At 40.0% G+C, this 126,668-nt stretch overlaps 6 protein-coding genes across 10 annotated transcripts in view; 3 read left to right on the top strand and 3 right to left on the bottom strand.

The window, feature by feature from the left end:
* The window catches only part of stag1a (STAG1 cohesin complex component a), a 39,156-nt gene extending 20,770 nt beyond the window's left edge, over positions 1-18,386 (top strand). Inside the window, exons 2-32 of one of the 2 annotated variants that reach the window (XM_079262432.1) lie at positions 5,880-6,078; positions 6,190-6,310; positions 6,499-6,654; positions 6,848-6,944; positions 7,035-7,111; positions 7,637-7,841; positions 8,126-8,277; positions 8,775-8,848; positions 8,963-9,086; positions 9,251-9,349; positions 9,487-9,566; positions 9,908-10,015; positions 10,140-10,254; positions 11,226-11,343; positions 11,501-11,604; positions 11,840-11,932; positions 12,270-12,563; positions 12,706-12,776; positions 12,943-13,111; positions 13,730-13,822; positions 13,957-14,131; positions 14,542-14,681; positions 14,912-15,013; positions 15,098-15,246; positions 15,436-15,564; positions 15,667-15,896; positions 16,004-16,172; positions 16,329-16,445; positions 16,527-16,641; positions 16,731-16,811; positions 16,973-18,386. In XM_079262432.1, coding sequence (XP_079118558.1) covers positions 6,050-6,078; positions 6,190-6,310; positions 6,499-6,654; positions 6,848-6,944; positions 7,035-7,111; positions 7,637-7,841; positions 8,126-8,277; positions 8,775-8,848; positions 8,963-9,086; positions 9,251-9,349; positions 9,487-9,566; positions 9,908-10,015; positions 10,140-10,254; positions 11,226-11,343; positions 11,501-11,604; positions 11,840-11,932; positions 12,270-12,563; positions 12,706-12,776; positions 12,943-13,111; positions 13,730-13,822; positions 13,957-14,131; positions 14,542-14,681; positions 14,912-15,013; positions 15,098-15,246; positions 15,436-15,564; positions 15,667-15,896; positions 16,004-16,172; positions 16,329-16,445; positions 16,527-16,641; positions 16,731-16,811; positions 16,973-16,996 — 3,810 coding nt within the window. In that variant the 5' untranslated portion in view covers positions 5,880-6,049 and the 3' untranslated portion in view covers positions 16,997-18,386. The remainder of the gene's footprint in view (positions 1-5,879; positions 6,079-6,189; positions 6,311-6,498; positions 6,655-6,847; positions 6,945-7,034; positions 7,112-7,636; positions 7,842-8,125; positions 8,278-8,774; positions 8,849-8,962; positions 9,087-9,250; positions 9,350-9,486; positions 9,567-9,907; positions 10,016-10,139; positions 10,255-11,225; positions 11,344-11,500; positions 11,605-11,839; positions 11,933-12,269; positions 12,564-12,705; positions 12,777-12,942; positions 13,112-13,729; positions 13,823-13,956; positions 14,132-14,541; positions 14,682-14,911; positions 15,014-15,097; positions 15,247-15,435; positions 15,565-15,666; positions 15,897-16,003; positions 16,173-16,328; positions 16,446-16,526; positions 16,642-16,730; positions 16,812-16,972) is intronic. The other variant, XM_079262433.1, reaches the window with a different exon arrangement.
* Positions 18,387-18,661: 275 nt separating this feature from the next.
* Positions 18,662-24,763, bottom strand: pccb (propionyl-CoA carboxylase subunit beta). The gene is made up of 15 exons (XM_079262544.1): positions 24,515-24,763; positions 24,126-24,245; positions 23,968-24,036; positions 23,816-23,872; positions 23,562-23,675; positions 23,339-23,449; positions 23,108-23,216; positions 22,793-22,913; positions 20,966-21,047; positions 20,751-20,874; positions 20,568-20,675; positions 20,318-20,418; positions 19,930-20,028; positions 19,733-19,832; positions 18,662-19,643 (listed from the first exon to the last, which is right to left on the bottom strand). The coding sequence occupies exons 1-15, from the start codon at positions 24,755-24,757 to the stop codon at positions 19,522-19,524; spliced, it is 1,680 nt and encodes a 559-aa protein (XP_079118670.1). The 5' UTR covers positions 24,758-24,763; the 3' UTR covers positions 18,662-19,521.
* A 1,841-nt stretch (positions 24,764-26,604) lies between these two features.
* On the top strand, positions 26,605-30,337 carry msl2a (MSL complex subunit 2a). Its single transcript, XM_079261782.1, has 3 exons — positions 26,605-26,790; positions 27,698-29,106; positions 29,412-30,337. Exons 1-3 carry the CDS (start codon positions 26,649-26,651, stop codon positions 29,712-29,714), a joined length of 1,854 nt encoding a protein of 617 aa, XP_079117908.1. The 5' UTR covers positions 26,605-26,648; the 3' UTR covers positions 29,715-30,337.
* Positions 30,338-31,279: 942 nt separating this feature from the next.
* On the bottom strand, positions 31,280-37,301 carry LOC306772118 (tumor necrosis factor ligand superfamily member 10-like; the record flags this gene model as incomplete). The annotated part of the gene is made up of 6 exons (XM_079261531.1): positions 31,280-32,208; positions 32,617-32,849; positions 34,046-34,162; positions 34,264-34,309; positions 34,789-34,932; positions 37,188-37,301. 6 exons carry the CDS (start codon positions 37,299-37,301, stop codon positions 31,999-32,001), a joined length of 864 nt encoding a protein of 287 aa, XP_079117657.1. The 3' UTR covers positions 31,280-31,998.
* A 4,238-nt stretch (positions 37,302-41,539) lies between these two features.
* nceh1a (neutral cholesterol ester hydrolase 1a) lies at positions 41,540-45,002 on the bottom strand (the record flags this gene model as incomplete). Its single annotated transcript, XM_079262184.1, has 5 exons — positions 41,540-42,160; positions 42,260-42,431; positions 42,599-42,668; positions 42,959-43,214; positions 44,862-45,002. The coding sequence occupies 5 exons, from the start codon at positions 45,000-45,002 to the stop codon at positions 41,540-41,542; spliced, it is 1,260 nt and encodes a 419-aa protein (XP_079118310.1).
* Positions 45,003-55,003: 10,001 nt separating this feature from the next.
* On the top strand, positions 55,004-120,074 carry ppp2r3a (protein phosphatase 2, regulatory subunit B'', alpha). 4 transcript variants are annotated; one of them, XM_079261917.1, is made up of 13 exons: positions 55,004-55,217; positions 89,829-93,271; positions 109,085-109,363; positions 109,578-109,681; positions 109,790-109,892; positions 110,020-110,094; positions 115,500-115,743; positions 115,998-116,046; positions 116,141-116,230; positions 116,388-116,563; positions 116,656-116,774; positions 117,076-117,182; positions 117,280-120,074. In XM_079261917.1, the coding sequence occupies exons 2-13, from the start codon at positions 90,578-90,580 to the stop codon at positions 117,374-117,376; spliced, it is 4,137 nt and encodes a 1,378-aa protein (XP_079118043.1). In that variant the 5' UTR covers positions 55,004-55,217; positions 89,829-90,577; the 3' UTR covers positions 117,377-120,074. The 4 variants fall into 4 exon arrangements, with proteins under 4 accessions (XP_079118043.1, XP_079118044.1, XP_079118045.1 ...); XM_079261918.1 differs by lacking the exon at positions 55,004-55,217 and adding an exon at positions 55,558-55,653; XM_079261919.1 differs by lacking the exons at positions 55,004-55,217; positions 89,829-93,271 and adding an exon at positions 106,639-107,820.
* The last annotated feature ends 6,594 nt before the right edge of the window (positions 120,075-126,668 follow it).

The following is a 126,668-nucleotide window of genomic DNA, read 5'->3' on the forward strand; positions in this document are numbered from 1 at the left end:
AAAACTTTGAGTTCTGATTCATTTGATCCTGTTGAATAAGTGCAAAGTATAAAATGCAGACATTTCTAAAATTTTGTGTTATAGTTCTGTTGTTGTTGTTGTTTTTTTTTTTTTAAAAAATAACTATTGTTATTGTCATGACATCATGGCTCCAGTAGCTACTTTAGTTACTTAAGCTACTTTGCTGATGCAGTCTAGAAAGTTGCGCTTAGCTTGGGTTTTTATTTTATTGGTTCAGTCTGTGACATGCAACCACCATTTTTGCATTTTGTTAAATTACATTTGTTAGCATGAACCCATACTTTGGAGATTTTGGCCAGGTTTGACCTCAAATATTCTACAAATGATTATTAGATACCACCAATTGTTGCAGGTAAAATATAAAATATACAAATTACAAACTGGACCGTTCATCTTTGAGTTTATTGGTGCTATTGAAATACCCTGCTAAGCATTAGGTTAGCCCTGGTTTTTGATACCAATCCCTAATCAATGCTGATTTCTCAAAAGCTTATTTGAAAACAACTTTAACCAGTGCAGATTTCACGTTCTATTGACTCAATCTGTAACTTGGTCCCTTGCTGTTTTTGCTCTCCCCCCCTCACTGTGGTCCCTCCTGTCTCCACTCAGCCAATCAAATGTGCCATCACTGCTGGGCTTATGACCCACACTAGTTGCTATAGCAACGAAGGCCTGCCTCCCAGAGAACATGTCATGCATGTTAAGTGGCTCTCAGATGCTCACTCGTTGTCTCTGCCTTGTGCTCACTCTTAAGTAGACACACCAGTACACACACAATTGCGTACACACACAGAGGATAAAGTGACTCTGCAGATTATAAGTTAACATTTGGCTCTTCTCTGAAGCAGCAGTCATAACTCCTGTCAAACATGTTTCTGTTTTAGCATGAGTGGCCACAGATGTTAAATTTCTCATGTGCACTTGTGTGAAGAAGACTGCACAAAGATCCACTTGCCTTTGACTATCTGATGTGAGGCTTGTACTAAATCTATTATCACAGTCAAATGTTTTTGAGATTTCAGTTTTTGACGACTTCTGTATGGCACGTTTTCATCTGAACACATTTCAGTCAAGGTCAAATCTTAAACTCTAAAATAATTTTTAAATATGGCTTATTGTCATGCAGTAATCTTAATTTCTGTACTGGCAAATATGTTTTTCCAAAACTTTTGTGATTTATGGTCACTAGTAACACTAATTATATTTCTTAATTGTTCAGTGTTAGATTTCAAGGCATCCTTTTAATATAATCCCAAAAAATTCCTGTAATTTTAATTTTTTATTTTTTTTTTTTTATTTCTTTTGACTTGGTGGTTAAACTGAATGTTCCCATGATATTTTTAGAGATTTACATATAGTGCAAGAAATGTTTGATCAATTGTTGTTTTTTACAATTTATATTTTGCCTTGTGGTTTCTGTCTCACCTGCATGACTACACATTAGTTTACAGTGGTGACATTGCACTTTTTGGAGAATCCTAGACTGAGATTTTTTTCCATCAGTTTTGAATAATCTTGTTTGTCCAAACTTATCTGGAAATCCAACTGTTATAAAACCAGACAGGGATTTGGATGATTATGATTCATCAAAGTACAAAACATACCATGGCTGTGATTATTTGTGATAGTACAACATACTAAAGCATGGGTTTTGGAATATGAATAAAAAATCTTGTATTTATCCATAATGATATGCAGTTCCACTGACTTTTTGTCAGCATGGTTGTTTTTTTTGTTTGCTCTTTTTGACAAACATGAAAACAGAAGTATAGTGCGCTAACGTTGCTGTAACTACTGATAAACTACAGTGTGTAAGCTAGTTGGGCTATGATATGTTTTTGATCCCTATTTGATTCAGATTTTTTGGGTGCCAATTTGATTTAAATTGCAATTCTTGCTATTTTTCAATATTGCTGATTTTTGTTAAATGTGCAAAACATTTTTTGCTCGTTTTTCTTGATTTCAATTAGGAAAAAACACAGTAGCCATACCACCATTCTGCTGCAAAGAAGACTAATCAAAAGATCAATAAAAACAAGAAAAATTACAAAAAAATTTTAAGTTTTTTTTTTAAAACTATAAAATTGATTTTTTTTATTTTTTTTAATTATTCTAAAATCAATAAGCAAAGAATCCAGATATTTGATTTTTCAATTCGATTTCCCATCCCTATAATCTCATTTTTGCCAAAATACATATATCTTGCAAAATTATTGGCATTTTTAATGTTATAATCAACTTGTATTAATGTTATAAAACAAACAAAAAAAAAAACGTAATAGTCCGTTACTTGCATTGGAGTTCTTTGCATGGTTTAAAATCATTACTAGTATTTACAGTTGAAATATTACCATCATACTAGTTAAATTTAACTATTATAAATAATCTTGACTCTGAATTGGAAAGTAGAACATTTTTTTATTAAAGCATGCTAATCCTCTTCATTCTTTTTAATACTTCCATACCGATTACTTAACCACAATCTTTAAACTGTTATGGTCCAAAATAAGTTTGTAACTGAATTTCATTTTCGCCAGAGTAACTGTTTTGTCATTAAATAAAGTTGCTTTTTTCTCCTGATCCCACATTTGGTTGGACATTTCTTTGATGTTTCACTTTGTAACCATATTGGCTACTTTTTTGCCATCCGTTTAGTTCTGTTATGGTTAATTGACTATTTTCTCCAAGTAACTTGGCTGAACTTGCATAGTTGGAAGAACATCTCGATCCAAATCCAACTGATGGCTTTTTATTCAACTTAAAGATTGAAAAAACTGGCGGTAAGGTGGGAAGACTTTGGGCAACAGCTGATGAACACAGCATGCGATTGGAAGACAGACTTGATGCCAAAGCCGAATGACATTTTTCAGTATAGAAAAGTAACACAACTTGTCAATACTTCCCATTTACCTTAACACAGTTTATTTGCCCAAGGCAAATATTCCTGTTGGCCCCAGTTAGGGCTGTTTACCTTTTTTTGCCCTGTTGCTCAGAAATAGACATCACGCAATACTGTTCTAACAATTTTAATCACATTCATTGTTTTTTCTTGTTTGATTTCTTTTAAATATTGAGATTAAATTGATACTGAGCTTGTGTTCATATGTATCAACAGTACAAGGGAAATTACACTGAGAGAAGCAGAGTTGTGCAAAGTGAAAGCAGTTGGCAGCCTCTATCATGCCCTCCAAAAAACTGTATAGCAGTTCTGGAGACTCGCTACAAATTATTCATAGCCTCCTGTTGAAGCTGCTACAGTCTTATGTGTGTGTTTGTCCGGGTGTGAGAAAGCCAAGAGGGAGAGTGCTAAAGTCAAGAAAATAAGGAAAGCTTGTGTGCATTAAGGATTATTTAGTTGTTGGTTGATGAAAGGTCAGGCAGAGTCTCAGCTTATGCACACACTACAGCAACATATTAACACACACACATATATTTGTTTCCTGTTTATTCTTGTTTGGCTTGTCGTTTGAGAATAAAAATAACATTCGAATTTTTCAAATGCTATTAGGTTTTGTCTCTTGTAAGAAATATAATCTGATAATAAAAAGAAAAAAGCATGTTAGGGTAAGAAAACCCAGGTTTGGCCGCTGAAGTCTGTCAAGTGCGGGGGGGCGGCTTGTGGATGGTACTGTGATGATGTTATACAATAAATCCCGCTTCCTCTTTTTATATTCTCTTTATCATCAGAAGCTTCATGGATGTGGATGAATAAGACTTGTGATCACTTATTCATCTCTCAAATTAACATTTTGTTTTCAGCTCCAGCTGTCATTGTGCATTTTTTGAAGTGGGTTTCATCTGCAAATTGAAATCACTCACGATGATTAGAATACATTATATGACAGTTCACCATTACTATCGTCTTTGTTGAGTGCCCAGTCCGCAACAGATTTACTTCAATCATCTTCCCAGATCACAGATCATTTAGAGCTCAACATATACTTCCTCACACCTTTCTTTTCTAGAACACTAAACTGGAGAGAGCCAGTGAGGTGAGGGTGGCAGGGTGACACTAGTGTTATGTTTCCACCATTTAAGTATTGACCTTTTCCTAAATGTGTGCCAGAGTGTTAATTTCATAAGTTTCTTACATTTAAGCTGTTTGTTTATTAAGATTTAGTATCCCTGCATCCAGCTTTCTGTGTTGACATTAAACTGAGAAAAGTATGAGAAAAAGGGTTAATTTGGCTTTTAAGATGTCATAAGATTTCTGTCTTGTCCATAAAAGTACTAAAGTGCTGTAATAAGAACTCTTGGGATTTCTTCCTTCACTGTTTTCTGTATACAAGCGGCAGTGTCAGCAAAACCAGCGTCTGTTTGCTGGTTTCTGATAATGTTGCAGGGGTGTTCAAATCCATCAGAAGCTTGCGTACATGTGAGCGAGTCACTTTAAATCTCTTCTTTTAAGGTTAATCCTGAAAGTTTGAATATGGTTGTTTTCGATCTCATATCAAAACTAAGTAAACATTAAACAGGACTTCACACTTTTATTAATCTGACATACTTTTCAGCTAAAGCACAGCCAGTGTGTCTACTGTGTAAGTGTGTGTGTAGTTGAGCATGATGAAATGGGGGCCTCTTATGCACATGTTATTCCACACTACAAACACCGTTTGGAAGACAGTATTTAAATACACACTCTCTTAGCCTGCCCCCTACTGTTGCCCAGACCAACTTTCAAACACACATGCATGCACTTTCACACACACTGTGGGAAATTGGCCCCTAAAATCCTTTGTAGGTGAACAAAATGAAAAGGAAACTAAGATGGGCCTTAAATGAGCCAAAGCTGATTTTTGCCAGCCCTGTTTTCTTTCATTAAAACCCAATTAAGCAGTTTGGAGATGGGCTGAAGGCGAAGGACTTTGTGGAGCATACTGCCATCTTTGGCTTACTTTGGTACTACTTGACTTCTTCCTTGACTCATTAGCTTGTAATGAGGGGTAACAAATAAGATTATGATTAACACAGCTGCAAGTTTTGTGAATGAGAATATTTGGATTGTTAGATATAACTGCAAAAAAAGTTTTTTGGGGTTTTTTTTGGGTTGTAACTATCTGCGATTTAATGACAAGTGTTTCCTTTATTGCTCTTGTTTCCACAAAGCCAAGATGTATAGGCAGTGTTATGCAAGTTTTACTCAACATTTAGTATAGGAAGCATAAATAACTATCATGGAATGTAGTTTTTCTTTCTTTTTTTTCTTCAAAGAATTCCTCATGGTTTGTTTGACTTGTCCAGTTGTGTACAAACCCCCCCACCTGACTCACAATATGTGGCTATTGTAGTTCTCAAATGGGCCAGTTGGTGTCCTCCTTGCACCGTTTTCGCCTCTGCAGACTATTTTACCAAAATGAAAGATTGAATTGTCTATGTCTGCATCCAGTGACATTTACAATAGTGACACTCTGGATGCTGAGCCTTCAATTGTAATTCCAGCTTCCATGTGTATATGAAAGCTTGAATTAAGCAAAAAAGTAGTTTGCTGCAGATTTATTTCTAAATCAGTTTTAATCATGAACCGTGTCATTTCCCTTCAGGGTTCTATTCTATTCTATTCTATTCTATTCTACAGTCATTTAGCAGATGCTTTTATCCAAAGCGACATACACACTCATATCCCAATAGACACATCTGGGGGCACCTTGGGGTTTTAGTGTCTTGTCCAAGAACACTTTGGCACATAGTCGGGGGAAGCCTGGAATCGATCTCCCAACTTTCCAGTTGGAAGAAGACGACTCTTCCTGCTGAGAAACAGCTGTCTTTTCTGTACTTGGCATAATACTACATGACTCTGTGTGTTAACTGGTTAAAGGTTACAAAATGTCATTTTTCTTCCTTCCTTCTTATTTTACCAGGAGCTGAAGAGAGTTAAGTCCTGGCAAGTTGACTAAAGTCCATCCCGGGGCCTGTCGTCCCTGCCCTACCAGACCTTCATCCTGTACCCGCATCATCTCACCTAAATCAGACTCGCTTCTGAAAACATAACATAGAGTTGCACAGGTCAACAACTCCCCTGCTGACCAAGATGATCACCTCTGAGCTTCCTGTTCTACAGTAAGTGACATGCACAAGATGCTCAATGTTTTTTTAAAGAGGTTTTGTTCATTTAGTTGAACTTTGATAAAAGCCTTTAATATTGATGAATTGTGTGTTTTACTCTTTCAGGGACTCCTCCAATGAGTCTGGGGCAACAGATGCAGTTGGCTTAAGTATGAACATGACTGAAATGGATGATCCAGAAATGAAAGGGAAAAAAAAGAGAGGGAGGCCTGGAAAACAACCAGTGGTATGAGTCTTTTTGATTGTCATGAGACATTGTTGAGAAAAAGCAGCTTAACAACAACACTTTGTTCTTGTATATTTTTCAATTAAGATATTTTTTTTTTATAATCCCCTTCTGTATGTCTGCTTTTGTTAATCAGTGTGTATGTATTTTGTTTTTTGCTTAATGATTAATGTTTTGTCCTGCTACAGACATCCAATAAGAAGCCACGGAAGTCTCCAATAGACAAGACAATGGGCATGAGCCGAGGGCGAGGGAAAGCAAACGGTGTGGCGCAACATAATGGAGATGGGGGAGACCCCGTCACTCTGTTTGAAGTGGTCAAACTGGGCAAGAGTGCTATGCAGGTCAGATATTTTCATCAATGAGTTTAGTTAAAAGAAAAATGTTGCTTTCACATTTAACCATATTTTAAATGGTTGTAGATGATGAATTCCAACTTTTCTAAGCTTCTTTGCTTGTGTGAGGATACAGCCAATATTGAAAATAAAGGAATGAGATGAGAACAGTTTTTACTGTTGTGATAATGTGTGTTAACAGTCGGTGGTGGACGATTGGATCGAGTCGTACAAACAAGACAGAGACTTGGCACTGCTGGACCTCATCAACTTTTTTATTCAATGCTCAGGTTGCAAAGGTGAGACAATACAGCCTCTTCTTTTTATTCTCGTTGTTCAGTGCATGTCTTAACTAACTAAAACTGCAAATCTGAATGTTCTGTAACCAGGCACTGTGAGGATTGAGATGTTCAGGAACATGCAGAATGCAGAGATCATCCGTAAGATGACAGAGGAGTTTGATGAGGTAAATGTGTCTGAAAACAGACATCCTTCACACAGGCACAGTGTTTTCTGTTGTAGAGCTCTGATTATAGCAAGAATAATCTTGTAACATCTCACCATTTTGAACTAAATTTATGTTAGAATATGTAATATGCGGTACAGAGAATGACAAACAGAAGTGGCCGAATAGATAAAAGGAGTTTTGATTTCCTTCATTTGTTACAAATGAGCTCTTAACCCAAAAACGAAGTTTAATTATGGTTGCTCACAATCCCTCTAAGCCTTTACACACATCTGCAACACAGATTTAAATTTCAGTCTGAGTAAATCTAAAATAATGAGATCTAAAAGCATGAATCTGACATGATTTATTTCAAGTTGCAGCGTTAATCTTTCTCACACTCTGCCTGCTGTTTGAAAAGAAAGTAGAGAAAACAATTTCTCTAGCTATACTTCCAAAATGCTTTTATTAATGTTCAGGTCTATAAAAGCCTGTCCACACAAGCTAAAATGCAGATCATGTCAATCGCTCTGCTTTCTTCAACAGGACAGTGGGGATTATCCTCTGACTATGCCAGGCCCAATGTGGAAAAAGTTCCGCTACAACTTCTGCGAGTTCATTAGTGTTTTGATCCGCCAGTGTCAGTACAGCATCATCTATGACGAGTACATGATGGACACCGTGATCTCCCTCCTCACTGGACTGTCCGACTCTCAAGTGCGAGCTTTCAGACATACCTCCACATTAGCAGGTACTCCTGAAAGCAACAGACAACAGAAACTCTGGCATGTTCATGATCAAAAGAAGCTTTGTGTGTAAACCCAGTAAAACTATTTAAGGGTTTGTTTGTTTAACACACCTGATTGTACCTTATTATGAAACATAGAGTTTATTCTGATTTTCTGTCTCCTGCAGTTGCACAATGTTTTCTAAACTTGCAAACAGATTTTTCTTTAAGGAGATAGAAGTTTACCACAATCTTTCAGGTGTGTATTTATGACTGAGTTTTGCGTGTACACTTTTGTCTCTGCATAGCGATGAAGCTGATGACGGCGTTGGTAAATGTTGCACTGAACCTCAGCATACACCAGGACAACACACAAAGACAGTATGAGGCTGAAAGGAACAAAATCGCTGGAAAACGTGCCAACGAGAAGCTGGAACTGCTGCTACAGAAGAGGAAAGAGGTTGGGCAGCGTTTTCATAGTGTGTTTGATGTGATGTGTGAATGATTTGTCAGCTGATGTTCATCCTATGAGACGGTGTCTCCAAATCCTGATCAGAGAAGTCAATAAGATGGACGTTTTCTTGTTTGTCTTTTTTCCATGAAAGAGCAGGGTGTTCTGTTTGATCTCTTTTCTCTAAACAACAAGCTTTGCACTTATCTGATGATGTCAGCTTAACAATTGTAAAAAGCACCAAGTAAATGTTAATAAAAAGACAAACGCCGTCTTGTGTCAGTTTCATGGCGTCTGATTTGAGCAGACAGGAGACTAAAAAATGAAGTTTATGACCATTTAAGTACATTTAAAGCTGATTATTTCATTTGTAGAGGTCTTTAAGTTGCCATAGGATACTGATTTGAACACATTTAAATAAAAATTTCAAAGCATTTATGTTCCTTTTGTTACGTGAAATTTGTCAGATTTGATTATTTGCTTCAACTTTGTGCTTTTCTTAACAGCTTCAAGAGAACCAAGATGAAATAGAAAATATGATGAACTCCATTTTTAAGGGCATCTTTGTGCATCGCTACAGGTACAGGTCTTCATCTATATTTTATAGTTTCCAAAAATGATTAATCATATTGATAATTGTGAAGAATCCTAGAAAGAACATGCTCCTAATGATATTTTTCTTTTCACTTACAAGGGATGCTATCGCTGAGATCAGAGCCATCTGCATTGAGGAAATCGGTGTGTGGATGAAGATGTACAGCGATGCATTTCTTAACGACAGTTATCTAAAATATGTTGGTTGGACACTACATGATAGGGTAAGCACACAGTCACACAACTCTTTATTGTGGTGGGAGAGTTTTAGCTGTAAGACTTTGTTGATAGTTTGGTGCAACACAGACCTAGATTAGTAGATCTTAAGCCCATTAATACCAGCTTTCCTGTTATGTTCACTCACCTTTGACCGCCTGTGAATTTTCAGCAAGGGGAAGTGCGTCTGAAATGCCTGAAGGCTCTGCAGAACCTCTACACAAACCGAGAGCTTTTCCCCAAACTAGAGCTTTTCACTAACCGCTTCAAGGTAAATTGCAAGCAATTTGAATAAATCCTGTTTTTGCTGCACTAAACAACAAAACTATGTCTTCTTTTTGTTTTGTTTTCTGATTTCTTTTGTGTTTATTTATTCCAGCTGCTCTTCAATTCTGTCTGTTTTTGCAGGACCGGATAGTATCAATGACACTGGATAAGGAGTATGACGTGGCCGTAGAGGCGATCCGGCTGGTTACACTTATCCTGCAGTGAGTTGCGTTGGTGCTTCTCTGCATGCCTACGTTGGATAATTGTATGTGTTTTAACAGCATTTTCTGTTGCACCCATAATCACATAGATATCACATTATTGCAACCCACTTTTCAGTTTCTTATCAATAACTGTTGTGAGTGTACCAACATGACATCAAGCAACATTTAGTTTATCATGTCAACCAGAGCTTAAGTATATTCTGCAGAGATTATCAGGTATATCCACATCTTGGTTTTAAAGTTGATCCCATCACAAAGCAATGCGTTTACAAAGTCAGATGCACTGTTGTTGACTTTGACATGACTGCATATGAGTGAAGCCAGCTATGCCAATGCAGGGGCAGTGAAGACGCCTTGTCCAATGAAGACTGTGAGAATGTGTACCACCTGGTTTACTCTGCTCACCGGCCTGTTGCTGTTGCCGCTGGAGAGTTTCTTCACAGGAAGTGAGTCCAGCTGACATCTTCTCAATTTAGTGATATGAGTGCCATAAAACTCAGTTTTCATTCCCTTGTCAGTGTTTCTACCTCACCTGTCTGACTTCCATATGTTTCCCATCTCCTCTGTCAGATTGTTCAGTCGCCATGATCCACGGGCCGAAGAAGCGCTGGCTAAGCGAAGAGGGAGGAGCAGTCCCAACGGGAATCTCATCCGCATGCTGGTGCTCTTCTTTCTGGAGAGTGAGGTAACGCTTAAAATCAACCATGTACTTGCATCAGAATACAGTACTCATGATGGATTGATTTGTCATGTTTATGTCCCTTTGCTGTGAGCTTGGTATTGTAAATCTATAAACACGGCACATTCGCACACTAAATGCTAATGTTGTCAAAATATTGTTGAGAGAGAAAATGGGAGACATAATCTACCAGTATGGGGCAGATCGCTTTGGACTACAGCAGGGAAAATGTGTTAAAAGGCCTTCTACTCCACCAGTGTCCAGAAGGCAACAAGAAGGATCCTTGCTGAGCCCGTGAATAGAAAGTCAAGAAGTGTGCCTTTTTACCACTAACTATAATTGGGCATGGGACGAAGGCTCTGGTTTGATCACCCTGCAGCCAGCCGCCTCTGGTGAAGGTGTATAGTGTGAAAGACCGAAACACTCTAAGACCCAGAGGAACACTACTGATGATGCGTCCTAAATTCAACAAGTCCCAGACCCACTCCCTTTCCCTTCCCAATCTTCTTACTTGGGTCTATCAATCACCAATAAACCTTATATGTGCTTGTAGAGGAATAATTACATCCATCCTGAGTTTTTGGAATTTTTGACCGCACCAGTAAATGACATAATTGATTTTCAGTGGCCACACTGTCAAGACTGCAGGGCTATGAAATGTCACTATTTATGGTATTTTTGTCTCCGATTTCTTCTTGTGATCATTTTTAGGCCCATGTTGAAACATTTTACTCAAAAAATGACCAAACATGCCCCGTTTTCTTTATTTTTTATTTTTAAATCATTATTTGCTGTGTTTCCGCTCTGATTCTTAGAAAATGCTCAGTACTGGTTCAAGTGCTGCTATATGATCAAGTTAACTTCAGCATTTTAACTTTTAATCATGAAAAAACTCATTTATTTTAGCTTAAAGTTCTGCTTAACAGCTGTAAAACCTGCCTGCATCATGTCTCTCTCAATGTGTTTTGTTTGCGTAGCTTCATGAGCATGCAGCTTACCTGGTTGACTCGCTGTGGGAAAGTTCTCAGGAGCTGCTGAAAGACTGGGAGTGCATGACTGAACTCCTGCTGGAAGAGCCGGTGCAGGGAGAAGAGAGTAAGACTCACTCTCACATTCACTTCTTGTTTTATGTGGAAGCCTGTAAAAGGCCTTCAGGCTGCTTCAGGAAGACCATTCAGATCTCTTTTAATCTCTCTCTTCACATTTGTTTCCCTCTCTGCTTTGCTCCGACTCTGTCCATCTGTTTCTTCAGTGTTGTCAGACAAGCAAGAAAGTGCGCTGATCGAGCTGACAGTGTGTACAATCCGGCAGGCGGCAGAGGCGCACCCACCTGTTGGAAGAGGCACAGGCAAACGAGTAGGTCACTCCATACACTGTTAATGGGTTCTTTTAGCATTTTATTGCATTAAATAAGGCGTGTGGTAAGCTGACGTGTCTAGTTGTCTGGGTTTTATATATTTGTTTCTCTATTGTATTGTATTTGTGTTATCTCAGAGTTGCTTAGTTTCTGTTTTATTTGTTTGTTTCTGTGTATTGTGTATACATCTGTTTTTAGCATAAAGATCTGTAATTTTTCTTTTTGCTTGTGCAGGTGCTGACAGCGAAGGAGAGGAAGACCCAGATAGATGATAAGAACAAACTGACAGAGCACTTCATCATGGCTCTGCCGATGTTATTGTCCAAGGTGAGGTTTTTATTAGTCTGCACAGGCTCAGCTAGGAGGTGAGCTAGTGACTAATGACTTGCCTGGAAGAGTGGTCTGTTTGCGGAAAGACTTGATTGTGGGCTTGTTTATGCCGTCTTGAGGGGGTGCACTTAAATACTTACTGCTTCGGTCAAGTGTGCTGGCTAAATACGTAAATTTAAACTGACCAGTTTTTTTTTTCCTACTGAGAAACTGAAACAAAGCAGAGCCTGGAGATTGATTGCTTTCCCCTTTTAAAAAAAAAAAAAAAAAAAAAAAAAAAAATTTCTTCTGTGCCTTAAATCGTTTTCTTTTTCTCAACTCCTTGTCGTCTTAGTATCAAGCGGACTCGGAGAAAGTAGCCAATCTGCTGCAGATCCCGCAGTACTTTGACCTGGACGTGTACAGCGCAGGCCGCATGGAGAAGCACTTGGACGCCTTACTGAAGCAGATCCGGCTGGTGGTGGAGAAGCACATCGAGACAGACGTGCTGGAGGCCTGCAGTAAGACCTACAGCATCCTCTGTTCGGAAGAGTACACGATCATGAACCGCGTGGATATTGCCCGATCCCAGCTCATTGATGAGATGACCGACCGATTTGCACACTCGGTTGAAGAGTTGTTACAAGAGGTATGAAGAACCAAGAGACAAGTAAGGTTTGGGGGGAATTAGTAGCGAAAAGTTTTTGTTTTTCTTTTTTCTTTTATCTGTGTTGGTTTAACAGGCAAAAATAATAAGTCATTTGCACTAATATCTATTTGTCGTATTTCAGGCCGAGGAGGCAGATGATGATGATATCTACAATGTATTGTCAACACTTAAGAGACTCACAGCTTTCCATAAGTAAGTGTTGCGCCATAGTTTATGAATAAGTATTCTAAATAGGACCAACTTAAAATGAAATACTAAGTGACAATAAAATGATTATTTGTATTTTTTCAAAAAAGGAAACAGTTTTCACTAGTTAGATATGAAATCTAATGTATTTTTGTCCTGTTTTCCCTTTCAGTGCCCATGACTTGACACGGTGGGATTTGTTTGGGAACTGCTACCGGCTGCTAAAGGCGGGCATCGAGCAGGGCTCCATGCCAGAGCAGATCGCCGTCCAGGCCTTGCAGTGCTCCCACTACTCTATCCTCTGGCAGTTGGTCAAGATCACAGAAGGCGTTCCCAGCAAGGTGCTTGAATCACTTCACACTAAATGCTTTAGTATGTATGGATGTCAGGTTTGTGCTTGGTCTGAGCATCAGTGGTGCAGAGGGACAGGAGCTTATCTGCATTTCGGTAGGAACAGGCTAGCTTAGGCGTAAAAATCTAAAGTCAGGGGTTTATTTCCCATTGGTCTTACTAGACACTCAACACCACATGAAGGCTGAAGATCCTGATGTTTATTTAGTTGTAGAACAGACATTAACACCTCATTCACTTGTTCCTCTCTGACAAAGCAGCATTTTAAGCAAAGGATCTTCTGAACTCAACTTGAAAAATTATGGAGAGATGCAACATTTGCTGGCGTTGTCGCAGAATCACACAATAAGAATGTTTGGGTTATCATATCAGTCCGGACTCTTCAATTAATGCAAGTAAAAAAATGCAATTAAAAAAAGACGTTAAATGTGTTTTCCGAGCTCTATGACAGATCATATTTATTGTTCTGCTTGTAGTTAACATTTCATCAGTCGTGCTTAGAAAGAGGATATCCACAAGGACTTATCGGTGTATCGATTTATGTCAAAAGTGCTTGTTATTTTGGACACATCAAAATGACATGTTTTTGGTGTGTTTTTGGTGTGCAGGATGACCTGGTGGCTCTCAGGAGGGTTGTCAAGTCTTTTCTGGCTGTGTGCCAGCAGTGTCTGTCCAACGTCAACACACCAGTGAAAGAACAGGTAAAGGAGGAAGAGCTCAACAGTCTTTGATATACGATACGAGTTTGATTGATGATGGAAGGCTTTGTTCTTTTATCACCGTAATCTCCCTCCACTTTTGTTTTCATCAAAGTGTATCTGTGCCTCTCGCCCAGGCTTTCATGCTTCTCTGCGACCTGCTGATGATCTTCAGTCACCAGCTGATCTCTGGAGGGAGGGAGGGCCTCCAGCCCCTGGTGTTCAACCCAGATGGTACTCTGCAAAACGAGCTGCTAAACTTTGTCCTGGACCATGTCTTCATCGACCAGGATGATGAGAGCCAGAGCATGGGTAAGAAGATTTATGTATGTTTTTTTGTTTTGTTTTATTTGTTGCAAGAGCTACAGGAGGCTGAAAGGATAAGTAGAAATCACACAGAAAGTTGGAAATCTAGTCATATTTTTAGCACATCAAGTATAAATGACATAAGTTTGAACATTTCATACTTTCTCTGCCATTTCACTCCCATTTCTGCCTGTTTTCTTCCTGTTAAAGGGGAGTTTTTTCCTTCCCACTGTCGCCATGTGCATGCTCAGGATGGGGGATTGGATCGAAGTCATGACTCGATGCAATCAGTTGGCTTCTGTTATAGGATATGTATGAATTGGCTTGAAATGATGTGAATGTAAAGTGCCCTGTGACAACATTGTTGTGAAGTGGCACTGTACAAAGAAAGTTAAATTGAATTGAATTGTGTGCAGAGGGAGACGAAGAAGACGAGGCCAACAAGATTGAGGCTCTGCACAAGAGGAGAAACCTGCTCGCAGCTTTCTGTAAACTCATCATCTACGACATTGTAGACATGCCTGCTGCTGCTGACATCTTCAAACACTACATGAAGGTGTGTTCGTCTGCACTCTGCACCGACCAATACAACTTGACATTACTGGAATACAAGTTTAACAACTATGCAACAGTTTCAGTAGCAGCAATGACTGAATATGACATTGGGAAATGGTGACTTATGAAATAAGGAAAAAACTGCTTCTCTTTGTAATATAGATTTATCAAAGTGGTAATTTTTATTACTGTCATGCACAGCATTTTAACTGCTTCATCTCTCTTCCTCAGTACTACAATGATTATGGCGACATCATCAAGGAAACTCTCAGTAAAACCAGACAGACGGACAAGATTCTGTGTGCGAAGACGCTCATCCTCAGTCTGCAGCAGGTGAGACTGACAGCAGTCTTTCCTGTCTTGTACAGTGCACACAGCGAACACTTACATGCTGTTGCGTGTGTGTTTGTGTTTCAGCTGTTCAACGAGCTGCTGCAGGATCAGGGTCCCAACCTGGATCGAACATCGTCTCACGTGAGCGGCATCAAGGAGCTGGCCCGCCGCTTTGCCCTCACCTTCGGCCTGGATCAGATCAAGACCAGGGAGGCTGTTGCAACGCTGCACAAGTGAGAAGAACGATTGTAAAATACTTTGTTGGATCCTGAGTGATGTGTTCTGTTTTTAAACTGGAAACACTGCTGCTGTCAGTGTTTCCCATGATGCATACTTTTACTGTACCTGCTAGATTTGTTATTTTACACATTTTTGTCTCTTTTTTTTTTTTTTTTCTTTCTCTCTCTCTTCTGTCGTGTCAGGGATGGGATCGAGTTTGCATTTAAATACCAGAATCCTCGAGGATCAGAGTTTCCTCCCATTAACCTGGCTTTCCTGGAGGTCCTGAGTGAATTCTCCTCTAAATTAATCCGTCAAGACAAAAAGACTGTGTAAGCCTCCTTCATTGTATCTTTATTCTGACAAAACTAAAATTCCTTGTTTTTTGTAAGTTCAGCCTGATTAAATTGTTCTATGTTTGCATTTTTCTTCAGCCATTCCTACCTGGAGAAATTCATGTCAGAGTCTATGTCGGAGCGTCGGGAGGACGTATGGCTGCCATTGATCTCCTACAGAAACAGTCTGCTGACAGGAGGAGACGAGGACCACATGTCCGTCACGTCAGGCTCCAGCAGCAAAACCGGCTCGGTCCGCAGCAAGAAAGGGCGACCGCCGCTGCACAAGAAACGCATCGAGGGGGAGCCAGCAGCACAGAGTTTGTCAGGTCTGGCTTTCCTCTATTGTTTTTATTATCAGAACACATGTTAATAATTACATACCGTTTGGTTTGCTGAAATTTAAAACTCTGTCTGCGCCTGTGTTTAATTTCAGAAGAGAGTAGTGTGGAAAGCTCGTGGATGATGCGAAATGACACCTTACAGACACCAGGAGCACTCCAGACTCCACAGCTCACCTCAACAGTCCTCCGAGAGAACAGACCAGCAGAACACATGCCGGACCCGGACTCAGAACCGGGGTCAGAGAACGACTTTGTGCACAAGTATGTTCATGTCCTTATTATCTATAATTTATACTGATGCAAAATGTTTTAAAATGATGTTGGAGTACAATAGGACAAAGCATCTTTTGTTGTTTTCACACTGATTTGTTTACATCTCTGTGTTACTTTGATCATGTTGAATCGGTTTGTCTCCAGTCCTCAGATGCAGATGTCGTGGCTCGGCCAGCAGAAGATGGAGGAAGTGAACAGAAAGGACCGAACAAGCATGAACTACATCAAGTCACGCAGCAATCAGGGCGTCCGGCAGACTGTGTAAGCTTCTAAACATTACATCTTAAAGTAAAAACCAATTTCCTTTAAACCAGTTTTAACTTAACCAACATTTGCCTTCAGGCGCGGGCTCATGGAGGATGATGCAGAGCCCATCTTTGAGGATGTGATGATGTCATCGCGAGGCCAGCTAGAGGACATGAATGAGGAGTTTGAAGATACCATGGTGATCGACTTGGTCAGTATACTGCTTGATGTATGAACTGCTGTTAGACCACTTTTTGATTTGTTCAAATCCAACATACCTTTTTTTTCCCCTATTCCCAGCCACCATCAAGGAACAGACGTGAAAGAGCAGAATTAAGACCGGACTTCTTCGACTCAGCAGCAATGATTGAAGATGAGTCGGTAAGTCTCATCCTACTTTTTGTATCCATAAGTTAATACTTTTAATTTAATGAATATTATAATCATCCTTTATGGTCATGGTGAAAGACTAAAAGGAGTTCTAGATAACTTTTATTGATTCATAAATTTGATGACTTTCTCCTCTTTCTCTGTTCTACCAGGGTTTCAGTATGCCCATGTTCTGATCTGGATATGGGCTTTTAGGATGTCTAGCCCGGATCACCTGCCAATCAAACTCTTAAGAAGAATAAACAATGTTCAAGTACGTCTCTCTTACTCGAAGACATGTTGGAAGGATGCTTGTCCGGCGGATCCACTGATGGATCCCACATCAGCTGGATCTCAGCTGGAAGCTAAGGATCTGCTCTGTTCTTTTCCCCCAACCTGGAGGTTCCACAATCTACTCTGAATTATTCAAGAGCTTCACGTCGCTCCTGTTCTTCCTCTTTCTCTTCAGCCTGTCGGTTTAGCTCTTGTTAAGTGGTGGCAGCCGACTCGTGAGCACTTGCAGTTTTTACAGTTTTCTGCTACACAGATGTACAGTTGTCTGACTCTGCTCGTGGTAAGCATCGCTGGGCAGCGTGACGCTCTGTACAGTCCCTTCCCTTTTCTTTTGGTGTTGCACTTCAAACCTCCTGGTTAAATCCAGCATAGAGAGGACGTCAGTACTACATGTTTTATCTGTTTGCTCCTATTAGCACCCACTGACCTCTCTTCTCTCTGTTCGCCATCTCCTGTATGTGGTGTACGATGTGTCAAGTGTTGGTGATGATGATGGTTAAGTCGAGGCCCATACACGTAGATGTCAACAGCTGTTTGCCAACCTGGAGGAAATGACCTAACTGTCTTGTGTGTGCTGTCAAAGCAAAGAAAGCATTATTTGACTGTGAAGATGCATCTTCAACCATTCTTTGACAGAAAACTTCCCCTGCACACACTCACACACTCTCCAAATAACGGCTTTTTGAAGTAAAAGTTTTAAAAAAAAAGACAAACATATTTTCAATCCTGTAGCTTTAGTACTAAAGTTTTAAATCAAGTGTGTTTTTGTTTGTCTGATGTTTGTACAGTTTTTTTTCTTGAATATGTATCTTGTTTGTTGCCAAATCGTGGCCTACATACTTAAAAGTATATTCCATCCCCTTCCTTTCACCTGTAAATCATATCAAGACGGTTACCAAGGACACCAGCTTTTTAGGTGCTGTATCGTTCGATTGTAACCATTTAACACTTAAGTATTGAAGCAGAATATCAGAAGCTTTTTTTCCCCCTTCATTTAACAAGTTCAAACAAGTCACTTATATTTTTTGCACCTGGCAACAGTGTTCATGGATCCAAGAGGTTAATGATTTGGTGTTGTCATTGTTCATATCCAGTGCAGTGATGGATCTTTGTGTCTGGCAGATGTGTTTGAATGTGTTTAGGTTTTCAGCCATACCTTTATTCACCCTCTTGTTGGGGTAATCAATCATTGATAACCTTTACTCATTGGCTGGATGGCAGTTCTGTAAATATCAGAGACAATTGGATCTTTTCTGCAGTGCATTTGACATCAGTTGCCCTAAAATACTCTTAAAAGCCTCCCCCCCCCCCCCCCTTTTTTTTTCTCTCTTTTGTGAACTTGAACTCAAATTCTTTTTAATAAAATCTGTAATCAATATATAAACCAGCAAATGTCTTCTTTAAAAAAAAAAAACAAACCCTGTGTTGTAAACAGGTAATGGTTAGTTTGGACAGATGTATAAAACCAACCTAGCTGGCAAGCTTTGTCATTATCATACAAACCCAAAATCTCTACAGATCCTGTTACTTTATTTTGCATAGTTTTATTCATCACAACTTTTGCAATGTCCTTTGGTTTGATAGGAATTTGCAATACCTCAGAACATGAGCACGCAGACAAGACAAGCTAACCACTTTATTAAAGCCAATTTTCTGGGCATAACACACTTACTTGTCAAGTTCTCTTATAACTGTGTTGACTTTAGAGAAAATATACTAGATGTAGTGTATAGTATTGAGCAGATTTATTTACAGACAGCAGAACAGACGCTGCCACAGAAAGGCACATTTCCAAGTTGGAGAATGATGGAGACTGAATTTATCGAGTGTGTTTGAGCGCACAGAAAAAAAGTCTATACAGTACATGAACACTCTAAACACTGTCGGTACAAGAGACAACCGTACACTAGTATTTTTTTTGCTGAAATTGCCTTTTTTTTTTTCTTTCTAACATGTAGTTTGTTCTTTCAGATGCAATCATGTTTGTAAAAATAACTGTACATGATCAGCAGTAACCAATATGACCACTGCTGATGGGACAATCTTTTACATGTACTGAAAGAATTATTTAGTTCAGGTTTATCTTAAATGTTTTAAGATTTTCCAAGAATATTTTCTGAAAAAAAGTTGGAAAAAACACATGATCTCACCGTGGCTACAGGGAACAAGTAATTCTTCAAAATCTAAAATATTTTCTGGGGGTTTAGCTTTAAAACTGAATCGTGAGGTGACGGGAACAAATCGGAGAGGATTCTTTCTTGGCTGCTTTCAATGGAGTGGTAAACAGTAGCGAGAAACAAATACGACTGACTACGTGTGCTTGACAAGCTTGTCATTACAATAAACTGTTTCAGTTCATTTTAAAGTAAAAGAATCCCACAGCAGGTGTCTTCACATAATGGTATCATACAGGCGGTCTGGGTGGGATTTACAGAGGAATGTTGGCGTGCTTTTTCCAGGGGTTGACCTGCTTTTTGCTGGCAAGCACCTCCAGATCGTTGCAGATCCTCCTCCGAGTGGTTGCTGGCTCAATGATGTCATCAACGAAACCTGAAACAAGCACAGTTCAGGTAGATGTGTGCAGCTGAAACCTGTGAGAAATAGCATTGTCACGTCTGTTTCACTACAAAAAGATTTACCTCTGACAGCTGCTGGGAAGGGGTTGGCGAACTTTTCCACATACTCAGCCTCTGCTTCCGCCTGGTTTTCCTTCCCTCTGAATATAATCTGAACGGCGCCCTGTGGAAATACAAGACGGAATCCACACTGAACATTAAAAAAAAAAAAAAAAGTTGATGCACAAAAGGATAAATGGAAAGTATGAGCTTAATTATACCTTGGCACCCATGACAGCAACCTCAGCTGTTGGCCAGGCATAGTTCACATCTCCCCTCAAGTGTTTGGAGCTCATTACATCATAGGCTCCTCCATAAGCCTGGGATGCAGACACAAAAAGACAAACCATGATTAAACCTGCAGCTAGCATGTTTAAAAGCACAACTTCCTGCAGGTGCTCAACTGTAAATAATGAAATGCACTACTAGTCAAAAGTTTGGACACACTTTCCCCTTTGGATTTGATAGCAAAGTGTGTCCGAACTTTTTACTGACAGTTTAAATATCTTTCATTATGAAGCATCTATGGGAAAAATAGTATCATGTTACATTAAATATGTTCATCAGGTTAGGGGCTACTTTAGCCTTTCTAATATTATGTTAACACACCTTTCTAGTAATGATGGTAATTTTTGGTACGGTAGCTTCTGCAAAGGCATACAGCAGTTTGGCTCCATGTCTGATGATGCCGCCGTACTCCTGAGCCGTACCTGATGAAAACCAGTAGAGGTTGGAATGGGAGTGATCTCAGGTGAGTGTGTGCATTTTCTTGCAATCTATTCTTCACACTGACACTCTCATGACAAAGAGCTGGAATCCAGCCTGTTTACAAGAAGTCGATGTTTTTTTCCAAGCATACCTGGCAGGAAGCCCGGTACATCCACAAAAGTGATGATAGGAATGTTGAAGGCATCACAGAAACGAACAAAGCGTGCTCCCTTCACTGAGGAGTTGATGTCCAAACAACCTGACAAAGAAGACGTATTTATCATGGTTGACCAGTCAAACTAAAAATGCGTCCATACGACCCGTTTTTGCTTACCGGAAGCCACTTTGGGCTGGTTACCCACAATGCCCACAGTGCGCCCATTCATTCTCGCAAATCCCACCACTATGTTTTTGGCGTAGGCCGGCATGATCTCAAAGAAGTCCCTTTCGTCCACTATCTGAACAAATTTAAAGAAAAAGTAAACTCGTCATGATGCAATGAATGGAATGTTTTTCTGTATATGTGATATTGTGTGTTTCTGCACTTACTGCGTGAATAATATCCAACATGTCGTAGGCTTTCGTTGACTCAAACGGGACAATGGTGTCCAAGGATTTTACCAGGCGATCGCTTAAAGAGAGAGCAGGCAGAACACAAGTCAGGCTTGTTCGATGTTATTATTGTGCGTCATTCCTGAGGAAGCGCAGAAAAATGCTTTTTGCAAGCACATTAGTTACATTTGCTCAAAACAGAACTAAATCTGAGCAAACAAACATTAAGTCTGTGGGGCATAAAATGAATGTTTCTCTCTGGGTAGATTTACAAGGACAGAGCTTTCCTTTCAGTTTTACTCATTTTCTCTCCCGCACTGTGTGCTGCCACACACCTGTGCAGGTGCTCTCAGTGCTGATGAGGTGTATCAACATCCTAGACTCAGTGCAGTGCTAGAAACATGGCACACTTCTAACCAATCACAGTCATTCTGATTGGCTGCTTAGCTGCATACCATAGTTTGGAAAATATGGTTGCTAAGCAAAGAGGAGTTGTCCATTTAGGTTAGAATTACTTATCTAAAGTAAATGTATTTTCTTCACAGGATGTTCTGTCAAATTTTTTTCACCATATTAAGTGACATACTGGGAAATTGATCATAGTGATGCCGTTGTCTTTGATTCAGCTTGGCTAGTGGTAAGCATACACTGATATACAGTTGTCAAGCTGAAACCCCAGCAGGCCTCATGAAATTAGACAAAGATCAATTTAACTACTATTTTTTATTTTATTGGTTTTTATGGAGTTAGTTTCAACTGTTCTCATGTTTCTTGTATTTTTGCTTTTAATTATATTTTGATCCATTTGTGTGCAGCACTTTGTTTCAGCTATGAGAACTGCTTGCCTTGTGATCTGATAGTTTGCGGTTTGAGTCCTGCTCCCCTACGCTGCTGCAGCCCCAAGGGGGACACCGTTGTTCTCTGAGGGCTGGTCCCAATCCCGGATAAATGCAGAGGGTTGCATTAGGAAGGGCATCTGGCTTAATGCATGTGCCAAAAATTCAACTGTGCGATGATTTGCTGGGGTGACCCTTTCAGAGGGACAACTTTGTTTCTGCTGTCGATATTTTATCATGCTTAATGCAGGAATGATAATATATATGTCAACATGGTGAATGCTTAGAAATGATCATCTGTAATGGTTTATATGGGGGATGCACTGATGCACATGGTATGGTGAGCAAGGATCATCAACTTTGTACCTCTGAGCCACTGTCTTGCAAGTTTTCAATGCTTCCCGTTCCAAACACACAAAAAAATTATGCTCTCTCTCTGCTGTTAAGCAATGGAAATCCAAGGTCAAACTAAAGTGAGAAAACATTTAGTCAAATTTACTGCAGCTTATGTCCTCTATACCCAACAAGTCATGTTGTTTTAAGAGGATGTCATGCAACATAATAGTAAAAATGCCATGTCTAATCTTTTCAAATGAAATACATGAAATTCTTGCTACATTAATATATTGTGCAAAAAGAAAAAAGAAGCAAATATAATTAGTTTACTTATTGTCATCATCTGGTATTATTGTATTTATAACATCTTCAGTTAAATAAATTGAGACACAAGAACAGATTGACTTGGGGAGCAGGTCTCAAACCACTAACCCCCCAATTACTGTTTTTATGAATGACCATTTATTCTTGTAATTTCCAGACTGTACTGGCTGAGCATCTTAATTTAGTTGCACCTCATAGTGTAAAGACAACTAAGTCTTATCTATTCTCTTCTATTCAAAAGGCCACATCGTTACATTTTGTTTAAAATTTTACACAGCAGGATTTTTAATGCGAATAAATTTAAAAACACTGTGTGGTTGATGGGTACCTGGGGTCGTGGCACTCCCTGATGGGGGCAGGGTCCTGATTGCTGAGCGGCAGGAAGTTAAAGAACTCTCGCAGGTTGAGTAAAGCCTCAACGTCATTCTCAAAAGCACGGTGAGCCACACCTGAAAACAACAGAAAAGATCAGCTCTTCTAGAAACATTTACAGTAATACTGATCTGATGAGTAAGCCTGCATCTGCTTTCTCTTGTTTAACTCCTTCAGAAAAGATGCCACTTGTGACATAATGAGAGTAAGTGGCTGCAGCAGACAGACATTTAAACAACTCTTATGAATGCAATGATTTAACAACTCTGACCAGATACTGTGGTGTGAGTTTTGGCTCCTCCAAGCTCCTCTTGAGTCACATCTTCATTGGTGACTGACTTCACAACATCTGGTCCTGTGATGAACAGGTATGACGTGTCCTATGTACACAAAAACAATGGTCAGGTTTGTATCATTGAAACTCTCTCTTTGGTCTAACCTTACACAGCAGTTTGAAAATGCTTTCTTACTTCTAAGTGCAATTTATTAATGAGCCGTTTACCTTAACCATGAAAGTGAAATCTGTCAGGGCAGGGGAATAGACAGCCCCCCCTGCACAGGGACCCATGATGAGGGAGATCTGAGGGATGACTCCTGAAGCCAACACATTCCTCTGGAAACAGAAAATGTTTCCTTTTCATTTTTCATCAGCAGAAGATAAAAAAATCAGAGCGAAACCTTCCAGCAATGATGAGGGTGAAACGTTCTTCAACAAATAAACACACCAAGAATATATCTGCATAGCCAGCAAGGGACTCCACTCCCTCCTGGATCCGAGCTCCTCCAGAGTCGTTCAGCCCAATGACAGGGGCTCCAACTGTCATGGCCTGATCCATGATCTGAGCAGACAAACATTAAAAAAAATAATTAGCTGAAGAGAAGGAACACTTTTAAAAAAACCTACCAATGCAAATATATCTACAGTGCAACAAGCAATAATTCATATTTTAATAGTATGGTAAATAAGATTTCAGTCTACCTTACAGATCTTTTGTGCATGAGCTCCAGACAAGCTACCACCAAAGACTGTGAAGTCCTGAAAGGAGCAGAAAATGCAGATAAACAAATGAAATGAAGGCATTTGCTAAAACAACGATGCGTTGTCTTTTGTCCAGTGACTGCAGACTGTACCTGGCTGAACACGTAAACCAGCCTGCCGTTGATTCGCCCTCTGCCTGTCACTACGCTGTCACCGGGGAACTAAGCAAAACAAAAAATCAATTAACAAATCAGTTAACATTTTCTCTTTTCTATTGCACAGAGTAGATGCTTCAGATGCGACTTGTTACCTTGTTGCCGTCCTGCACCATACCAAAGTCAGAGCAGCGATGTTCTACAAACATGTCGGTCTCTATAAAAGACTCGGGATCCAGGAGGAGTTCAACTCGCTCCCTGGCTGTCAACTTACCCTACAAAACAAGACCCAAGTTATGCACCTCTACATACAGTTTAGTCCAAACAATATCAGGCTACTTTATCCACTGCTTGTTTTGTTACCTGTTACTGTTAGAGGTTTGTGTGATATTTCTGAATGAGGATAAATAGTAGCTACATAACGTTGGCAGATATAATTCATATAGACAGAGAATCAGCATGATTGATATCTATATGAAATGAACTGGATTTAGCGCTTTTAAAGCATAAAAATGCGCATGTGGTAGGTGTTTGCTGGCTTTACCCTTTTGTGTTGTGCATCTATTCTCTTCTGACCTCCCCCGACCAGCGCAGCCTGTCGTTTCTTTTCAATCCTCTCCCTAACAGAGAGGTGGCTGACCGAGTACCAGCGACAGTCCCATAGGCGATTCGTCCGCGGCACTGGTGCTGATGGTGCGCCGTATTTCACTTGCGCTAAACTCCTGAAAGAGACCCTCAAACCATTTACTAGTCCCCAACTGCTACGAGCGACATTGAAGACCGACATCTTTGCTCTGCGTGCACAGGAATGACAGCGTGCGTTCAACGGCACAGACCTGAACCAATGGCGTATGGGGGGCGAGATTTTACAACCAATCAGAAAAAAGAAATTTATGACCGCGTCTAATGGCTGTGTTCTATTTCAGCCCTGAGTTTTGTTTGTCAGGTAGATCTTGTCGTCAATGCGCTTGCGCTGTCTTCCGTAAAACGGACTTAATGGCTAAAGTAAACTGGAAATAATAATATTAATAATAATAATAATAATAATAACAATAATAATAATACCACCCACAGAATACTCTGGAGCATATTTACTTCAAAGTCCAGTCCTGTTTTTTAAAACAGTATACCACATTATTTACCATATACTGTATATAATCGGGGTTCATATTATACTGTCTCCCTTTTATTGAAGATAAATGTCATATTTCACAGCAGTAAAATAAAGTAAAGAGATATAAAAGGAAGGCGCAGTCATGACGGGACATAAGACCCCCCCCCCCCCCCCCTTTTAAAAAATTTTTTTTATTACACAATTAAACAAAAAATACAGAACATAAACTAATACGTCAGGGGGTCAAGAATGAAATGAAAATAGGTACAAAAGAATACGCAGGCCATGGACAATACATAAAGATTGAGCATCTTCACCCTTCACCTGTGTATACGTCTATACACATACATATCATACAAGGTATAGACTATATCAGTGAAATAAGAATTTGTCCAATATGCCCGTAGTTTTTAAGGCCTTAGGATTTACAAGATCTTTAATTGTGGTGCTGTATTGAAAAAGTTATTGTAAAAACATTGCAAAGCTCGGCTTGCAGTCAGCCCATTTCCTTTTATGAATATGAAACTTTCCCATGAGTATAACAAGTTGTACAAAAAAATGTCAAGTCCTTTTCCACTTTTTTTAATGTTCAAAATGGACATAAGAACATAACAGCGAGAGCCTTCGGAATACGACGGTAACCAGGGTAACTAATCTAAGTCTCGCGTGATTATCAAGCAGTCCGAGAAGGGTTGATGAGAGGAAAAGTGGAAAACCGAACGATTGATGTACTTGTAAAACGGCAAGTTCGCTATGTTTCGATCACCGCTCGATGAGTTTTATAGTAAAACGTACCAAAATCCTAAACTTCTCGGTTGCACCTTGCATTCCGATCCTCCGTGTGGGGTATAAAACGGCCCAGGGGGTTGCGATACGGTTGGATCCTCGTTAGCTAATTTGTTCAGCCATGCTAACTTTAGTTGGTTAGCTTTGTTTACATCAAGTGCGCGCCTGGCAGGTTCTGCTAGTTAGCTCCAAGCCAAACAAAGTTTCAACCATAGCACTAGCTCAACATTAATTTAATCGACAACGAGGGGACAGGTGTGAACAATAATTGAGCTACATGGCTATAATCGATTATCTGGCATATAAAACATTTGGAGTACGAGGCTAACCTTAGCTTCACGATGCTAACCTATTGATCATGGGTCCATCGATCATGTGATTTAATGTTAACTGTTAGGCTGGTTGGGGCATGTACGCTATAATAGATTAGGGTCTAAATAATCCAAATAAGTAGACTCTTCGTTTGTGATATGAAAGACCTCTTCAATAAGAAGCGGCGACAACAAACCGGTGATGCTAACTTGAGCTAGCTACCTGCAGAACTAGCTAACATGCGCGTTTAGTGATAACGCTTCACCATGCTAGTTGTCTCATATTATGCCTATCATTAATTAATATTTTAGTAGTTTATTGCAAATATTGGGGTTATTTATTGTTGCCCACCTGGGCATCTGCATTCCTTTACCACCAAGACCTGGCTGTTTGCAACCGTGTCGCTTCAAGCGACTGGGTATTTCTCCTGGACAGTATTTCCCTCTGGCTGGGGGAGTATACCGCTATGAATCCCGTTAATGCAACCTCTCTTTACGTATCTGCAAGCCGGGCCGTGCTGCAGTGCGACCCGCGGCAGCCTCACACCTTCGCAGAGATGTACAAGCTGCTGCCCTTCTTCCGACAGTCCCTCGCATGTCTTGTCTGCGGTAAGAATCCTAAAAAAAAATATATGATTACAACATACATTGTGTAATCATATGATAACAGCACACTTGTTTGTTTGTTTGTTTTTTAATTGTTTGTTTTTTTTAGTCTCATTGAATTTTTTTTTCTCATTGATTCATATCATACATTTAGTTTAATTTTACTTTGACATGTTTCAACTCTTTATTATTCACATTGACTGTGGGCGTGCGTGCTCTACCAGCAGATTACACGATTTCTCGCGCTCACTGTAGTGGTCTCCTTAGCAACCGAGGCTGTCCTCTTGACAAGACAGGTGATTCATCTGTTGTGCTTGCTGCAGAGCCATGTGCTTTCTATACATGCTTGATTCACTCACTGCTCACAGCCAGTGGAATCTCAAAGCTGACACAGCTCTCGCAGAGATGGACAATGACAAATTACCGACAAAAAAGAAAAAAAAAAGATGTGATGCACTTTTGCTCTGAATACTTGTATTGGAGTAATGGAGTTGTCAGTTGTATACCTCAAGCAACCAGGATATGATGATTAAGCAAGGTAAAGTAGTCAGTTTATTTCAATATACGGAGACAGGAAAATTTTGCCATGAAAGGTTACCATTTAAGTGATTATATAACAGTTTTATTCTTCTCCTTCTCAGACAAATCACTGGCATGCTGCCAGTGTGTGCTGTGCAGTAACTTGCTGCTGTCTATGTTTATAGCCTAATCTAAATATGCTGGTTTATGAACAGCTCTGAGTCTATATATTGAATCCTTTATCTGGGGAGTATAAAAATAGATTGATTGGTTTAAGTTGCAATTCTATGAACGATTATTACTGTGAGGTGGAGTTGAGTATAAATTACTCGCTCACAGCGGTTATATTCATAACAGCTAAATTTCTCTCTTTTTTTTTTTTTTGTCTCAGGTAAACTGCTCCAGGATCCTATTTCTCCCACACACCCAGAGTGTCAGCATTATGTCTGCTTGGGCTGCAAAGGCCAGAAGATGCAGATCAGACCATCATGCAGCCGCTGTAAAGACTATTGTTGTTTTCAGGAGAACAAACAGCTTTCTTTACTGGTTCAGTGCTACAGGAAGCTCTGTCTCTACGTAACTCATTCACCATTGCTGCAGTCAATCAGCAGCCATGTTGGAGGGTCTCCAGAGGTTATGGCCTTGTTAGAGGAAGTGCTAATGTCACACAAAGAAGACATAGAACTGGAGGACCCCAGCCTAGAAAAAGATGTGAATCTGTTTGCTCCAGAGTCTCTTACCCCCACAGAGGCACCACCTGCTCCTGCGGAGCTGTCAGCTGTTCCCCAGAGCTCTTCCTCTGATCCTCCCTGTTTCAATGGACCACAGGAATGCAATGGAGAAGCACTGGAGGACCTCAATCCGTCATCCCCTGAGCTGGAAGTATGTGAGCTTGTGGAGGAGCAGCCACATGCAGGCCTGTCTGTATCGGATACTGCATGTGAAGGTTTGGAACTGAGTCTGACCACTGGACCTTTAGCCCCAACACCAGGCACTGTGTGCTCACTCAGGGATGGGGAATCTAGTAGCAGGGAGCTAGAGGAGGGAGAAGTGTTGCTCCTCAGTGTAGAGGAGGTGCTACAGACATTGGACCCGCTTCAGCCTGGTCGAGATTCTCTTCATACACAGCCAGAACGGACATACACTCACTCGCATGTGACCACAGATCGAGCACACACTCAAATGTACATACAGCTGGATGCAGCCCACAACTACACACAGATTCATACTGGCCGGACTAACACAATGACGAGCTGCGGTGTTCACATACACACTTCTTCCTTCGATCCTCCTCCAGCCTCTAAGCCCATGCCAGTCCGCCTTAACCGCAAGCGATCTCGATCAGAAAGTGACAGGGAAAAGGTGAAACCCCTTTCTATCAACTCTATCCTGCAGGGGCCTCCTTCAAATGTAAACACTCCAAACCCCTCTCACACACTGCACACAAAAATACCCACACCTTCCATTACTGTACCAGCACACACATACTCATCGCTCTCCAATGGGACACCTGCCAAGCTCTGTCGCCCCACCCAGAACCACAATAAAGGTGTCAGGAAGCATGTAGAACAGTGCCCTAAGAAGCCCCATGCCAAGGCCCGCAGTGGTGGCGGTTCCAAGACCAAGGACCGAGGCAAAGACCAGCGGCCGATGCCAGGCTGCCTAGTGCCGACAGCACCTGTTCGACCGCCGTACAAGAAGCCAGTAGAGAAAAAGGGCTGTAAATGTGGTCGAGCCACTCAGAATCCATCTGTGTTGACCTGTAGGGGACAGCGCTGTCCCTGTTATTCCAACCGCAAGGTGAGACTTATTACCTTTCAGTGTTCACTTTTAATTTATTGATTTCAAATAATTTATGTATTTAATCAGTAATTCATACACTAAAAGTTTACATCTATCACCATGTAATTTTGTTAAATTGACTTTTACTTAATGCCAAATAAATGTCAACCTTTTAATTCAGTAAACCTGGGAGGCAACCAGCCCAGATAAACTAAATTCTATTTTTGTAATTAAGTCTTAAAAAAATCACCCAAACATAGCTTTTAAGACAGCATCGCTGCATTCCAGAGTAACGTTATCGTTCTTCTCTAAATTTGTCTTAGGCTTGCCTGGATTGTATTTGTCGAGGTTGTCAGAACTCCTACATGGCCAACGGTGAGAAAAAGCTCGAGGCCTTCGCTGTGCCAGAGAAGGCCTTAGAACAGACACGGCTCACGCTTGGCATCAACCTGACCAGTATCACAGCAGCCGCGGCACTTCGCAATCCAGCAACTACCAGCATCCGCGCTAACACCCTCCTCAATGTCGCCACAGCAACAGGGACACCTGTGACAACAGCCTTCCTGTCCCCTAGCCCCCCTCAAGATCCCAACTATGACGACAGCCTGGAGCTGCTTATTGGATGAGAGGCTGGAACTCCAAAAAATAGACAGCTTGGTGCTGAATGAATGTGACGGCCGATCATTTTTTTTTTCTGTCAGACAACCCGTACCTCCCATCCTCAGGGGAGGCAACCTAAGGCAGCTATGGGTCTGTCCAGTTTTGTAACCTGCTATTCTTCTGTGTTGGAAAATGCTGAGTAGTAAGACTAGCATGGGTGTGCCAAAGCCTCCTGTATTGTGCCTGTGCGCTGTTGTGTGTGTTGCCTGTCTGTAGTTCAACATGCTATGTTCCAAGGATGTTCTGTAGTTGAGAGGTGCTTTTTTTTTTTGTTTAATAGATCACATACTGTAAGAGGCAATAGAAACCCATACCAGGTTTTTGTGTGTGCACACAAACATCCAACTATGTATATGCATGTGTGGATTTCTTTTTGTCCCCCTCCAACCTTTGCATAATGTCAACAACTGCAGCATCATACCAAGGCTGCAGTGGTATCCCAGTGTGAGTATTACTCTCCAATATGTATGAGAAATGCATAATTGATATCAGGACAGCCCTTACTAACCCTGTGTGTGTTGAAACCTTAATTGTGAACACTTGTAATGTATGGAGATCTGTCTCATACATGACTGTATGCCTTTTCTGTTCCATTATTTCACTCAATTCAAGTACTGTCAGATGTTATGTCTTAATGAGCATGACTGTTGCACGCATTGTACATGCAGCAAGATAATGTCAAAGCACTTGACTGACTTCCATGATTTTTGTGTGTGCAGAAATGTACTCTATTATCAGTTGGGATGAAGATTATGAATTGCAAGCACTTAGTCTGATTGCCCAAATTACAACTCAATCCTTCCTGGTTACCATAGCAATAGGAGTATTAACAAGAAGCTCCACCTGCTCCTGTGCACACAATTGTTTACATAGTATGGCCACTACAGACTATAGCTGTCTTTGAAAAGAATACACTTTTGTTTCATTTGATTATACATGACTGCATTTCTAGATAAAACTGAAGCCATAGGTGGTTGTTAATGGAACAAAATATCTGTCCACTGCAGTTTGTTTCCCAACTGATCAGAGACCAACTCATAGAGATTATTTTTGATACCGAGTGTTAAAGGATTTATTACCGGTGTCTTTTTTTGGGAGGGCAGGTTTAAATCAGTGAAGCCCTCTTATATTCCATGAGGCTGTGTGTTGTCCGTGTTTGCGTTTACTGTCTCAGCTGCAACTGTTTGTCCAGTCATTGTGACCAAAAAGACTGAAAAAAAGAGGATGTGGGTTTACCACACAAACACCTTGGCTCTCCACTCATGAACCAAGAAGTAGCAGGTGTATTACAGTATGATCAGTAGAAATGACCTATTTTCCTGTGTGTGTGTGTGTGCATTTGTTTCAAAATGTATTTCTTTTGGGCATTACTTGAACCCTGATTAGTTTTTGGTATTTTTGATGTTTAAAAAGTCATGTTTGAGGAGTGACGAATATTGCTAAAACATTCACTGCCATATTATAGAAACATAATACAACATGAATTAAATGATAGTTTTTTACTTTTTCAGCTGTGTGTCTTTTTTGTGTGCAAAGTTCAGTTGGGTGCAGTTTGGTTGGGGATGAGTTATGAATTATATCCTGTAGATGTTACACACAAAATCCAGGTTTAAGTTGAGGATCACTGAAAACATAAGTGGCAGTCTTGTCAATTACAAGAAAATACCTGAATATGGGTATTAATAAACAAAGTGTTCAGCATACACTCCTTTAAGACACTGCACACAGGAAATTCAAACATAGCTAAAAATATGAAGCTTCATTTAATTTACAATATTAAATATGTGACCTCTTGTGTCCTGGTATGTTGACGTCACATTTTTGCAAAAACTACTGTCATTAGCAGGTAATGACAACTTCCAATAGTTTCACCTGCAGGCAAAACATCACTGCTCTCAATAGAGAGAATTCACAATATTTAGTCTGTAGTTTTGTACTTCTCCAAATGCAGCACACAGTCCATATTTGCTGTCTTAGAGTACATTTGTTTTACAAGCCTGTGTGGGGTTTACATGTGGCCACAGTTTGCTGCTGGAGTATGAGCACAGCAAATAAATGCCTCTTCATTCTTGCCCATCTGGGCTGCAGAGTGTTCCATCACAGCTTAGTTTGACCACAGCCCTTCAGCTTCACAGTTCTTCTCGTATCCTCTGATCCTGTAGCTTCAGAACAGCCAGCCATGCTATCAAGCGAACTCCTCTCACTTGGGTCAACTGTGTGCTTTTATAGTTTTGGTCCTCAACATCTCCATTAGCCCACCAGGAAAGCACCAAAGTAGCTCGACCTCCCATCCATCTCCATGGCGCTGGCATTACTAACGGTGATGAAAAGGCGGTCAGCAGGCTGTAGAAAGGCAGTGCCGGCCTGATGAAGAGAGAAAACGCCTGGCTCCGGACCCCGGAGCCAGCAGGCACTGCGAGATGATTTCATCAGCAAGATGGGCCCCGTGTAGGAACTCATCTGTAGTCCATACCAAGACCACAACAAAAACAAAGAAGGATACAACGTATTGTATAAGTACATAACAGTAATACAGGTATTGTATTTTTCACATAATTTCTTAAACTAATAAATTACCTTCTTGCTTTTTCTTGATTTAAGAACATTTAAAATTTAGGTTTGAGGGATGGCTTTCTTTCTTAAAGACTCTTTAGAAAACCAATCAATGCATTCTGCAAAAGCCTTCATTTGTTCCATTTTAAATGACATTACTGTCATACTAGCCAACACCTGTGTGACAGGAATATATTTTTTCTCCTCATTCTACAATAACTAGGGACAACAAATCTTCCATACTAATATTTATTTTAAAAGAACGACCACCATTAGTTTAAACTGATATTTTGTAATGTGTAAATGAAGCCTAACCTTTTTATAGATGTACTGGGTGAGCTCAGCACCCTCCTCCTCTTGTGCTTCCCCTTCCGTTTCCTCCATGGCATAAAGTCTGAAATAAGTCTGGGCATAGATGTAGTAGAGGCCTGCCCTGGGTACAAGCAACTCTCCTCCCCTCAACTCCATGTTCTGCAAGAAGGATAGACCTCTCTGACCATCCCATGCTCTGATGCGCTCGCCAGAGTAACCCCGGCTGCTCCGTGTGCCTAAAACCAGCACCAATCATAAACACAGAAACATGCACACTCATTCACAAAATTTCAAGGCCTTTGAAACTGTAGGGTGCAGTGTTAAGTGCTAACAATCATTGCTAACTGGATAAAAAAACAAATGTTTACGACATGTTGAGTTTATAAATAATGTTAGCAGATGTGCCGGCAGAAAAGCAGATGTGGAAATGCTTGCGTTGCTGCTGTTATTTTTACTTTTTTTTTGTGGTTTGTTTCATGTCAACAGCCAAGTGGTTAAAAAAAAAGAAGACATACCCGAATATGAACACAAGATTATCCAACATGTGCGCATAAAAAGAAAGAAAATGATTAATTTGTACATTTCGTGTGGACCATTAAAGCTACAATATGAAGATTCAGAACTTGACTTTGGCTCCCCCTAGTGGTAGTATGAGAAAGACAAATACAAAGGCGGCTAGCTTGCTTCTCATGTATTTCTTTGTAAATCATTCCTGTGAATGAGAAATACGTGCTGAAGTAAAAAAAAAAAAAAAAAGCCACATGTTTTTGAATGGCTCAGCTAATTCAAAACACCTGCTAATGTGCTCGGGAAAACATTACTCGGTTGGATACTTTATCACCGTGTTACATCAGTTCAGAAGTGTACTCCACAATTTGTCAGTACACTAATATAATGCAGTATGCAACCAAGAAAAAGAGTAAAACTTCCTCTTTTTTGCCTGTTATACTCTAATACAATTATCTTCTGTTAGACACAGGACATTGAGGATTTTCATATTTTAGTAAGCTCGCAACTTCACACATTGCATTTTAAATGTTTAAATGGTCAAAGCTCTGCTGAATACTGATCCTCTTTTTTGATCTGTCAACTATATTTACATAATGCATCTACTGTCAAGCTGTTAAAACTGGAAACCTTTTGAAGAGCATCATTTACTGAAAAAAAGTCTAACAAAAGGGTACATCTTTCTAAAATATAACTACTTGACATTCCAGGTAATAATAACGCACCTTGGCAGGTCCTGACAGACACAAGTATGAAGATGTAACAAGATCTGAAAGCAGCAGCAGATGCCCAGAAGCTAATTCCTCACCTATGCTCTGGAAAGTGAGGGCTTACAATGATGCATTACAAATCCACAATTTGGCTTTCCAGGACTCTGCAAATTAAGCTCAATAATTTGGCTTAAACTAAATTAAATTATCCTCACTTTGTGTTGACGGAAGTTTTGTTGATGAGGCAACACCAGTCACATGTGCAGCAACTTTAGGAAGAGGGACCCCTCGGACCCCAGGGTGCAACATAGGCAGCACTCCAGTTAGCTTATCTGTGGAAAGCCAAAAAATACAAATGGCATGCAGGGCATTTCTAGTTGGGAAAAAAGTCACACATAAGCCCTTTAGTAGACAACAATGGCATTGTTCTTACTTCTCATAGCAGTAGATATCTCCGTCTGGAATCTGTCAGCAATCTTCTGATGGAAAACAAAGGAAAAGGAAGGGAGAAGTGTCAGCACAGTGGCATAAATGCTTTCCATCATACCTCATAAAACACACACTGAATAAACTAAATCAGTATTGGAAACATATCATCCCATCATCAATCTGGTTCACAGAAATGTCAGCTTTTGGCCCAGAAGTCATGGCAGTATTCCTTTTATATGAGTCAGAGCCATTTAGAGGTTATCTGCAGCTTTTCCTAGTTTTAGTCCATCATGTGTATGTGCATGTAATTTATGAACAGATAACTCATCTACTTCTGAAAGTGATACAGCATTATGGACACAAGAACACAGTATAAAGTAATCTGGATTAAAGGTCTCTTGCATTTGAAAATGTTTAAAAACTTCTTTCTTTTTTCTTTTTTTTTTTAAATTGAGAAAAAGAAAAAGATGATAAGAAAATAGTCAAACAATGTATGTCCAAGTTAGATTAGATAAAAGAAAAGTCAAACCTTCTCGATGTGGTAGTGGAGCTGCTGCGTGACCTGCCAACAGGCATCACTCTTTTTGTTCTCAGCTGGTGGATCTTCAAACTCCGATTGCAACTTCGCATTTATCAAACAGGACACACTACTCTGCGAAAAACTCTCCTGCATCTGTCATTGTGAAGTGAAAATGTTCCATTAGAAATGATCTCTTTATTCATAGTAAACAAATGGTCAATAAAATCTTTGAAAGAGTGTGTAGAATAATGGTCCAAAGTAGATGAATTCATTTATTCATAGTGGGTTTTTTTTCTGTTGAGCCACTGTTTAAAAATTGGTCTGTGAAAAATTTGATAGAACTTGAACCACATAGTGAGGGAGGTATGAGTGAGATAGGAACATCCAACAATTTGTTCTGGCAAAGAACATTTAAGAGAACATTCCAGAGGACTGCCAAGTGGGGGAATGCAAAATAAATAATATTGACATGGTTATTTTTTGCTGCCTGAACACAGCTACAGCTTGTGACGTAGTTTCTATGGTTTCAGATAGTAGAAACGACAAAACAAGAAACAGGAGAGGTGCTAACACAAGATACATGGAGAAATAATCTTTCTGACCTTCGTTACCTATCTTTTCTTGGCACCTTGAAGTACCAGACAACACAGACTATAACTTATATAAAAGTACAAGTAAATGGATCAAGCCAACGCTGAACCACTCATTCATCCATCACAAGGCCACAGGGAGACAAACTACTCACACTGACTCCTGGGGAGAATTTAGAAACACCCATTAATCTAGCCTGCATGCTTTTTTAACTGTGGCCTTGCACAGTCCACAGCGGCAGAACCAGAATCCATGCATGCAAGGAGAGGACATGCAAACACAGGAAAATCCCAGGTGAGTTTTGGAACAGGAACCTTCCTGATGTGAGAACACAGTGCTAACCACCTTACCACCATGCAGCCTCCTGGATTTCTAGTTTATAGTGGGTGGGTAGGTTGGGGGTAGATAACAATAGTCCAAGCTGAGACTGTGCCCCCAACCAGAAAACATGCTATTACAGGATTATACTGTTGACAGTGAACTTATAATGTTGCAAGGGTTGGCTACGTTTGGCCTGTTGCAATATGCAATAAGTTAATTAATCACTCAAAGAAAAAATGCACATAATAAGTTTGCTGGTCGCAATATTTTTTCTTTCTTTCTTTCAAAATTTGTTACTGTAACAGGTCTTGGCTACGTGTTTTTTGCAGATTGGCTCAGCTAAAACACACACAAAAAAATTTAAATTAAAAATGATGCATTCCTAAATCTAAGTGGTCTTAAATGCCTAAACTTAACTAAGCAGCGTGTGAAGGCAAAAGTAAAAAAGTGAAAACTCCAATGCATTACACATCAGTAAGAAAAAACAAACAGCTCTGAAAGATAAAAGGCTGTCACGGCTAAATGTTAATTCAAGTCCTAAAAGCAGTGAGGCAACAGACCAGTTGGGTATGTACAGCATTTGTGCTTAAAACTGGTAAACATGATTTTGCACAATGCTGTCAGCGTACATTTTTATGTACCAAATGTTGTCTGTTTATACAAAAAGGAATATTATGTCCAAGGACACAATGCTTTATGATAGATTGAAACACTGATGTCCCAACATGTTAAAATGATTAAAAAAAAATAAATAAAAAAAGATGCCACCTGTCAACTTCAAATTTTATACAGTAACATTTGTCCTCTTAATGTTAACTAAATATGAATGAACCATCAGAAACTAAACTATCTTTCTCTACAAGCTGCCATTTTTTAAAATATTTTTTTTCAAGCCAACTCAGAATAAACATGGCAATTAAGTCTTAAGTGACCCCAGGTGTGACTGATTTGAGGCGGGCCGTTTACTGTTTGAGCCAATGAGAGGTCAGAACAGGACTCGTCAGATTGAACAGTTTTCAAAAATCCACTTATCACGTAGTTTTCGTCCACCGACCATTTAAAATGTGTTGCTTTTAGGTGTCACATCTCACAAGCCATTCAGTCTGAACTACTTTCATTTCCTTTCATTGTTTCAGGTTATCTACTCGCCCAACTTTCTCCTCGCCCAGCAGAAAGGGTTATAGGACTCAGCCCAGTAATACCATTGGTCCTACCAAAATTAGTTTTCTGGTGCATTTATCGAAGAAAGTAATGGCGCTATTCTATAGCTGTCATGTCACTTTAAGCATGTTACGACTTTTAAAAGTGTAGCGTGTAGTTAAATAGGCCAAATTAATATTTTATTCCCAAGTTGAAGCTGTTCTTTTAAGGGTGCTACTTTGTCTCCACAAATATGTCAAAGTGCTGTTGCTAAGTTGTTTTATATGCCGCCATAAATTGGTCAGAGCAGATCTTTTAACTCATTAACTCTTAAGCAAGCCAAACGCGTGTCTTACCGTGTTAAGGACCTTGTTGAAGTATATAAAGCTGACGGCAACCGCGATGGTCTGCAGGAGGATTGCTGCAAGTATTACGAGTCCGAGACACTGGACGGAGACAGAAATGGCCATATCAGCGCGCAGAAACACCTGAAAGTCCAGAGAGGTAAGAAAACACTGAGCAACAAGCAGGACGAGTTAGACCAAGCACTGCTGCCTTTCTGCTGTAAGCGTGACGGAGGGAGCAACACAGTGCAGGAGTTTGTAGGTGGAGCAGAGAGGAGTTATGAAGGGCCCCACCTTCCTCAAGATGTCACTGTTATTAGACAGAAACAGCCAGAGAGCTTTAACACTGCACATCTAGCTTCAGCAAGACTGTATGTGGTGTGGAAACTTTTTACACTGCCAGACATGCTTATTATTGAATGAAAATGTTTATAGTGATGAAGTATTTTGACTTATTTGCCTGTTTATAATGCATTTACAAGAAGATGCAGAATTTAAAGATCTGTTTAGCATCTGTCTGTACATCATATTGTCTTTATGTAGAGATTCAACCGGATTGATTTATTCAGCAGTCAATAAGTCACCTCTCCTCTCTCTTTTTTCCCCCCAGATTTCTCAATTATAAATTAAAGCCACAGCAAGAACTTTGAGATGGTCCAACCAAGGAGCAGCATTCAGTCTGCAAGACATCTCCACATGCCCCATGTTTATGCCTATGTCAGATCTGTTTTGAAGGTTCGGTATGAACTACACCTGGCAGTCACAATCAATCATCAAACTAACACTATAGGAAAGGGTTCCGATTATCATAATCTGGCAGCATCTAATCCTTCCTGCTATTGTGGACAAATTGGAAAACCAGCTAGCCTGTTGGTGCCTTACAATTGTTAGGGCTTTAGTGCAGACCTGTATTGTGTTTGTCACATGGGAGTCATTCAAGAGCTAAACCTTAAAAAGTTACCGTGCTTTCCTTCCTTCACCTCTAACCCCTGCTCTATTGTCTTGTGTCAGGAAGTGAGTGGAGTTGAAGGAGTTCACAGATCCTGGATTTGGATAACCCACCCAATAAACTATACTTGTGTAAAGACACATCAAAAAGCATCCATGTCAGCATGCAGACACTCTTTACTGTTCACACAGACTGCCATTAGCACCATATAAGCCTGGAAATGTAGATAGCATAACCATTAAATGAACACATCGTCAGAAATGTAACTTTTCCTTTTTTCGAGACTTATTGGGACTGATTTTGACATTCACCATGTAAGCTTTCAAAGGTGACCTCCTTTTGCAATATAAAACTAGACTGTTGAGCTCTTGTTTAACGTGGAACTGATTGAATAAATTATTGCAAAAATAATACAGGAGCTTCTTATCAAGTTCAAACTTGAGGAGAGGAGGAGATAAATTGACCCTAAGTTCCCCTTAAGTGAGTCTATTCCCAGGCTTGTTAGAGAGAAGGAAAAGGTATGTGACACTTGAAGACTGCCTGGCTTCAGGCATGGAAGATGACACCCTGGGAGACGTGCCTATCTACTGTCCCAAACGGAAGCAAACATTTAAAATCACATTTCCCTCTAATTATTTCCTCCTGGTAAAATTTGTCACTGTTAAGCCCTGTCAACAGGTGACCTTTGACCACTGTTAGATATGTCCACATGCAACAGTCTAACAGTTTTTTGGAAGCTGAAATGAATAGTAAAAATGGTTGTTAAATGCTTCACTGGAAAAGATTATTGTGATGCTTATATTTATTCTTTCCCACAGCAAGGTACTGGTTTGCTTAGTTTAACGTGAGGACTGGACACAGGGGCAATTGCATAACAGAAAATTAAGAAACATAATCTCTGGAAACTACACTGCTGAAGCAAACTACTTGAATACCCAGCAGACATTAAGGATGCTTCATCCGCCCTCCTTGACCCTCCACTCCTTTTTCTCTCTAACAACTTCTCCTCTCTGACTTCTTCTGAATAAAGTCATGGAATCTCCCCGAATTCCCAAATGATGACAACAGCTGCTCATTGTCTCATATCTGTAGCAAACATTGTGCCGAAATATCCAGCACAACATATACAAATAATTGCCTATATCTGAGCTGGTTTGTTATTTGAAAAAATATAAAACACAGAAACCAAACCAAAGAAAACCCCACTTAGATGTAAGTATCCTTTCATTATTCAGTCATGCAGCTCTTGGTGGGCGTGCAGCTATAAAAAGGATCAAAATTAGTTTTGAATGAATGTCAGCATAAAGAAATATGATTTTTTTTTCACATTTGTTTTTTGATCAGCTTTAAATAACTAAAATCAGGTAGAATACTTTAAGCAAGACATTTAAATAGTGGCAGAAAAATATTTGTAGCACAAATGCAAGGAAATATTGTTGCATACAGCTTGAGTAAATGTATTCAGTCCCATTTTATTTGGTTTCCACAGTAAACGTATTAGTATAGGAAGTACACGGGAGTGTCCAGCAGAGGGCGCTGTTGCACCAGTTCTTTCTACTGGTCCAGAAAATGCAGAAATCCAGAAATGCAGATTCATTTGTACTCTCCTGAATCCCAGGAAAGAAGCGTTTTCTTTCAGTATTCACAAAAATGGATTAAACTAGTACAGCTTTAAGTGCAAACGTTGGGAAATTGTTTATATATTTCCTTTTGAAAGCAATGCAGAGCTAACATGTAGACATTTTCTGTTGTGCTGCGCTGTTGGCCTTTGCATAATAAGAAATATATTTAATGAAGAGTTGGTTTTTTTTGTTTTTTGCCCGGGGTACTTGTAAAATACATATTGAAGAGGATTTTTTTAAATTATATTTGCAGTCAAAAGAAACTATGACTAAAAACACTATATCTCTTTTTTTATGCAAAGTTTCTAAATGTTTTGCATTTCCAAATATGACGTAATTAAAATGGATGGAAACAAACATTTAGAAACTACAAGTTCAAGGTGTTTTTAACTTGCAGCAATTTGAGATTTTGTTTTAAATGTAATGTTAAAAATCAAATGTATTATTAATATAACAAACAAAATATGTGTATTTTATTAAAACAATGTCTATATTTCAATCCTGCAATCAGCCTTATTTATCTTTTTAAAAAAAATTTTAAAAAAAGAATCTAAACTTTACTCAGTGTTCAGCAGACAAAACTTTAATATCAAATCATTACAAAAGTGACAAGCTAACGCATTCACTTAGGTTTCATTGTTAATACAAGATGCTGGAGGTCAGATAAAAAGAAAGAAAAAAAACAATGAAAACACAAAATTGCTTTTTTGAAGACCGGTGCTCTCCTTGATTTAAACATAAAAGGTATTCGGGGAGAAATGACTTGCACCAACAGAAAAAGACAGAATAGTCAGGTTGACTTCAATCTAAAACATGCAAAATACATCTAGAAACAAAATAAAATTCAGTTTCTTTGAAAAAAAAGATTTGGTTTCTTTTTAGCAATCAAGATAAACTGTGATTCATGAGTATGTCATAAAATTTTTAGGTAGCTCCTTCACAAATCCCAACAGCAGGCAGAACAAACTGGGCCGCATGAAATGCTTAAAAGATCAAGAAATGTCATTTGTTAATCAAATGACATGTTATGACAAAGTCACACATCAGTGCAGTATAGTACCATGGCCAGTAAGTGCTCATATGGGAACATAATAAAAGAAAATGGACAATTTGTTACTGATTGTCAACTGATTTGTTCATTATTTGTTATACAAGATCAACTTTTGAGATGCCACAGTAAAGTTACAATGGATCAAAATCATACTCATGTTTTATTTTAACATGTTAGATTGAACAAATTTAATAATTACAACCATTTCAATTGGAGTTTAATAGAAAACATTATTGCTCAAATTCCAGCTGTGACCTTATGCTGGCCCCATGTCTGAAATTAAGAGATTAGCAAAGATGAATCACTCTGAGGGGAGCATTTAGTCCTTATATTAAACCACTTAGTGGAGATTTACCATTCAAAATGCCAAACGATGACTCCCTCTCAGAAGTAGCTAAAGTAAACTTAAACCACTGGACATAACTACTGAATCAAAGTTATGGATCAGTTAAACAACAGCTAAGTGTAGATTGTAGTGACTGCACTAACGTGATGCCTCCCAGCAGCTCCATAAGTAGAAAAGCCGTTAGCTGAAGAAGTATTTTAATGTGTTGATAGATTATGTTTATGGCTGTGTGATGCTTTCAGTATCAAAACTTGACTTGTACGGAGACTGGACATGCATGCACATAAAAGTCCTGAGCTTAGATGTTACATAGTTGAGGACAACGAGTATATTTACAGCAAGCCCTTGTTCACAAAGCATGGCCTCGTGCAAGCATGCAGAAGCTCATGAATGTTCCTATAGGTTGTTCTGCAGCCAATTGATGTAACTCCTTACTGCCCTCTTCCCAACATCAAAGTCCATTGGCCAGGCTATAAAGCTGAAACACCCGTGGAAGCCACCCTCGTAGTGGTCGTTGGTGACCGAGACTCCTGCGTCCTGTAAGCGGCGAGCATACATCAGCCCATCATCCCTCAGGACATCATACTCGCACGTTAGGATATATGCACGCGGGCATTTAGTCAGCACCTCTGGTCCAGCCAACAGCGGTGCTGCCCGCACATCCAGAAACCCCGGCACCTTTTTCAGGACTTCATGCAGTCCCTTCTCCATGACGACAGGTTTGTGGTTCTTCTTAAACCTCTGAGGAAGCAGGGCGTTCCAGTCCAGCCGTGACCTCAGCTCTGGCGAGAAAGCTGAATGTTGTAAGGCACTGTGGTTGTTTGCTAAGACCTGGGGATGCAGGGAGAGCTCAGCGCCGAGGTACTGCAGCCAGAACTGGACCATGACTTTTCGGGTGAGGATAGGCATGTACTGGTTCTGCAAGTAGGAAGGTGTGTTGAAATCCAGTGCTTGAAGCACTGGGTAGATTAAAGCCTGGACGCTGAACTTCACAGTCACACTGTCATCAATAGAAATCTGAGGGAAAAAAAACAAAAAACAACCAGAAACCCTTGCATATCAATCTCCTGCTTAACATTAACACCAAACAATACAGCAGATTATTTCTGCATGTACCTCCTGAGCAACTGCAGCAGCCAGATTTCCTCCAGCGCTGTCGCCTGACACTGCCACACGCTCAGGGTCGACTGCATATTTGGCCAAAACCTCAGGTGATAAGAAGTGTTTGGCAGCAGTGAGACAGTCTAAATAAGGGACTGGAAAGTGTACCTCAGGATACAACCGATACCTACGCACACAGAGAACTCAAATATTAACTCAGTGATAGTTTACAAAGTTTATACATTTAAAATGTGATCCACTGCATTCAAACCATCATATAGTATGTTGCTGATGATGCTTTTAGTCTCTGTCACCGATAAAAATAAACATTGTTACTAGGGAAAACATACTTACTCCACCGAGACCACAACAGTGTTGAGTTCATCTGAAACCATGAGGTTAATGGCGTTGTAGGTCCCTGTTTCTGTAGGAGGAAGAAAGCGGACCAAGAAAAAAAAAGACATAAAAGAAATGTTTCTGAATCATCCACCTTTTAAAAATTAATAAGACAAAAATCTCCTTTTCCAGGCATTAAACATAAATTAATTGAAAAAAAAAAAACCCCACATCAGATCAAGCCTTTTCTTAACTGACTGAAATGATAAAACATGGTTACTAACAGGGTTTGAACAATCTCCAACTAAAGCGTGAAGATAGTTGGGATAATTATAGTTTCATTCTCTTCTGGTGCAACAGTGTCTCTCCTGTACTCACTGCCACTGCCGAGGGCCCAGCCACCTCCATGGAAAAACATCAACCCTCTCCTCAGATGGCCTTCCCCTCCTGCCGGAGGCTCATAAACCCTCACAGGGATGCCGGCAAAAGTGATGTCGCTAATTTTCATTCCTGGCATGACCCCTCCGCCAGACTCGGTGCTTGGGAGCCCCGTCATTGTGCTCTGGTAGCCCTCTGCTGATTGTCTGACTGACATGATGTAATGATCAAAGCCCAGCCAGGACTTTAAGGAGGCCTGAGGGCAAAGCAGAAAGGGAACATTTAAAAAAACATGTGTGTGAGGAAACAAATGACATATCTAATACATAAAGTAGAAGGAAAACAGCAAAGTAGGAGAAAAAATGAGGGAAAAGATAAAATGTATTTATATCTTGTGTCTTGTTAGGGACTTTACATTTCACCCAGTCACCTTCCCCCTCTGGCACAGTGAGTGATGGATAATTTCATAAATGTCTCAATACTTTTCCTCATCATATGCCAGAGGACACAACTTCTCAGCAGCTCGAAACAAGTCACTGTAAAACAAGCAAAGTTGAAAAGCTGCCTTTGCAGATGTGCGTCTCATGGATGCTGTACCATTACAGATGTGTGTTGATAACAGGCTTAATTTCTCTTCTACCCCGAGATCAGGGGTTGGCATGTTCAGTCATAGAGAGGTGCAGTCCTGAAGGTTTTAAATGTTTCATTGCTCCAACACACCTAATTTAAATTCATTTGGAAAATGAATGCTGTAGTTAATTAAAATAAGTAAAAACATAAACAAAAATGGAGAATACAAAGCAAAAAATAAGTTTGCACTATCCTTAACTGCTGTCATGTTCATATGATCACCACCTTTCTTCTGCAAATAAGCCTGAGGTCTTGAAATGCTCCTACAGAATAAAGTTCCTTAGATCTTTTTTTTCTTGTGCTTTGCATGATAGAATTTGGTAATGTATATTACATGTATATAATGAATACTACAGAATTGTGTCTGGAGAAATCACAAGCAATCATTACTGGTTTCTGGCCCTTCCCCAGTGTACAGAGATTTCATTATAATATTTCAATTATAAAATGTACAATCAATTATGATTTTTTCTTTTTTTTTTGCAGTTTTACCTCGTGAAAGGTTGTCTTTAAATGTTCTTTTTAAAAACTATTTTTCACTGTAATCTATTCATGAAATATTTCCATCCTATCTTTACTTCAGAAAGCCCTGGAAATTAATTAAAAATTAACATGAGCATTTATGAGTACAGTCATAAAAGCAACATGAAAGGCTCACTCTGCATCTGGCATAAAGTTTCTGTTTGGGTACAGTGTGACTTTCACAATGTAGATTAAAGGTGAGGTGAAGTAGTACATTGTCCTCACAACGCTTCAAAAGTTATGCATTTGCATGTTATCTATGCCAAACAGTTTAAACATTTCAAAATCACACTGTTGCTGAGATTTTTTTTGTACAAATTTGGACCTTTCACCTTAAAAAATAGAAGAAGGAAAAAAAGAAGTGTCTCATGACACAACAATAAAAACATTGTGGTATCTAATAGAAAACAGAGCTGTGAAATCAACATTACTTGGTGAATGAATGCACTGGGGCATTTGAGGATTTGAACTTGAGATTTTTTTTATGATGTAACTCATATAAATGTGTTTCATGATCATTCAACAAAATCTTCTGTGAAAGAGCTTGCTTACATGGACGTGTTACACCTGCCATTGCAGGCAGGTTAAAGTTCAGGTGTGTCTGTGCTCTCACTGAGACAGTGCACACTTTGAGCAAATAAATGAAAAAGATCCATCTCTGTTTGATGCGATCTTGCTACCTTGCACGTCTCATAAAATAAACAAACAAAGAAACAACAAAACAATAAAACACATTTTATTCTTTTCTTACCAGGTGCATGGCTGACCGGAACATAGCATCCATCAAAATCAACTTCCAGGGCTGCTCGATGGCATCAGGCATCGGCCTGTAAATGTAATAAGCAACCGCTAAGGTTAACAACACAGTAAGAACAAGCGGCTTCAACCCCATCTCTCCCCTCTGGTGTCTGTCAGCTTCGGTGTCTCCAGGACTCACGCGGACGGTCGTGATCCGGGTGAAGGCTGCAGCTTTTATTTGACAGGGGGTTGGAGTTGATGCCGCAACTCAAACACTTCCGTTAAAAATGTAGGAGTTTGTTTCCCAAAAATGTATATTAGATACCGAATAACCGTAGCTAGCCAGTAAATGTTGTATCTACTTTTCTATTTTATAAAACAGCGTAGATATTTTTGAACAACATGACTCACAACATAGTTGAGGCTTTTATTTTGAAGGCCTAAAAGCCAAACGAGATGGTTTTTGGGAGTTTGAGTTTTTTAAGTAAAGGCGTTCGACAAAATCAAAGCTGTAATACATATTTGAGACCACTAAGAGGAAGCAGAAAGCTACAGACTGATTTAAACAACGAAAACAAACCATTATTTATTCAGTCGATGGTTAATTAAAACACCACAACTGTGATTCAGGCTCCATACATCATCTCATCATAGATGAAGCAAACATGCTACAAGTGCACTCTTGAGAAGGCATACTGTACTGCTTATAAAAAGAACAGATTTCTCTTCTTGGCAGAGGAAATTAACAAATGGAAAATTGTTAATGCACCTATAAAACTATTTAACATATTTAAATCACTATTAGTCAGGGACAAGGGAAAATCCAGTTTCCAAAAAGTTGGATGCTGTCTAAAATGTAAATAAAACTGAATGCAGTGATTTGCACATTTTATAAACCCACCATTTATTTCCAATAGAACATAAATAACACATGAGATGCTGAAAATGAGACATTTTACAATTTTATTAAAAAAAAAGGGAAAAAAACGCTCATTTTGAATTTGATGGCAGCAACATGTCTAATAAAAGATTGAACAGGAACAACATTGATTTATTCAATAATTTTTTTTAACAGCTTAATCTGATTTAGGGTTGCGAGAACAGGAACAACAAAAGGCATAAAAAGTATTTGGTACAGATGAATGACTGGGTATGAAAGGAGCATTTTAGTAAGGTAGAGCCTCTCAGATGGTGTATCTCATCAGGAAGAGCAGTCAGTGGATTAATTCCAGGTTTCCCCAAGTGTCCATGGGCAAGACACTGAACCCTGCATTGCCTTCTGATGTGTCTATCAAGGTACGAGTGTATGTGAATAGGTGAAAGTGGCATGCAGTGTAAAGCTAAAAGTGGTCAAGCGGGCTGGAAAATTGCTCTATAAGTACAAGTCTATTTACCAGATGTTCAGCTGCTCATCTCTGACAAACCGTCTAAAAGAACAGAACAAATCTAGAAAAAATGTCTCTCATTGTGAAATTGAAAATAATTTGTTCTCTGTTTTTATTTACGTTTCACACTGTGTACCAACATTTTTGGAATTGTATTGGCGGTACTATGGTAATGTAAGAAAGAAAATAATAACCTTCTGTTTACAGAAAATGTAAGGAGACTATGATATGAAATGGGATCAGTTCAAATAAGGTTGTTGTGTCAGTTTGATGAAATCGGTATCACTTTTCTCCCTTAATAAAACCACTTTTTTATGTGCAGAAATGAGTCTTGGGCTGTTGTTGGCAAGAGACAATCCTCATCACTGTTTATATCCCTAAAATGCTTCCAATCTGACTTTTTAGATTTTGTATCTTTTCACTTAAAGTAATTTTGTTTATAGGCTAAAGATCCGGACAGTTTTTACTAATGAACATTCAAGTTCAGAGAAGTGGAGATAGTTTTGCAATGAAGGACCTAAGCTGTAACTCAAACAGAGAATGCTGCAGTTGCAGGGTATGCATGATAAACCACTGAAGCGACTGTGACACCCCCTGGCTAATTTTCAAGATTGGTCCAAAATCTGGGTCACTGTCCCAGAAAGGCAAGCATCAGCACAGTAGAGTGAGCAATGGCTGAGCCAACAGTATGGGCAGTGCAGAGTCCCAGCATCACCTGCCCTGTTTTCTCTGACCGCAGACTTTCCCTGATGGCTTTGTATGAGGGTGTAGACAAACATCAGACCTGATGTGGATCTGACCCAGACGTGAGCTGATTTTCCAAAACATAGTAGCAAGACCATCAGCCCATGTCAGATTAGCCCCTGGAGGATAAGAGTGGACCACAGCTGTCAGGATTACATTTGTTACATGTTTTTTGTTATTAGTTTTTATTTTTATTTTTATTTTAAAGAATAGTTGTTGCTTTGCTGAGCTGGGCCTCCTTCTAATGTTTCATGTTCACATTTCTGTTCCATAATTATGCAGACTTTTTAGGAAATAGTTTGCAGCAGATGGAAGATATGCATCACAAGCAGAGTGTGGATTATGCTGAAGAATTGGTTCAGCTTTAAAAAAAAAAACAAAAAAAACCCCAAAACATCAACCACATCTGAAATGACTTGTGACGCACAGAAGTACGGACTTTTAGGAGTCATCTTGAAATCTTTAATCCTTCCTGGGATCACACTCAGAAAGTCACTGATGCTGAAGTTGATCATTTTACATAAATCAGGCTCAATCGTGGTATCAACAGGAGACCGCAACTGTAAATATCATACATGCGCTATGCTAATTGGTGGGTATGTATGGCAAAAAAGAAGTGTGCATTTCAGCTCCCTCTTCTTGCCCCCTTCCACTCTTCTGTGATTTGGCCTGGCGTCTCCCTGCAGTCTGTGGTATGGACGGCAGAGACAGGGCCCCTCTCCCCTGTCGCTGGCTGGAATTACACTTATGGTCATTTAACTTGACTTAATACATGAGGCAGAAATTGAGGTTTTCCATTTCAGGCAGCTCAGTCTTGTTGCTGTGCCTCTGCCCTGACAGGGCATTCATATGAATCTGAGATTTGTAAAAGTACCTAAAGCTAATTGCTTACAAGCTGGTGTTCAATATTCAAAGGTTCTTAATTTTTAAAAAGACGAAAATGATCAAACCAGAATGCAACAGTTGTTTTCAGCTGTCTGATACAGGAAAGCATAAGAGAACACATCAGCTGAAAATATGCTTCAACAGAGACTTTCCTGTCCTGATTATTTATATGACACTGATATAGCTAATGTGTAGAAGAAATCAAGAGTGTCTGCAAACACATCAAGACAGTAAAGTAACCTGGGATGCAGATATTTGTAACTGCAACAACTACAGGATGAATGAATTTAAGATTTGGGTGTTATAGCTCAGCTCAGTGCAATAAAACAGGGAACAGTGGCTAAGATAAATGAACTTAAGTCAGGGGTGTTCAGCTTTGGTCCTCGAGAGCCAGAATCCTGCAAGTTTTCCATGTATCCCTGCTCAGACACACCTTGCTCAAATTAATCAGAAGTAGAACTTAATCAGTACTGCAAAACTTCATTGGCCGCTTGATCCACTTAATGGAAGTCAGGTGTGTTGGAACAGGAATAGATGGAAAACTTGCAGCCCTCGAGGACCGACTTTGGGCACCACTGACCTACGTAAATCCAGTAAATAAAAACTCTGTGTGTGTGTGTGTGTGTGTGTGTGTGTTTATTTACTGGATTTACTTAGGTAAATCATATATATATATATATATATATATATACAGATGAACAGCAACCCGCCCTAACCCTAGGGCGATGGGAGGGGTGGGTGAGAGAGGAGTTTATATACATACATACATATATATATATATATATATATATATATATATATATATATATATATATATATATATATATATATATATATATATATATATATATATATATATATATATATATATATATATATATTTACTTATATACATATATATATATGATTTACCTAAGTAAATATATATATATATATATATATATATATATATATATATATATATATATATATATTTACTTATATACATATATATATATGATTTACCTAAGTAAATATATATATATATATATATATATATATATATATATATATATATATTTACTTAGGTAAATCATATATATATATGTATATATATATATATATATATATATATATATATATATATTTACTTAGGTAAATCATATATATATATATGTATATATATATATATATATATATATATATATATATATATATATATATATATATATATATATATATATATATATATTTACTTATATACATATATATATATGATTTACCTAAGTAAATATATATATATATATGTATATATATATATATATATATATATATATATTTACTTAGGTAAATCATATATATATATATATATATATATATATATATATATATATATATATATATATATATATATATATATATATATATATATATATATATATATATATATGTATGTATGTATATAAACTCCTCTCTCACCCACCCCTCCCATTGCCCTAGGGTTAGGGCGGGTTGCTGTTCATCTCTCAAGCTCAGGTTCTCTCAGAGTTCTGGGAGCTTGAGGGTCCTACACAGTATCTTAGTTGTTCCTAGGGCTGCGCTTTTCTAGACAGAGATGTCTGATGTTTCACCAGGTATCTGTTGGAGCCACTTCTCCAGTGTGGGGGACACAGCCCCCATTGCTCCGATGCCTACGAGCACTACTGCTGCCTTCACCTTCCAGCTTTCACAAGTTCTTCCTTAAGTTCTTAAGTCAGCAAGTCAGTAAGACAAAACATCATCGACAGCCTGATGATTACATTAAATTACTATTAAGTTACCGTTTTTCTGTTTGAATCAGTGAAAACAACAGTGAATACAACTTTGCTGCATCCATTTCCTTGCCTCAAGTCAGAGTAAATTCTGTGACAAAGGGAACATGAATTTAAACTACTAAGATTATAACCCACTTAGTTCTGTCAGTATTTGAATAATTAACTTGCTTGTTTTCGATTTAAATGATAATTTCACACTCATCACATCAGGAAATAATGCCTGGGCATGCAAACCTACACAGTGACAATAATACATTGTGATGTTCAGAAATGCCACGGACAGAAGGCCAGCTGGTGTTTGCTATGCTTCAGCTGCAGATGCTATTTCTGAAATGACAAACCTGTTGCTCTGTTGCTGAACACAAAGCAAAGTCTCATGTCCAAAAAAAACGGCAGCAGAAGCTCATTTTTGTTCAGGATGGCACTTTGTTGTTGATTTGAGGATATCAGATATAGTAATAATGATATACAATCACTTTATCAGTTATAGTTTGATACCGTTGATATAAAAATGGTCTTGCAGCAAGAATTTTTACAGAAGTTCTTGAAATCGTCTTTGAGGATGTCTCCTAAAAATAAATTTCATTACAGCAAGGAATTAAAGCTGCGTAAAGGGTTTGCACTGATTAATTTGTATACAATGTAGTATTTATAGTAAAAGTATGAATAAGGGAGTCTCATATTACTGTAAACAGACAATGTTGTACATTTGTGACTCTGCTTAGTATTTGCTTAGTCACCATATCTACCACAAAAAGTAACATTATATCCTTCTCATATACTGAATTAAACACCCACACCATATGGCCAGGAGCAATGACAAGCTCTGACTAATGATGATTTAGGAATGAATGAAAACCTTAGTTTTACTGTAAATGAGACAACGACTGCTGATCAGTGTCTGCCAGGAAGGACTGATTTAGTTGAGGACGTAGGAAAAGGTTTCACATGTTTTTTTATTGCTAGTTTGGCTATTCCACTCCATTTTCTGGAAGCCTTCTCCATCCTGTTTATTACTAAATCTTTCCATCACCAGCTCATATCTTGTTTTTGTCAACCTTAAGTTTTCCACTGCTCCCTGGGGGGGCGGATCTTCAAGTAGATGGACGTAGTAGTCCTCTGTGGTCCAGAAGGAAATAGTACAATGGTCTTTGCACCCCACAGTGTGGAAAATATACCAAGTGGGTAGCCTGCCTGGTCAGCGAGGGGAGAAAGGTCAAGTGTCAAGCTGATGTGGACATCTGCATGCCTCAGTTCTGATCTCTGACCTGAGTCTGCATGAGGACACTTATTCACTGCTCTTGTGAGGAGAGAAAGGGTGTCATCAAACAGGCGTTTGTAATTTCTAATGGACTTCTTGATGGACTCAAGAAAATACAAGCAGCCACATCTGAGGTTTTATGGCAGAACATGTTGGGCAGCGGTAAATAATTCTGCATCTGTGATCAAACACATATTGGAAAAGATGCAAATTGGCACGCACAGACTCGTGACCTCCCACTTCCTCCCAGGCAATCTCAGCCGACGCCCCAGCCCACTCCCATGAGCCCTTTTTTCTGGTCTAAATGTGATCCTGATGTTCTGTTAACCAAACCCCGCCCCCACTCCTCGCCCCAGCATCCCCTTCAGCCAGAACTGAGGCTGTTAACTGTAGTTTTTGCACTCCTCCCCTCATCCTCAGCTGCTGCAGAGCGACGTCGACAAGAGGCAGCTGTTACGGCGGTGAGAAGGGTGAGAGTGATGCACTCGGCCGCAACCAGAGAAGACACACAGATACTCTGGCATATGGTTGGGGTCACCTCCAGAATGCACATCCTCTTACAAATTACTTGAGTGATAACCTTTTTTTTTTTTTTTTATCAGCTCTTCAATCTGTGGTTTAGGCCTGGGGGATTTCTTTTCACAAATTAACATGCAAGGATGAAAACATTTGGACACAGAGCGGCGATGGAAGTCCTTGGCATGTTGAGAAGCTGCAGAAAGTCTGCATACAAGCTGAACAGCCTGCCTAGAAGACAGGAAAGGGGTGTCACGTTGTAGAGGAGCCGTTTAGACAGCTGGTATCATGTAACACTGTCATAAAACTCTTCCCCCTTTTACTAACATTTCCCAGTGGAGAGGAGAAAAAAAAACCCCGAAAAACCCCAAAGAACCAGAGATGCAGCGTTTGACTAAGCTGCTGATCACGCACACACACAAACCACACATACACAACCATGCACACGCTCCTTGTAAAAATGCAGGTGCAGTTGAGGATTTTATTAACTTTGATTCAGCGATAAACCCACCTCGGCATGCCAGATTGACCTGAATAATGTGTGTACAGAATGTATTGTTCCAGCTTCTTTATGTGATGCTGCTTTTCTGGCATCTGTTGCTTTCAGCACGAGCTCAGTCCAGGTGTTTCATCCTCAAAGCAAGTTCTCATCCACAACATGGATGTATGCATGTAGTTTATCCACGCTGGTGTGCAGGGTGCTGAGTGACGCACCCTGTTCAGTTTTGCCAGCATATGTCAGCAACCGTATTGCCTCTTCTTTTATTCCTCCACTTTTATCCCTTCTTTCTTTTTTCTTTTTTCAGTCCTGTGCTGCAGCTCAGAAAGAAAATGACCAGATTTTTTGGGGGAATTTTGGTCAAGGTATTTTTTTTCCCCCATCATTCTGCTCTTTGGATTACCCTCTCTAAGGTTTAACAGAACTTAATGTGACTTTTATGTGAGTCAAAGTCAACTTTCAGTCTTTTACTGGTCTAAAACAGCAATCCAAACACTTAAATGTATAAAAGTCAGCAGACATGACATGAGATAAGTAAGCAGATTGCTTGTACAGGTCAGCGCTTCTAGTTTATAACTCAAACCTGACAAGGTTTCAAGGAGGTTGGTGGTTGTATAGAACATCTGATTTTGATGGAACAGAACATTAATATGATTTAATTTCTCTGTAATTTCTTTCATACGGTGGCTGGCTGATGGCCGGCTGCGTCTCAGACTGACCTCCTGTGTAGCTCAGTTAGCTCCTCCTCTAATTGAGAGTATTTATTTTTACTCTGTGTGCAGAACAAGGTACTTTCACACACAGAAACTCTCACAGAAATAGACACATGCACACACACACACACACACACTAAGTGGCCCGACTTGTCATGTGATGCGAACCTTGTGATAGTTGATGTTGTTATAGGAGACACATTCCAACAGGGTTTAGAGGGGGATCTAAGGTGTGAGTGTGTGTCTGTGTAAAGAACATCGCAGACCATCCATCAGCAGGTCACACTCTCATTCATCAGCATTGTAACTTCACACCGTTTGCAACGCAACCACAGACTTCTTCTCATTTCAGCTACTTTTGCCCCTCATGGGTCATCGGCTAAAACTGTGGCTTCAACGATCAAGTGGAGCCTGCAGCTTTGCTCTCTTCTAACGCCGATGATGAGGTCTCTTCTAAAGCATGCGGTGTCTAAAGCATGTGGTGTGGCACAGAGGGCACACATGTAAAGCCGGGGAGGAGTCAGATCTCACATATTTCTGTCACTTCCTATCATCACATGATAGAGGAATTTGAAAAAATTGTTTGTTGGGACGACTCTCGACCTGAAGGCTCAGTGCAGGTGTTACTGTCAGCACCGTGTTGCTGCTGAATTCACCTCTCTGGTGTCCATAGAAACAGAATTTGAACTAAGAAGTCTTGCAAATCACCTTATTAGTAATGTGTTGTAATTAATTACCTGCTATCTTTAATGAAGAATAAATTCCAATGATTAATCACTGGTTATAGTAAGACGCCTACATCTGAAATCTCACTTAAAAGGAGGCTGTTAAGACTGATTGAAGCTTCTGTGATGACTGTGCACAGTGGGTAGCAGTTTCTCTAAATTATTGCTGCTGTAGACATTAAATACTACTCATTACAGCTCATGCCCTGTAATAAGAGGATGTTTGTTGCTGATCTGGTGAAAAACTGTCTACACTGCTCGTGTAAGTCTTAAGTAGTGTCTAGTTGGACTTATTTATTGTCAAAAAATAAGAGGAATATTTAAAAAAAACAACAACTTTTGATCCAGTGAACTGCTCAATGAATAACAGATAAACATATTCTTTTATTAGTAAGTCTACACTTTCTTTTTTTCTTTTTGATTTCACACCCTGCAGGCAGGACGGATGGCACCATGACCTTTACCCTAACCAATCATTTTATGGCTTTAAATGACATGCAAAGAGCTTGAAATAAGTAGAAATGACTTGCTTAACTATGTTTTATGGAGTGTACTAGTTATGATACATCAAGTCACACTGAATAAGCTGATTTATTTTCATTTGCAGAATATTTATCCAGATTTTGAAATTCTTTTAGGACAAATGTTTAAAAGGAGCAGGCTCTTGCAGTGTCACCTCACAAACAATCAAATCTGAATAAATATTCAGTAAACAGACTTTAACCACACCTTAGATGTACTTGCAAGTGAATGCAGCATATCACGTATCCCATATGCTGCTCTACATCAGCAGTACCATGTTCTTAATCAATGCAGCATTCATACAGCATCATTTCACCAGTTGCCGACATGCGTGGTATTTTTCCAGACTGTTTACATGCAAAAAATGACAAAAACACCAAATGTGAGGACTGTTTAAATTAAAAAAAAAAAAAAAAAATCTGGAAAAACACTAAAAACACGTTTCTTCTTATCAGTAAAAATGGTTGTGCAGTTGTCATTAAGGCAGAATAATGCAGGTTCCCACTCCTGCAGATGTCACAGTGAGATTCATCATGTAATTTCCAGGAGCTGCAGCAACAACCCGAGGCTGACAATCTTGACTTTGCAACTAAAGTCTTGTGGCTTTGAAATATGCTAAACTGGATCCTTCTAGGTAAAAAAATATTGATTAAAAATACTAGTTGTTGTTAGATTTCACTCATTTTGCTCCTATGATTGTATTAGCTGACCTCTTTAGTTAGAATAGTTGATTGTTTCCTAAAATCTAGACCATTTTAAAGGGTCCCATGGTTTTTCCCGGTCTCTGCCGCCCCCCCCCTCTCTTTCTCTCTGGCATCCCCATCAAAAATCTCCAGACCCGACCTTGAAAGCTACTTGGAAATGGAAAATGGAAACGCAAAATAATTGAAGATGTCCTTCGGTGTGTGTGTGTGTGTGTGTGTGTGTGTGTGTGTGTGTGTGTGTGTGTGTAGAAGACTTGGGGTAGTCTGCTCTGCTGTGAGGCCGTGAACGTAAAAATTGCTCCGTCTGTCACTCTCCCGAAGCCCCCGCCCCGCCGGTCTGTTAATGGGAACTCCCCCTAAGTTCCCCGGTTCTCCTCACTCTCCTCATTCTCTCCATGAGCTGTCACACTCACACACACACACAAACACACCCTCGCGCACACACCTTCCCCCTTACGCACGCTCTCGCAAGGAGCCGCTGCGTGTTGAAGCAAGCCTCCGTGTTTCGGCGCTGTTCCCCGGCTACCGAGAAGCGGCTGTTTGAACCCCGCAGTCTGCGTCGAGCCTCGTCGTGACAAGAGTTTGGACTCGGCTGGAGGAGGAGTGAACGGCGGAGAAGAAGGTAGGCGATGGGGGGGACAGCTCCAGGCTTTTCTCAGCTCTCTGTTTCACAAACTTTGCCCTGTGCTTACCGCCTTCCTTCCCGGCTGCGGTGTGCCGTAAAAGGACGTGACCCTTACTTTCTTTCCTTTTTCTTTTCGTTTATATATTTTTGTAGATAAACAGGGCGTTTATATTATTGAAGTGTTTTTTTTTTGTTTTGTTTTTTTTTTAATCTGCGCGCGCGTAGCCGTGCGTGCAGATGCGCGCGTGCCCTTTAACACTGGAGGGAGGGGGGGGGGGTCCTCCTGTTGTGCGGAGGGAAGTTGGGAGATTGGGAGACTGTATGGGAGCATTCAGGTGGATTTTGGGGAGGCGGGTTGGGCGACCTGAACCTGCCGCTGCAGCAGCTGAGCAGATGGAGTTCATGTCAGAGGAAAAGCTCCTGAACCTCTCAGGTAACTTGGTTTCCAGTCTCTATACTTCCTTCCAGTTTTGCAAGTTCTTTTGCTGAACTTGGTAAAACTCAGAGCAGCTGGCTGCAGGAGCATATGCAGCAGAGATCTGCTGGATGTTTGAATGCTCAGAGAAGTTTCTACCGCTGTTCTGCTTATAATTACTCCACTACAATATACAGTAACAATAATTAATGGTGTTTTTCCTCAGACTAACTCGGTTTTGCATATATCTGCTGCACAATTGGAAAACTAGCATGTAGGTGTTCATTTGGATCTCAAGGGCTATGTAGCTGCATTTAATTAACATGTTATGCCATAGGCCTTTTAAACATAGAGACACCCCCCCCCCCCCCCCCCCACTAAAAAAAAAAAAAAAAACTTTACAAGAAAGCAATGTAGCTATTCACACAGATGGCACTTGGAGTTTATATCCGCTGTTTATATGCATGCGTGTCCTTCAACCCGCCTATAACGTGTTGCTGTGTGCACACACATATGTAAGTGTGCATGCTGTGTGGTGATATCCTGTCAGGTCCTGTGAGGTGGGGGTCAGTCACAGGGTCTCCCCTCTGGAATGCTCCTAGAATAGATGTGGCTCAAACACTTTGAGAGGCATCTTTGGTCAGATTAATGTCTTTTTCTTTTGATGGTCACCAGTAATGACCTCAGTTCCGAGATTTAATGCCAGTACCGTTAGATTTACCGTTGCAGTGGTGGCATTTTGCTCCCAAGTTAAAGCTGTTTCAGTGTACTTGATGCAGGTAATGTGTAGTTTGATTTGTATGCTTTCTCATATAATAGAAGATTCATCCGGCGTGGCTTTGAAAGTGTGTTTGTATTATCTCCTTTCGGAGCTGGTCTTGTGCAGTTCTACGTCTCTTTACCGGAACTGCTGATTCAGTCTTCTGCACTGAATAGCTTGGATATTGGAGTCCATTCGTCACTGCACATCACCTGCTATTGTTACATTTCTCTTTCAAGTTCTTCAGTACCTGCAGATTCTTCATTCCTCTGATCTCCCAGCACAATGGCTGCCAATGTGTCACCACCACAGATGCTCATGGGGATACATGTCAGAGGGACCTTTTAAGCATTTCAGACCATCCAGTATTTATAATATTTTTTACTGTTTGGCAAAAGTATGTTAGATACTCGCAGACAGATTCTATTGTCTTATAGACAAGAGAATGTGCCAAGAATGAGTCAGAGAGATGAGAACAACTAACTAATATTCCTTAGTTGCTCCCTGGCCTACAGAGGAAGTGTCTGTGAGAAGATGGATGCTTTAAGGTGTATGTGTGTGAGAGAGAAGGAATGAGAGGATTTTGCCTGCTGTAACTCGAGCCTGCCTACAGACACAGACTTTTGAGAGCCGCAGACTGCTCATCATAAACCGTGGGGAACGTGGAAGTTTGTCTGCATGTATGTGTGTGTGTGTGTTTTATTACTATCTACAGACCACTAATTTACAACACCAATAACATTATTGCACCATGTACATGAACAACAATGTTCCTTCTCTCTGGCCTCTAGTAATGCTGATTATGGTGTATAAATGTTTATTTGTTGTCTCTTGAGATTCAAAACCGAACAGAGCAGATCACCACACCACTGCAACGCCTTAGAGGGTATTTTATCAGTATTTCCATGACACATTAATACCATGTTACAAGGTTTATTCCAGGCTAAACTACAGTGGTTCTACTCTACAGGTGGCAGAGTGAACACCTTGATGCAGCATCGTGGTTGATCCTTGCGAAGGCCAGTTTGCCATTAGATTTCAGTATCTTTCTTGGTGTTAAAGTTGCTTTATATCATAGCGTTTAGTTGGTTTCCTAAGTGTCAAGAGAATTTAGATATGAATGAGTAAGAACCTGCTCAGCCTACCATCAAGCACAGCAGGTACCTGTGAGCTCATATATGGATTTTGAGCGCTTTCATCTGTCTGTACTGATGTGTAATTATGTGTGTGTGTTAAAGCTGATGCAAGGAAGGAGGAGAAAAAGGTGTTAGATTGTATGTATTTAAATATGTGGAAGAAAAAAAACATGATATACATGTGTTACGTTTTGTAAAAGATGGGCTGAACAATGCTTTCCTGCTGGGAAACATGATGTCAAGCTGCCTCAGGCCCTGACATTACTTTGTGTGTAAACTTATCCAAGAGCCTCAATTCACCAGGGGAAAATTAATAAACTCACACCTTAGGGAGGGAAACAGACACTTGTGTGTTTGCCATTAAGCAGTGGTAGCTGTGGTTTCCTTGATGACATAGAAACTCCTTTATCTGAGATTGCTTTATAGATAATGGTGCACATTCTATTTTAAAGGAACCACAGATATCAGTTTAATAAATTTTTAATGGTGGAGCATCTTTTTAAAGTGCAGTTTTCATCTTCTCTTCAGAGCAGTGTCTTAAATTCTCCACTTCTGCTCCTCTTCTTTCACCATCACGTTGCAGATGAGTTTGTTGTCATGTGTTTAAATTTCTAAATAAACTGGCTGATGTTCTTCTTGTTGCCTCTCTGATGGTGTGGGTGGTTAGTGGGTGGTGCAGTGGGCGGACAGGGCGAAAGAGTGTTTGAAGCTGGATATATCTGTTTCCTCGGATTCTCTGAAACACGTGCGTCTCTTCACAGCTGCATGTTGCTCCAAAGCTGGGCTGTGTTTGCATCTGTGGACGAGCATTCATGCGCGATAATAATCTGGGGTTAATCTATTTTTCTCATAGCTGTAGAAGGACAATCAATGCCTGCAAACAGTATCCCACCAGAATACACTGGGAGTGTCCTGCTGTGATTGTCGTGGTTTAGTGTAGACGGACGCAGATTGGATCTGCGGACTGAGTCACAAAACGCAGACTAACAGCGTTCAGATCAGTTCTCACTCATGTCAGGTCTGTTTGCATCTGTTCTTAGTCATTAAATGCAGCATCTCTTGTTGCCACTGGCAAACTCTACAGATTGTTTTTACATTATTTGTGACCATTCAACAAAAACAATAAAAAGATCAGGCTTGTGGCATCTTGGTTTACGGCATGGCTGTCTGTGCTGGAAAACGCACCATGCCTTGATTTTACTGTAGCTTTCTCTTCCTTATTTTCATTGTTAAAACATGTTTCTTATTCTTGCTGTTGGTAAAAGGATGAAAACTAAGTAGGATTTGTGGTTTTGCAATTTATTATAAAGAAGTGGCTTTTTAATTGATTTACACATCTCTAGCATGCATTTAATTCAGAAAAATACTATTATAATTGTATTTAAAAAGCACTCTGCATGAGGTTCAGATCATGAATGTTTAACACTCGCTCTTGGGTAGGAGGTTTTATGGCATGAATACTGCATCTGCAACTTTGGAGCAAGTTTTTTGACTGGCTGAGAAAATAATCCTGGATTTTTCACCACATCTTGACTTGGAGTATACACATTTATGACTGGAGGTTGAATTGGGAACTGTGATGTGGGGTGGCTTGGTGGTTTTAATGTTCCCATGGTGTATGTGCATGAGTGCCTCGGCAATAGTGACAGCCAAAAATATGTGAACGAGCAGAAAACATCTGCATCCACTGATTGTGTAGAAGATCTTTGATTTGTGTTTTTTGCTATCTGGTTTGGAAGCAGTGATAAAGGATGATTAGTGCAGTTTTGGCCCAAAGATTTTCTGTTTTGCCAAAAGAAAGAGCAGAACTGGATGTCTTCCAACTGTGAGCCACAGTCTGATTAAATGTATGTTGTACTGTTGGTCCTTTTCTTCTGCTAGAAAGCACACCTACTTTTATTCATTCAAAAAGATGCAGATCTTTTGTGAACCTGTGAATGCTTCATGAAATAATAGAGCGTCGGTCAATGAAAGAGATTCGCAATGGGAAAGTAATTGAGTAGGAACAGTTTGAGCTAACATCGACCCCCCCCCCCCCCCCCCCCCCCCCCCCCCCCTCCTTTTATTGAAGGCAGGAAACTTCCTGTTTGTCTGGATGTGTGTGGATGTTGTGTATCAGGCTAATAGCTGACTTCTCACATTGATACTTTGATTCAGAGTATGATTTATATCGAAGCCTGTGCTTGTCTATCCTTGGTTGTGCAATAATTGCACACACACCCATGTATGTGCACACACATGCACATCCACAGACACACTAGATTTGTGAGTTACTCATCTCTGTAGCACAAGGCGGTATTGTACTTAGCTTCATGGCCTTTTTAGCGACACATTCATTCACATTTCCTAGCAGCATGTATGTGTGTGTGTGTGTGTGTGTGTGTCTGTGAGTGTGTGTTGTGTCTGTGGGTGGTCGTCTCAGATTGCATGCAATGCTGCCGGCTGCTAAAAATGAAGACGTGACAGGGAAAGTGTGAGTGTGATAGTGAGAAGTGGATGCATGTTTGTCTGAGGGGTTGGGTGGTGGGGGTGACATGCATGGAGCTGCATCTCTATAAGCCGAGGTCTCCCAGCCTTTTGTCATCACGTTCCCGTTTCCAGTAAAAACGCTTTGTCCAGCCGTTCCGTTGGGTCTCTTTCAGGTACGTGTAAGCTTCATATCACAAAGCCCATTTTGCAATAGAGAAAGGTATGAAAGCTAATACAGCATGAGCTATGGTGCCCCCCTGGAATTGCATTAGGATTTGAGAGGCAGGAAGTCTGTGATCTTTTTTATTATTTCTCTGAACTTTGAAAGAGGAATGAATAAAAAGAAATTCACATGAGGAGAAAGATGGAGGACCATTTCGAAGTCAGTCATCAAAAAGGAGGCTGCCATCACAGTTGAAAATGTTCAATTATGGTGACCAATTGACTGCTTTTTAAGCCTAAAGTTAGTAAAAAAAAACTCCTATAATTATCTTACAACCATACAAGTGAGGCAAATGTTTTTGTCTCTTACTGGAACAACATCTACAGAGGTAAGAAACTGAATACCAATATTAAAAACACAGCTTAGGTTTTATTATAGTAGCTATTATGTATGAGATGGTATTCACTAAATTTGCTGAAAGTTTGGAATGTTGCAAGCACACACACAAGCTTTGTGGCCAGCCAGTTTAAAAGTTTCTTTTTAATGAAGCGTAGATAAGATTGATTACCTCTGAGTAGCCATCCATCCTTTTTCTGAGGCTTTCTGTAGGCAGGACGGTATTGTTGCTAACATAAGGTGCAAGGTGAGGTGCATCTTGGTTCGCCATTCCATCACAGTGCCACCGCAGGATGACAGACAGCTAAATGGACAGCTTACAGTGAAATATGAATCAGAAGTTGACCTGTCAGGATGTGTAAGTAAGTAAGTAAGTAAGTAAGTAAAGTTTATTTATAAAGCGCTTTTCACAGATAAAATCACAAAGTGCTGTACATAAAAATGGGTACAATAACACAATCAACAACAAAAAAGAAACTAAAATCATCCAAAAATCAACCAAAAGCTCTTCTAAACAGTAGAGTTTTTAGCTGCATTTTAAAAGAGTCCACAGAGTCAAGCACACGAGGGGACAGATGTGCACACGTGATCTCTGCTTTTTTTTTAAAACACAGCACAATTAGAAAATTCTACCAACCTATATGCTAATGGAAATATGAATAAAAAAAACACACAAAAATCAGATATATTATTTTAAAAAATCCAAATGAAATTAAAATGGAAACAGATATTTGATTTTAGTGTGTTTTTTTTAATTTATATATTATTCATTATATATTCATTTTTTAAATAAGCATTCTGTCTAATCCATCTGTTTCTGCTGGGGTTTGCTTGCATTGCATTGTAACAGAGGTATTTTTAATACATTGAAATGAAGCGTTAAAACTTAGTTCATGAACTTGCAAACTGCAGAAACGTTGGAAGGTGGAAGGATTGCTTCATCATAGCCAACTGCAGGAAGTTAATGTTACCTAAGACTGGTGGTGAAATACAAAGTTTGATTATCAGTTCAACTATTTCATTTTGTGTACCTTATGATAAAGTAAACAGCATAAATGCAAATAGAGTTTTAAAAGTAGTAGTTAAATATTAGCTTGAATAACTTGGATATAACCATTTGGAGTAAAAGCATGCTCGTCTTGTGAAGCTTGGACATTAAGATAAAGGCTTAACTGGGAAATAAAAACATAAGCGTACTGGAATTCTCATAATATTCCTAAGCAATCTTAGAAGACTTATAAGAGAACCGTTGGAGTGAATGCATCTTTTATTGTGGCCAGTGTTGCAGATTAGCTTGATCCTCCTACATTCTCTACTCACCATTGTTTCATGAATTTATCTTCAAGCATCATATTGCTGACAGACAGGCATTTTCGAGAGATCTGTGTGAGTATCATAAAAAGTGTGCAGCAATCCTTTTGTGATGCAGTTCCTTGTGAAAGAATGAGGCATAAATGACCCTCGATGGAGGTAAATTTAGGCAGACAGTTTGATTGTTCTTCAATTTAAAGTGAGGTCCTTGAAGGTAACTTTTACTAAGATTATGACAAAGTTAATGCAGGGTTGGTGAATCACACTTTTAGAGATGTAAAACATTTAATCTCCAGGAATAAAAATGACAAATCTAAAATTCAAAATAACCTTATTTGTGAAATGTTCCTTTTATTATCGTTTTTGTATTCACACAGTGTTAGGTAAAAAAAACCCGGATTTTTAACATTTCTAAGTCTGCTGTTAGTGTTGCACAGTAGATGAATAGAGTAATATTTGTCTTCATCACTTCATTAACTTCTGCGATACGAGTTGGAGAAATGATGAAAGCAAAATATAATGTAACAATATCTGATTGTAGTGTTAAAGAGTTGGTGCCAAACAGAATAAAATAGGAAACAAACAAAAAAAAAAACTGAAACAAAGACACAAGTTACAATTGGTTGTTGTCATACAGCCCAGACAAAGTCTTGAAATCAAAAGCACCCGTGTTTGGAAAAGAACCTTGCCCACAATGGTGTGATTCATATATGAGTGAGTGGGAGGTGGACTGTGCCCAGTCGCCTCTCCTGATCCACCTTTAACCACTGAGATCCACACTGGGAAAAAAGGAAGTAGCAGAGTGTAAAAGGAGGAGGGAGGGAGGATGAGGGAGAGGGGACGGAGATTAGTGGGACACGGATGAGGATCCGGACACTTTGATTCACACATCTCCCATCGTCCCCCCTGCTGCTCATTGACTGGCTCTATTGTGGCTGCTGTAAAGTGTGCTGATTGGCTGGTTGGGTCTGAATGTCACTGCTTCTCATCTGCGGCCTCTGGAATTTGTGTGTGTGTGTGTGTGTTTGTGCACATTTGTGTGTGATGAGTTAATAGCTATCCATTGAGTGGTTGATTGTGCCTTGTTGTCAACATAGGCTCTCTTTGTCCAGAATGCACACGTTTGACGAATACACGCGCACACACACACATACACACACACACACACATACATCTGAACATGAACAAGGCATTCCTCCAATGGGAGAGAACTTGCCAAGAAAGAATGAGAGAGAAACAGAGAAAGAACTACCAACACCATTCATAGTCACCATGGCAGCGTGGTTCTTCCTGACCCGACTTCGAGACATGAAAGGGTCTGAGGCTAAAAATATTTTATTGCAGTTTTTTTATGATCATTTTACTCCTCCTGCTCCTTTCATTACCTCTCTCGACTTCAGCACTAAGCCAGATGAAGCATGTGCTGCATCAAGATGGGTCTAATTGAATTTGGGAGTTTATAGAGTAAAAATGTGGCTGCAGTTCTTCAAGGTGTGAAGTTGTGCAAAAACTTTTGGATGAGATGTCTGGAAAGCAGACATGTAGCTGATGTATTCGTGGACGAAGCAAATCCCAGGATGTGTCATCGGCATCTGGGCTGTTGGTGAAAGTCTTTTTCTTTTTGGTGTCTTATACTCAACCTGCACGGTTCTCTCATAGAAACAGTCTGTCTGTTAGAGAAATCATTCCAACTGGCATGTGAAAAACCAGTTATTTTACACCTATATGCACATCTTTACCTCCACCAAGGAGGTTATGTTTTTGCCGGTGTCTATCTGTTTGTTTGTCTGTCTGTCTGTGTGCAACATAACTCAAAATGTTATGGACAGATTTTCATAAAACTTTCAGGACTTGTTGGAAATGTGAAAAGGAAGAACTGATTTAATTTTGGTGGTGATCCGGATCACTGTTTGGATCCAGGAACTTTTAAAAGGCCTTGACGGAGGTTTGCGTTCTCTGAGTGCTTTTCTAGTTTGCTGGTTTTTCCTCCCTGCTTTTCCTGTATTCTTCCCCCACTAACAGGTATTCTCACAACAAGCACTTCTTTATTTTTTTTATCCATGCATTCTGTTAAGTTTTCCTTGTTTAATACTATAAATGCACTTCTGTTAGCTTCTGTGCTGGAGTTGGATCTTCCCGGTGAAGTGCAGATGGGGCTTCCTTGCTAGCATTTAGATGTGCTCTTCATAATATGTTCAAGTGCTATTTTTTTTTTCTTCAGATACTGGCACGCCAAGAAGACCCACCAGGGGTGCTTTCACTGCTGTTGGGTCTTGTTGGTTTGGCATATTAGAGCACCATATGACTTTTTTTTTAATTGTGTGATTTTTTTTTTCTCATTTACCCTATTTTGTTTGCCACTTTATCAAGTTTCAGCAACATAAATACTGAGTAAGAGCAGAGTTCACAATCACTTCCTTCAAAGTTCGCTTTTGAGACATCATTGTGGGTAGTAACAGCATAAGCAAATTCTTTGGTATCGTTTTTTATGTGAAGGGCAGTCTTGCTTGTAAAGATAGCAGGGAGAGGGAAGGGCAGCTTGCAAGGGAGGTCATGAGATGAACCCAAACCTGTGACATCATAAAATAACAGTCTGAGCCTTTGCCTGATCAGACAGAGGGATGTTCTGGCCTGAACTATTTAACAGATGAGCTGACCAAGTGATAGAGGCTAATGGTTGTTTTTTAATGGTTGGTGTGGGGAGACCATGTGTCTGACTGCTGACCACTGATTGAGAACGATGGGAAAAAAATGGAAAAATGGGAAGGAGTGTGGAAAGTCAGCAATAAAAGACTTCTTGTTACTAGGAAAACAAAAGAAGGAAGTACAGAGAATTGGTAAATGATTGGATCTGCCGCTGGGAATTTGCCCCACCACAGAAATACCTCCAGTGCTGCATGAGAAGCAAAGGGAGAGACTATTTAAGGCTTTGCTCCTGTTTGTTATGCCAGCCTGCAATTGAGGCCAGAGTATAGGTTTTGCAGAGCTGTTAGTACATTAACATGCGAGTTGGGAGGAGAGGAAGACGAGGAGTGGGAGGAGCAGCTTCTCTCTCAGGAGGGCAGAAATGACCCAGTTGCACCAGTTTGCCCTCTCTTGTTTTTTTCCCCCTCTCTGTTTAATCTAAACCCATTCAAGAAGCTTTATTAGCAAGATAAGATTGCACTGACATTGCCAAGAGTTAAGTGCACCTCTCCCTCTTTCTGGTTGGATGGAGGCGGAAGTAGGTTGGTGTTGAGGAATGACAGCCTTTATCTCGGTCAGTAAACACAAGCTAAGGGAGTCCCTTCATTGTTTACACGGCGACCCCCCCCCCCTTCATACATACACACTTAGAGGACATTGCTACACAACTTTTAGCCACAGACGCAGACTGATACTCAGGGATGTGGTGCACATGCAAAATGATGGTCACGTTTGCAAATGCACACGTAGACAGACACATAAGTAGACGCATGCTGCAAGGTTGTGGTTGGACCAGCTAGTAGTGTGTGTTTAAATGCATGTGTGTGGTGAAGTGTTGGCAGAAAGTATACAGTGAACTGGTCAGAACTGTGCACACTCAAACTTCCCTCATGCCTGCCAGTCTGACCACTCGTGGCTGGCTGTGTGTGTGTGTGTGTGTGTGTGTGTGTGTCTGCTCTATGAAGCAATGAACTTGAGTGCAACTGAATGCACCATCAAACCAGAGATAATTCCATGTTAAGTTCCTTTCTACCCATGGGAATCTACTCATTTAATTTTATGACAGGAGCAAAATATTTAACATGACGCTGTTGGCACTCATGTGTCTGATGTGTGTTTGCAGCTCTTTTGACAGAAGGCAAATCAGTGTGACCCCTCATTTACTGTGTTACCACTGCTGCTCCATCAGCCCCGTCTCCCTGCAGTTAATCGGCAGCAGTTGCATGAATACATTAAATACAAGGACAGCTGGAGTTTAGTTGTAATGATTTTTGCAACACAGCTGAGCAGTGACTCATTAAACATGTTCTATAGCTCCTTTTGCACCACTTGATAAAAAATAAACTCTTCCATATCTTCTTGGTTGACTATAAAAAAAGGTTCTATTGACCTTATAAAATTTCCATGTAGTTGCCTTCTTCTAAACTTTTTCTGCTCACCATCTTCCGTTGCCACCGCCCGGATCCTCTGATACGTAAATCTTTTGCTTTAGTCTGTGAAATTAGGCAGCTTTTGTATCTGACATAATATATTTCTAAAAATCTGTTTTTATGTCCTTTTTTTTTTGCTTTTTGCTGTCATCATTGCTGTCAGTCTAAATATGTAACCTCATCTCAGCTGATAGATGTAATCTCACTTATATTTATCTCCACAAAGGGTGTTTTTGTAAACATAAAACAGTGTAAAACAGGTCATTTTTATTAGCATTTCTGCTTTTAGTTTTCCACTTTAAGCCTGTTACATACTCCACGAGAAGCGAGAACTTTTTTCTTGTTCTCGAGGCTCCGAGAAGAAAATGACGTCATTTTGTTCTCGCGGACGTGTTTGAGAACAATTCTTGACACACCGGGCTGGCAAAACTTTTTTCTTGAAGGGCTGCGAGAAGTATCGTGTGATTGGTCGGACATTGGAGGTGGGCGTCGTTAACACAGAGAAAGCATGAAGCGGAGTTGCTGCTTCCGTGTGTTAGCTGTTGCCGGCAAAACGGATTGTTTTGATAAAACAGCTGATCGAGGTGATGAGAAAGTACGAACATTTTTACATGTGGCAATAAAACACTCGGACCCAGTCGCGTGCACAACCCGCCCTGCCGCGGACGAAGCTGCTCATTAAATATGAAACTAGAAAAGCATGCAGAGAGCGGAAACCTCCGCCAAGCACAATGTTTAAGAATCCTTTTAAAACATTCCAAACGGTGATCCTGATCACCACCAGAATTTAATCAGTTCTTCATTTTTACATTTGCAACAACTCTTGAAATATTTATAAAATCCCTCCGCAACCTTTTAAGTTATCTTAAGCAAAAAGACGCCGGGAAAAACAACCTCCTCGGCGGAGGTAACAACCGGGTTCATTGCACATAAAGCAGACATCTGGCCCCCGCAGTGATCCCTCCCCGCTGCAGACTTGCTTCTCGTGGAGTATGTATGGACCTGCCAAACAAGACGTTTTTTCTTGTTCTTGCAGCCTCGAGAACAAGAACTCAGTTCTTGTTCTCGAGGAGTATGTAACAGGCTTAAGCCTAATGGATTTTATTTCAAACTGAACTTCACGTAACACGTTATCATTGATGGAAAGCTTGTTTTACTATACTTGATAATATTATTTCAGTGCCACTGTACAAATATTAAAACTATGAAGAGTATTCACAGAAGATCGTAATGAGAAATTGTAACTTAAAGTTTACTTTAAACTTTCAGAAAACCTCTTAATTTCCATCTTTTTTTCACCTTAAATAAAAGCACACATCAGAGCTACATTTAAGGACCTGGGATGTGAAGTTAGTTTGTACAATTTTACAATAATTTAGTTGTTTTAAGACCACAATTTATTATTATTCTTTTTAGCCTCCTGGAAATAAATATTTTCCACATAAAACCTTTCCACTTGGTATTTGCAAAAGAGGATACAGTTGTTCATTTCAATGGCCTGGAGTTTCTTTCTTAGACTTTGCAGCTAGCTGTTACCATGGCCTCACATCCAGACAACTGATAGTTTTGGCGAAACAGATGAAGACCGGGCACCAAGAGTAAATATCCATTAAAGAAACAGGTCGAGTCGCCCTTGAGCAGCATGTTGAGCTTAAATAACTCTAGCGGAGTTGCTGCTTTTCCAAGTGCAGATGAGTCAGTTGACACATGAATGTGAAGGGACGCTCTGCCAGAAGCAAGTGAACTCAGCTCACCTTTAGAAAAAATTTAAGTCTATTTTTAACAATACAGCAAAAAAGCAAAATCCCAATGGACTGATAAAGTGACTAAATGTGTGACCTTTTCATTATTTTGACCATGGGAGTTTTCCTTTTTACACATCTGTGTGTGTTTTTGTGTGTGTGTGTAGCATCTTCAATATATGCCAGCACTTCCTATGACTGTCAGTGTTACATCTCTGTGGTTTCCATAGTAACAGACGTTGCTGGGTCCCCAGACATGCACAAACACCAGAGTTACTCCGACTGCTAGTTAGAGCAGATTGAAGCAGCGAATGTAGACCTAAAGAAATCCTCAAACAAGGGTCTTTTTTTCCCCCCTGTCATGTCTCTACTGAGTTAAAGGTACAGTTCAGATTAAATCTTACTGATTATGACAAACTTAAAGTGGATTAAGTTTAAAACTACATGAGTTTTTGATATCTGGTGGCACGGTGGATTTCTATTTGTGGACAGAAATATCTCAAAATGAAGAAGAACCTCTTAGTAAACCTGCTCCTGGATGTGGAGGTTTCTCTTTCTGGCTGCAAAGATATCAGCATGTGGAATGGTGTGGACTCGTGATCTTTTTTAGCCGTAAGAACAATAACAACTTGTTTCTTTCCATTTTTATGTTTATTTTTTAGAGATTCAGGAAGCCTGTTTGGAACGAGCCATCTTAGATCTTTTTCTCCTTTTTTGTGACATTTTCAGAGTTTGCTCTGTATCCCCCTGACAGCTGAATAAGTACTTCTTCTCATTTTTCCACTTATTTTGCTTTTCTGGAAGCAGACTCAAACATGTAAGAGCATGGAAGGAGTTAAACCGACTTTTTTTTTTTTTCCTGCCTTTGCCCTCTCCTCCACTCCATCTCTTCTATCCTTCTGTCGTCTCCATTTCTATCTCCTTATCTGATTTCTAATCTGGTCAGACATCCCTGACAGCAGTTATTCCCTCAGTTTCCTCATATTTTCTTCCTCTGACTATTCATCTGTCCAGGTAACCCCCCCCACCCACCCAGGGGGTACGAACGCCAGAGATGTAAGCCTTTGATCTAAACTCAGTAACGGGAGCTGTTTGTGAGCATTCAACATTTATCCATTTGGCAATGCAAAAAACTGCTGCACATCCCTGCTTCAAAGTAATTACAATTCTGACTGAGATAACTTTATTTCTAGAGACTTGTCTTTTTTTTTTGTTTAAAAATTCCATAGTATGTAAGTGTGTGTGTGTTTGTGTGTGTGTGAGTGCCTCATGTCGTGGGGAGCTAAGATGTCGTAGTTTGATATCGCTGGCCTTCTTTCATCAGTAAGGTGATTCTCCTGCTATGTGTTTGAACCGAAGTGAATCAAAGACGGCTTGTTGTGCTGCTGCAGCTGTGCTCACATCACCTGCATACTGAATTTATTGGTCCTTTTTTTCACTTCCAATCTTTCTTTCATATTTGACATCTCAATAGATTTCTGTTCTTTGTTCTCTCTTTCTTTTTTCTATCTTTCCTTGTTTTGAGGGGGTGCATGATGTGGATGCCAAATTCATGTTGATTACTGTTTGGTCTTTTATCACCCAGTGTCACACTGTAAAGTTAACCAGTATTAATGTTAATAATCCATTTCTGCCTGTAACAAGTTGACAGTTTTGCAGATATTCTCTTTGTACTTGCTGTACTGTTATTTGCTATCTGAGTCATGAGGGAAGGATTTAAAAACAAAGACAGACTTTTTTTTTATGAAGAAAACTGCTACTTGAAAGATACCCACTGGGTTTGTCTCAGATTGCTGAAGCCTTTTATTCGTCTTGATTCTGTCCTCAGCTTAACAGAAGATACAAGTATTATTTTAAGATAATTCTTTTTAAAATTTGGTTAAAGAAAAAAAATAGGTTTTGGTAATAATTTCTGACTTAACTTATAAAAATAGAAAATATTTCACTTTTCCCGTCTTTTATGTAGTTTGGCACTTATAGAAAATTTAGTGTGAGGATGTATTCATTTCAGTGATTGGTTATATTTCAAGTTTTGAATACAGATCCAATACAGCAGCAATCTTTCCCTTTTAATTTGTTTAGGTAACTCACAGACAAGATAGTCATATCAAATCTAGTCCAAAAACTTGGGTTATGCATTGGACTAGGTTCAAACATTTTACTTGTGTGGTCTCAAATTTAAAAAAAAAAAAAAAAAAAAAAAAAAAAATCAAAGAATACTTAATAAAGAAGCAACGCTTCCTGGTTGGGAACTTGGATGAGGTTTATCAACCCCAACTTTTGCATATAATGTCACTTTTCTGAATTCTAGTTAAAGTTAAATGAAAATGTTGATATATTATACTGAAAACTGTACTTTTTGACACTCTAACAAAGACTAATTCAACATCCACCTTGCATCCTGTCTCTTCTCTTAGTGCTGCAAAGCCAGTAAAAGCCAGTCTGATTCAGACTCTTGTTTTATCTCTTGCTTTCTTTTGCTGGCTTCTTTATTGACAATGTCATCTTTGGTTTGCTGTGTGAGCCATGCTCTGTGTTTAAAGCATCCAGTAGGATATTCAGGTGCGGGCATGTCTTACGGGGCCTTCAAACAAAACACAGCCATTTATTGATTCTCCAGATTGAAACAAAGTTGTCCAGTGTGGTTTCTCAGCATCAGGATGCTGCAAGGCAGTGGGGCTAAAAGTTTGAAGGGCTCAAACTTTGACAGATTTGTTTTAAAAAGTTATGAAATATGAAACTGAGAATTGCTGGAAAATCATTGTCGGATCTCTTCTTTAATTGAAATATATAATTGCTGATGAGAATTTCGCTGTTTGTAGTAAAGTAAGAGACAAAAGAAGTCCATGTTCCCTCTTGTGGATTACAATGAAGGCATGATGTGAAGTTATTTGCGATAAAGATGCTGAGATTAGATAATTCTACTCTGAGCTTGAACTGTGTCAAAAGTAACAATACCCTGCAAGTCTAAACTTACTAAATAAAACATTTTCAAATATATGCCTTTCTCAACAGTGACAGAGTTGTTATCAAGACTGCACAATATTGGAAAAACATGACATTGCGATTTTCTTCTAACCCTGTGATGTATATTATGATATTAAAAAAAAACAGGAATTTTCAGCAGAAGACTTAAATAGTACTTTAAATTACGCTGCATTATTGACAGTTATGGTTTTGGTCTGTATTTTAGATTTTTTTTTTTCTATTGTTACTAATTTTTGTTTGGTTTAATTGTTGTAGACCCTGAGTAAATGTTTTGTTTCATTATGTTTCATTCTTGACTGCCCGCGTTGGAAAAGTCGTAAACTCAAATGGACGGGCTCCCCCTCCACGTCTGCAGGTCATAGATGGATAGATAGAAAAATGAACATAATGAGTTCCTCTGCTCCATGCACAGCGGGACCTGCGTTGTGACTATTGTACACATGAACATTGCGATGACGATGCTCAAACGAAATACTGTGCAGCTCTAGTTGTTTAATGAGTTGGCCACTTTAGATTTTCCAAATATTTAGTCTAAATTAGATAATTTGTTTTCTAAATTTTTCCACATATTTATTATAAAATAAAACATATAAAAGCTTTGTGCACACTTTTGTAATGCAATGCACTATTCCTTCTGTTGTTTATTCCAGTTTATACTGACACCTTGATAGTCTTGATTAGCAGTGGAAAGTAGGATTATCTTCATAATGTGGCTCTCCCATTCCCATGTTATAGTCACGTTGTGCTTTCAGAAGTCTGCTTTTCTTAAGCTAAGACTATAGATATTACAAATCACATATTTGTGAGTTGTAATCTCCAGTTACGCCTCACTTCTGTCACACAGAGAGGGAACTCATTCATACAGGTGACTGAAAAAAAACAACTTAACGTTAAGTTATATACAGTTTGACTCCAGGATTTGTCGTGATTATGAGAGTTGATTGAAGCAGATGGAAAGGGTATGCTTGCAGACGTCATAGGGAACACTGAATGGCAACGTGCAACAAGGTAAAATCAGCTACAATTAGAATAATGACAAAATCCCATGCTTTAGCCAACCCGGTCTGTACTTTGTGATTGCGTCCTGATTAAAGACCAAGTTTGAAAAGCATTAATTTCAGAAACAGCAAACTACATGTTGACAACGTTGATGTGGGCCGTGCATGTAATTACTCTGCAATTTCATCATGGTAACGTTGTGATTAAGCAGCAATTTACTGGTTTATTTGTAGCAACATTGTATTGAGTTACACAATAGAAAGCAACACAATCCAGTGAGAGGCTGTGTGGCAGAGCGCTCATGGGAACCAGAGTGGCTTTTAGTGCTCAGGTCCTCAGGGACAGCTAGGACTGTGTTGTTGTTGTTGTTGATAAACTCACTCCCACAGCTTCGGGGCCAAAACCGTCACATACACACCAACATAGGAAGAGTTATGCTATGTCGACAAATAATCACTAATCATGAAATTGTTAATGGAAAATACCCAAATGTCAACTTTACAAAAACTTTAAAAAGAACTTTTTGTTTTCCACACTGAAAGCTCACTTACTCACTGAAGCACACGCCCTGTATGGGTTCATGTTTGTGTTCACATGCCCCAAAGTTCAGGCACTGTACTCATGAGCACGCACATGCACATAGAAATACACCCAAGCAGAAGTGAAGTTCAGAGATGGGGATCCGAGCCAAGAAATATCCCTCCCTTTTATATTTTCTCTATCATTTTTTCACTTCATCAGTTCATTTGCAAATCAGTTCTTCTGTTCCTTAAATCCTCAACGTGCCTTTTTTTCCCTCTCTTTCTTTTACAATCAGCTTACAACATGTGATAAAACCAGATGACTTTTTATTACTAAGCAACTTCTAACAAACACAAGGGTTTTTCAACTTATTTTGTTCCTGTTGAGACCTTTAATTTAAACAATATTTACTTGTTGCTACCCAGCTGTTATACTGCTTCCAAGATTTAATAAATCGTGTTTCAACCAGCTCAAATCGGTCACTGACTTTAACAGAAATACTCTTACCAGTCAACAGTTTGAATGCATTTTTCAAAATAAATCTATTGAGAAACTCTGTACAAACTTTTGACTGTAGTGTAGTTTTAGTAGTTATTAGTTATTATTTTATCTAGTTTCTCAATTTATTGACTTCAAGTGGGAAAAAAATAACTTTAATGTGTGCAAGATGCTTTATTATGTGACTCTAGTTCAGTCAGGAAGTGTCAGACATACATTTGTGTTCTGTGCTCTTCTTTTCATAGATTAGTTTATTTGATAGGGTCAGTACATATTAATGAACAGCTAGTAACAGATGTAAACATGCTGGATTGTAGCTAACAAGTGAATGTGGATCCGTAGTCCCATGCTGACCCTGCTATTGTGAGGCTTACCCAGTGAGAGACTTGGGGAGAAGAGTTGCCCACGTCAGAGCCAAGAAAGGAATGATGTGATGAGTACAGAGTTGGAATAATTAAAGTTTCTTCATTAATAAGGCGTGTTTGGGACAGACTCCAGTTGTGAAAGACTGAACTGATTCCATGTCCGCAACTTGGCAGGACGAGTGCCAGCACTTACTGATCTGATTCATCCAGAGTAATGAACAAAACCAACAACAGTAACAGACTTGGTTATGTTCCCTTTTTGTATTTTTCATGCTCTTATTTATCAGAATGTGTTTCTAGTGTGTTCTCGGATGAAGAGCGTATTCCCTCTGTCTACTAGGAAGGTGGTGTTTGTGGTTGAACACATATTACTCACAAAAATGTATTTAACTTTTGGCTAAAAATTTACACACAATGTAAATAGTTCATGATATACTGACATTACATCATAAATTTACTACATTTAGATACAGTGTATTATACGTTCTGACACAATCTAAAAAGCAGAGTATCCATAACTTTTTGCGAGTAGTTTATGTCAAAAAGTCTCATCTTCTCGACTGATTTGTCAAATCAGTGAACATTTTCTTTTGGAGAAGGAATTGTTAGTGTGATGTCCAACTGGAAATGACATATATTTTGTGAATAAAATGAATGACACAATGTCATGCATGACTTAGAGCAAGACCACAGTGTAACTGATAGATCCTGCTAAAAGTTGCAGGACAGTAACTCTCAAAGACTGGACTTTTGCACCTTAATCCGCATGAAGCAATAATTCGTGTTCGTTTTTCTGCTGATTCTAACAATTTAAAGGCACGTTTTACGTCTTGATGAGTGGGGGGGGAGTAGGTAAGGAGTGAATTTGAGCATTAAGATTCATCCTCTGGTTTGGCCAGCTGTGAAGAGCAACCATGACACTGAGGGAAGATATGTAAGGTATCCATCATTTAGGCTGAATCAGGGTAATGTGGGCTACTCTACCTCCCAGGCATCAGGGCTTATATATAGGCTGTACACCTCAGGATGCCAGCATTGATTTCAAGATGTGCTCTTCCTCCTCTTATGTATGCAACACACACCTAAAGCATATTAATCATGCACTAAAACCCAGTCAGTGTTATGTCAGAGGTCATGTTGTAATGGGGTGCACGTTGCCCCTTCCGTCTTTGTTTTTGCTTGTTTCTAGGAATACAAAGGCTATCTTTTGATCATGATGAAAAGAGATACAAAAGTTTTCCATGCAGTATCATAAAGTGAAAAAAAAATCCACCCTTTTTCTCTCGTCTTCTGGTTCAAAAGCTGGTCCTTCTGGTTTTGATGCTGTAGTTGTTGAAGACATGTAAACATGTAATTTAGCTGCTGTGATTAAAGGTGTTGGGAGTTCTTCTCCTGAAAATGTGTCCTCCTTTTGAATCTCTAAGCATGATGGACTTTCCCCATTCCGCTCCTTAAAGCCAGAATATCTCCCCGGCTTAAACTCAGAGTCTTAATCCCAAACAGTGCAGTGTGTCACAAGGAAAAGAAAGAGCTCAGAGAAGATGGGAAGCTTTTTAGAGACTCGGACAAATGACTGATGCCTTTGAAATGAGCAAGTATTTCCCAAAAGAAGATGAAATCGCTGGACTTAGGTTGACACAGAGGCCCAAGGCTTTTTCGAAAGGATCATTAGAAGTCAGAGCCCCCCTCCTGACTTCATAATGAGGCTTTTCGGAAAGCTGCTCTTTAGTTGCAGACTGAGGGGTGGAGACAGGGTGAAGATTGAAGCCAACTTCCCAGAGGTTTACTGACTCCTAACTTCAAAGACCAAAGCAGTCACACTGTAACTGCGGCTGGAGGAGCCAAATTCTAAAGGATTGCAAGAGTGTGTGTTTGTGGTGGGAATCAAAATGCTTACAATCGTACACATGCCGGTATCTTCTGCTCTCAGGTTTCTCAACACCAGATTGTCCAATTCGATTGTCAAACCTAATTTATGCGCAGATACATCACTCTCTTTTCATCCACTCTTTTGCAGCTTGTGTGGGCGCTTTATGAGGGATTCATGGATCTCTTTTGCTGCAAACTATTCATGTGTGTCTGTGTCTGGGCAGCATCCAGCCATTATTGTGACTGTGTCTGATGGCATATATGTAATTGTGCAAAAGCAAACAGATGTGAGGCAAGGGCTGGAAAGTCTTGGCAGTGCACTGGCAGGATGACTGTGTGTCTGCGTTCCCTGTCTGACTGGAAAATTTGGAATCAGTGCTGACTACCTGTTATGTTATATGGAAACATACTCTCACACCTATATTTACATTTTATGGCATTTACTGGAAGCTAATGGTAGAAAGAAAGATACTCAACATATAGCATTTACTGCCTTCTCAGCTTTTATAGGAATATAAATGCATATACCCACACATGTGTATACGTAAGTGTAAAGACAGGAGCCAGTAACGCATCCTAGCAGCATACTGCATGCTGGTGCTTACAGGATGCAGAATGAATGTGAGAAATGAACACTTAACTTGAAACCCTTCTGCTGGTTCTAAGGGTGTGTGTGTTTGTGTTGCACAACTCTGCAAAAGGCAAGCCTTTTCTCCTCTAAAACACAATTGAAACATGCTACAAAGCGTGTCATGTATAACTGAGCGGATGATGTCCTATCTATGTTGCTGTTGCAGATTTAATTTATATCTCCTTTTATTGTGGACATTTATCATGTGTTATTGACAGACTTTATTGGGACTATGTTAGTCTTTAGAACATCAGAATATTCTTATAAAGGCTTAGAGTTTTCATTTTCCTGATGCTTATTGAATTTAAGATGCCAAGTGACATGCCCAAAATGTCTGAAACACCATTGGTCAAGTTTCACGTGCATTTATGAACCAAGAAATACCTAAAAACAGATGAGGTTTATCCATTTCTTTACAGATAAATGAGCAGGTTGATGGCCTGTGCAGGAACAGACTAAGAAACTAACATTGAAAAGAAGGGTGGCTTTACCTTTTGAGGTTTAGTATCATCCTGGCTTATCTGACAACATTTTAATTGTGCCTTTATGCCTAACACACTGCACACAGGATGAAAATCTTTAGTTGAGACTCTGACCTCACTGTCGCGCTTAGAAATAGGTCAGTAAGTCATTATAATGATTAGGATTCATGCTTTGTTAACACTGATTATGTGCAGACTCTTGCACTGATCAATGTTGACATTCTACTTGGAGTTCCAGCTATCTCATCTGATGATGTCGTCTGTAGTCTCAGGCAGCTATATGGAGAGGGTTATAGGTTCAATAAAAAATCCCGTCCCTCACATTCAGAAGTCCGCATAGCAGTAGGTACCTCTTAACGCGTGTTAGGTCATGACATGAAGTGGCTTCACATCTTCTAGAGCTGGCTGGGTGTGTCTTTTAGGAGAAAAAAAATATCACCAATTTTTGATGAGTGTCATTTATGCTTGCATTATTCTCAAATTCCATCATGCACCCCACTTTGTACTCCCCAAACACAGTTTCTCCTTCCCCCGGAACCGCTGTACATGACTGAACTTATGAAACTTTGAGTTTGTGCCTTTACAGTCACTGACACATAAACTGCTAATGTTGCTCTATAATTGACAGCGCAGTTCTCAGGCAGTGTCATCGTGCGCGTGACTTGCTTGCCTATTGGTCAGTGGGTTAGTATGATACATTGTGACAGTAGTCAGTGCGATGAGTCAGGCCCGCAGCCGGTTTGAACCACGGTCACAGCACAGCTTCCCAACTCTGCTTTTGAACTGCTGTTATGCAGCCATAATGAGGGAATGTTCTTTTTAAGTCCAACTCAAGGGAGTGTGTGTGTGCGTATTTGTGCATGTGTGCATCTGTGTGAGTCATACATGCTGTAGCCATTGTCTTTATATCCCTGACATGCTGGCTCAGTACCAGAAATCTTGTTGTTTCCTTCAGGTGACAGGAACAAACTAAATTAAAACATGTGTCTTTGTTTGTTTTCATGTGAGTCAATGAAGCTTTTCTTCAGTCTCACCTGAGATCACCTCAGCATTGTGAGATTTAGCTTGCCAGACTGGACGGATTGTCAAAATAGTCTGCTTCATATGTGTGTGTCTGTGTATAGTAGGGAGTCCCGCCCATCTCCTTAGCTCTGTCAAGTCCTGCTTTTACTTTATTTGCGTCTAATAAGCCATATTCAAGTCAGCTCATGTAGTAAATCGTTGCCATTGTGCTGCCATATTACAAACAGATGTGCAGTCGCATGCTGTGGATACACGTAAATGTAGCCTGCAGCTATATTTGGAAGACAGACAAAACAGCCTCAGCCTCTCCTTCATTTCTTCTATTGACTCTTGAGTCTTTGTTTGGGCCAAACCCAGTTTTCTAACTTGGATAAACAAGATCTTTTCTCTTTTTTTTTTTTATCGTGCTGCATTGCTTCTTTTTCTTGCATTTAATTCCCTTTCACTTACCACCCTCTTCTCCATTTATTCCCTCCCTGCTATTTTTTTGCTTTGTTTGAAACTTATTTACTGCTACCTAGAATAGAAAACAATTAGCATCTCACTAAAAAAAGCAAAGATTACAGACACTTAGTCTTTTCTGAAATGCCTTACCTAGCTGTGATAATCCATTTTGAGTAACGCTGGGTGAAATCCAAAGTAAACAGATGCAAATTGGAAGCCATTTGTTGGAGTACAGCCACCAAAAATTGTTAAGGTGGCTGAGTAATACCCAGAATCTATTTTACAGTAGTTTGTAAATGTATTTGTTTTTATTTCTGCCCACATACACTCGTACCTAAACCAGCCATTTAACATCCTCTGTCAGTGCTATCTTACAGACAAGAGCATTTAGGGCTAAATGCATGGAAAAAAAACTTGTTTATACACACCAGTGTGTCAAACACAAAAAAAGACGTGTGTACTTTAAGGTGGAATAGAAAGAAATGAAGAGATGCTCTTGGTATTTCTCTTCTAGAATCTCGAAAGCATCTTGATTTGCAAACTGAAGAGGTGTTGATTAACAGATTTCAGATGAAAAACAGGAATAGAGTTTGAGAAGAGAAGAGGAGAGCGATGCTGGGTGGGCGATGGGGGAAGTAAAGGAAGAAAGAGGGAGACGTGAGTGGCTAATGTGGAGCTGAAGGTGTTATTATAGCTCTGTATGACACACTCACAGAGACACTCACAAACGTGGACTCTTGAGATGAAGAGGCAGCCGGACATTTGACCGTGAGCAGCGACTGGGATCACATGCACAAACACAACTCCAAGAATAGATGCTAAACAGCAGGAGAGGAAAAAAAACCCAGTAACAGAGGATGTGGTGTGGGTGTGTATTTCGGTGTGTGCTTGTTTTTTTTTTGTGTGTGTTTATGCTGAAACATTTATTTTTAGCATTTGCTCTGTTTAGATAAATGAACAATCCAATGCCTTCGCCTTTTGCTTTCATCCCTAACTGTAATGAATCTAATAAAACTTTTTAATATCACTTAAAGCTTAATGTGCTGCCCTTATAATTCCCACAACAAACACTAATTTATATTTCTGTCGGCTGAGGCTTTGCACTACTCCAGATTTTATTGAAAGAGGGGAGAGGAGTTGAGGGAGAAGCGAGGCAGGTCCAGTTTTTACAGTTTAGTTTGAATGTTGCGTTGATGATACCCTCCGACGGGCTGAAAGTGGCAGCGAGTCATGGCTGACTTTTGGTCTCTCCAGATAATACAATTTTTATTTTATATTTCAAAATCTATTGATCAATTGAGCCCAGCTTTTCTGAAATGATTTAAAAACTGACACCGAAAACAACTGTCACTGCAGGAATATGTTGGATCATAGCAACCATCAGTTCTGGCACCAACCGAGTGGTTGAGATGTTTGGGAGCAGCATCACAAGGTCCTGATCTGTGTGTGTGTGTGTGGATCTGTGTGTGTGTGTGTGTGTGTGTGTATATGTGTGTGTGGGTTTGTGGGCAAGATGAGTGAGGGTTGAGTCAGTGGTAGTACGGATCATGACGACTCTCCTCACCGGCTCAGTGACGATGGGCCATGGCGACAGGGGTTTGCGGTTAGGAACCCTAATCTGCTCCTCATATGACCCTCTCTGATGGACAGGGACAGCAGTCATCACACACATACAGTCGCATACTTACACACTTACACAGCCCTCATACTAGTTAGTCCAGCTTCTGCTCTCCAGTCCAAACATGCTCTTATATGGATTTGTGTGAAAATCAGGACTTCTCTGTTCGGTTTAATCATCATAAACATGTAGAACTGCTGCCTACATGTAATCGTCCAGTTAAGTCTACAAGACACAATGTTTTGACATCCGTTAGAGGTCTTTAGGAAGGCAAGATACGTCTGGCTGTGACATTGTATATACTGTATGTCACTAATTAAATGTGTTTAAGGTGTTTTTTTTCCCAAGAAAGCCTGAATGTGAGATTTCTTGTGGAACTGCAAGATGTCCACACGACTTCTCAAGAGAACAGTAGTTTTGTGTGCAGTTGTAGTCTGTTTTGTGCCCTTTCTGACAGAAAGTAAGCTTCTGGCAGTTTAATGGATGTTCTTAAAAATGAAATACCCTTGAAACATATCTATTGTATAAGGCTTAATGATTCCCCAACAATGCATTTCTGATGGGAGAAAGACATCAGATTTTTTTAGGTTTAGGGTGTGTAATGGTATCAGCAACATTTTATGTCAGTAATTTAATCATGAGAGAATGAAAGTGAACTGTTTTGACTGCTTCCCTAGAGGGCTGGTGTCCTGGGTGTGCAACTTTGATTTGGACCTCTGTTATTATTTATGACTTTCCTCTTATGCAGTATTCTCCTCTCATATTCACCTTGTCGTCAGCTTATGCACAAATATGTCACATAAGACACTGACATGTTGACCTGAAAGACAAGAATATTGTTTATGTGCAAGTCACTGGGCTTTTCTTTGGCAGCCAAAATTTAAATTTTTGTCATTTTACTTTGATATTTAAATAATGTGCTCCTTGAGAACTCAAATTTATGACTCATTAACCTGCATAGCACAAGTCAAAACTAACATGTGCTGAAACTGAATAACTATGCTGCGTTTCCCTTCCTGCTGTTTGGCCATCTGTGCTTGGAGTGTCCTTTATTTACTCCGGGAAGTTGTCAGTTTATTTGTTTACATAATGAACGTGTGGTGTGAGTGCTAAAAAGTGCCTATTGCGTGAGTCTCACACTCAGTGTGAGAAAGATGACGGCCTTACACCATTTTTTTCCCTCCGCTTGCTGGAGGCTTTTAGCGGAGGTGTGCTACATTTGATGCCCACAGTTTGTGTTTGCAAAGTTTAGTATATGCTCAGTTTTGATTAGCACATGTTTGTCTGGTTTAATTTAAGAATTAACATAATAAATGAGTTTTTTTTTTTTTTTTGTCCTGTAGTTAAGTTTGGTTTCACACATGTTGTTTGTACTCATTCAATAATATCCCTTGGAGTAAAAGTACTCAGGTGTCTGGGGAATAAGTGAGGTCAGAACTTTCTGGAACAAGATGTTCAGCAGTGAGATGTGGGAAATGACCTAAATCTGGCTTGGAAGTCATATCGATTTGGACAAAATCTCCTCCTTGTTGGGCTTCAAGTATGTCCAAACACTCAACAGTCAAATTGTGTTCACCCTTTTTTTTTTTACTTGTCATGCTGCTATTTTTGTACCGTCTTGACTGTGATGAATACTTCCCGAAGTGCCCAGACCAAAATCATGTGAGGCTATACAAAAGTTCCGCAGAAATTGACACATCATTGCCTCAGTTTCTTTCAAGTTTTTCCAAACACATTTTGGGGACAGAATATGTTGGGTCCATTAGCTGTAATCTACTGGATTTATGCTACAACATTTTTTTAAAAGGAAAGTAACCCATCAAAAGGCCAGAAACCAGAAGTAACCAGCTATGGGAAATATCTAAATTAAATACTTCTTTGAGATGAAATGTAAAATGTCACCTTCTCACTAATGCAGCCTAATTTCTAGCCAGAGTAGTGGTGACTTAAATCCACACTGATACTTCTCAACACTGCAGGACAGAATGGAAAAAATGGATGTTAGTGAACTATATTACTTGTGTAGGTCCACATGAACAAAAACTTTAACAACAGGCTGCATTTTCTGGATTCATTGTCTATGCTATTTAAGATATTCTTTAACATGGGATTGGCTAATGTTTGGCAATGTCTGCAATCGTCTTGAGAACTGTTTTATACAGACTGTGATGGCAAATACTCAGTTTTAAAGGGCAAAGAGAAAACCCTGAATATCTACCAACTGTGAAAATCGGAAAGCTTTCCAAAACAGGTGTGAAGTATTTCTTGTCAGAGCCGCAAAGCATTTGTTGAAGTGTACTCTCAGGATCTAATGAGATGCTTTAAAATGGCCGTTGAGAAGTTCAGTAAATGTGCAGCTTATTGCTGGCTGACTGCACTGATAATGCTTTGGTTATTTACAACCCGCTCCAAACTCCAATATTTTCCCTTAGCTAGGGTAATGGTTTTAGATGTGTAAGTGTGTGTGTGTGTGTGTGTGCATGTGTAGTTCAGCAGCCTGGCTTCCTTTTGGAAGTGGGTGCCTTTGGGTTTGGATTGTAGGTGGCAGCAGGAGTGAAGTGTTGGCTGGCTGAATCCAGGTCAGCTGTCTATGTGCATTACGTTAGATTTATTTGTGTGTCCTTTGTCTTCTCTGCCAGTGTGAGTGCTTGCGTGGGCATGTGCGTGTCTAATGTCTGATTTGTGTGACTCCGCGTGTATTAGCAGAATGCAGCCAAAAGCATGACATCACCAAAAATGTGCTTTTTTGAAGTAAGTTGAAATGCAGAGACGAGGTCATGACGGGCTGCTGGCGAGGAAGGGTGCAGATGTGTCTATGTTTATCAGCGCGTCCCTCCGCATGCTTCAATTTTGCTATTTATTTATCTGTATGAGCATGTATGGTACGGGGAGGTGTAATTAACAATGTGTCAGCAGTCTGATAATTGTGTGCTGCAAGTTTTGATCCTTCAAAGCTGATGTCAGTTTTTATCACCATCCTCTCGTGTGGCTGACAGTGTTGCACATTTACTGCATATTTTTTCTGACCTCTGCAGCAGAACAGTGTGGTTGTTTTCTGTGTGTGTTTGTGTGATCAAAACTGTGTGCTAGCCTTGTATGGTGAAGCAGTTTCAACCAGGAAACATAAAGATAAGAAAATGTGAGTCACTGTTTTCTCTCTTCAGCTCAGAAGAACAAAAAACATCCTCTTCTTTGCCTCCAGTTTCTCCAAGCAGCTTTATTGAGTTTATGTTTCAGTGTGTGTGTGCCCTGTCATCCTAAGGGTTGGTTTTGTTCCTAATGAGGTGCTGAGCTATTCACGTGGTCCACTTGCCTGAAAGTTGCGAAGGCGCTGAACAGCTGGTGTAGCGCTGGAGGTGTTGAACTGCAGAGAAACAGCGATGCCATCCCAGCCTGTAGAACAGTGTATGACTTATTTGTTTTAAAATGAAATGATGAATAATAGACTCCAGTCTTATCTGAATTAGTTTGAACGTGCTAAATAGCCAACAACTTGTCCTTTGTGAAGTCAGGTCAGCACATTCAATGGAAGAAGTTGCACATTTTTGGAAGTGCATAATATGAACCCTTTAAAGCCAAATCTATCATATTAGATACACAAAGTTTCTGGGATGTTTTGAATCACTGCATGGTAAAACACAATCTGATTCTTGTCTTCTGCCTCCTAATAGATACCAGGAAGCAGAAGTTTATACCATAATAGTTTTGACATATCACATGGTAATAAATGAAACATTACGCCCCCCCCCACCCCCCCAAAAAAATGGTTAAGTTTTTGTTATGCTTTATTAGAGGGTCAAGTTAAAGACCTCATATTAAAAAAAAAAAAGTAAATTTTTTTCATGTGGCTTACTTTAAAGGGCTTAACATTAAACTTCCTACATCTGATTGGATGCAAACAGTCACCTGATTGTCAAATGGTACATACGATCTGCTTATTCTGCAGCAAATTGTGCCAAATTCCTGAACTCACACTATGCTGCTGTAACTTATGTCTGTGACTATGAGTCAAGTTAGACCCCTCTGATACTATTAAAAAAGCAGGCATTTATTACGCTAACATATAAAATATAAGAATTTCAGTGGAGATGGTTCATTTTTAATGACTTTAAACAGTGTTATTATTCATTCCTCTTGTCTTTGTGTGTTGCCCTGTAACCATCCTGCTACGATAATTGTGTTATTATTATTATTATTATTTTATTAACGATAATTGTGAAATTTAAAGAAGGTGATATGAAGATCAACCACCTGGCAATACCTTGCAGTGGATAAGCTGGTGTAGAAAATGGATGAATAGATGTTTTCTGTGGATTACTTGTAAAACGAACGATAAATAAAGCAAAGATGAATCAGTCTGATAGCAATATATATATATATATAAATGTTCCTTAGTTCTCTGCTCATATCCCAGTGATATTGTTATCTTGAATGCTTTTAGGGATATAAATGTGTAGTGGAAATCAAATATCATGACAGCTGTAAGTTACAGCCTATGTTCTCCCGGACAGATGCTTGAATCATAAAGCAGCCAAAGGCAAGAGTGTAAATCAAAATAGTAAGGAGTAAAAGAACACTGCAATAAAATATTAGATCCAGATCCACGATTAATTATTGTTCCTGGTAAGGCAAAGTAATAGAAAACACATCAATCAGTTTCTGTCATAACATCAAAATGAGCGGCAACCATGCAACAAATCTCAGCACTGTCTCACCCCCATGCTCTCTGCTCACACAGTGAAAACTCTTCCCACCTGAACCTGAACAGGTTCAGGTGGGAAGGGGTGGGAATAGGGGTCATGTCCAGCTCTGACCCCTATTCTGTCCTGTAAAGACCAGTGCTGTTAAACTGGGATGTGCTCTACAAGGTCTGCAGATGTAGTTTCTTCTCAACAGCTGTGTGTCTGTGTGTTTGAATCTCCAGAGCACAGTGATTTGTGTTTGCAGCCTGAATCTCATCCAGACAATAATTCTGGCAGACATAACAAAACCCCATACGTCTCTGCCAGATTCACACACATACAACCTTGACAAAGTTTTTACACGTTTTTTTTTGTAACTTAGCTTCTACAGATAGTTTAGGTTTTTAGGGACACTTTTTTTTAAGCATCTCAGTGATTCTTTCCCAATCTGTTAGCAATATGTTCGCATGTTCATTTCTTTTTCCTCCTGTGTCTTAAAAGACATATTTTTATGTCTTTGGACACAAACACCTTAACCATGACTTGTTCTTCTACTGTTAAATATCTCCTATAAATCTTCGCTTGTTCTGGCTTATGTACAGACATCTGGTTTGCATATAAGCTCATCTTTCTGTGGGACCTGGCACTGCTTTTTTTTAACAGTCCAGGCCCTTGAAACTCCAGCTCCCCTCCTCAAGTAAAACTAATGGCCTTGAGCATCTGGCTTGAAAAACAAGAAACTCCCTGCTGTGCTTTCCTGCTGTATTTTTTCTGAAAGCTTTTTTTTTTTTTCTAAGGTGAGCGCATTTAGGATCCCTTGATGGTCTGATTGTTAATCGGGCCACATTTCTTTCTCTGGCCATTTTGTCTTTCATTGCAGCTGGAACTGTCAGTAAAGACAGTGATGACTGAAATATGGCCTGAACTCAACAAGGACACACTTGTAGCTCGCCTGCCAGAGTATCTGTCTGTCTGCCCTTTTTTCTTGATGCCAGGAGCTGGCAGCTAGATGGATGATTGATATTGAACAAACTGTGATAAGGAATGGGTTTGACTGTTTTCAGGCGAGCATGACTGTGTAGTTTGTGTGCATGTGTGCACACACACTTTAAAACAGGCACTTGGAAGTCAGAATAAATAATTCATATGAGGATTACAGAAAGAAGCAGTGGGTCAGACTTGCAGTTAGTTCATTTGTAAAGATCAAAGTGTGAGAGAAAGCAGTGATGACAAAATAACATTGATGTTTTAGGTAATGGAGAATATTTATGCTCTCCTTAATATTATTTGCATTTAACCACATTTACATTTCTTACAGTTCTGTATTTTTGTTTTTCTTGTGTGATGATTTTGTAGGGAAAGCTTGAGTCCTGTACATTGATAAGGTACAAAATAATGACTTCATTCACCAGTTGAAGCAACAGTGTGTAGTGTTTCACATTAGTTAGTCATGTTCTCCTCAGCATTATTCTGATATGCCCTCATCAGCTGTGGAGAGAGCAATAGTTTGCATGCTAAATTTGACATCTGTGCAACATCGGAGAGTGTGTAATTCACTATATATCAGTTAAATTCTGTAGAATCTTATCATAAAGCATGTCACATATCATGCCATATTGCCTTATCAAGTCATGTCAGCATGTCAAGCATGCTGTGTTTGTGTTAAAACAGCCAGGCAATGAATGGCAGCAGCTAATAAAAATGTATTTTAATTAAGCTAGCTCAAAGGTCATTGTTATAAACAGGACGTTTGTTTATTTATTTATTCAGTGATATTATGTGGCTATAAAATCGGATCACATGTCATATCATGAACTAGTGGAACTGTGTATGCTTTTGTGTTAGTGACACTGCACCACTTTGGGTTTCTACTTAAGTGAAAGTGAGACATATAGGTTGGATCAAACAAAGTAAGATTTTTGTCCCAGATTTTACTAAAAAAAAAAAAAGACACAGGATGTTCAGTCATATATTATTCATAAGTTCAGAGCCGATAAACTTTGTTTGTAGTTGCTCTGTCATTGCAGGACAGAAATCGGTACCTACAGAGCCTCTAGTCTTGCTTTCCTGCTCTGTTTAGTGTGTGCATGGCTTTGCAAAGCTCTATTCTCTCTGATCTCCATAGCAACCCTAAAATTTTATGTCAAAATATACATGTATTAAGTGTAGGGAAGTACAGACGTGCCCAGTTTCCCAGGGTTATGTTTGAGGTTCCTATTTGGGCCTTCTTATTCATAAAGACCAACTTCCCCTGAAAGGCCCCTTGGCTCTCTACTGTGTACCCACGGACTGACACACATACACAAACAGCATGCTGGATTTACTGAAGAAACACAAGTACACAACTTTTTTCTGGGCACGTTTGCTGTTGCACACAAACTCACAGGCATATTGGCTGGAATAACGGATGTGACTGAGCTGGCTTTGTGATGAAGGTCAGTTTGAGGAAACGTGTCCAGCTGAAGGAGAAAAAACAGACTCTAAGGAAAAAGAAGCAAATAAAGAAGTGAAGTGAATAAGAAGATACACTTTTGTTTCAAAAGGGAGCATCAGGAACACATGACTTCCTCCAATTTCTGCATCCAGACTTATAGAGTTCAGATTGAGGAAAGTGCTAGAAAGGAAAGGGAATGTTGGGCAGGAGGAAGAAAGAGCTTAGATAAGGACCTCATTGCAGATATCACATGATGCTCTTGTAGAAAGCGCTGGCTTGACTTTGCATTTGAAAGCAGCCGGTTGCAATCTAACTCATAATCTAACCACTTGGTAAATTTACATGACAGTAGGAAAATATGGATTGTTTTAAAGAGACCAAAACCATAGTTGTGAATCTGACCAACATACTCAGATAATGCCATTGAGGATTGAATAATTCCTACATATATAAACTCAACTAGACTAAAATGTGCTTAGAAGCCCCTCTGTATGTACTTTGTACTTTCAATCTATATCATTTTATAAAACACTGTAAAGGTTAGGGTTAATTAATTCAAGTGAGTTTCTAATAAAGCTGCACTCATTCACATCTTTGTCTTTCTTTTCTTTTGTTTTGTCAAAAGGATAAAAGATAAAGAAATGGGGACTGACTTAGTGACTTAGAAATAGTGATTATATGTCAACTTGCTAAAAGTATCTCCAGGCTGTTGCTCTGCTTGGGTGTAGCATGAATGCGTCTGCTGACAAAATCCTCATTCCGCTGTATTAAATGCAGCGCCTGTGTAATGCATTCAAATGCACTTGGAGAAAATCAGAGTCAAGATACAGTTGACAGTGTCAGGGTGTCAAGCATACTTAAGTGAATAACTTGTGCGTGTAGGGTGGGACGAAGACGGGGCACTAATGAAATTTAAACTTGTACCACAGCTTGACTCAGCAATACATGTAACTGTGCAGACTGACAACACACACCCAGTGTATTTGTACTTCTTTACAGAGCAGATTTCTGATAGAATTCCACATTTTTAAATCCAAATGTTGGCTTTTAAGTCCACACATTGTCAGCTTAGTTACTCATAAAATACATGATACACATTCCTTCCACTACATCACATGCACATATATGTGTGTGTGTGTGTGTGTGTGTGTGTGTGTGTGTGTGTGTGTGTGTGTGTGTGTGTGTGAGGAAGTTGTTCAGTGTTGTAAACGCCATTAAAGATTGCTTACATGCTCAGTATCAATTTGGGAAGCTGTTGTTTACCAAGATATACACACAACCATTCAGAAGGCACACAGCAAGGCGGAAGGAGTGTGAATATATCTGTCTGATTACCATCCTACAATAGTCTATTTCTAACTGTCCACATTTAAGTATAACTTGCCAGGAAATGAAATTTCCTGCTCAAGACACTGACTCAGTAGCATCCAGCTGTTGTGCATGTGTTTGTGTCGAAAGAAGGAGAAATGACTCTTAAGATTTTAAACTAGTCTTTTTTTTCTACAAAATGCCAAAATCCCCCTCCTTGCAAATGATTTTCACCTTCCTACCTAGCTCACCCATCATCCCTGCTTTATTTTTTTCACACTTCTAAGTACAAGATGACTATTCCATAACATCACTGAGATCCTGCAACACATCATACCTTCGTGCTCACAGTCTGAGTTGTAACAGTCTTTCTTTCTGGGATCATTCTAAAATCCCCGCATACTAAAGCTTTGCATTCCTCAATTTGTGTAAAAATAAATCAGCTGTGTGCCCATGGTGGAGAACTTTGGCAAGTTTCTGGAGTTTATTGGTCCTGAGGTTAGACTCTGCGTCAGTGGTTGTGTGGCTGTGGTGGTGATATACCACCAGTGTGAGGCACATACCAGACATGTTCACAAGTCATGTTTATGCAAATCCAAGTCAAGTCTAAAGTCATTTATAGTTGTAATGAGTGATCTGCCATGCAATGCCTGCTGTCTGCTCTGCTTGGAGCACTTTACTGTGACAAGATATTTAAAACTCACACATGCCCTTTCTCGACCAGCAGATTTAAACAGCACTGATCTTTAGCTTAAACTGAAAAATGCTTTGTCCTTTCTCTACTGGACTTTTTTTTTTTTTTGCTTTGGTACATTTGAAAATCTACATTTAAATTAATTAAAAACATTTCACTGTTTTCAGAAAGTGTCTCATTCTTTTTTTTGAAGATATTCAGTAAACATAAGTTTTACTGAGTAACCAGTGTTTTAGCTGTGTCACTAAGCTTAACAACACAAAAAAAAAACTGGGTAGGACATAGGCCAGTAGTCAGCAAAATGCGCAGGTTTGGAGCAAATATACCTGCATAGAAGCACAAAAGTAGAAATAACAGAAAGGGAGAAATACTGAGGAAGCAAGCAGAGGTACTCAATACACCATGGGAGGTTTCTCGGTAGTGTGGACTGCTGCATAACAAAAGCATGGCTTAGGGTCAAGTGAATTTGCTCAGGGTTTTTCAGCCTGTTATTAAAAATAAAGAGGGTGTCTGCCTGCAAAACTTTATTGGGAGTTGATACAGCACGAGAAGACTGATAGCTGATGCTTTCCTTTCTTCTCCAGCACAAACATGAAAGGCTGCACACAAGGAGTAAAATAATCTGTCGTTAAAAATATTCACCTATTAGATTCATATGAATCCATGGACCTTGCTCACAGGTTTTCTGTGCAGTGTTTTTACATTCTTGTCTGGCTCTTTGGTTTTGATTATGTGTCATGTTACGGGTATTTATATAATGCTTGACTTCCTTTACTACCCCGAGTTGCATATCCATAGATAACATCAGTTTAGAGATTTTTGTAAATATCTAATTAATCAGTGGGTCAAGAGGTCAAATTTCACTGCCCATAAGGATTGTTGTATGTTTATTTTGGTCTTAAAGAGGCTTAAATGATTTCTTTTACATACTTTGAGGTCAGAACCGCAGTTGTTGTCAGCAGGAGTATCATGCAAAACTTTATGAAAAGCTTTTAAGCAGAAAGTAAACTACTGACAATAATTTATGGAGATCATAAAGAATAATAAACATTTTTTATGTTGTTGTGTCTTTAATTAGCTAAAGCTTGATTTATACCTTTGCATAGAATCACATTAGTCGTTTTGGGCAAACCATAGATTATTCTATGGAACCTGACCTTCACATTCTCAGACATGTATGCCCATGAAACTGTGACGCATACTGGCTTGCGTGCAGAGAAAGCTTCCATCAAACAACATGTAAAAATTGTAATTATGTCTGGCTTGCTCAAACTGCAAATCAAACTGCCAATAATGCCAATTTTTGTAAATGTGATCTTGTTTTCATAGGTCAGCCAATATAGTATGGTTTTTGTTTTGGTTTTGTCTGTACACCTTTTTGCGCTTAAAATGTGCAAGGGGTTAGCGATGTGCAAATTTTACACCATACAGATTTACATAGTAAAAAATATCAGCTATTATATCAGTTAACTGATAGACACATGATGCATGCTGTCTTATTAACCTATTTTCTCTTTCTGTTGCTTATTTTTCTCGGTTGACAGGTTGTTTCCTGTTTGAATCACACACTCCTTCTGACACACGGCTAACGGCATGAGACGGAAGGGGTGAGAGAGCGTACAAGACCAAGAGGAGGACGCACACTCACCAAGGGAAGAACACATTCTGTGGCGGTCCCCTGCTATTTTGCAGCTGTGTCGGAGCTAGTGAATGTTCTACAGCTTTGCAAGTAAAAGGGGGTTCTTCCTACGTGTCATTGCACAGTGAATGAGTCCAGACCAGAGCAATGTAAAGCCTACATTGGCCTCAGATAAGGCCCCTGGGGCTGTTTTGTGGAGTTATTTGTGATCCCTCCTGCTGGGTCTTCTGCTGTCACCATCCTCCATGGCTGTCATTAGTGGCTAATGAGCTGCTGCTAAAAAGGAAGGGGAGAAGGTGCCCATGGAGAGAGGTGGAACTGTACAGCTGTTTTAAAGAGGCCCAGGAAATTCAGACAAGGAATACCTTGCCACTTCGAGTGCTTTGAAAGCATGACGAGTTGGGAACTTTGGAATTTGTTGTTGCTCCGTTTTCCTTTTAGTTGCCAGTTGCACTTTTTTTGATTGTGTCAATTTTATGTCAATTTTATGTCTGTGAAAATTGTCACCAAAAAGACATATTTCAGCAAGATGACTCAGTATTTGAACACACACTTGAGATTTTTACACAAGTGAAAAAACATTAAACTGAGAATAATTTTTCGTTTTTAAATATTTTTTTTATCCTTCCTATGACCTGAGGAGAATCTGTCACCATGGCGGCAGCCTATCGTGTAGTCGTTAGCAGTGTCAGCTGCTACAACAGTGTAGTGGTGGACCGACGTACCCACTCTCATGCTGTGCACTACTGCTCAGGGCCATGTGGGGCACTGTCCCAAGGCCTAGACTGTACTATTGCGCATCGTGGCACTTGCTCTGAGCTCCTTGTTGCTCCTGACCCTTCATATAATGACTTCAACAGCTCACTAATACACCCTCGTAACATGATCACGAAGCAACTTCCTCAACATGGTAAACTTTGTGTTTCCATTGATACTACTCATAATGGTGGTATTGAGAGGGCGGGCAGCAGTGGTAATTTGTCTTTAGGAGAAGACAGCCCCACATGGCGTGGTAAAAAGACCCCCAGTGGCGGAGGATCGACTGGGAACTTGAGCTCTTTTGGCAGCTTGAAGGACATTACTGAAGAGGCCATAAACCTGGCCAGCGGTAAGCTCAAAGAATTTTCTTTTGACAAGCTCCGCCTCTCCTCCTCTAGCCACGTCACCCTCCGTAAAGGTCGAAAAGTTCGGCCTGACTCTTTTAGCCGTCGCTCCACTGACCTGGAGATCATCTATGGCCACTTCAGCTCCAACCTCACAACAAACACACCAAATATTACAATGACAAATGGCATGAATTCTTCCAATGATGAGAACCTGCCACCGTTTGTGTTGGCTAAAGGAACAGGAACCGAGGAGACAAAAGTGAAGGGCAGCTCAGGCACGTTGTCAGCCGTCACCAAAATAGGTGGCGGCTCAACAAGTAGCCTCACAAGTATTATGTCATTGGACCAGAGTTTGAACACAGTGGCCTCCTTGTACCGCAGCACGCTAGGAGAGGAGAACCTAATTGCCCGTCTTCTGGAGAAGACGCGAGCAGAGGCTGCCACTGGGGGAGCAGGCGGGGAGGACATTCGTGCCTGCCTCGACATCCTACTTAAATGTTCTGAAGATCTAAAGAAATGCACTGACATCATCAAGCAGTGCATTAGACGTAAAGCTGGTGGGGGGTCAGAAGATGGAGGAGCAAATCCTGACAGTGTTTATCGAGCTCTGATGACCCGCCTGAGCTCATATCTGAAGCGACTTCCTTTAGAGCTGGAAGGGATTGGAAGTTTAGGAGGGAGTGGACAGAGCGGTCAAGGAACACCTGGAAGTGGGCATAGTGATCTGGCTGAACTGGTAAACACTCTTCACTCACTTCAACAGGGACCTTTCTCTCCAATATTTGGCAATGAGCAGCCTCCTCGTTATGAAGATGTGGTGCAGTCACCCCCAATCCCAACGACTGTTGCACTTCCTGTATCTTCAACTCCGTCCTCTGTTTCATCTTCCACGTCTTTGAAATCAGATTCCATCCATGCCAAACCAGTCCAGAGCTCAGCCCAGTCAAAAGCTACCCCACTTACCAATGGACTACTGCATCCACAAACTCTATCGCCACCATCCATCACATGCTCTCCTTCTAGTTCTTCTCCAACACACTCTGCCTCTCCTCTTCGTACCTCTCCAACACCACCATACATTCACACTCCTCCAGCATCCCCTATGGAAGTGCTTTACATAGAGGAAGAGGAAGCAGATATGGGAAAGACTCCAGAGCGCATCAACAATTTCCAAAACAAAAATGGGAATTTGTTGGTGCAGCATCTGCACCAGCCTCCCACACATCCTAACTCTTCAAGTAATTTGCCAGCCAGCTCTGGCTCCATCCCTACTTGGCCTCTGCCTGCTTCTTTAACAATCTCAACACCCAAAGTCACTTCTCACAGAAATGATGACATTGACAAGCTACTGATGGATTTGGAGAATCTGTCTCAGAGTATGAGCCACCCCAGAAATATTGAGCCCCCACTTCCAGCTAAGACCAGGAAGAGAGAGTGTGCCCAGAGGGTCCCCTCTAATGAGCCTTTCATTCAACCCAACATGGCCCAGTTTCAAGTCCAAAAACCAGGCAGCCACCAAACTATGAATGGTCTTAGTTCCATGGTGCCCCAGAGTCTCACTCCTGCCCAGGGAGAGAGTGCTGCTGAACCAGTGGCTGGGGAAGAGGAGGAAGATGGGGCACTATTGTTAAGAATTCTTGAGAGCATTGAGAGTTTTGCCCAAGAGCTGGTTGATTCTGGGGCAGGGAGTACAGGGAGTGCTGAGAGGAAATGTGGAAAGGAGCAGGAGGTGATGAGACTCCTGCAAGATACACTGGCCACTGCTGGCAGGGCTGATACACTTGTGGAGAACACAAATCCACCGGCCATTTCCACTGCTCCATCCGGACACACTGATATTGTCTTGGCTATGCAAACGAAACACACCCAGGCAAATACGCCAGCAGTTCCACCTGCACCAACACCCATACCTACAGTATCTGAAGTTGAGAGTGATTCTGCTGCAGTCAAATCTCCTTCTAAACCTACATCTGATGCTGAACTGTTGCCTACACACATAGTAGGTCTAGCTAAAACTTCAGAAGTCTCTACAAGTGAGGTTGATACAGAATCCATCCCTGCACCTGAAGCTCCTGCAAGTTTGCATTCTTCCACCAGCACAGATGAACCTACACCTGTGGTCTCCCCTGAAACTCCCGCTGCAGAAGCCACAAGAAAAGCTGCAGTAGAAGTTAGTGAACCGGCTACTGTGAAAGACGCTGGTTCAGCCCTTCTCATCCAGCAGACTCCAGAAGTGATCAGGGTAAGTGATACACACTTACAAATACGCAAACAAATGAGCAATTAGAGATAGGAACAGACATTTACTAAATAAACTCTATGGCTGTGCAGTGTTTGAGCTTCATGATAACCCTTCTATTCACTCAGTGACGGAATTGCAATTCAATGCTTTCCATTAAAAACTGTTGATAGGAAATAACAGTGTAGGTATTTCAGGGCTGCTGTCATTTCTCTCACTGACACAGAAATACACTACATTTAGAAAGATAAAGTCACTACAGGGGTGGATTGTGCAGAGCTGCTGCAAACTGTTGCCAGGACACCCGAGTGCATTCATGTTTTCATGTTAAGGGGAGCTGCGCATAAGAAGCCTTGGCCTTTATGTCAAATGCTGAGAAAAAAATGATATTTTAAATCACTGGATGTGAAAAGTGTATGCATTATACAGCAATATACAACTTCATTAACAATATTTGACTCATAGAAGTCAGTTTGATCGCTAGCCCTGATTGTTTTCATCATGACATTAAAAAAAGGCAAGAAATTCATTGCAACTGTCAGGGCGGATGCTGATATAACTGATAGGCTGTGATGATTAGTGTAATTAAGTGTGATGAACATGTTGATGCAGTTTTCTTTTATTGGCTTGAATTGAAAAGGTTGAGGCTGTAAATCATGGAACATAAGAGCTCACTGTGTTAGGAGTGGCTCTTTGTTGACTATTCCTGGTCTCTGGCTTGTGTTTTGTTCTGTGAGTATGTCCATGTGAGTGTTTTACTTTCTTCTCTGGAGAATATATAAAGGGAATTTTAGGTTGTGAAGGAGGGAGAGAGAAAGGAAATTGGAGAATGTTTTTTTTTTTTTCTTTTTTGAATTTTTTGTGTGTGTAATGTACTGACAATGCAGTGTATAATCTCAGAAAGAGATTACCTCAGCCAGTCACTGCTATGGGTGTGGGTTGAGGTGATTATACATGATAGACAAGCACACATTCCCACGAAACAAAGAATCAAATCATTTCCATTGTCAGTGTCCCAGTCATTTGATTAGACTTTTTCTGGCTTATTTTTCTGCTCTTCCTCCATTCATCCTTCTCTTCAACGCAGTCCTGCTGTTGTTTTTGTATGTTTATTTACTGCGCTGCGTAACCTTATGCCCTGCTGATATGTAGGCCACCTATTTATGAGGTAACCATGGTAGCTGCCACAGTCGGAACGGAACAGCCAGCAAACACACACATCATTACACAATCTCATTCCTCCTCCGCCGTCCGTCTGCCAGCCATCCTTCCTCTTCACTTTTTGTGTTTTAATGTTTCTGTGCTGCCAAATTTAATATATTCTTCCAGTCCATCTTCCCTTTTAAATCCAATCTCTGTTTTCTGTTGTTTTCCCTGAGTTTACTTTTGTTTATCTTTGTGTCCTGCTTTCACCTGTGGTCAAGGAGGAAGTCTGTGTTGACCATCACTTCTCTTCCTGCCCTATGATTGGTTGCGGTGATATTTTGGGAGAGTTGAATAAGAGTTGTTGCTGTGTGGAGGGCAGAGAAACCTAATGAAGGGTGCTGATTGGAGCACAGCAGGAGCAGGGAGGGAGGGTGGGGCTGTTGGCACACCAAGTGTTAATGGTATCGTTACCCCACCACCCCCTCCACCACTGCTAGAACTAGGTGTGAGGGGGACCTAAATCTGTCCACCCCTCTGTACTATGGCATCCCGCTAACAGACTCACTGTCGCCACAGTGTAAATGGACCTGCATATGTCTGTGTGTGTGTGTGTGTGTGTGTCTGTCAGGATGTCCGTGTTTCACACAAACTACATACATATCCAAGTATTTCTCTGTATGCATTTAAATATGTGTCCATGCATGTGCATATACATACAGATAAATTACAGATGAATGAGTCGCAGTAGGGGAATGTTTGTGTCTCACCAAGTGTGCGATTGTATGTGTGTGTGTTTGCTGGCCTGTGGGTAAATTGACCCAGTGCTACTGTGGGTCACAGCTGAGTTTGGGAATAGCTCCCAGACACCCAACACCAACACTGTCACTCTCGGAATTATGCTAATATTCTTCAGCGCTAACTCCGCCCCCTGCCTCAGTTACACATTAAAACTGCCATTCAAACTGTAAACAAGGTAAGCCCCCTCTGGTACAAGCAAGCAAACGCCCTTGCTGTATCACAGTGTTCTGCTTACACAGTCCACCTTGGGGTATTTGTAGTTGTGTTTAGCTTTGCACCTCTATAGCTTTGATGAGAAGTTGATCTAAGTCCTCTGGGATGTCGCCAGCCCCGATCAGTAGCATCCCCATCACTGCTTTGCAAGTGTTTATTGTTGATTCTGCTGCTGACACACTAATACAAGGCTTTCTGCACCTGTCAGAACATACCCATTAATCTCCATGGTGACAAGGATGCCAGCTGATATAAATCAGAGGCAAGGCCAAATCTGTCCGACTCAGAGCAAGAAGATGCGGCTGCAATAATACTGAGATTTGAGATGACTCTGTTAATTTGGAGTACATGGGGTCAGCGGCTTCTTTCTCTCCTTCTTTCTGTTTTTTCTTTTAGCTTAATAAGAAGACATGTATGTTTTTGTTTCATTGCAGCCAATGGTGACATGATTTACAGACACACGTGCACTGTATCCAGGCTGTATCCAGAGCTGCCAGTGTGATGGCTTAATTAACCCTCTGCTGATATGAGTGTTTTGCCAACTGCTTGGGAAGTGTTGCTGAGCTAAAATAGTGCCAGTCAGTTAAAGCTCATTTCTGGGCTTGCTGCAGGGGCCCATTCTACTGCTAGAAATGTGAAAACAGGCACACTAGACCTGTATACTTTATGTTCACTACCTGAAATGGAATCAGAGCATTGTCTGTTTAAAGATTGTTAGATTTTGGGTTTAAAATAAGTCAGAACCAAGGTAACTAATTGTGCTTAGTAGCTGCAATATGACAATTGTCTGGATAGATTGATATATTCCTCAGAAAATCTTATCAGTCTGAAGAGACCTTAGTTCAAATGTAATGAAAAAAGTCTAAATTTAGAGAGTAAGTTGGCATGTAGTTTAATGATTGAAGCTGAAATGTCAAGAAAGTCCATGTCTCAAGTCTGAATAATTTAAATCAAACGACACCAGTATTAGTACACAGAGATATATGTCTATAAAATGTCTCCAGCAAAATAAATATATTATTGTTTTTCCAAACAAATTTTAGTCAGAAATATTTCTTTTGTGCATGCTATAGAACGTAAACAGATTATTTATCAGTCTTTTTAAATGAGTACTTGATTAGTTTTGGTTAAATCTGCATGCAGTACAGATAGGATATGTCATATCAAAACATTGTAAGAAAGGTGATGTAATTGTTTTGTTTTTTTTATTTTATGAAGGTGCAGATTACAAACAGGAATGCAGTGTCTCTGAGGCAGCTGTTACCATGGCAACAGTCCCAACATGGAGTCTTAGAATGAAGCCATACAGTATTGATGATAGTGTATGATAGCTAGAGTTGCACCACTTCATCAAGTCACCTCCATATCCTATATGAATATGTACGTATTGGGAACTGGCATGCAACATGAGTTGTTAGACCAGAGGAGTTTATTTACTTTACTTTGAGTTTGTTACGGCTGCCTGCCGATTTCCTGATCTGCCTGTTAATTCTCTGATAGACTTCACTTGTGATCAATTGCTCCTGCAACTCTCTGTTTGCTGCCTCTTGGCTGGGATTGATCCTCCAGTCACACACTCATCCCCTCCCTTCTCATGAGATAATTGGAGCTCCAATCTCAGCTGATTCCACTAATGGCCGGGACTTAAAAGACACCTGGAGAAATCTTGTTGTTTATGGGTGTGATACCAGTAGTGTTACCACTATTAGGCTTTTTGTTAAGGTTAAACCAGTGTTGCTTCTGTTTTGGAAAAAACAGTTTTGTATGCCTGTTTTCCTTTTGGTTTGGCAGTTTTGAGCTGCATCCTTAACCCCAACTCATTCATTACCATGTTGCCATTTCTGGTCTGTTCTTGCCTCATCTCCCCCTTTGAACAATAAATCTATATTGGTCCATGTGTGAAGATCTTGCCACAGATCTTTCTTTTGTTCGGCTCAGATGCCCGAGCAGAGTTTGGGTTGTAACAGTTTAATATTTGTTAATTCATTTGGTTTTTTTTATTTAATTGGAAAAAAAAAGAGGTACCAGAAATATCTTACAACTTCTCTAATCCCCATTATCATGTTTTTCTCCGTTTTTTTTGCCCTGGTTTCATTACACCAACTGCCTCAAACCAAATCTAACATTTAGACTTATTCACATCTGAAATAGCAGTGTAGTATCTCCCATCTGGCCCGTCTGCTGCTTTTCCTGACCATATTTCTTCCCTCTGTAGAGGGAATTAAACTATTGACCTAAGACATAAAAATTTGCAACTTTCTTAGCTCAGGAACTGAAAGGTTTGAAGGAGCGATCAAGTGAAGGAAATAGGACAGGAGGACAGGAAAGTAAGATGAATGAGTGTCTGTGTATGACAGCAGGGGGAGAAGTTTTTTTTAAAGGGGGGGTTGTTGGCTTTGAAAAAAAAAGAAGTAATTTCAGGAATTGCAAAAGAAGAGAAATAAACGACAGGATAATGGAGATGAGTTAGACTCGGTGCAGGGGGGAGGGAGTCCATGTTGACGGGCCCTGCGGGGTACAGTTGTTGACTCTGGGTCGGCAGTGGATGACATCATTTCTCGGCTGCTTCCACAGGAAATAAGGTCACAGCAGGAACCTTGGCCAAGTGTGGAAAATCGTCCATTTCAAACTAGGTGCAAACACACAGATGAATGCATTCATTTACACACATACACACAATACACTTCCACACAAAGGGTTGTGTTGCTATGTACGTCAGGAAGTTTCCAATACAATTCAGACCATCAAGTTTAGCCTAGACAATGAAATATTCTCCACCCTGCCCTTTCATACACATGTAGAGATGACCACACGGAATACAGGGGGGGTTCATTAACTTTCACACACATGCATACACACACATTTACGTTTCTTTTAAGCCACATCATAATTCATTGCTCTCACTGCAAGCTTGGATATCATCCAGGCACAGTTTCCAGTGTGTTTGCTCTGCTGGAGTGTGTGTGTGTGTGTGTGTGTGTTTGCACAGATGCGATCATACTGAGTTTTTTTCTTTTGAAAAGTCAGTGGGAGTTACAACAGCATAACTCTTGTAGCCTCCCTCTGGGTCTCCATGGAAACCACCACAACATGTTTATATGCAGGAGGTAGGTAGTAGTTGGTGGGACTCCCCTATCCCAGAATATCAGTTGTGCAGTGGGACTGGCTGATGGGGAGTCCCTCATAGAGTCATGGCATGGCGGAGATCAGACAGAGGCTTAATGTTTTTAGGTTTTTGTGTCGATGTAAGTGTGGTCTGCTTTGTGTGAGTGAGTTTGTGTCCTTGCATGATTGTGTACTTGTCTTTATTTCCATGTGAAAGAGTTTGCCAATGTTCCAGAACATCACGGCTGGGTAGAATCATGGGTGTCGCCCACCCTACCCACACCCATCTCCTTCCAGTCTACTTATTTATCAGTGCCCCTTTGAACTCAGCCTTTTCTAATCCCCACCCAAACTGAGCCACGTGTTTCCACCAGGAAACTCCCAGAATGATATGCTCTTACCAGTCAACATGAGGGGGAGACAAGACACCTAACCTAGTAATACTAAGTTCTTATATAAATATTAAATCCAGGCCAAGATAAGGAGGAAAGGTAATAGTCAGCATCTTACCTGTAAGGCTTTAATGGGGGCAGTTCTGATGGTGTAACAAGCAGAGAGCTACCACCCTCTAGCGACTCTTAAGCCCAAATGAACACCATATTGGCCTGTTGACTGAAGTGTAGAGGATCTGTAGCTCCATCTGCAGGACAACATCTGAACTAACATGAATGTTTCAAGGTTTAATCTTAGTTGTCATATGCTTTTTCACTTTTTTACTGTTTATTTGCTAAGAGCCAATCATAGAGCTGGAGAATCTGCTCTATGAGCCAAAATTGATACAACATATTTGGTTGAAGTGATGTATTTTCAGGATGTCTTTTCAAGTTTGGTGAATTTGAAATATATTCATGGCACTGGCAATATATCCCAGCTTTGATGCAGATGCTTAAAGGCTACAGTAGCTAATAATGCTCCAAATATCTTGTGCAGAGAATGTATTTGCTCTGCTAACATACTTCTCTATCCTAAGACTTGTATTAAAAGAAGTGAATCATCTGCTAATCTCCCTGTTCACCACCAGTGCTCTTTATTAACAGCTAGTGAACAGTAGCCCCTGCTCCAGTAGTATTGCTGATAAAGGATTAGTGAGATACTGCAGCTTTGGGAAGGGTAACACTAAACCTGCCCCTGCAACAATGAGAACAAAAATAAAATGAGAGGGAAAGCTTTCAAGTCATATTGTAGTTTTTTTTTTATGTATTTGGCCTGACTGAATATCTTATAATTACATATAAGTTATGTTGAGTTAAGACTCCATCCATGTGATTCTAACGGCACCTCCTTACCAGTGCATCTGCATATTTTCATACACTTGTGAATTACATCCCATTCAATTTATATGCTTACAGAAATGAATAAATAGCTGCACATATGCCATCAACTTGAAATGTTCAGTGTTTAGCACTAGGAGCATCACAGGCTGCTTTAGTATTTTAGCATTCATGTTATTATGACAGGACAGCCTCTGCTTCCACTCACACACTTGAAGCGGCTGTGTTTTAACTGCTCCCATGTCGTCTTCCTCTGATTCGGATGTGAAGTAGACCATGGCCGGCACTGATTCACTTCATCTAGCACGGGAAGCAGTACTTGAACTCAGTTCTTTCTTCTGATTTTAGAGAGGAGGTTCCCAAGGTAACTTTATTTGTGTGTGTGTGTGTGTGTGTGTGTGTGTGTGTGTGTGTGTGTGTGTGTGTGTGTGTGTTTATGTGAATGTGTGTATTTGTCCTCCTTGAGAGGAAGTGAGACAGAGAATAAAAAAGAGAAGAGCAACAATGTGAACTGTGCTTCCCGCTCTTGGCACTGCTGCCCTGAAAGCATTCCTCCCACTGCTCTATCCAGGGAAAGGGTTATCACCATGGTGATGGCATTTGGCAGCACAAGTCTAAAGTGAGTTTGTGTATAATCACAGGGATGGGGAGGGGCAGTAGCTTGTTTCATGTGATATCAGGTTGAGGTTTAAACTTTATTTGTGTCAGTGGGAACATGGATTCGCTGAAAGTAGTAATAAAGGCATTGGATGAAAAAATAAGGCTGATATGCCTAAAAACACACCTGCTGAATCAGTATTAATAAAAACTTAAATACTTGTGTATTCTGTAACACCGGTCATCGTGTATCATCTAGTAACTAACATCAGCCTGAAACCAAATGTCCGACAAAAAAGCAGAGCAATGGATCACAAAGCATAGAACACATCGTCATCTGGGAAACATATATAGACAGTGTCATGGCATGGGGGCATGCGTGACTTTAAGTACAGCTGGTTTGTACAAATGGAAAATAACCCAAAACATCCTGTGAAAGTACCCCAGGAGTTGATGTCAACCTGATCCAGCTGCATCTCATGTGAAAGAGACTAAACTAAGGGCAAACAGAGCCACAAATAAGCAATTCAAGACAGCTGAAGTGAAGGTCTGGCAAAGCATTGCAAAGGAAGACACCCATTTTCTGCTAATGCCCACTGGTTCCAGAGTTCAACCAGTCAGGATTTTTAAATATTTATGGTTAACTTGTTGCAATCAACTTAATTAGTTCTGAATCCTTCTTCCATTTGAACTTCAGTATTTTGCATTTATAAACTCAGAGGTATTAGATGACTTAATCTTGAAGACAATGAGCCAAACATGTCCAAACGTAATTATAAATTGCATTTCCTCATATTGCAGATTGTCTTTCAGACAGCAGAAGTATTTTTTCACGTGTTTTGCATTTTTGTTTCTATGTTTCATATGTGAAGTCTGCCTGACGCCTGAAGCAGAAATAAATATGAAATCAGAGGCTATATTTACATAGATAATTTTACACACAGCCAGTTTCATGGAGCAGGTGTGTGAGTGTGGGTGTGTTTAGGAAGTTATCATGTTCACACTATTTATCTCCTGTTAGAGACAGGAAGAAACGGTTCGTGTTAAGTCAATCCATCAAGGCATACATGCACACTCTCCCAGCATCACGTTTAACAATGTGCGTGCACTAATTAAACCCTTGAGGACAACATATGTACATGTCAAGTGTCTATTTAACAGTTGGATGAGGGCAGTAGTTGTTGCTGGACAGCTGACCCTCTGTGCAACACATTGCAGGCTTATTTGATCAGTGCCGACTCGCCTGTTTCTGCAGCAGTGAGGTTGGTTTAGGTGTGTGTGCTGAGCAGTGGAAAGCACATACACATTTGTCTTGCTCATGTGCTTATTAAACTTCCATCAGCTCTTTTGCTTTATTTTCACATTCCTCTCTTGCCTTTTACTCTATTCAACATCTTGTAGCAATAATTTGGGTTAAACCTTTAACAGCTTTAGGTTTAGGACATGACCCAAACCTTAACACTTACTGCACACCTGACCATAAAATAACTTATTAACACCTTGTGTATAATTTGTCCTTTTACACAAAGATGGCAAGGCAAAGAAAGGCAAGACAAGTTTATTTGTATAGCACATTTCATGTACAAGATATTTTAAAGTGCTTTACATAAAAACATTACAGCTTACAATATGGTGCAGTGAGCATTAAAAACAAGCAAACCAATACACAAGAAAAGTTTACAAAAGTGATGAAATAAAAAATGGAGGGAATAAAAATGCTTTGAATAAAAATGACTGTGTGAGGAATTACGTCACTTTGATAAGAGGTGGCAAATAAAAAGTTTTTAATCTTGATTTAAAACAGCTGAGAATTTCAGCAGACCTGCAGTCTTTTGGGAGATTGTTCCACAAATGAGGAGCATTAAACCTGAACGATGCCTCTCCATGTTTGGTTTTTACTCTGGGAAAATAAACCTGTTCCTGATTACCTAAGATACAGTATCTGGTTAGGTTCATAGCAAACCAGAAGATTCTGAATGTTTTTGGTCCAAAACCAATCAGTGCTTTATAAACTAACAGCAGGATTTTGAAGTCAGTTCTTTGACAGACAGTAAGCCAGTGTAAAGGTCGGAGGACTGAAGTTATAGGATCCACTTTCTTGGTCTTCATGAGGTCTGGAGCAGCAGCATTCTGGACTAACTGCAGTTGTCTGATCATTTTAGGGAGACCTGTAAGGATAGCATTACAGTACTCTAGTCTATTGAAGATAATTGCATGGACAAGTTTTTCTAAATTTCGCTGAGTCATCAGTCCTTTAATCCTCGAAATGTTCTTTAAGTGAGAAGAGGCCGACTTCACAACTGTCTTAACGTGATGCTAAAGTTCAGGTCTGAGTCCATCTCTGCATCAAGATTTCTGGCTTTGTCATTAATTTTTAATGTAGCTTTCTGAAGCTGATCACTGACTTCTAATCTTTCTTTGACTCCAGAGACTATTGTTCAGTTTTGTCTTCATTTAACTGAAGGAGGTGGCACATCCAGTCTTTAATCTGGTCGATGCATTTGATCAGAGTTTGGATCAGACTATAGTCTCCTGGTGAGATGGTTATGTAGATTTGTGTGTCATCAGCATAACCATGGTTACATATTTTGTTGTTTTTCATAACTTGAGAACGTGGGAGCATGTAGATATTAAACAGCAGTGGCCCCGAGATGGAGCCTTGGGGAATGCCACAGGCAATTTTATTTTGCTCAGAATTCTTGTTTCTTATAGACACAAAGTAGTCCTTCTCCTTTAAATAAGACTCAAACCACTTAATTGCAGTGCCATCAAGTCCTATCCAGTCTTTCAGCCGGTCTGATAAGATGTTATGGTCAATGATGATGCAAACACCCCTTCTAGCAAACCTCCTCCTTATGTTCACTTAATTAAACTGAATTAATTTAAAAGTGGTACACTAAATACATAACAAAAACAATATCCTTAACCTTTTAAAATACTGCCCCTTTTGCCTGAAATGGATTTTTATGGATAAGACTTGTGAACCAGCTATGTTACTGGACTACTTTCACTGGATCTTTGCTGGCATAACAAGCCCATTATGTTGCAGAATCATCTGCTGCTGGTCTGAAACAAGCATTTAGTGAATCTAGTTATGATTGTAGCCTGGAGTGTTAAACATACCTCCAATCTCAGCTTAGCTTGGTGTGTAAAGCATGTAGGTACTTAAAAATAGGACTTAGTTAAATACTCATTTATTTTTCATGTCCTTCACATTGGACTTGCAGTGGTAACAACAGATTAAAGTACAAGGTTGTTTAGTGTCCGTTTTTTTGTTTTTTTTTCTATCACTTTTGTTACTCGGGGTACAAAAGTGACTAACGTCAGAATCAGAATCACTTTACTAAATTTGTACATACAAATAAGCAATTAGACTCTGATAAATTCCTGCTCTCAGTACAAAAGTAAAAGAAGGATTAAAGCTATTAAAAATGAGGACAAATAAAAAAATAGACACAATATAAATATGAACTTAACATTAGCCTTGTATTTACACGGAATCTAAGAGAGGTTGAGCTTGTATAGGTATATGCAATTATGTATTAGCGTGCATTATTGTTTATAAGGGTAATGGCCTGGGGAAAGAAACTCTGCATCTGGTTGTTTGTAAAGTATGTAGTCCTTTTGGGAGAGGTTTAAAAAGTCTATGTGAGGGGTCTCTAGAGGTGTCACCTGCCCGTTTCTTAAGCCTGGACATATGCAAGTCCTGTTGGTCACTTTTTTTGTAAGACTGACCTGGTAAGCCAGCTAACATTCCGGGTTGTTCATCGAAAGCATGTTCGGGAGTTGTGTACTCTGGTGACATGAAAACAACCTCTGGGACAAACTGTCCCATTAAGAAGCATAGATGCAACCAGCAGCAATGCAACAACAAGTAACATGAAGGTTTGTGAAACAATCTGCAGGACTAGTTTAGCACTTAGCGATGGTTAGCATAACTGCTTCATTGACAGAAATTTCTTGGTTCAAATATTGGCTGAAGACTTTCTGTGTGGAGTTTAAATGTTTTTCCACTGTGGATGTGGCTTTTCCACATTTTGGCTTCCTGGTTTGGCTTTTTGATGGACATTTGTTGCACAGAGCTGTACTCAGTGCTTTTACTGTTAATCTTATGAAAATGAAAGCTAAACGTCATTTGTAGCGATGGCAAGTGTTTTAAAAAAAAAGCTAGAGGAAGGTGTTAATATTTACAAGAAGGGGCAGGTTGTAGGACCAAGCGGAGGGATTTTGAGAAGGCAGGATTACACCGACTGTCAGTCAGGCAGGAAAAGAGCACGCAGCTGCCCACTGGCATCTGTTCAGGCTCCCTTTATGCACTTGCACTTAAATACACATGTACAGTATCTCTCTATACAGAGACTTATCATTTCATAAATGCAGAGCTACAGTTGGTCAGGATGTGCAGTGTATTCAGTGGACATATTGGAGGAGTTGACATGAAAGGAAGGAAGGAGAGAATGAAAGGAAGGGCTGAGTGGTTCATGAGATGGTGATGAAAGTCTTTGCTGCTGAACATGAGATAATATTCCCTTCTGCAGCCTGGAGGTGAGAGGCGGCTCGAAACAAGACAATGTGTTTGCGAGCGTGAATCTGTGTGTGGGATAGGTATGTGACCTTGGCTTCTGTGTAGAGTCCAGTTGTTCCAAAGAATTCCGTTAAGCGCACAGGGAGCTGAAGGGAGTTACCCAAAAACACAAGGTGACTCACTTATTTGTCTGGGAACATATTTCAACACATGCCCACATACTGAACTCTGGACACGGCGATGTTGCTTGCTATGCTGGCTGTAGGTCAGAGTGATGAAATCCATACTGATAAGTGATCTCATGGAGGATGAGATTCAGACCATTGATGGAATAAACATGATAGAGATGTGGTCCTGCTAAGCTAAACAGGGATGAAGATGACAAGAAAGATACAGAATATACCCCCCCACCCCCACCCCCACCCCCCAAACAGAATGAATTTAAGATTTTTCTGAATACTGTTAAAAGATGTGGAACATGGATTTATCTAAAACATTTTCATGCAAGACGGTGGCGTAGTGGTTAGCACTGTGGCCTCACTGGTTCAGTCCTCGGCTGGGGTGAGGCTTGATCGGTGGCCTTTCTGTGTGGAGTTTGCATGTTCTTTCCGTGTATGCATTGGTTCTCTCCGGGTACTCCGGGTTCTCCGGGACATGCATGTTAGGTTGATTGGTTACCTATAGGAATGAGTGTGAGTGTGAAGGGTTGTTTGTCTCTGTGTGGCCCTGCGATGGACTGGCGAGCTGTCCAGGGTGTACCCTGCCTTTCGCCCAAAGACTGCTGGGATAGGCTCCAGCTTCTCCGTGACCCTTCATTGGACTAAGCAGTTAGGATAATGAATGAATGAATTAATTAATGAATGACTGAATTTTCATGGAAGAGCAGTGATGTAATTCCACTGAAGTGCATCCTTTTGTTTTATAGGATCAAGGACCCCCAATTCCATTTTTGCAAGGCCCACTGTCCTGCAGACTTTTCATGTTTTTCTGCTTCAACAGAGCTGACTCAAATTAATGGCAGACTTATACTGAGCTAGTCTGAAATGAATTTCCTTCAAATTAGGCGTGTTGCAGCTGGGTCAAATCTAATACCTGCAGGATAGTTGGCTTTAAAGACCATGGTTGGGGGTCACTCTTACAGGTCATCATACAGGTAGAGGTCAATATAGCACTAAGGGGCACAAGATTCTCCTCTATGTTGCACTCAAATACGATTCCATTTGCTTTCCCATTAAGCAGCTATCATTGTACTTGTTGTATCATATGTGTAAACAATGTTAAATGCCTTGTGCTTGGACCAATTTAAACTAGACAAGTTTCAAATAGGTTCCCGAGGGATCCCCTCCCTCAGTCTATTGAGGCTCAGATTGGTGTTGCTTGGCCCTGAAGGGCTTCTTGTTTGGCTTGGCAAAGCTGGGATGAATGGCTTCGTGTTAATGGCAATAGTCATACACTGTTCATAGCCATTATTTGTTATTATTACTACAAATATATATTTGTCTTAGAATGAAAATGTTTCAAGATTTCTTCCTACAAGAATTTGACTGAAACCACGTTTTATTTTGCATCACTCATCAGAAGCTTTTGAAATAATTTTAGAAAACATATTCCATGTCCTGTTGAAGGCTTGACATTGCCTTGGTAACTGTTTATAAACAAATGATTTGATACAATATATATTTGCATGCATTTTATTGATTGTTATTTTAGAGTAATACCTCCGTTCATTGCTTAAAAAATCTGTAAGAGTAATACTCTTGTTTCACCTCTAATCAAGAGTGACAGCCATGGAGTTTAAAAGGTTTTGGTGTTCAAGAGGGGATGCTGCTTGAAGCGTCTCTGAGCTGGTCCTGTAGAAATACTCCATGTCAACAGATCGAACAACAGGTGCTTTGCCCGCTGATTCATCACTCCATCTCTGATTACTTCTATGAAAATATTTCAGCTTACTTGTCCTACCCACTCACATGAAGCACCAACCGAAGCTTCCTGTCTGCTGTAAAATTATTTCAACCACTTTGAGTTGTAACTTCCCACTGGCTAACTTTAGTTCCGGGCAGGGACAGAGGAGGGTTGAGAACCTACAAAACACTACAAACAGATATGCAACATGCATGCACCCCCTCCTCACTCACACACCTCCCTAAAACTCAGGGCAGCCGGTTTGCTGTGTGTGTGTGTGCGTTTGCGGGTGTGTGTATTGCCAAATTCCGGCATGGCTCATGTTTCTTAGTGCAGTTTGTCAGAGCCCAGCTTGGAGCAGCAGGCACCAGTCAGGCTACACTAAATACATACATCCAGGGCTGACATGGGGACAACCGTAGAGTTTCTTCCCCAGAGAGAAGCTGCGGTTTGGGATTGCAGTTGGTCATGAAATAGCGAGGTTCCACGGTTCTGCCTCCTGTTCCTCACTATTGCACAGGACGCCTAAAGAACACCTCCTTACACAGACACACTGCTGGATTATCGCTCTACAGGACACAGCTTTGGAGGTCTGTGTATACAAGTGGAATTCAGAGAAGAAGTGGTTGAAGAAAGACACTTCCTTGAGGATCTCATGCATACGCTGGATATTTAGTGGTTTTCTTGAAGCGTTTTGCAAATTTTGGCATCACTGGAAATCGAAGTTGTCGCGTAGCCTCTTCATTACAGCTCTTTTTATCGATTGCTTGATCACTGGGTAAGCCGGTGCAGCCGTACCCGCAGTGTCAGTAGCAGCGTCGGTGGCTGTATCTGGTGGGGGGTTACAGGTCTCAGCCCCCACCATGATGATCAAGGAGACGTCGCTGCGGCGGGACCCTGACCTGAGGGGGGAGCTGGCCTTTCTGGCCAGGGGGTGTGACTTTGTCCTTCCCTCACGCTTTAAGAAGAGACTCAAGTCCTTCCAGCAACAGCAGGTCAGTCAGTTCAACAGGCAGGGTGGAGATGGTGCGAGTGTGCTCACAACAAATATAAAAACATCTTTCAAGCAACAAAATGCTGTTTGAATATATTTTTGACGATTTTTTCCTCTGATTCTTCAATGTATCTTAGGTAAAATTATGCAGATGTTAGTATTCTGAAACTCTCTCACAGTAGATGCATCTTGTTGCTCTCATACAAACAGAGTTACATGCCTGGGACGGCAAACTATTTTGAGGCAGATACTGGCAGGGTATTAATAGTGCAGAAGGTACAGGAATGGGTGATAGAATGAACGCTGTGAAGGAAAGGACCGCTACAGCTGTTCTGCTCAATACACGCAGTATGGAGGTCCAAGAGAAGTCACCATGGAGCCCTTTCTGGAGCTCCTCTGGGTTTAAATTTAAGCAACGGTATTGATTCATTTTTAGTATTTTGTGTGAAAGTTGTACGTTTAATGCCACCCCTGAACAACAGCATATGGGTCGCGTTTTGGACTCGACATGTCGTCTCGCCATTCATTCATGGTAGTGTAAATTGTTGTCATGTGAAATCGGGCCGTGCGAGTTTGTTGGTGAAATAAAATAAATCTGCCCCAAGCTTTTCATGTGGACTGCATGTATGGATGCTGTTTCTGTTGTGTTTTTGCTACATGATGTGAGTCTTGAGCTGCGTTGCAAATGTAAAGCACGCAAAACAGAAGAACATCAGGGTTTTTCTGAGGTCTGGAAGTTTTCTTTACTCACCAATATTCTTATTTTCTCATTAATGCACATTAGAAGAGATTGGTCATGCCTTGGTTTGTCTGTTTTTTTCCCCCTTTTGCTTCAGGTGCGAGACTTTGACCAATAAACATGAGCCCTATATTATCTCTGCTTCACTCTTGGACCACCTGGAATTTTCTTGTCATTGCTTCAAAGTAAAATTCCAGTAACTTTGTGTGGATAATGTGGTAACCTAACAGATTGTGAAACAAGTCTCATGTTATTCTACAAATGTTTGTCACTCACTGGGAATTTCCACCACGTCCTTTATCATACACAGAGAGTTAAGTTGTTGTGTCTTGTCTTTTTTTTGTTTGTTTTGTTTTTGATCAATCAGTTCATTTACAAAAACAGTAACATCCAGAATATCTCAGCCAAACAGTCATCCAAACCAAAAGTCCAAGATTCAGGGTCTCCTAATCAAAGGGAGTCCTGGTCCAGATAGCGTCATAAGTGAAGTGCAGATGTATCAGTGTCTCTGGATCTCTCCTTTTAGGTCCAGTCCAAACCAGAGAAGAAGCCAGGGACACCTCCGCCAGCGCCTGCTGCAGCCACTCCGACCCCCGCACCACGCTCACCCAGCCCTCCTCCAGCTCCGGTGATAGTCACCCCTCCTCCTCCGGCCATTAACATTCCCAGGTTCTACTACCCCCGTGGGCTCCCTGCCCTGGGCCCGACTGCCAACCACGACGCAACCATTGCTGCCATTGAGGCAGCCTTCACCGAGTTTGAGGAGGAGAAGGCTGACATTTATGAAATGGGCAAGATTGCGAAGGTTACCTCTGCTTTCGATTTTAATAATGTTGACATTTAATTTGCTTTTAAGAGAAAGAAATGCAGATGAAAAATCTTGATGAATCTAAATACTGCCAAACTTTTCTTGTTCAACACACTTGATAAAATGTCGGGTTTTCTTCTGGTCCCTTTCCAGCAAACAAACATTTTTCTCATAACAGAGTGATGCTAGCTTTACATGTGTTTCTGTTCAGGTATGTGGGTGTCCACTTTACTGGAAGTCTGCCATGTTCTATGCAGCGGGCGGTGAGAGGACGGGTTTTGTGTCTGTTCACTCATTTGTTGCAACATGGAGGAAGTAAGATACACCTCATCTTCATCATAGTCTTTCAGATAATTTTATCATATCTATAACTGGCCACTAATGACAAATATTTTCCAAATTCTCACCCCTCCTGTCCTGCAGGTTATTGCACAATTGCCACGATGATGCATCAAGGTTTATTTACTTGTTAGCTAAACCTGGCTGTAACTATTTAGAGCAGGAAGATTTTATACCTCTACTGCAGGTGGGTGTCTTATTACCACAGCTGAGCAACTCAAACAATACATATTTTTGTACTAATGAATGTTTTTCATATGACAAACTTGAGTAACTACTTGGACTTTTCTTCCTATTTGTGTTTGTCTGATTAGGACATTGTGGACACACATCCTGGGCTTACATTTCTAAAGGATGCGCCTGAATTCCATTCTCGCTACATAACTACGGTAAAGACTGAACTGGGTGGATCTGTTGTCTTTTATTCCATTAATTCTCAAGCTATACTTATATTTCTGGGTGACTGTCGGGCAGCAACAGCTTTGTATCAACTCTCTGTAGTTTTAGCACAACAAAAACCTGCAGCAAACTAATCATCATGCAGTGTTAGACTTTATTAATCTTGCCAATAGTTTCCCTCCAGTTGGATGGCCCCAGAATACTTCTTTCCAGACAGCATATATAGTGGGGCTCCAAAGTTTGGGCACCCCTGGTAAAAATTTATTTTAATGTGCCAAAAACAAGCTAACAAAAGATGGAACATCTCCAAAAGGCGTCAAATTACAGATTAGACATTCTTATAACACGTCAATAGAAGTTCAATCATATTTCCATCATTTTAACTTTTAAAATAACAGAAAACAAAAAAATGGCCTCTGCAAAAGTTTGGGCACCCTGTATAGTTAGTACCTTCTATTCCCCCGTTTGGCAAGTATGACAGCTTGGAAACACTTTTTATAGCCAGCCAGTAGTCTTTCGAATCTTGTTTGAGGTATCTTTGCCCATTCTTCCTTGCAAAAGTCTTCCAGATTTTTCAGATTCTGGGCCGTCTGTGACGCACTGCTCTTATAAGGTCTATCTATAGAATTTCAATTATGTTGAGGTCAGGAGATTGTGAAGGCCATGGCAAAACCTTCAGTTTACGCCTCTTGATGTAATCCACCCTGGATTTTGAGGTGTTTTTAGGATCATTATCCATTTGTAGAAACCATCCTCTCTTTAACTGCAGCTTTTTCACAGATGGCATTAGGTTAGCATCCAAAATTTTCTGGAATCCCATTGAATCTATTTTTCCTTCTACTCGTGACATGTTCCCTATGCCACTGGCTGCAATACAACCACAAAGCATGATTGATCCACCCCCATGCTTAACAGTAGGATAGAGGTTCTTTTCATTAAATTATGTGCCCTTTCTTCTCCAAACGTACCTGTGCTCATTCCGTCCAGAAAGTTCAATTTTAACCTCATCAATCCACAGAACTTGTTTCCAAAAGGCACCAGGCTTGTCTATATGCTCCTTTGCAAACTTCAAAAGCAGATTTTTGTGGTAAGGACGTAAAAGAAGTTTCCTTCTGATGACTCTTCCATGAAGGCCATATTTGTACAAGTACCTCTTTATAGTGGAAAAGTGCACCATGACTCCAGTATCAGCCAGATCTTCCTGGAGGGATTGTGCAATCAAACTTGGGTTTTGACTTGTTTTTCTTACAATCTTGCGAGCTGTTCTGTCTGATGTTTTTCTTGGTCTTCCAGATTTTGCTTTAACTTCCTCTGTTCCCAATGACTGCCATTTCTTGATTACATACAAGGTTTAAATGATGGAAATAGGATGTAACTTTTTTTGACATGTCATAAGAATTTCTAAACTGTACTTTGATGCCTTTTTGAGATTTTCCATCTTTTTAAAGCTCCTTATTTGCACATTAAAATAAATTTTTACCAGGGGTGCCCAAACTTTGGAGGCCCACTGTAGGTCCGGTGCCCAAACAGCATTAGCCATCTCACTACATCCATCGACCCCACAACAGCACTTATTTTGACCACCTCCTACAGCCAGCTCCTTGTTTCAGCCATCAAAGCTGAGGATGGGTACATAAACACACTGGAAAAAACACATGTAAAGACTTGAGATGAAAGAGTAAAAAATGTGTTAAACTTTCATTTAAAAAAGAAAAAAAACAACAGGATTACATTAATAATAAATGACAAAATGTTTTAAAAAATGTAAAAAAAAATATTTATATATAATTCAACTATATATATGTGTATATATATATATATATATATATATATATATATATATATATATATATATATATATATATATATATATATATATATATAATATACACTACTCACAAAAAGTTAGGGATATTTGGCTTTCAGGTGAAATTTATGGAAAATGCAATATGTTCATGCTACAGTGATATAATATAAAAGTAAGACATTTAAGTAGAGGGATGCACTACTGATTTCCTCATCTCAAAAAACTCATTCAAAACAAAAGGTAACAACAATGGTAGTTACACCACAACAAAAAATGTGAACGTCTCAATATCTCGTCATGTGCCCTTGAGCATCAATTACAGCTTGACAACGACGTCTCATGCTGTTCACAAGGCAACTTATTGCCTGCTGAGGCATGGCATCCCACTCTTCTTGAAGGGCAGCCCTCAGGTCATTGAGGTTCTGGGGTGCAGGGTCTCGAGCCTCTACACGACGGCTCAGCTGATCCCACAGGTTTTCAATGGGATTCAGGTCTGGAGAGAGTGCAGGCCATTCCATTTGAGGTACACCAGTCTCCAACAGCCGTTCCCTGATGATGCGGCCTCGATGAGCAGGAGCATTGTCGTCCATGAAGATGAAATTAGGCCTGTGCTGTTCATGTAGGGGCACAATCACTGGATTAATGATGTTATTCAGGTAGTATGGGCTTGTCACTGTACCATTCACAAAGTGTAGGGCAGTTCTGTACCAAGTGGACACCCCTGCCCACACTGTAACACCGCCACCACCAAAAGCTCGCCTGGTGACAACAGTGGCTTATGCATAGCGCTCTCCCTGACGTCTCCAACATCGTTGCCGGCCATCATTTCTGCTCAGTGTGAATCGACTTTCAGCAGAGAACAGCACTGAGGCCCACTGGTTCCTCGTCCAGCGTAAATGCTCCCTGGCCCATGCAAGACGATGATGCCTGTGCCTGGTGGTGTGGTCAGGTACCCGTGCAGGTCGTCTAGCACGCAGACCACGCTGATGGAAACGGTTTCGAATGGTCTGACGTGACACTTGGGTGCCTCTCACCTCTCTTAAACGTGCCTGGAGTTGAGTGGCATTCATCATCCGGTTTCTCAGGGCAGTGTTCACAATGTAGCGGTCATCAGCACGGGATGTGGCCAAAGGACGTCCACTTCTAGGCCTTTCTGTGACTCTTCCAGTCTCTCCATATCTCTGTTGCAACCTGCTGATGACACTCTGTGACACTCCAAGCTCAGTGGCCACTTCTGTCTGAGAACGTCCTGTTTGAAGCATCGCAATGGCAAGGGACTGTTGTTCCATTGTTAGGTGTCGTCTTGGTCTCATGATGTCGGAAATGTGAACAGCATGATGAGGACAACTGTTTAAACACCAGCTCTAATTGAACCAGGACATTTATTGGTCAATTCAAGGATCACACACCTGCCGTGATTTTTGCCGTTAAGCTCCTTGTTAGAGAACAGCAACTTGTGCAAAATTTATTGAAACATTTAACAGTTGGACATGTGCATTTAAAAGCTTAGAGAAGATCACATTAAGTTCACCTGTACAGGTTTAAATGCATTTTAGGCTTGTTGTGAAATTTCACCCAAAAGCTGAATATCCCTAACTTTTTGTGAGTAGTGTATATATGTATATGTATATATATGTATATGTATACCTGCGATGGACTGGCGAGCTGTCCAGGGTGTACCCTGCCTGTCGCCCAAAGCCAGCTGGGATAGGCTCCAGCTTCCCCGCGACCCTGAATTGGAATAAGCGGTTCGGAAAATGAATGAATGAATGAATGTATATGTATATATATGTATATATGTATGTATATGTATATGTATATATGTATATGTAGAGTCGTAACCAGCACAGTAACATCAGTGTTACCAGCAACCTCATGCGATATTCACAGCAAAAAGTGCTTCTGTGAACATCAGCGGTGTAACATTAGAGCGTGTGTGTCCCTGTGGATGTGGACAGGTCAGTTGCAACACGTGCTAGAGAAGTCGAGGGTTTGCTTCACAGAAGTGCTGAGCTGCTCGAGTGCGTCAGCGTGCCTTGACATCACGGAAACACTGCTGTCCTCCCTGCAGCTCATTTGTAGTTCAGACCCCGGCCCGCCACATGCCCATTTTAAGACACTTCCCCTCAGCATAGGTCAGCTGACCCTCTACTGTATGAGACATTAGTAGCCATGGGAGGTCCATGTACCAGGGAATGGTTGCTAATCCGCTCTTTGCTGAACCAAGTGTTGTGTTTCAAAGACAGGGTGCTCGGACCCCCCCTGGTTTCCATTGCATGCTGTAGACCTGTCACACTAAGATTATAAATGAAGACAAAGATATTAGTCATACGTGAACCTGGTAGGATTTAGGACTGTGTTTAATAACTCTGGACAACAGGGCCTCTGCAGATCTCTTACAGATTTGATGTAATTGTCAGTCTCAGAACATCAATTTTTTTAATTTTTGGTCGCTTTTCATGTTCATACTCACCAACTACCAGAACATGTGAAATTTGACCCCTTCTTTTATCACTTTGAAATTAGGTATGGAAAGGTGAAGTGATTTCATAAAAAATAAGATTGTTCAAAATGTCCTGTATCCGTGTTGTGATGTTCACTGCCCAACCAACTGACTTCATGAAAGGAGCAAAAACGTTTGTCAAAGACACATTGACAACATGAGCTTATATGAATTTAATGGTAATAGTTACCTAAAAATGAAAAACAAAGTGCATTTAGAAAATTGCTAATAAAATTTATGAAACCCGGAGGGCTGTCTTAAGATTTCTTGTTGGTGAAAAAGACATTCAGTTTGTGATCGTGTCACAAGACTAAGAAAGTGCTTGCGTGAGACCCTCAGGTTTAATGCTATAAAACACTTTCGATACTATCATGTGAAAAAGTGATAAGTAAAAAAGATTAATACGTAACACTATATTTTTTATTAAATAATTATGTAGCCAAATGCAGAAGCAGCATGTTGAAAATTAACTTTAAATATAATTGTTCAGTGAGATGATACCCGTTTGTCACGCTGCTGAAGAGACATTTCTGTCCACATTCTATGATTTGGTGTATGGAGCTTTGTGTGTTTTTGTTTATGAACAGCTTTATTAAAGTTTCTCTGCAGTATTTTAATCAGGTAGGGGTCTGGACTTTAACTGGAACATTGCACCGCGTTGGCTCTTTTCTTTTCAACCATTCTGTCGTATATTTCCTGCTGTGTTTGGGATCATTGCCCTGCCTCATGAGCCACCTTCAGCCAAGCTTTAGCTGCCAGACAGTGGCCCTCACATTTGACTCTGAAAGTTCACAATCAACTCAATGACTTTATTGTGACTGAAAATAAACCCAAACCGTCCCTCTTCTGCTGCTACGCTTGACAGGATGAGCTGATAATCTCCACTTTGGACCAAAGAGAATGTGTTTCCTTTTCCACATTATTGTAAATCACCACTTTCCTTCATCCCCTTGTTTTCGCCTGTGTCATTTCCTCTAACTCTATACGTTTATTTTTATTTTTTTAAATAATTTCATAGCACAACTAAAATTGACACTACTTCTTTCCACAATTTCTATTAATTCAACTTTCTTTTGCCCTCACAGGTGATTCAGCGGATATACTACATTGTAAATCGCTCTTGGACGGGTCGCATCACTATGATGGAGATGCGCAGGAGTAACTTCCTCCAAACTCTGGCGCTGCTGGAGGAAGAAGACGACATCAATCAGATCACCGACTACTTCTCCTATGAACACTTCTATGTCATCTACTGCAAGTTTTGGGAGCTGGACACAGACCACGATCTGTACATTGATCCCAAAGACCTGGCGAGATACAACGATCACGGTAAGAACAATCTGAGCTTGCGGTTTCATTTTTTTACCAGCTGAAATACATCAATATGGTTTACATTGGGGATATTCTGCAAACATCTAGAGCGCCTAAAGAAAAGAGTCAGCAGCATCTGTTTGTTATAACCTCCATGCTGTCTGATGGCCACTTGGCCACAATTCACTTCCACTGAATAAATTCTAGCAAATATTCGATTGTTTTTACGTGTTTCGACCCAGTCAGATTCTTTTTTTCTCATCCTCTGACAGCATCCTCAAACAGAATCATTGAGAGATTGTTCTCAGGGGCCGTTACTCGGTAAGTGGAAACACACCCATAAACAAACAGAAGAGCTGATTACTTCACCATAAAAGCAGTACTGACTGTGAGTGGCTGTTTCTCTTGTTTCCAGGGGTAACGCTGTGCAGAGAGAAGGCAGGATGAGCTATGCAGAGTTCGTCTGGTTCCTTATTTCAGAGGAGGACAAGAAAAATCCTACCAGGTATTAAGCAGTTTTTGAGATGTGTGATGAAGCATCTGTTAAAGCATTCCCGGTTATTTGCTCATGATTATTTTGAAAAGTGCTCAGCAATCCCACCAACATTTCTACTTGTGCTCAGTTGCATGCTGTATATTCATGTTTGTCATCCTGTCTCCAGTATAGAATACTGGTTCCGCTGCATGGACATGGATGGTGACGGTGTCTTATCCATGTTTGAGTTGGAATTCTTTTATGAGGAACAGTGTGAGAGGATGGAAAGGATGGGTATCGAACCTCTGCCTTTCCAGGACTTGCTCTGCCAGATGCTCGACCTAGTTAAACCTGAGAACCCAGGTCAGACATGTTTGTGTTCATTCTGTCGCTACAGTCTGCCATAGTGGTTGTTATCAGCTGGAGATCTTAACACATGGATGTGTTTCTTCCAGGTAAGATAACCCTGGGGGATCTGAAGCGCTGCCGAATGGCTCACATCTTCTTCGACACCTTCTTAAACCTGGAGAAATACCTGGACCACGAACAGAGAGATCCGTTTGCTGTGCAAAAGGTGCAAATCTGTGTTTCTTACATGTAGTCTTTTGACTAAGAGTTTAAGTAAAAAGGAGCATATCTTCCTTAAAAGTAACAAACAATTAAAATAATCCTAATTTACAGACAGTGTGTAATGTAATGATGTAATGTAAACTTTATGTGTGGACACAGTATCTTAGTGCTACACTAAGATGCTTTGTCCACACAAAGTTTTAAAGCTTTCTTCCTTCTGCTCTAAAGAATATGTCCTTCTTTCTCTACTTTTGTGTTTGTTTCAAACATCTTAAGAACAATTATATTTGAATATGTTGTTTCAGGACATTGACAGCGAAGGTCCAGAGCCATCGGACTGGGATAAGTATGCTTCGGAGGAATATGAGATACTGGTAGCAGAGGAGACTGCAAATGAACAGCTACATGAAGGGTGCATATTCTCATTTATCCATGTTAGCAGCTTAAAACTGATCAGATTGTAAGGCAAAACAGTATTATGCTAACCTCATAAAATGTCATCTTCTCAGGTCATTTGATGATGACTATGAAGCAGAGGAACTTCAGGTACCCGGAGATATTGGGAATAAAATGGAAAAACTGGTCATATCAGACTTGTCAGCGTAAAACTCCACACAAATACACAAAAAGAAGGCGAAGAAAGACTCTGGACTCCCCTCAGAATTCTGATTTTGTCTGTGTGAGTGTGTGTGTGTGTGACCATAAATCAGTCCTGTTCTGTGTGGTGCAGTAATGCGTCAATATTCACCCAAAAAAAACCCAAAACAAAGTCACTGCCTACAGCTCTTCGATCCATCGAAGCGAACAAAGCCAGTGATGGAGGGAGAAGTTTGTGATAAGCTCTTAAAGAAAAAAAAAAAAAACTACTTAACAGTAAAATAATGTTTCATTGTGAGTTATCTACTGATAATCTTGTAAGAAGACAATCTTTTTTTGTTGTTGTTTTGTTATCATGCCAAAGGTAGGCTGAAAGGTAGACACAAACTCTCAGCTGAAAAACATGGAGTTATAAAACGTTAATAAAGCCGCCGCCTCAACAGTAACCAGTAAGCTGCTCAGATATACAGAGTACATGTAGACACACTGCCCTCAGAAACAAGCTGTCTGTCCAGCATGTCACTGTGTTTCTTGTAAAGGAAGTCGTTAACACTCGAGTCCCCTCAGGGAGAGGTTATGAAACAGTTCCTCTCTGTGGCTGGTATGTGCTACTGCATGCCATCGCAGGCGCTGCGTTGTGCAGGAAGGCTGAAGAACATTTCCACGTTTCAGTTCAGCTCACTGCACACTGAGCTGCTCTATTATTAGCGCAGCATTTTCAGCTCTCCGTGTCGGGACTCCATGTCTGGAGTCGTGAACTGTGCCGTTTAAGCCCCTTCAGTGAGATTACGGTGCATGTAAGGAAGAGGCATGCTGTCAGTCATATCGAACTCTCTGGTAGGGTTGTCACATTTCCACTTCCATGCAATAGTTGGCCGGGGTTTATCCATTGTTCCTGCCAGTATCATGTTTTCCTACATCCTTGTTTTCTAGCATGCACAATTTAACAAGCACAAGTGGAGAACAGCAACTTTTAGGCTCAGCGGATTTCAGCAGCTTGATACTAAAGAGGTAAATGTCAAAAAAAAGAGAAAAGGAAAAACAAATCTGTGTTTGTTTTCTGTAACAATCCCATTTCAGCCGTAATGTTTTCCCTTCTGAAGCCTTTTTTCACATTCTGGTTAAATTTGTACAGTGCATGGTGATAACTTTGATCTGTTGCTGTTCTTAAAGTCACGATTTAGATTTTTCTGTGTTCTTCTAAATCAGTGTTTGTGTATGAATTTTCCTGATGTCTATTTTTGTTTTTTACTGTGGCACACAAAATCTTTATCACTTAAGATGATTCTGAATAGTTTACCTAAACTAATGGGAATTTTTTTTTCAAGTGGTATCCCACCAGGAAATACTTTTTTTTCTTTTCATTTTACTCATCAGAGATTCTGTATGTTTAATATTTCAGCCTGTGTCTCATTACAGTGGAAGTGAATGATCTGTCTGTATAAAACATGAATTACTAGATAGTTCCCTTTTTCAACATGTCTTTAATGTTAGTTTCTTTTAAATATTAATTCTCAAAATATTTCTAAAATCCGACTACTGTAATTAGACCACGAAACACCTTGAATCCTAGAATCAGACAAGCAGAATGAAAAGTTAGACGACTTCAAGGTTTGATATCACTAAGTGGGTTTTTCTATTTCTTTAAAAAGTAGAATCTAAAGTTCCATCATTAGTTTGCTGCACTAGCAGGGACAGGTACCTGTCTGCATGCTGCACGCACTGTAAATGGAGCATGTCTCTGCACATGAATCACTGTTTGAGGAGTGTGTTTTAGATGACTTTCTTTGTGTAGCTATCTGTTTTAGGCTGCTGGGTTTGTGGGTACGTTTGTAGTGCGCATGCTTGGAATTCTTCAATTAGGAATGGACTGAGTCTTATGGCCTCAGATCACCTTTAGTATACCTCTTCTACCAACACCTACTGTACACACGTGCACACACCTTATAGTCATTTTTTATGGAAAAGGAGAAAGAGAGCTCCCCTCTTCTGCTTCAAACTGATTGTAAATCCGTCTTACTGTATATTAAACTTTAACAACTGTAATGATAACCATTCTAGCGATAATAACCCTGATTTTTTTTTTCTTTTCAATTGTTGTGGTTTGTATTGCTGTGCCACTGTGTGGCTTGGGAAGGGGGGTAAATTATGTTAGCTGTGTGTATATTTGTGTGTTTGATGTGTGGTGGATTTTATCCACAGAAGTGGATGAAATCTTCCGTCTCTGCCCAAAACTGACAATCACAAAATGATACGGGATGGACCTCATGCTGAAAGCTTTGAGGCTGACGTTTCACTGCCAGGGTCACACACACACTTTTTAAATCACCCAGACAGTATTTACAAGGAACTTTGAAAGACAATGGGATGTCTCTGACTGATAACTTTGTAACTATGCAAAAGTGTCCCGGTGCTTACAGGACGCGTCATGCAAGGAGAGAAGCCATGCAGGACTTAAACTCTGATATGATGTCTTTACAGGGAAACGCGGAAAAAAAAGACATTTATATTTACTTCCTCTACACAGAGGAGACATGAGGAGGATGAGTCGGATTGCTAATTGTGCTGGTTGTGTTGGAATGGCTGCCATTTTTTTCATTCTTCAAATTTCTTTCTTTTTTTCTTTCCTCTCTCCGTCCTTCTTTTGTCACGTCACATGTTACTTGTATGAAGTTTAAAATAAAGTTTAATAAAGATGTTTTGAGAATATTCACCTTCCTTGGGACATTCTTTGGTTTTGTTCGTTCAGACACACACATGCTAAGTTTTATCCACACTTACCTCAGTCAGCCATTAAATTAAAAACACCTCCCTCATACACAACTTGGAAATGGGGCGAAACACAAGCTTGTGTTTTTCTGTGTGTTCTGCCCAGTTTATCCTGTTGTCATTGTGGACTGCCGTTGCCATGAGGGCGTGTGCTTGTCCGGATGGGCTTTTTTATGTTTAAGGTGTCATCCACAGAAATGCCAGTGCGGAAGATTTTCCAGCAGAATGTTGCCTTGTGGCAAGGTGATTACTGTTTCTGCTGTTCACAAAACCCACTAGTGGGCCATAAAAGTTTTGGCTGATTGGTCATCAGTATTCATTCCTCTCTTGTGTACACACACTGTATAGTGTCCTCGAATGGATTCTGCTTACAAACACTTTTTTACACAAACATATTCATGATCTGTAATTGGAAAGCTGTTTGATCTTTTGTTTATGTGCAAAACTTCACAAGAGTATTTGTAATTGCGCATGGCTCAGACTGTGCATGGCAAGTGGTATGCTAGCTCAACACTATATCACTGGTGTCATGACAACAGCGTGGGCCAAAACAGGAAGTTTCTGACCATTGTGGCATGTTGTTGATTGTTCCTGTGTCAGAAAGCATTTAGTGGAGTTTTTTTTTCTTTTTCCTTTTTTTTTTTTTTTAACCTTATCTAGCTGTCAATTGCATGTTATGGATTGACTTTGTGTAACATTCCACGTTGACAATCTCTGCTGTTAACGCATTAACATTACACATAGCTGAGCCTTAAAACCCACTGTGGTCTGTGTTAAGATCAGTCAGCAATGGATTGGAACCACCTGGCAATTATGACCTCCTCAGTATTGCCATTTTTGTTTGTTTTTACTGCACGTTCACCAACAGTTTGAGTCTACAACTTATTGCACTAATTCAGTCCAATTTAAATAGACATTTTTGGGAACAAATGTGATGATTAACATATAATCAGTAGTTTTGCAGCTATGTCAGAACCTTAGGATCACATGCTAGACATGGAAGCATGTACCAGGCCCAGTAGTAGCTGTTTATAGACGATACAATATTATTTAACTTTAAAAATTTGAGCATCCTGCCACATCCTCCTCATGCTGGGCATTGCTGTGGAATGGCATCCCGTTCTTCAACCAGCATTTGACATAAGTTAACCAGTGTGGCTGTGTTGGTCACTATGGGATAAACAGCAAACCCAGCAGATCCCAGGAGTGTTCAATGGGTTTGAGGTCAGGACTGCACTCAAGTCATTCTATTCGCTCCTACAAGCCTTGTCATCATGGAGGACATAATTTTGTCCTTATGTTGGTGTGTATGGTTCTTCTGCAAGCTACTAAGAGACTTGTTTCCTAAATGAATATATTGCTAGACTATATGACTTGCTTATTCAGATTTTAATCATCCAGTTTAATAAATGACACCATACAAGAGTCAATAGCAGAATAAGCTGATTGACTTAAAGTGCAGCCAACATTTCCAAAGCTGTTGCTCAACACATAAATGCATTTTCCTTACATATGCTACCATTTAAACAGAGAAACAATTCACCAATTGCAGATATCCTTACTTTGTGTGCTAAGTTTAAATATGTGCAATATATGTTATGTAAGGTAACCTTGAGTGTCTAGAAAGGCGCCCAATAAATAAAATGTATTATTATTATTATTATTATTATTATTATTATTAATAAATGGCTGGGCTGGAAGAGCTTACTTTAAAGGTCCAGTATGAAACAGAATAAAAGAACATTGACAGAAAGAAATGATACTACATTAAAAATTGTAATTCTGCAGGTAATTTTTTTTCTTACAGTGTTTTTTCTTTTTTCTTTATTTTGTTGTTTTGACCAATGGCCAGACATAAACATTTAGATACAGAGCTATAGCGGACTCAACACCTATAAGCCAATACAAAGAAACAACAAAGCTCCACTGTTTAAACCAGGTAATCTATACACAATAGATTATAAGCTTCTTAAACACACACACACACACATTAGTCACCTTCTGCTGTTAATCTTACACTTTTAACACAATCAATAACAAAGTCTCCATATATTCTCATCCAGGTGTTTTTACACGTGGAACTTACCTATTTATTTTTTCAAGTGAAAGATCTACTGGCTTCTGTCTTATCCACTGAGTAACAACTGATCTGTGGGTTTATTCCACACCAGCCAACGTTTATGAGCACCCTTTCATTTTTGTTGAAGTTCTGTTTTTCTGGATGCAAACCCAGCAAAAAGAGTTGAGGGGTCAGTTGTCATTTGTTTTGTGATTATTTTTTCAGTAGTTACGCCCCCCCCCCCCCCCCCCCCCCCCCCAAAATGTGATATTTTAACAGTGCCATAAACAATGAAATGTTGTTCTTTTACTTTTAATATATTTTGTGCAAGTGTCTGGTATGTTTTTGTTATATTTGTTTTGTCCCACTGGTGTAGCATACATCCCAAATGCATCTATTTAAGACATGTATTTATTGATTTGGTCTGGTGCACAAACAATTTCCCAGTGTTTCTTCTGAAACTTACACGAGTAGCTTTTCTTTCTGGGCATTCTGCAAGTTTTCAGTTGAGTATATTGTCAAAATAAGGCAAAAATCTAAAATAATACCTCTTGGTCTTTTGTCAGATATTTTCCAAAGCCAAAAAATACGATTGGATGAGATAATTGTTCTGGTTTTATATAACGATCTAATGAAATTCTAATAAAGTTCCAAGCTGAATGTATTTAATAAAAGGCTTTCCATTGAGATGAATTTTAACAATCAGATCATCAGGGGACATCCTGATATCTGAAGGTGGTGAAAAATACACCATAAATATTCACAATTCCGCTTAAAGTCCAGAGTTTGAATATTGAGCTATCTTGTGATAATTGTGGTTCTGATAGCAGCTTAATATCACACCATATCCTAATCACATGTTTTATGATTTGATTTTTATAATTGCTTCTGTAACTATTTGTCAACGTCTGAATATATATAAATAGAGGACAAAGTAAAGGGGTATGTGGACATCTAATCGTTTTACTAAAAACAGATTTTTATGCTTTTATTCTCTTAATATAAGCCATAAATTTCCATTTGCTTTTGGTCTGTGCACATGGCAGCTGCTATATTTGTGCCAGCATTTTTACTATTATGTCTCTGAATAGACAAGCAACAATTCTATCTGAAGGGAAACCCCTCTGAGCATTAAAACTGCATCACCGACTTTTTTGATAGGTGCTAGAGCACCATTTGTGAAAGGTAATGGCTTAAAAGGCACAAAAGAAAACAGTACATATGTACATCATTTTTAAGAAGTTACAGTACCTGCAATCATTGCTTTACATGAGGCCAGTGGGTTCACTCACACCTCAAACATATTTATGTTTGAAAGAATTTTGACCACTGATGGTCCATTCCCAGCTGCGGTTGATGTTTGAAGTCATTGCTATCTTTGCCAAAACACTCTGCACCTTTAATGCAACACGATAATATATTAAAATATTTTGTGTAAAAAAAATACAAAGTAAAGAAGTTTTATGTAAAGAAGTCTTGAGTAAAGAAGAATCAATGTATCATCATTACTTTACAGAAGCCTTCTTTCAAGCAGCTGATCATACTGCAACCCATTTTGAGGTTTTTCATCTTTGTAAAAATATTATTTAGGTGATCAGTGAGAAATATGCTACATGTGAAAGGGTGGGTGAGGCGGTGGATATTCAGAAGCTTACAGTTGGCAACCGTGCCACCGCTGAACGTAGGCCACTTAAGGAAATTTATAACTATGGGTTACAGGAGTTTCTTTCTGAAAGTTTATTATTCTAAATGCAACAATTGTTCTGGGAATGTTGTAATAGTTGGCGTGCACCCATGCTGTGATTAGTCTATGAGCAATCGGCCTCCCATTGAAGGTCAGAGTTGATTGGTCATTGTTTGAAATGGCCCTCTGCTTGTTTTCAAGAAATGTCAAGGGACAGAACAAATTAGCCAAGCATACTGCTGTCCTACCTCCCGGAGTCACTGGCATTCCACTGACATGTTTGCCCACACCCACCACTCCAGTGGTGGTGGTGTGATTTGATCAGTGTGATATCACCCGTTGTGATGTCATGACTGGAGGGTAATCTGTAAGAAGGAACATATGACATGATTGGCAAAGAGAGAACAAATAAAGACTGAAGCTAAACATTGAGCTTTAGATAAAGCTATCTGGAAAACCTACAAAAATGGCATGAAAACAACTGGAACAAATTAATCTCATCAAGGAAAGAACAAGTGAGGCAGAATGATGTGCTTGGGCACTTCAGGGCCGTGAACCAGGCGCAGCGTTGTGTATGTTCCACACATACCAATGATACCAGAAACATGAGCTTTTGGGTTTTCAGCTGTCTGTAAAAATCCTGAAAAAAGCATGGAAACAACTGGAAACACTTCATCAGAGTGACTCAGACACAGAACTATGTCAAATCAGCTGCTTGTCCCAGATGTACCGTAGTTACAAGGTAGTCGGCTAAAAATGTGCATTAACCACTGGTAGCAAATGTTTATAGAAACGGTGCACTTCCAAAAGACCAAAAGCAGGACAAAATGATTCAGAGGTTGACAGACTCTGCTCTTGCAGCAGGTGTGATGTGCTCTCACATGATTGGCTGAAATCTTTAACAGGTAGACTGATTGAACTTGTTGATCCTGGTAAGAGATAGTTACATGCGTCTAAAAGAATAACTTGGCCGCATTCCTCTGGTCAGCCTGGAGCAGATCAGCAGCTTTGTTCTTCTGTGTTTCAGTCTGTAACTGACAAAGATTTTATTTTGTGTTCTCATCTCGTCAAGTCTGACATTGTACAATATGTTAGGGAGCCAGTTACAGTTGCCTTGGCGAGACAACATATTTTACTGTCAGCTGCTGTTGTTGTGATGACCTTCAGTGTTGGAGCCAGAAGAGGTCAGCATAGATGCTGATAACAACATTCATCCCAGGATGTGCTTGTTATGCATTTTCTATAAAAATTTGTACACATGTACTTACCTGAAGAGATTCTTTTGCACTTCTAATGAAACACCTAACTCGGGGCATGCTCACACAAACACATGACTGTTCCCATCAGGGATTAACACAGCAAATAATCAGCTTCCATCTAACATATTTTTTCTTCCACCATCTAACTTTGCACTCTTTTCACTATATCCATAAATCTCCTCTTCAGTCTTTTTGTCCAAAACATCTAACATGTGCAGTCCATCTGACGTATTTACCCCTGACCCTGTCGCTCCCAAAGAGAATCTCACCATTTATTCTCTACTACCTCAAGTTCTGCCTCCTGTCTTTTCCACAAGACCACTTGCACCAAACAATAAAATAATATAAACAAACACACATTAGAAAGAAATGCATAACCTTCTAAAAATGATGTCCTCATAAAGAAAGAAAAAATCCATCAAAGCCCCGGCACACAGGACCTGAGGTATGTCTCAACAGAAGTGATTTCTCTGGCAGGTCGGCCTTATAAAAAGTCATTGTTAGGAAAAGAAAACAAGGAGCAACAGAAAAAGGTATGCCAAACAAAATAACTAGGCTGAAAATTGGTGGCTACAGGTCTAATAGAGTGACAAAGCCTCCACAGAGCCCTTAACCACAGTCCTGAAGCTATGTGGGGATCATCTTTTGCAGCCAGTGTAGAAAGCAAAAGCTTTGGATTTGTAAAGAAATTACAAGTGAGCTAGAATGAAGATGTGCATGTCAAATGTCAACTTTGAAGCTCATTAGAACTGTATCAACTCAATTTTTGCTCTTTATTTAAGAACATTTTTTTCTATTTTAGTCAGCAAATGATTTTATTAGTTGGCCCCTACGTATGTCCTGTTACTCAGAATACTAAGAATAAAGGATGGGTCAAGTCTTCTGCACCGTACTGAAGATACAGTGTGTGATGCAACACGCTTACAATAGTCAAGAAAAATTAGAAAAAGGGTTGGGGGTGGGGGGTAGAGTAAGGCTGACAAAGAGGCAGAGGCACAGAAAGAAAGAAGAAAGGCAGGTCTGTTCTTGTTGGTGTGCACAAAGCTTGACTCTTTTAAACTCATGGTGAAGTAAATTCCATCAATGAATCTATGGAAGTTCCTTACACACACACACACACACACACACACATGAATACATGCACGCTCCATCATGTTCCGTCCTATCCCTCTCTCCTGCCAGACAGTCGTTATCATCCATCCTTTGGTGTCTATGAACATATATGCACACACAAGGATACATGTAGACACAATATACACACATAAATGCATTCATAAACACACACACACTTGTAAGATGTAAAAGCTGAGGAAAGTCATAATTAGCATCTAGAAAACCGCTCTGTAGAGCTGGCAGCGATCCGATAATCCCTTTTACTGCTTTCTCTCCATTGCTTTCTATCTGCCATAAGAATATACAGTGTACACTATCATATGGCTGGACACATTCCACCGTCTTCAAAGACCTCTGGTGAGCTGAGAGTGCATGATTATAGGGAGGACTTGGTTTAAAGAGTCTTGGAGAAAAAAG

The sequence above is a fragment of the Telmatherina bonti genome (assembly GCF_933228915.1).
Source record: "Telmatherina bonti genome assembly, chromosome: 22".
Lineage (NCBI taxonomy): Eukaryota > Metazoa > Chordata > Actinopteri > Atheriniformes > Telmatherinidae > Telmatherina > Telmatherina bonti.

What these genes read in the sequence shown, in the direction of transcription:
- pccb (XM_079262544.1), bottom strand. Translation starts at nt 24,757, where the DNA reads ATGTCGGTCTTCAATGTCGCTCGTAGCAGTTGGGGACTAGTAAATGGT. An exon ending in TGGTGCAGGACGGCAACAAG is followed by an intron (nt 24,037 to 24,125) that starts GTAACAAGTCGC and finishes TGTTTTGCTTAG; the next exon opens with TTCCCCGGTGACAGCGTAGT. An exon ending in TTGCTGTCATGGGTGCCAAG is followed by an intron (nt 19,833 to 19,929) that starts GTATAATTAAGC and finishes GTATTTCCACAG; the next exon opens with GGCGCCGTTCAGATTATATT.
- msl2a (XM_079261782.1), top strand. Translation starts at nt 26,649, where the DNA reads ATGAATCCCGTTAATGCAACCTCTCTTTACGTATCTGCAAGCCGGGCC. An exon ending in CCTCGCATGTCTTGTCTGCG is followed by an intron (nt 26,791 to 27,697) that starts GTAAGAATCCTA and finishes TTTTTGTCTCAG; the next exon opens with GTAAACTGCTCCAGGATCCT. An exon ending in CCTGTTATTCCAACCGCAAG is followed by an intron (nt 29,107 to 29,411) that starts GTGAGACTTATT and finishes AATTTGTCTTAG; the next exon opens with GCTTGCCTGGATTGTATTTG.
- ppp2r3a (XM_079261917.1), top strand. Translation starts at nt 90,578, where the DNA reads ATGGCGGCAGCCTATCGTGTAGTCGTTAGCAGTGTCAGCTGCTACAAC. An exon ending in TTCTCAGGGGCCGTTACTCG is followed by an intron (nt 116,047 to 116,140) that starts GTAAGTGGAAAC and finishes TCTTGTTTCCAG; the next exon opens with GGGTAACGCTGTGCAGAGAG. An exon ending in AGTTAAACCTGAGAACCCAG is followed by an intron (nt 116,564 to 116,655) that starts GTCAGACATGTT and finishes TGTTTCTTCCAG; the next exon opens with GTAAGATAACCCTGGGGGAT.